Source organism: Nicotiana sylvestris, chromosome 1, assembly GCF_000393655.2.
Source record: "Nicotiana sylvestris chromosome 1, ASM39365v2, whole genome shotgun sequence".
Lineage (NCBI taxonomy): Eukaryota > Viridiplantae > Streptophyta > Magnoliopsida > Solanales > Solanaceae > Nicotiana > Nicotiana sylvestris.
In genome coordinates this window covers 173,563,798-173,707,976 of record NC_091057.1, presented here as the reverse complement: position 1 = coordinate 173,707,976, position 144,179 = coordinate 173,563,798, and the positions used below count along the sequence as shown (strand labels likewise).

Below are 144,179 nucleotides of genomic sequence, written 5' to 3'. Positions count from 1 at the left end.
GCTCAAGAGTCCGACTATTTCCAAAACATGATGTCGGCCATGGGAAAGCCTTTCGCAGAAGCGATTAAGATTGGAGAGATGGTGGAGAACGGTTTGAAAACGGGAAGAATTTTGAGTCAGGCAGCCATAAGGGCAACCTCCCAAGCCGTCCAAAACGGGTCTGGAGGAATGGCAAGAAGGAAGAAAAAAGAGGAAACATCCATGGCGGTATCAGAGGCGGGAGAATATCATAATCCCGGGCTTTGTTCTTCGGAAAGAACCTCGCAACATTATTTCCCCCACCGAAATGCGACCTACGCTCCTCAGCCCTACATGGTCATGAGCACCCAGCCTTATATCCAGCGGACACAACCAGTCAATCGGGGGCAGGCCCCACATCCTAGGAATCAGCCACCTCACCGAAACCACTACAATCCTCGACCTCCTCAAAATAATTTCCGTCCTCGGGAACCACCCAGGAGACCCAACTACACACCAATCGGTGAACCCTATTCCGCCCTATTCCCTAAGCTTGTCCAAATGAATTTGTTGCAGCCCATACCACCAAACGGGCAGAACCTGGGATCACCCTCATATTAGCGGGGTGTCAGATGTGCATACCATTCAGGGGTAGAAGGGCACGACACCAACGACTGTTGGACATTGAAACAAGCTGTAGAGAATCTGTTAGACCAAGGGAAGATTGTGTTGAGAGACGAGGATATCCCAAATGTGACCAATAATCCGCTGCCCGCCCACAACAACGGGCCGATAGTTGGGATAATTTGTGAAGACGAGGAAGTTGATCTGGCACTGAAAGTCATAATTGTTATTGCTGATACAGAAAAGGGACCCAAGGAAACTCCGGAGCAAGAAAAAGGAATAAGTGATGTATTCAAGCAGGCCTCCATGGTATGGGGGACGATCAAACCACCTCGGCCGAACGAGCCAGTGTTTGTCGGACGCATACCACAGAAGCCAAAGTACAACAAAGAGGAAGATGATAAGGTATCCCCGTTCGAAGAGAGGGAGGAAATATGTGAGGCTGCGAGGGAAAAGCCATGCGAAATACACATGGTCCAGCCAGGTGAGGGCACTAGCACCGTTGAAGTATCATACATGGGGCCAAGCACCAAGCTTCAAAACTAGAAGGCTACGCCATTCTTGATCAAACGGAAGTCCTAATGAACATGTCTTGCCACCTTCTCTGCATCACGAATTACCCCAGAAGGTGACTCAGATGTTTTTCTTCATTTTCATGTTTTTAATTTCCTGAATGTCAACCCTTTTCCTTATCTTCCCCAAAATGCCAAGAAATGAAATCATGTTTCATTACTCACTTTCTTCTTCTATGTTTTCTTTTGTGTTCTCTTCAAATCTGATAAATGCAGCTTTAAATAACATGACATGTTTGCGGACTTCATGCCCGGATCACGAGAACTCCGATCAGATTTCAAATAATGAGTCAAAAATTTGAGATATAAAGAATTTGAAAAGTAGGAACAACTAAAGAAAATTGGTTCATGGTTTGGAAAATGTCCGTCACTAAAACAGAGTTTGAGAGTAGTAAATGGGTTTAGACCCGTACAGAATGATAACCTTAATAACTGCGGTTTGTCACGAGCAATTGTACCAAGAAAGAAGGGTCCATACGTCATCGAAAAACGTTACCAAATGGAGCATTTGTATCTGGGCGACGTCGAAAGAAACGACGTCAGCCTTGCTTGGAAAGCAGGTGCAGTGATATGTCTAAATCATTCTGGCGATATCTTTGCAAAGTTTGAGATGACGAAGGCTTTCATTCTCGCTACCCAAACACTATTAACCCTTTGCAAACCCATTTGAGCAGGTTACTCTTCTTTGATTACCCTCTTTGGAACCTGAAAATATTATTGAAAAAATGAATGAAAAAAAGAAGAAGAAAGAATTGGAAGAATGAGGAAATATATATACAAAAAAAAAGAAACAGCCTGAACTACGTTTGACTTGATTCCGAAAGGATACGTAGGCAACCTCTCCTTGGGGTTCAGTCACACCAACAATAAAATCCAGGAATTCCCCCGAAAGTTAAAACTGGGGCAGAAGTTATAATAATTCGGCAATGATCCCCGCCCAAAAGGTTCCAAAGTTGTAGTTCAATCCACATTCTTTTCACCCCAAGCCGTTGTCCAAGTCCTTCTGATCAATCAGCAAAGCGTTTCAAAATGGGAAGATGGAATTATTAGGGTCTGATACAACAAAATGAGGAGAATAAAATGAGAGAGTCTTGTCGGTGAAAACCTTTGGGCACCGTGAGGCGACGCGAGAAGGGAAATCGAAAATGAGAGAGCTTGTTTAGTAAAAAACTCGCAAAGAGTGCTAGCAGGCGACAGTAAGAAAAGAAATAAGAGAGGTCGACTAGAGAAAACCCGCAAGGGCGTTGTCGGCCAAAAAGATGATTCCACCTCAGAAAGTCCTGGCAAGGTTCCCGGGTTTTGAAAAAAAAACACATAGATCTGTTTTGATTCATGAGGAAATGCAGTTTCTTGAAGGTCGGGCATCCAGTCCAAAAGGCATGTCATGTCAGTTGAAGCCAGCATACACTCCAGATAAGTCTTTCTTCTCTCCCCGAAAGGGACGCTTCTCTTTGAACCCATATGATTTCCTTTACATAGTTTTCTTTGAGTCTTTTTGATCTAACTCTTAATTCCGTAACAATTACAAAGAAAGGTGGCAGGACCGGTTTTTTTTACAGGGCTCCGTTTGGCAAGAGTCAAATAAAATGTACGACCTCAGTGGCGCGTCAGTCCCATCCTGACTGGCCATGGTAGTTGATTTGCTTCCAAAACCGACAAATCCCCACAGGGTATTCCCTTGTTACAAATCCCCCATGGAGTCTCCCCTTGTACAATTCCCTAAAGAGGTCCACCCCAGCACATCCCCAGCAAGTTTGCTACAAAAAAAAAAAATCCTCACAGAGTTCGCATTGGACAAATACCCACGGAGATTCCCTTGTACAAATCCCCACAGAGTCTCCCTAATAAAATCCCCACCGAAAATCCCCAAGCGGAACGGGACGGAAAAACCAAAGCCTTATAGGGCAAATCATCACAAAATCTAGAAACGCAAGTCTGAGTAGTCCAAAGGGTTTCGCATGTAAATCTAATCAATGGCAGAGTTCCTCAACCTAAGACAAAGCAATTGGAACGGTCAAGGCCCCCAAAACCAACCGCCATTTTCAAACTGACAATGTTTTCTTTGTGAAGAAAAGAAATAAGAGAGGTCGACTAGAGAAAACCCGCAAGGGCGTTGTCGGCCAAAAAGATGATTCCACCTCAGAAAGTCCTGGCAAGGTTCCCGGGTTTTGAGAAAAAAAAACACATAGATCTGTTTTGATTCATGAGGAAATGCAGTTTCTTGAAGGTCGGGCATCCAGTCCAAAAGGCATGTCATGTCAGTTGAAGCCAGCATACACTCCAGATAAGTCTTTCTTCTCTCCCCGAAAGGGACGCTTCTCTTTGAACCCATATGATTTCCTTTACATAGTTTTCTTTGAGTCCTTTTGATCTAACTCTTAATTCCGTAACAATTACAAAGAAAGGTGGTAGGACCGGGTTTTTTACAGGGCTCCGTTTGGCAAGAGTCAAATAAAATGTACGACCTCAGTGGCGCGTCAGTCCCATCCCGACTGGCCATGGTAGTTGATTTGCTTCCAAAACCGACAAATCCCCACAGGGTATCCCTTGTTACAAATCCCCCATGGAGATTCCCTTGTACAAATCCCCAGCAGAGTCGCCAGAGCTGTCACACCTCCTTTTTGCGCGCCCGCCCCCGAAGGGTTGAATGCGCGAGGGGAGTTTTTCCAATTTAAGTGACAATATTCGAAATGGGATTATTTATTTAATTCAGAGTCGCCACTTGGGAAAGGTTTGGCTTTTGGTGTCCCAAGTCACCGGTTTATCTTGAATCCCAAATCGAGGAAATTTTCGACTTTTCCAAATGAAGTCTGCGAACCAGAAATTCTAAGTAAGGAATTCTGTTGACCCGAGGGAAGGTGTTAGGCACCCTCGAATCCCGTGGTTCTAGCACGGTCGCTTAAATTGTTATAATGGCTAAATATCTGATTTAAATACATGTTATGACTTACGTGCTTTTATTAAGTTTAAACCGCTTTTATTATTATCATTTAGTTTTATAGAATTGCAACGTCGCGAAAATGCATCTCGAACCATGTCACAATCAATGCACCCGTGATCGTCGACACATTTTGACTCCGTTGAGATTGGGATTAGGGTCACATCAATGTGCACCCGTGTTTAAGAAGGTTAAATTAATTGAGCCGCGCCTAAAAAGTCTAAACGCGTTATTATTTTTGAGGAAGGCCATGAAATTCACTAAACGGCCAGTCCTGAATTCTAAATATTTATTATGGTTAATTATTGAGGGCCCCGCAATTTACATTTTTATTTGGCGAGGCTCGTCTCATTATTTTAGAAGGAACATTCTAAAGCGACTACATTTCTAAATGTGTTTGTCTCTAAAAATAGAAGAAAAGATGCATGCTAATTCAATTATATGCTTTGGCCAAATCCAGATTTTTGTTAATCGTCTGATTAATTATTTACAGGGTGAAGAATTATATACAAGATTGATGAAATGCTACGACTATTACAGGAGCTCCTTAACTTTAACTCATTTAGCCAGGATTAATTAAAACCACTTATTAGAAGATGCGACTAATGATATTTGAAACTCATCCTATAAACTGCCTAATGAAGCTGAAAATCGAGAATCTAAAACTGTATTGTATTTTCTGCGAAATTGAAATGGACCATTCACCCTACATATTCAAAACATGTTGAAGAACGAGTTTGAATTAACAATCACACTAATGGTTGCATATGCCATGAATTATAGTTACATCTGGTATACCATTAAACGAATTACATATCGTGGTTTAGATCGGCATGAGCTTCGATTAAATACACACTTGCTAATATATTCTCTATTGAACTACAAACTAAAATTTACATAACTTAACAACATTTATAAAGGGTTGTAAATAGAACAAACAGATGATTATAATTCCTTCAGACTTTTCGATTCATGCTTTTCATTGTTACAATCGGTTACACAAATATGGAGGCTTGAAATGTGTACTTGGAAATGCTTACAACGAAGAAGCAGGGAAGTCAGTTAGACATATAGTAGCATACACCAAACAGCAGCAGTAACAGCAGATAGTAACAGAACAAATCCCAGTGCAAGATGCAACTATAGCCAATGGGAAGAGGCAGCAAAATGACAGCAATAAGCAGGGGAGTGGAATCAGAATTCAGACAATCCAATTCCAAGAGAAAGCAGCCAATACGAACCAAACAACAAAACCTAGCTGATACTTGAGAGGAAATCAGAACTTATTTGAACAGGTTGAACCTGCTAAGGATCGAACAAACAGCAGGAAGAAAAACAATTTCTGATTTTTGTGATATCCTTCTCCCTATCTCCTTTCTTTTCAAAATTCAATGTCAATTTTCAGTCTTGAAATCTATTTGAGCTATCAAAAAGAATTCTTTCTCAGTGTTCTCTCTTTTCCAAAACTCAGCTCTCAATGTTCAATCTGAGTCCCCTCTCTCTATCTCCCTGTTCTCTTAAGTCTGTCCCTTTCTCTTATCAAAATCCCCCCTTTTATCAGCCTCCCATCACCCCTTTAACAGCCTGTTTTACACAAATCAGAACATCCTCCCATGTGCTCTCTTATTTTCAGATTCCACTTACTATTTAAATAAGAACACCAGCCCATGATATTCCCTGGCAGACTTACTTTTAGGTAAGGTTTAATATTTTTGAACTAAAGCAAGGTAATGGGCAGCAGAATATTTCGGACAGCATGTGCTGTCAACTATTTTATTCAAAAGCCCTTATGCAGGGCACAGGCTGTGCACAAATGCACCTGTGGTGCACAAATACACATGTTGTGCACAAGTGCACATGCCCTCCAATTCAGAACTTAAACAAACATTCCTTTTACATTTCTGATTCAAATTAACAACTATAAGTAAACAAACTCAGTTCCTAATTGATTCAAACAAATGTGCCCAGAAGTAAATCGATTTGTTATTGTTCAGGCAGTTGAAACTAATTGACGACACATGTCGACTCGACTATATTAATCATAACATGTACAATTCTAGCCAAAGATCAGAAATCCAAACAGTATCAACAAGGGGTTCAGATTGCAATGTCAATACAGAAATGACTTTGGGAGCTAATTGAATGACCAATTACGAATTCAATTGAACACACAGTTTACACACACACATTATGAAGAAAGACTCGACCGAATACAGAGGTCCGGCCAAGGTGGACAATAGAAATTCAAAAACACAAAACAAAAAGTTTGGCCATACGGACGGACCTTTAACAACACACAAACATACGAACTGAAATAAAGAAAAGAAAATTAACTCACCTTAAAGCTTTGAAAGAACAAATCAGAAAAATCCACTGGTGTTTGAACAGACCTTCTTTAAGGTTGAATGGAGGGTTTTTATTATTATTTTATTTTCTTCTTTATTTTTTAAAAAAACAAAACCTAAGTAAATCAAATTAAAATTAAATAAACACCTAATAGAATGAAGATAACAAGGATGCTGGTGGAAGACAGGATACATTGGAAGAAGAAACGGCTCTATGAGGTAAGCAATAATTTGAGAATACTCCTCCTTAATACAAAATGGTGATATGTAGATAATGTAAATACGCATAATGCTTTGTGTAGCCTTGTGAAGCCATATGTTGGGCTTAATTACTTGCAAGTTTTGCTAGTGACCATTTTATAGGGGAAAATTGATCGGAAATTTCCATTGGAATCCACGATGATTTAAACTCCCCATAAACCCTTACATTCGAGGACGAATGTTCCTAAGGGGGGGAGGGTGTTACAACCCATATCCACATGTGTTAGTTCATGCCATATATTAGTTAACATAAATCCAAGAAGGAATTATCTTTGAGATGATAAGAAGTCAATCCTATTGGTCTTAAGTGATACAAGAGTGTATAAGGGTGATTAACAAGTATTAGAAGTTAAATGAATCAAGGATGTTGTAACTCGTATTTTCAAGTAATCTAGCGGTGCTTAATACACTCAAGAGGTCATTTATTAAGTTATTTTAATCATATAATATCCGTATCATAAGTCTTGAAGTCAAACGAGTTATGAAACAAAAGTCGACAAAAGTTGTCGCAACTTAGGTTCATAATTTTACTTAAACATTAGGTCAAATGTTTCTAATCTTTTCTCATAATTTACAAGGAATTACGGGGTGATCTACCAACCAAATTAAATATCTATGAGTCTAGTTTCCAACGCATTAAACCGTTCATCGATACGATCTCGGAGTAGAGAGATATTCGCATTTTCGCGAGACTGCGCCAAGCACCTCTCTATGGGGCCCACTAAGGCGGTTTAAGATATTTGGACCTATATAGGATGCCTCCAACCCGTTTTAAGTCATTTCTTCTCACTATTTTCAGACCTTAGAACCCTAGGAACATCCTCTCAAGGTTCTCTCAAGATTCAAGACCCAAAAAAGGGGCAAACAACACAAATCAAGTGTCGGGAATTCCGTGGCGCTAGTAAGTCTCTTGTTCTTCTTGTTGTTGCTCATTTTTGTGTCGTTCCAGCTCGTGTGGGAGGTTGTTTTAAAGGGTTTATGTTCTGTAAATACTCCCTCATGTTCTTAATATCAATCCTAGGTGATTTCAAGCCTTCTAAAGTGATTCTAGTGCCGAAAAACACTAATTGATCGCTAGTTTCGCTTTTTTGTTGTTGTGGCAGCATTGGAGGGATATTTCATGGAAATTTAAGGTCAAATTGGAGTTGTTATTTCTGTATAAAGGTAAGGAACCTCTTACTCTATATGTATTTAAGATTATCCAAGTTGCGGCTAAGCCATTGAAGCTAGAACTTGTGAAATATATATCGAAAGGCTTGGTAGTAATGTTATTGTTTTGTGGACTGTTTTGCGTTGCTGTTGGGCTGCGTATTTTACTACTGTCTTGTGGAGTTTTGGAGGAGGAAGGGTGTGGAGAAACACCATATATATGTAGGGTTATGGGCTGATAGTTATTCGTAACATTTCCAGGTTGTTTGACACGACTACGGTGGTCGTCGTATGTATGGAGTGATTAGGCTGTGTGTGGACTATTTTGGGAGGCTCAATATGTTTATTATTGATGTTGTTTGGGCTGTTTGGTGACTGTTTTGAATGGTGTGAGGTCATATATATAGGGGAGGTGTTGTCCGTTTCATCGTAAAATAGGTTGTGGTCGATACATAATAGTTATGACGCTTAAATGATAACGATAGTATCGTTTCTCTTATTGTAGACTAAGGAGTTTTGACAATTGCATAGCTTGAGATTGGGGCAGTATATACAAGGTATGTGAGGCTATCCCTTTCCTTCTTTTGCACGACTCCGATTGTACATAATGTAATGAACGAGCTTCCAAGATACTCTACTCTTAGAAGCTAGCAGTACTTACATTGTTTTCCCTCTTATGGAACGATTGATGTTAATGTTGCTTCTCTTATTCTTATGTTATCAATGTTGTTGGTACTTCCTGATTCTTATAAGGTTCATAGTGAAGAGTTAGTCCTAATAATGTGTACAGAGGATACCGACCTTACGTCACTCCGAAAGGTTTAGAATGTGATTCCATGAGTCGAGCATGCATTATATATATGTATCTATTTTACTCTACCGAGCCACGCTATAGTTGGCCGGGTACGGCACCTATTGTGCAACCACTGATCAGTTGGGTTTTACCGAGCTCCACGTGGCCGGGTACGATTCTACCGAGCCTTATGATGGCCGGGTACATTTTTTTACCGAGCCTATTATGGCCGGGTACGATATGATGATGATGATGCCCACAGAGGCGAATGTTTTAAGGGTTTATGTATTTATACATATGTATCATGCATTTCATGTAAGTAGCCCTCAGAGGTACTAAGATGTGACAGGTTGTATATTCTCTATCCTTGCTTACATTACTGATCGTATTTATGGTTCCCTGCCTTACATACTCAGTACTTTATTCGTACTGACGTCCTTTTATTTATGGACGCTGCATGTCGTGCTGCAGGTCCTGATAGACAGGCAGGTGCAGCTCCCCCACCACAGTAGGATGTCTAGTTCAGCGGTGATTGGCGAGATCCCTTCTCCGGACTTGCCTTGGTCTTGGTATGCATTTTTGTTATATACATTATGGGTATGTCGGGGCCCTGTTCCGGCTATGTTGCAGCACTTATGTTCCTTTAGAGGCTCATAGACAGGTGTCGACTCATGTATAGTTTGGTATGCCTTGTCGGCTAGTTTTTGTTGTATAGTCTTTCATAGTAGCGTGGTAGCTCATACCTTATATGTAGTTTCTTGATTGTCTGGTCATCCCCTGCTATGTATGTTCATGCCGTCATATTTTATTGTTGGTTGTCCATGATCCAGGTCTACCATTTATATTGATCTCGTCAGCCCTAAAAGATAATAATGAAGGTTAGATGAAATGTACGTTGGTGCTCGGCAAGTGTGGTCGGGTGCTAGTCATGGCCCTCCAGTTTGGGTCGTGACAAACTTGGTATCAGAGCAAGTCTGTCCTAGGGGTTGTCTATGAGCCGTGTCTAGTAGATTCTTGATTATGGATGTGTAGCGCGCCACATTTATAATCAGGAGGCTACATGACATCTAGGGTTGTTACCTTCTTCCTGAATCTAGATCGTGCGTAGAGTTGAGTCGTAAGTGTTCGTCTCTAATATTCACCTTGTTTTTTTCAGTGATGCCTTCGACTAGGAAGCAAACGATTAGTAGACGGCTTGATACAGCAGCGGGAGAGGGTACTAGTCAGGTGCCCCAAGTCAGAGCAGGACAAAGTGAGGCTCAGAGTGAGATGCCCTCTCATACCTCATCTACTCCATCTCCTCCAGAGGATATTAGAAGGTACTCAGCGCCTCCAGTTCCTCCGTCTGGCACTCCAGACCAGGATATGCGGAGTGCTTTGCAGTTATTGACTAGCTTGGTAGCTGCTCAGGCTCAGAGGCAGAATACAGGTGCTGCTGAGAAACCAGTTAGTACAAGAGTTCGTGATTTTATTAATTTAGACCCTCCAGTGTTTACCGGATCAGACCCCAAGGAGGACCCACAGACTTTTATTGACCAGGTTCATCGTACACTTCGGGTTATGCATGTTAGTGATACAGAGGCAGTAGAGTTGGCTTCTTATCGGCTACGGGATTTAGCGGTTCTCTGGTATGATAGTTGGGAGAGATCCAGGGGTCCGAACCCTCCTCCAGCTGTGTGGAAGGAATTTTCTGAGGCCTTTCTTCGTCACTACTTGCCAGTTGAGATACGACGAGCTAGAGCTGATAAGTTCTTGAACCTTAGACAAGGTAATATGAGTGTGCGAGAGTACAGTATGCAGTTTGATTCTTTGGCAAGGTATGCTCCCCATATGGTGGCCGAGATGAGTGATAGGGTGCATATGTTCGTGAATGGGTTGGGACCACATCTGATAAATGAGTGTACGACAGCCTCCTTGGTGGAGGGCATGGATATTTCCCGTATTCAAGCTTATGCCCAGACCCTAGAGGATCGTAAGCGCCAGCAGAGGGCAGTTAGGGAGCAGGATAGGGGCCAGCATAAGAGGGCGAGATTTGCAGGGTATTCTGATGACTTCAGAGGCCGCATCAGGCCACAGTTTTCGAGGAGTTCGGCGCCACCTGTAGCTAGTGCTCCTCCACAGTTTCAGAGGCCTCGATATGATCGATCCTATTCTGGTCCAGGTCAGAGTTCGCGGGCATCTGGCTCGCAACATCATAGGGATACTAGTCAGATGAGACCCCCAACACCACATTGTGATCAGTGCGGCAAGGCCCACATTGGACTGTGTCGTCGAGGTTCTGATGCATGCTATTCGTGCGGGCAGCCTGGCCATATGATGCGGGATTGTCCTAATAGAGGAGGTGATGGTATGGCTCAGCCGACTGGATCTGTGTCTGGTTCTTCCTCATCAGTTCGACCTCCAGCACGGGGTTTTCAGCAGTCGACAGGTCGTGGTAGGGGTAGAGGTGCAGTGCCGAGTTCGAGTGGTGCTCAAAATCGAACCTATGCTCTAGTAGGTCGACAGGATCTCGAGTCGTCTCCAGATGTTGTTACAGGTATTATATCTGTGTTTTCTTATGATGTATATGCGCTGATTGATCCGGGATCTACATTATCATATGTTACACCCTTTGTGGCTAATAAGTTTGGCATTGAACCTGAATTGATAAGTAAACCCCTCGCGGTATCTACTCCGATAGGAGATTCTGTGATTGCTAGAAGGGTATATAGAGGTTGCACTGTGATGATTTGTAGTCGTCAAACCTCGGCAAATTTATTTGAGTTAGAAATGGTTGATTTTGATGTGATAATGGGAATGGACTGGTTGGCCTCATGCTATGCAAATGTTGACTGTCGTACGAAGATGGTTAGGTTCCAATTTCCGGGTGAACCCATCATTGAATGGAAAGGGAACATTGCTACACCGAAAGGTAGGTTTATTTCCTATCTTAAGGCAAGGAAAATGATCTCAAAAGGTTACATTTATCATCTCGTTCGCGTTAGGGATGCGGAGGCGAAACCGCCTACTTTACAATCAATCCCTGTGGTCAACGAATTCCCAGATGTTTTCCCAGATGAACTCCCAGGCCTTCCTCCTGAAAGGGAGATTGAGTTTAGCATTGATGTGTTGCCTGACACTCAACCGATCTCTATTCCTCCATACAGAATGGCCCCGGCAGAGTTGCGAGAGTTGAAGGTGCAGTTGAAGGACTTGCTGGATAAGGGCTTTATTAGGCCTAGCACTTCACCTTGGGGTGCACCAGTCCTATTCGTGCGGAAGAAAGACGGGTCGTTACGGATGTGTATCGACTATCGACAGTTGAATAAGTCTACTATAAAGAACAAGTATCCACTTCCAAGAATTGATGACCTGTTTGACCAACTCCAGGGTGCCAAGTATTTCTCCAAGATTGATTTACGTTCAGGGTATCATCAGGTGAGGGTTAGGGAGAAGGATATTCCAAAGACGGCCTTCCGGACAAGATATGGGCACTTTGAGTTCTTGGTGATGTCGTTCGGGCTAACAAATGCCCCAGCAGCTTTTATGGATCTCATGAATACTATATTCAGGCCCTATCTTGATGTGTTCGTGATTGTATTCATTGATGACATTCTAGTGTATTCTCGTTCGGAGGCGGAACATGCGGGCCACTTGCGGATAGTATTACAGACGCTTCAGGATCGTAAGTTATATGCTAAGCTCTCCAAATGTGAATTCTGGCTGAACTCAGTAGCATTCCTTGGCCATGTGATATCTGATGAGGGTATTAGTGTCGACACTCAGAAGATCGATGCAGTAAAGAATTGGCCGAGACCTACAACACCATCAGAAGTCCGCAGCTTCCTAGGGCTAGCAGGATATTATAGGCGGTTTGTAGAAGGATTTTCCTCTATATCATCACCATTGACTAAGTTAACACAAAAAGCTACCAAATTCCAGTGGTCTGACACTTGTGAACGTAGTTTTCAGGAGCTGAAGAATCGATTGACATCTGCACCAGTGCTCACTCTTCCTGAAGGAACAGAAGGTTATGTGGTATATTGTGATGCCTCAGGTATAGGTTTGGGGTGCGTATTGATGCAGTGTGGGAATGTGATTGCTTATGCATCAAGACAATTGAAGAAGCATGAAAAGAATTATCCAACCCATGATTTGGAATTGGCTGCAGTAATATATGCTTTGAAGATATGGCGGCACTACTTATACGGCGTCCATGTTGACATCTACACAGATCACAAGAGTTTACAATACATCTTCAAGCAGAAAGAGTTGAATTTGAGGCAGCGTAGGTGGCTTGAATTATTGAAAGACTACGACGTCGAGATATTGTATCATCCCGGTAAAGCCAATGTTGTGGCAGACGCTCTCAGCCGTAAATCAATGGGAAGCTTAGTACATATTGAGGCAGGTAGATGGGGGTTGATTAAAGAGCTTCATCAGCTAGCCAATATGAGAATCAGATTGTTAGACTCTAATGACGGAGGTGTTACTGTACAGAATACATCAGAATCATCTTTGGTAGCCGAGGTAAAAGCACGACAATATGAAGATCCTATCTTAGTACGATTAAGAGAAAGCATTCAACAGTGTAAAAGTATGGCTTTTAGGATCGGAAAAGACGGGGCACTGAGATACCAGAGCCGATTGTGTGTGCCTAATGTGGCAGGGTTGCGAGAGAAGATTATGAATGAGATTCATCAATCCCGATATTCCATCCATCCCGGCTCGACAAAGATGTATCATGATGTCAAGGAGCAGTATTGGTGGGATAATATGAAGAAGTCTATTGCAGAATTTGTAGCCCAGTGTCCCAATTGTCAACAAGTAAAGATAGAACATCAGAAACCCGGTGGATTGCTTCAAAATATAGAGATTCCGACCTGGAAGTGGGAGGTGATTAATATGGACTTCATTATTGGATTACCTCGCTCTTATCATAAGTTTGACTCCATCTGGGTGATAATTGATCGACTTACAAAATGTGCCCATTTTCTGCCAGTGAAGACAACTTACACGGCTGAAGATTATGCGAAGTTGTATATCAAGGAGATTGTTAGGCTTCATGGTGTGCCCGTATCTATTATATCAGACCGAGGAGCTCAATTTACGGCTAACTTTTGGAGGTCTTTCCAGAAGGGTTTAGGCACACAAGTAAATCTCAGCACTGCATTTCATCCGCAGACTGACGGACAGGCTGAACGTACCATTCAGACACTGGAAGATATGCTACGAGCATGTGTTCTAGATTTTAAGGGGAATTGGGATGATCATCTTCCACTCATAGAATTCGCCTATAACAATAGCTACCATTCCAGTATTAAAATGGCCCCATACGAGGCACTATACGGGAGGAGATGTAGATCACCAGTTGGATGGTTCGAAGTCGGTGAAACAGAATTATATGGGCCAGATTTGATTCACCAAGCTATTGAGAAGGTGAAAGTGATACAGGAGCGATTGAGGATGGCACAAAGCAGGCAAAAATCTTATTCTGATGTCCGACGTCGTGATCTAGAGTTTGAGGTTGGTGATTGGGTTTTCCTGAGGATCTCACCAATGAAGGGTATTATGCGTTTTGGGAAGAAAGGTAAGCTGAGTCCAAGGTATATCGGGCCGTATAAAATTCTTCGACGAATTGGACAGGTTGCTTATGAGTTAGAATTGCCATCCGAATTGGAATTTGTCCACCCGGTATTCCATGTATCTATGTTGAGAAAATGTATTGGAGACCCTTCTCGAGTCGTCCCTATCAAAGATGTACAAGTTACAGAGGACCTATCATATGAAGAAGTGCCAGTGGCGATATTAGATCGGCAAGTCCGCAAGCTGAGAACAAAAGATGTAGCTTCCGTCAAAGTATTGTGGAGGAACAAAAATATGGAAGAAATGACATGGGAAGCAGAAGAGGAGATGAAGTCTAAATACCCTTACTTATTCCAGAATGAAGATAACAAGGATGCTGGTGGAAGACAGGATACATTGGAAGGTGAAACGGCTCTATGAGGTAAGCAATAATTTGAGAATACTCCTCCTTAATACAAAATGGTGATATGTAGATAATGTAAATACGCATAATGCTTTGTGTAGCCTTGTGAAGCCATATGTTGGGCTTAATTACTTGCAAGTTTTGCTAGTGACCATTTTATAGGGGAAAATTGATCGGAAATTTCCATTGGAATCCACGATGATTTAAACTCCCCATAAACCCTTACATTCGAGGACGAATGTTCCTAAGGGGGGAGGGTGTTACAACCCATATCCACATGTGTTAGTTCATGCCATATATTAGTTAACATAAATCCAAGAAGGAATTATCTTTGAGATGATAAGAAGTCAATCCTATTGGTCTTAAGTGATACAAGAGTGTATAAGGGTGATTAACAAGTATTAGAAGTTAAATGAATCAAGGATGTTGTAACTCGTATTTTCAAGTAATCTAGCGGTGCTTAATACACTCAAGAGTTCATTTATTAAGGTATTTTAATCATATAATATCCGTATCATAAGTCTTGAAGTCAAACGAGTTATGAAACAAAAGTCGACAAAAGTTGTCGCAACTTAGGTTCATAATTTTACTTAAATATTAGGTCAAATGTTTCTAATATTTTATCCTAATTTACAAGGAATTACGGGGTGATCTACCAACCAAATTAAAGATCTACGAGTCTAGTTTCCAACGTATTAAACTGTTCATCGATACGATCTTGGAGTAGAGAGATATTCGCATTTTTGCGAGACTGCGCCAAGCACCTCTCTATGGGGCCCACTAAGGCGGTTTAAGATATTTGGACCTATATAGGATGCCTCCAACCCGTTTTAAGTCATTTCTTCTCACTATTTTCAGACCTTAGAACCCTAGGAACATCCTCTCAAGGTTCTCTCAAGATTCAAGACCCAAAAAAAGGGCAAACAACACAAATCAAGTGTCGGGAATTCCGTGGCGCTAGTAAGTCTCTTGTTCTTCTTGTTGTTGCTCATTTTTGTGTCGTTCCAGCTCGTGTGGGAGGTTGTTTTAAAGGGTTTATGTTCTGTAAATACTCCCTCATGTTCTTAATATCAATCCTAGGTGATTTCAAGCCTTCTAAAGTGATTCTAGTGCCGAAAAACACTAATTGATCGCTAGTTTCGCTTTTTTGTTGTTGTGGCAGCATTGGAGGGATATTTCATGGAAATTTAAGGTCAAATTGGAGTTGTTATTTCTGTATAAAGGTAAGGAACCTCTTACTCTATATGTATTTAAGATTATCCAAGTTGCGGCTAAGCCATTGAAGCTAGAACTTGTGAAATATATATCGAAAGGCTTGGTAGTAATGTTATTGTTTTGTGGACTGTTTTGCGTTGCTGTTGGGCTGCGTATTTTACTACTGTTTTGTGGAGTTTTGGAGGAGGAAGGGTGTGGAGAAACACCATATATATGTAGGGTTATGGGCTGATAGTTATTCGTAACATTTCCAGGTTGTTTGACACGACTACGGTGGTCGTCGTATGTATGGAGTGATTAGGCTGTGTGTGGACTATTTTGGGAGGCTCAATATGTTTATTATTGATGTTGTTTGGGCTGTTTGGTGACTGTTTTGAATGGTGTGAGGTCATATATATAGGGGAGGTGCTGTCCGTTTCATCGTAAAATAGGTTGTGGTCGATACATAATAGTTATGACGCTTAAATGATAACGATAGTATCGTTTCTCTTATTGTAGACTAAGGAGTTTTGACAATTGCATAGCTTGAGATTGGGGCAGTATATACAAGGTATGTGAGGCTATCCCTTTCCTTCTTTTGCACGACTCCGATTGTACATAATGTAATGAATGAGCTTCCAAGATACTCTACTCTTAGAAGCTAGTAGTACTTACATTGTTTTCCCTCTTATGGAACGATTGATGTTAATGTTGCTTCTCTTATTCTTATGTTATCAATGTTGTTGGTACTTCCTGATTCTTATAAGGTTCATAGTGAAGAGTTAGTCCTAATAACGTGTACAGAGGATACCGACCTTACGTCACTCCGAAAGGTTTAGAATGTGATTCCATGAGTCGAGCATGCATTATATATATGTATCTATTTTACTCTACCGAGCCACACTATAGTTGGCCGGGTACGGCACCTATTGTGCAACCACTGATCAGTTGGGTTTTACCGAGCTCCACGTGGCCGGGTACGATTCTACCGAGCCTTATGATGGCCGGGTACATTTTTTTACCGAGCCTATTATGGCCGGGTACGATATGATGATGATGATGCCCACAGAGGCGAATGTTTTAAGGGTTTATGTATTTATACATATGTATCATGCATTTCATGTAAGTAGCCCTCAGAGGTACTAAGATGTTACAGGTTGTATATTCTCTATCCTTGCTTACATTACTGATCGTATTTATGGTTCCCTGCCTTACATACTCAGTACTTTATTCGTACTGACGTCCTTTTATTTGTGGACGCTGCATGTCGTGCTGCAGGTCCTGATAGACAGGCAGGTGCAGCTCCCCCACCACAGTAGGCTGTCCAGTTCAGCGGTGATTGGCGAGATCCCTTCTCCGGACTTGCCTTGGTCTTGGTATGCATTTTTGTTATAGACATTATGGGTATGTCGGGGCCCTGTTCCGGCTATGTTGCAGCACTTATGTTCCTTTAGAGGCTCATAGACAGGTGTCGACTCATGTATAGTTTGGTATGCCTTGTCGGCTAGTTTTTGTTGTATAGTCTTTCATAGTAGCATGGTAGCTCATACCTTATATGTAGTTTCTTGATTGTCTGGTCATCCCCTGCTATGTATGTTCATGCCGTCATATTTTATTGCTGGTTTCCATGATCCAGGTCTACCATTTATATTGATCTCGTCAGCCCTAAAAGATAATAATGAAGGTTAGATGAAATGTACGTTGGTGCTCGGCAAGTGTGGTCGGGTGCTAGTCATGGCCCTCCAGTTTGGGTCGTGACAAATGGGGTCTTAACCTCTAAGCAAACAGGCTAGAGGGTGTGCCAGCATCTCCCATTGTTGGGTGTGCCCATCAGCCTGCTTTTCTTTTGCTCTTGCAAATTCCCCCATTCCCCTACACCCTTATGTGTACTGATTTTAAGTTATTCCCCTTTTCCCTTTCCCCTCTTAGAATTCTACTTTCGCACTTGCACTCCCTCTTAGTTCCTAAGTTCTGCCCCCCTCTTGTGAGCCTTGCCTTGGGACCTTGAGTTCCCTCTGAACTTGGACACCTGAGGGCTGGCCTTTACACACTGCACTATGGCTTAATCTAGTGATACATTTAGGTGTAAGCACTGCCCGGAGTTCTTATGAAACTCTTAGGGAACTCTGACACATCCAAATGGAAGAAAGGCTTTGAAATATGACCTCTAGTTGGTTTACTTCATACTTCAGACAGGAAGTCTGAATTAGGCTCTCCTTGGTTGTACTTTTTAATTTCCGATGTATTTCTACTTTACGTTTCTGGGTTGTAATAACTTTGTAGTAAAACTCTCGGGGATGGCTAGTGAATTCCTGCATTCTCATATAAACACCATATCTACAGGAATCTCGCATCCTCATATAGATAGCATATCTCTAAGAATTTCTGCATTCTCATGTGTAGATATCATGTCTATAGGAATCCTGCATTCCCATATATAGATATCCTGTTCATAAGAGTTTTCTGAATTTCTACACTCTCATATAGATATCATGTCTATAATCACTCGAAATCTGAATTGTGCATATGCATATATAAAATATGCCTATAGGTCTTTCTGAATCTTGCATATCCACTTTTCATTAGGCAAACATGTTTATAGGTCTTAAATAACCAACTGCAATTAGATATCATGTTCATATAAAATACGACACCTAGATATCATGTTTGTAAGATTTCTGCATTTCTCTATGTCTATAAAAGCGTTCTAAAGTCGACAAACGCTTAGAAAGCATGCCTATAGGAGCTTTAATCAAATCTGAATCGCCTCACTCGCTTATAAGTCTAAAACCAAAATAATAATGCAATACCAGTTGCAGAACTTATGATCTTTTGCTAAAACTCGCCCTCCTTTAATAATTGACAACTTTTCTTAAATCGGTATCTAATCAGCTCATATCCTTGTTTCTGAAGTCTGTAGATATCATGCCTATAGGATTTTCTTCCAACACTTAGGCATCCATAGGGTAAACTTATAAACTGAATCAGACTTTTTATCAGCTACAACCAGCAGGCAGGCCTGATTTGGGCTTCTTATCTGAACTATGTAATAAATCAGTCTACCTCAACCTTTTATGTTTTAATCAGACCCTAAACAGTACATGCAAGTCATGCTACATTATGTGCTTTCTTTGGTTTAAAGGAGGTCTATTTGAGCCCTTTTTATTTGTTTACATGCTTCCCCAAACTTGCTATATGTGTTTTGTTTGTCGCCTTAGTATTTTACCTTTTGAAACCACAAATAAGCCCAATACCTCCTCCTTTTAGGATTAGTAGTCCCAAGTACCTCCGGGGCTGATAGGATTGGGACGGATAATAGCATGCAATAAGTAAACGAGACCATTCCGTGCTTTAATACCTTAACAGGGTGGGAAAGGGTAGATATGGATATGATGACCACACGATAACATCATGTGTATCCCCTCACTGAGGAGTGATTACCGGATTTTGTGTGGGGTGATCCATATTATTAATAAACCTAGGACCCCCCCCCCTTCCCTTCGTTATCTTTGTTTCTTTTAAATCTTTTTTTAAACCATTTCTTTTAAGAAAATCAACTCTTTCAGTTCCTTTTTTCTTACTTTTTTTTATTTGTAACCATTACGTGAAAATACCCTCTTATTTGAAGCCTTTATTTGCTTATGTGTTATTTGCACTTAAGTCACAATAGTAGTTTGGCCGGGAACCACACTAGTGGATCCTGAGGGGTGCCTATCACCTTCCCCTTGGGATAATTTTAAGCCCTTACCCAATCTCTGTTTTTTCAAATCAAACTTTTCTTAGTGTCCTAATGCATTTTAATCATTAGGTGGTGACTCTTCTATTCAAACCCAATTCCCCAAAAGGGAACGAGTTGTCCTCCCAAATGTCATAAACCCGATTTCGCGAGAAAAAGGGGGCGCAACAGGAACGAGTTTGAATAAGGTTATGTGATATGTTTGTGCTTTTGGTTGAGGTCCCGAGGACCTCGGGATGATTTTGGGTGGTTGACATAAAGAATGGAAATAGGAATTGGCAGCTGAAGTGTTGGAGCTGTTGTCATAACCGCATATGCGGTTTGGAGGCCACAGGTGCGACCCCCACAGATGCAAAAAGGAGTCGCAGAAGCGAAAAGAACCAAGGAGAGCTGGAACTGTAGAAGCGGTCCAGGAGCCGCACCTGCGATGGCGCAAGTGCAGACTATGCATCGCAGATATGGAGTTTGGCGTTTGAGTGGTTTGCATAAAAGCGCACCTGGGACCGCAGGTGTGGGTTCGCAGGTGCGAGCTTGTGGCCGCAGAAGCGGTTTAGCTGGGGCAAAACATATAAATTGTTTCTTTCACGATTTTTGAGCTATTCCACCATTTCTAAGTCGGTTTTTGGAGCTTTTTGGGTGATTTGAAGAAGGATTTCACGGGGGTTTCATTGTGGTAATGATTTTGGACCTAAAACTCTTTTCTATGGGATTATTTCATGGATTAGAGCTGTAATTAATGGAATTTAAGGGTTAAAATTGGGGAAAACTAGGGCTTGGTATTTGAGGCATAGACTTGAGGATTTGAGGGGCCATTTATGGTCGGATTTTGGGACTTTTGATATGTATGAACTCGTGAAGAGATAAGAAACCTATTGATGTAAAATTTATCAAATTCCAAGACATGGGCGCAGGGGTCGGGTTTTGGTAATTTCGGGATTTATATTGAAATTTGATTATTTTCGCATGGGTTTCGTTCCCTTAGCATACTTTGACGTTGTGATTCTGATTTTGGATAGATTCAACGCGAGTGAAGGCCGATTCGAGAGGCAAAGGAATCGCAGGCTAGAGTTCGGACCGAATTGAGGTGAGTAATGATTTTAAATGTTGTCCTGAGGGTATGAAACCCCGGAGTGCACATCGTGGTGCTATGTTGAGGTGACGCACATACTAGATGACTAGCGTGGGGTCATGCACTATTAGGAATTGTGACTTAGTCCATCCCGAATAATTGTTTTACCGCGTATTTGACTGAAAACTATTTGGTGTCATCATGTTTTGGGTTGAATGCCATATTTGAGCCTTGTGCCAACTATTTGAACCTTTAGGGGATTTTTAATGATATCTCCTCACTGTTTTGACCTTATACTTGTACTCAGTCCTTCTACATTCTACTATTTTCATAACTCAACCATGTTTACTTTGCTTTAACACTTAAAATGATATTTTAAATAATATTTTGGGCTAAGCATCATGTTTTACTGTTGCCTAGTGGCTTGTGAGATTCTGACTGAGTAAGGTCGAGGGCCTATGTTGTGAGGAAACACTGATTATGATTATGAGGTCGAGGGCCTGAGATTTGTACGCCATGAGGTGGCTTTTTGATATGAGGCCGAGAGCCTATATGATTATGTCACGAGATGGCTTGATATTGCGCTTAGGCCGTAAGGGGTCCCTCCAGGAGTTTGCATACCGTCAGTGAGCGCGGGTACCTATTGTGATATGAGATATAGCCCGAGAGGCTGGTTATTGTTCCATGTGTTGTCCGAGGGGCTGATCCTATTGGTATTGTGCCCGAGGGGCATTTCTTTATGTGTTTACCTTTTCTAGTTGCATGTCTTTTACTTGCCTAACTGTTTAAAAAGGCATTTTAAGAAACTTAAACTGAACTAAAGTGACTTTGCATTATTTCATTGTTTAATTACTTTTACTGGCTTTTAATGCTTCCTTATAGCCTGTGACGTGCCTTACATGATTTCTTATTTCTCAGTCTTCATTTATTATTATTACTCACTGAGTTGGAGTACTCATTTTACTCCCTGCATCCCATGTGCAGATTCAGGCGCTCCAGGTCCTGCTGGCGAGGGTTAAGAGCTTCCAGCAAATTCCGGAGTTCACGAGGTAGCTGCTCGGCGTTCGCAGCCCTGTGCTTCTCCCCCTATCTCATTTATTTTCTCTTTTTAATGATTCTGTAGTAGCTGTGTAGACTCTTCAGACTTGTAGTATATTGATAGATACTCATGACTAGTGACACCCCGATGTCAGGCTGTGTTGGTTTTATTTTCGCAAATTGTACTATTTCACTGTTTATTTTGGGATTTTATCATGATTAAGACTTAATAATACTTATTACTTAAATTGCTTAAAAATGAATTGGAAATGTATCGGTTGGCCTCGTCTTCACGAGAGGCGCCATCACGACCGGGTTCGGGTTTAGGGTTGTGACACTAGTGAACTCCGAACAACCTGCTGGAAGCAATCAGCCTTAGGTAGGGGGACCCGAGGCTCCTAAATCTGCACACAGGGTGCATGGAGTAATGTGAGTACACCAACTCAGTGAGTAATAAAAGTAAAGGGAGCTGAGTGATATGAAAACACGTAAAATATAGCAAAACGCTACAACGAGGCAGTATAAAACCAATACAATGCAATAAAACAGTGAAAGCGCGTAACAACACCTTAGTTCAGTGAAAACCTCTTTAAAACATCTTTTAGCAGTTTAAACGAGTGATTGAAAAGCAATGAGAACAGATAGAAACATAAATCGGCCCCTCAAGCAAAATACCAAAAGAACTAGCCCCTTGGGCTATCTCACCATCACTCATATCAGCCCCTCGGGCTATATCACATATCACACTAGGTACCCGCACTCACTGGGGGTGTACAGACTTCGGGAGGGGCCCTTTACAGCACAAGCGTAATATCAAGCCATATCGTGGCATAATCAAATAGGCTCTTAGACTCATATCAAGCCACCTTGTGGCATTACAAATTGGGCCTCGGCCTCATAATCATGAATCAGCATAATACTGTTGCGGCGCGCTGCCCGATCCCATAGTAACCTCACAACACAGGCCCTCGGCCACTCGGGCATATTAAAATATGATGCTCAACCCAAAATATCATTTAAGATGTCAAAATAGAGTAAATATGGCTGAGTTATGAAAATAGTAAAATACAGCATGACTATGTACAAATATGAAGTCAAAATAGTGAGGAATAGTAGTAAAAATCCCCTAAGGGTCCAAAACAGTTAGCACGAGGCCCAAATATGGCATTCAGCCCAAAGCATGATGATAGCAAACAGTTTTCAATTAAATACGCGGTAAAATAGCCATACGGGACGGACTAAGTCACAATCCCCAATGGTACGACCCCACGCTCGTCATCTAGCATGTGCGTCACCTCAAAGTCGCACAACGATGTGAAATCCAGGGTTTCATACCCTCAGGACAACATTTACAATCATTACTCACCTCTATCCGATCCAAACTCTAGCCCGCGATGCATTTGCCTCTCGAATCGACCTCTGGATGCTCCAAATCTATTCAAAATCAGTACATAACCATTAAAATATGCTAAGGGAACAAATCCCACTCGAAAGTAAACAAATTCCGAAATTAACCAAAACCCGACCCCCGGGCTCACGTCTCGGAATCCGATAAAAATTACATCAATAAACTCCTTATCCTCCCACGAGTTCATCCATATCAAAAGTATCAAAATCTGACCATAAACTTTCCCCCAAACCCTCACTCAAAGGTCTCCAATCTCAAGCCCTAGTCCCCAATTTTTAACCCTTAATTTCAAGCCAAATTAGTGAAAGAACACCATAGAAATGAGTTTAGGGTCCAAAAACCTTACCTCTATGAAATCCCCTTAAAATCCCTCTTCAAATAGCTCCCTCAAGCTCAAACTCGCATGCAAATTGTCACGACCCCAGTTCTACCTCCGTGAACTATCGTGACGGTACCTAGTCTCTACGATTAGGTAAGCCTAACAAATGCGGAAAAGAAACAAATTTGCAGAAAGAAAATAATATAAAACCGAGATAACAAAATGAAATAGTTTTTAAGATGCCGCCCGGCATATAACATTACAAGAATCTCAACCTAACACTCCCAAAATTCAGAACCCTATGAATCACAAGTTAAGAGGTACATAAGAAGCTCTAACTCCAGAAATGTCTAACAACAGGAAAAATACAGAAGGGCTATACTATTACAGAAAGATAGAAAGGGACTCCTCGGTCTGCGGACGCGGCAGATATACCTCGAAGTCTCTACAAAAGTGCCTCGCCTCAAGGATGATAAGGCTGAGTGGAAGTACCTGGATTTGCACATGAAAAATATGTGCAGAAAGGGCATGAGTACACCACAGCGGTACTCAGTAAGTTCCAAGTCTAACCTCGATCGAGTAGTGACGAGGAAGGTCAGGGCCCTACTGAGGTTAAATGAAATAAAAGGTTTAATAGTGTAGAACAAAACAGTATAAATAAGTGCAACAGTAAAGGTAACACAGGATAGAAAGAACAACAACAACTACTATAGAGGCAAAGTAAACAGAGAAAGAAATACAGCTCAACACAGAGATAACAATCGGGGATCTCCCAGGATACCATCATGTAGTCCCCAAATATAAATATCCAGTGGATCTCCCGGGATACTGTCCCATAGTCCAACTCATAATGTGAGGGGATCTTCCAGAATACCGATTCGTAGTCCCAAATGTAAGTACTCAGTACAGGGGGACTCTATCGGGTGAAGTTCCGTAGTTCCAATGTAAATGTGCAGGGGGATCTCCCGAAATACCATTATGTAGTCCCAAAGTAAACATACAGGGGGATCTCCCGGAATACTGTCTCGTAGTCCCAAAGTAAACACACAACAAGAAGAAGAAGAATACACAGTTCAATTCAAATTCCATACCAAGGTAAAACAGGTATTTCTAGCCTAGCATGATGCACATAATCCAAATAAGGTAGTTTGAGCAAGTAAAGCAATTAAGTCAATTAGACATACTTCCCTAAGCTAACAACAGGCTTAATTTGCAAGTAGTATAAACAGGAAAAAAGAAACATAATTGTAATTACTTAATGAAAACCGAATTTTCAACAATTAGCATAAGTACGCACTCGTCACCTCACATACAAGGTATTTCAAATATCAATAATGTCAAATCCTAAGGGTAATTCCCCCACACAAAGTTAGGCAAGCCACTTACCTCGAATCGGCTCAAAATAAACTAGAAATAACGCTTTTGCCACGAGTACTCAACTCCAAATGGCCCAGATCTATTTAATTCAATTGTATAATGTAAATAGCACTTCAAGTAACTGATTCTACAAATAAATTCTGAGCTAATATGCGAAATTAGGTAAAATGACCAAAACGCTCCTCGGTCCCACGTCTTGGAATCGGGTAAAATTTACATTTTCAGAATCCTCACACTCTCACGAGTTCAGTCATACCAAAAGTACCAAAATCAGACCTCAAATGGTCCCTCAAACCATCACTCAAATCTCTCTAATTAATCAATCCCTAACTCTCAATTTACCACTGATTTTCCCTCAAATTTCATGCTTACAATGATAAAAATCACCATAATAACGAGTTTAGGCTCCAAGAATCTTACCTCCTCGAAGCTCCCTTGAATTCCCTCTCAAAAACCTCCCAAAAAGCTCAAATCCCGAATGAAAATGTTGAGGAATAGGCAAAATCGTGACTGAAACCTTATATAGGTTCTGGCCCAGGGTTTCCGCACCTGCAGCCTTTTCCTCGCACCTGCGGACCTGCACTTGCGGTCCCAGGTGCACATCTGCAAAATTTCACTTAAAGGGTTAGGCCTCACCTATGATTCTTCTACTGTATTTGCGGTCACGCAGGTGCGTGAGCACTTCCGCAACTACGGCTTCTAGCTTTTCCTCAACTTGCCGCATCTGCGGCTCCGCACCTGCGATCCCCAATCCGCAGGTGCAGTTATGATAGAAATCCAGCATCTTCAGCTGCACACTCTAACTTCAACTTCCCGTCAACCATCCGAAATTATCCCGAGGCCCCCGGGACCTTAACCAAAAGCACAACCAAGTCATATACCACTATCCAAACTTATACCAATCCTCAAAACACCTAAAACAACATCGAAGCATTGAATTAACCATAGATTAGAGCCTAAGAACTCCAAAAACTCTCAAATTATGCTTTCGATCAAAAAGTCTATCAAACTTCGTCCGAATGACCTAAAATTTTGCACACATGTCACATTCAACACTACGGAGCTATCCAAGTTCCGGAATCCCATTCCGACCCTTAGATCAAAATCTCGCTATCGAACCAGAAACTTCCAAAAATTCAACTTCTGGTATTTCAAGCCTAATTAGCTACGGACCTCCAAAACACAATCCGGACACACCCCTAAGCCCGAAATCAACCAACGAAGCTAACGGAACCGTCGAAATTCCATTCCGAGGTCATCTTCTACAGCTCTAACTACGGCCCAAATTCTACAACTTAAACTCTCATTTATGGACTAAGTGTCTCAAAACACTCCGAAACTCAAAACCAAACATCTCGGCAAATCAAAATAGTATAAACAAACACGGGGAAAGCATCGTTACACAAATGGTGAAGAATAACTCAAAAATCACGAAGGAAATCTTTTATACTTTCTGAACCAGGATTTTTGCAACTGCGGTCCGTACACCGCATCTTTGGTACCGCTTCTGCGGTCTAGCCCACCGCACCTACGAATTTCACTTAAAGGCCCAATTCCGCATCTGCGATCGAATACTCGCACCTGTGCCATCACAGGTGCACTCAGCGCTCTACATCTGCGGCTCCTGCCCTTCACGTCCATGACCGCATCTACGGCGTTACACCTACGGTCCCCAAATCCGCAGGTGCAGAAACAACAGGAGCAGAAAATTTTGCAACTTCTCCAAAACTCCAAACTATCTGTCAACCATCCGAATCCATCCCGAGGATATCGGGACCTCAACCAAACATGACAACATATCCCATAACCTCATTCAAACTTGTTTCAACCTTCGGAACGCTCAAAAACAACATCGAAACACCAAAATTACATCGGATTCAAGCCTAAAAACTTCCAAATTCCGTTTTCGATCAAAAAGTCTATCAAATCTCGTCCGAATGACCTGAAATTTTGCACACACATCCCAAATTATAGACGGACCTACTGCAACTCCCGGAATTCCATTCCGACCCCTATCAAAATCTCACTTATCAACCGGAGAACACCAAAATTCCAACTTCGCCAATTCAAACCTAAATCTACTCTGGACCTCCAAAACACATTCCGATCATGCTCCTAAATCCCAAATCACCTTTCAAAGCTATCTGAACCATTAGAATTCACATCTGAGCCCTTTCTCACATAAGTCAACATCCGCTTGACTTTTCCAACTTAAACTCACTCAAAAGAGACTAAGTGTCTCAAACCTTACCAAAACCTTTCCGAACCCGAGCCAACCAACCCGACAACACATAGTACCGATAAACAAAGCAATAAAAAGCAGAAATGGGGAAAACGGAGTGGTAACTCATGAAATGACCGGCCGGGTCGTTACAATTACACATCATTCAATTTTTTAATTTAAGTGGTCGGGTGAGCACCTATTTAGATTGATTAGATAAAGCCAAAAGAAAATATGAAATAATTTCAACCAAAGACTAAAAATATAATTAAAGTTCATATTTAGAAATTTTTTATTAAAACTTATCCTTTTATAGTGAAATAAATTAATTTTTTGTAACAAAAGAAATAATGACATGAAAAATAAGATAAAAGAAAATAAATATTGAAAAAAAATGTTAGACAAATCTAAAAACAAGAAGTAAAAGATGACAACAAATTTCTTCTTATGTTTCATCTTTGTTGAGTATAAAAAATTTGAAAGTTAATCTCATCGATTTCAAATATATTTTTTTCAACTCAAATACATAGATTATAAGATAAGAATATCTTAGAATATTTTTTTTAATTTACATTATGTGTCATTTTTAAAAAATCACTATTACTAACAAACTGATATGATATTTGAATTTGAATTGGAATGCAATTTGAGCAGTTTGCATTGAGGTTAAGCCAAGTGTGGTGTCAAAAAATAAACTACTTGACAATTTTAAGACAATATATGCAATGGTTTATAATAATAATCAACTAATTTAATATTTAATGATTCAAAGAACAAATTTTTTTGTATATATAGGGTATTAAAAATTCAAATTCTAGGGCTAGAGATATCGATAAATTTAAAGTGGAGTCATACTGAAATAAATCCGGTCAAAATATCATTAAATTTTTAGATAGCCGATTAAACTGAATTTTAAATTAAGGATAATATCTTCACTTGCATCATTATAAAGATAATCATTATTATAATTGTAACGACCCCAGGGGTCGTTTTGAGCTTTTGCACTTTGCTCGTCAGTTCTCGGGCATGACTTGCCCTGTGTGATGGTTTATGACTTCTGTAAATCGTTGGTTTTGGTTTTCAGGGTAATCGGAACGAATTTGGAAGAACAGTTCTCAGTTTGAAGCTTGAAATTTGAAAAAGTTTGACCAAGATTTGACTTGTTGGTATATGATCTCGGATCGAATTTTTTATGATTTGGTTAGCTCCGTTAGGTGATTTGGGACTTAGGAGCGTGATCGAAATGCATTTTGGAAGGCCGTGGAAGGTTTAGGCTTGAATTGGCAAAATTGAGATTTTGGCGTTTTACCGTTGATAGGTGAGATTTTGATATAAGGGTCGGAATGGAATTCCGGAAGTTGCAGTAGTTCCGTTGTGTCATTTTTGATGTGTGTGCAATATTTCAAGTCATTCGGACGTGGTTTGGTTGAGTTTTTGATCAAAAGCGTAATTTGGAAGTTCTTGGAATTCTTAGGTTTGAATTCGATGTGATTTTGGCGTTTTGATGTAGCTTTGAGCGTTCTGAAGGTTGGAACAAGTTTGAATGATGCTATGGGATATGTTGACATGTTTGGTTGAGGTCCCAAAGGCCTCGGGTGAGTTTCGGGTGGTCAATCGGATCATTCCATGTTGTTTGGAGTTGCAGGTTTTGAGTTTCAGCTGTTGCAGAGATTTCTCTTTCACGATCGCGTAGAGAGTTTTGCGATCGCGTAGGGATGTGATGAGGGCAGGTCAGGTTGTTTTTCCCGATCGCGTAGCGTGAGTCGCGATCGTGTGAGTTGGGCAAGTAGTGCAACACGTTCGCGTGGATGTATCAATGTTTGCGTAGGTTTAAAGTTCTGAGCATCGCGTTCGCGTAGCGTAAATTTGAGGGCCTGGTAGATTGTGCTTCGCGATCGCGTAGGGATTACCCCGATCACGATGAAGGATTTAGACCTGGGGCAAAATGTTTAAAAAGTGAGTTCGCGATTTTTGGTCTATTTTCTCCATTGTTGAGCAATTTTTGGAGCTTTTGAGAAAGATTGAAGAAGGAATCGAAGGGAAACACTTGGAGGTAAGATTTTTGAACTCAATACTCGATCCTATGTTGATTCTTACTTGTTTAATCATGAAAAGGGTGGAAATTAAAGCCTAAAATTGGGAATTTGAAGGGGCAATTGAGGTCCGATTTGATGTTCTTGGTATGTATAGACTCGTGAGAGGATGAGGATTCTATTGATGTGACTTTTATCAGATTATGAGATGTGGGCACGGGGAAGGGTTTGAGCAATTTTGAGATTTTCGATGTAAATTGGATATTCGAGTGGGCTTTGTTCCCTTAACATATTCTAATGGTTATGTACTGATTGTGGCTAGATTTGGAGCATCCGGAGGTCGATTCGCGAGGGCAAAGGCATTGCGGGCTAGAGTTTGGACTGGATTGAGGTAAGTAATGATTGTAAATGTTGTCCTAAGGGTTTGAAACCCCGTTGTTGTGCTACTTTGAGGTGACACACACGCTAGATGACGAGCGTAGAGTCGTGCACCGTTGGGGATTGTGACTTAGTTAGTCTCGTACGACTGTTAAGTCGCGTATTTGATTTGAAATCTTATGATATTCCATATTTTAGAGATTGATATTATATTTTGGGTTGTATGCCATGTTTGGGGTCTTGTGCCGACCTATTGAGACACTTAGGGGCATTTTTACTATTTTTTTCTCACTCTATTTGTTTTGAAAGCATATCCTCAGTCATGATTTACCTGTTTATTATTTAAACCTGGTTTTATCACTTAATTCTTAAAATCTGAAAACTGTTTGGGTTGAGTTTCCTTTTTTTTCTGATGGTCCGAGTGATTGTGAGGTTGATGATTGAGATAGACCGAGGGTCTGATTGTGAGGGTATTGACTGAGATAGACCGAGGGTCCGGTGGTGAGGTTAATGATTGAGAGAGGCCGAGGGTCTGGCTGTGAGGATTATATATTTATGAATCGGGTTGCACGCCGCAGCAATATATATATATATATATATATATATATATATATATATATATATATGTATGTATGTATATGGATCGGGCTGCACGCCGCAGCGATATGTATATGGATCGGGTTGCACGTCACAATGATATATACATATTGGATTGAACTTCACGTCGTAGCGTTATAGAGCTTTGGCTGTAGGAGCCCCTCTGGAGTCTGCACACCCCCAGTGAACACAGTCGACTATATATATGGATCGGGTTGCACGCCACAGCGATATATGGATCGGGTTGCACGCCGCAACGGTTACTATATGGTACCTATTGAGTGTGAGTGCTGAGTGTGAGCGCTGATTGGTAAGAGTTGAGTCACGAGTGACTGAGAGGTTTGCCCGAGGGGCTATATATATACATGTACATGAGTGATGCTTTGCCTGAGGGGCTAGTTTATGAACTTACTATTTTCACTCCTCTTTAAAGTGAGTTTCTATTGAACATGTTGATTTATTTACTGCTTTCACTCATCTTTAGACTGAGCCTCTATTGAAAATGTTGAACAAATGTTTTAAATAATCTTTCATTTAAATTGAAGTTTTTAAGTTATGAAAAGGATTATGAATTTCTATTACTTACTGGGTTGGAGTACTCACATTACTCTCTGCACCTCGTGTGTGGATTCACGTATTTCGGAACTCGGTAGCGGGTGTTGATTGCTCGGACGTGGAGTCATTAGAGTTAGCAAGGTGGTTGTACGATGTTCGCAGCATCGCTTCCTTCCACTCATTTTTATTACTGTATATAGTATATTTTTAGACTCTTGTTGTACTCAGACCTTGGGAGATGCTCATGACTAGTGACACCCCGATGTCAGGCTTATGTAATTATTCCGCACTTTTCTTTTAAATTTTCATTATGAGATTATTGGTTTATAAATGGTATAAAAACAACGTTTATTAGAAAATAGTTGATTCGGGAGTTGTGTCGGCTAGCCTAGTTTCACGATAGGTGCCATCACGACCGGGTCTTTTTTTAGGTCGTGACAAGTTGGTATCATAGCCTGGGTTACATAGGTCTCACGAGTCATGAGCGGGTTTAGTAGAGTCTCGCGGATCGGTATGGAGATGTCTATACTTATCCTCGGGAGGCTGCGGAACCTTTAGGATAAACTTCACATTCTTGAATTCTTATCGTGCATCCTTGATTCATCTTGAAAAGTAACTCTTTGAATTCCTTCCATGCATTTGTATGCGCGCATGAGTGCTCAGTATCCGATGTGCATCGATGGCTTGTGATTCCCTGATCAAGGGGAGAGATGTGTTCTCTATGTGTTGATGTCGGGCCAGTCGAGAAGACTTGAGGTCGAATTTTTGCCTATAGCTCGAGCCCTGAGCTGATGATTGCGTGAGCGCGTGCTTCTGGACCTACATGTTCTGTTGTGTCCCTATTAAGGGGAGTAATGACTGGATAGCTACGTGATGAGTATGTTATGACTGCGAGATGTGTTCATATGAACCGAATGAGGCAAGAAAGGTATACTTTGGGGCAGCAAGGACCATTTGGTGTTTGATTTCCATCTTGATTCGAAGTATAGCCCTGAGTTATGGGCGTGTGAAGAATCTTTTCATGTTTCCTAGTTGGGAGTGAAGTAAATTCCATGTTGCGATAAGAGTTCAGACTCAGGAAGATTAAGTGCCTGCGTAACGTTTATGACGGTGGAAGGTATACAGAAATGCTAGTTTGAGGCAAAGTAGGTGGGTTACCTCCTGCTAAGTGTTCTGAGGTTGTGTGATCCTTATGTTGTCTGTTAGAAGATCTCATTTATAAGTAAAGTATATGTGTTGCAATTTAAATTTGGGTCGCTTAAGAGAGTGGGCTTAACTGTTACGAGAGTGAATGCGAGATTTGCATAAGAGTTAAAGTACCAGATGGTCTGTGTTTCACGAGCTTATGAAAAATGGAGTTTAAATCTCACTATGGTATTACGGCAGCAATAGAGTATATGTGTTACGAGTTATTGTGTGTGTTTTGGTCTATGACTTCGAGCCAAGTGGGGGAGTCCGCTATTGATTAGTTGATTGCGTGGTTATGTGCTATATTGGTTCCAGTTTGAGGCATACTGGTGAATCAGTTATGGCCTACGGAGATTGAGATTGCGGATGGCTCGAGTAAAGAAATTTTTTTGACAAAGGTTGTAGTATGCTTCATAAGTGTGTGAGAATCACGGAATGTCTTGAGTTGTTCTTGGTAATGGATGCTCGGTGCATAGAGCAGGAAGTTGCTTGGTTGTTCTAAGATGAGGTTACACTTTGCGGTGTCGGAGTGCTATTGAGGCACGGGTGGTTCTGTTCGTTTGATCAGGCTAATTGCAGTTTGAATACAGTGAATGACTCTCGAGAATGGTTCTAATGTGTTCAAGATTTTACATGTAACAATTGGGTATTTTCAAGTTGTATATGTGGCTAGAAACTGAGTTTTCATTAGAAGATGTCAAGATTTGTGGCATTTCTATATCAATTATGGGATTCTATGTGTCAGTATCAGGAAGGTAAAGGTAACGGATTTAGATTTGCAAGAAGTCTCTTCAGAGTAAAGTATTTTGAATGTGGTGCTTTTGGGAATATTTAAGAGAGTATTCAGCGGCTTATGAGTCTTAGACGGTGTGGTTTTGTGCTCCGGTCTCGTGTGGTGAATCTGGGGTGAGTAATTGTGATGTTATAGCAAGAAGAAGTATCAAGTTGAAGGTAAATCAGAAGGGAACTCGGATAGATGGGATAGCTTGGTAGTAGGCCGAGTCGGTATAGTAAGGATGTGAGCACGCGATATTTGCCTCACGAAAAATACTCTAAAATAAATCAAAAATAAAACAAAATTCTCTTAGTATGCAATTTTTAGAATTTATGTGACGTTTATTAATTGTTTGTGTTTTGTCCGTAAATGTTTGCTTTGTTATAATTAAACGAAAATAAAATAAAAATACATGTTGCATGCATATTTAGGATTTAGTTATGCATTTAAGAATTGATTAAATTCAAAGAGAAATCACAAAAATATGCATTTATCTTATTTTTCATTTAATTATGTCATTGTGTGATTAATGTTTTGTTTATGTGTTAATAGTTGTTAAAAAAGTAATTAATATTTTGTAAGGGTAATTTTGTTTTTATAATTTTAATTAGGAATTTAATAATTAAGGAATAAAATTGGAAATTGAAAAGAATTGATTAAATGGGCAAAACGGATCTGGGCCAAAATTTTAAACAAAATCAGGCCCAAACAAGAAATAACCCCACAGCCCAATCCAAACACCCCATGTCCGGTCCAATTCAACTACACCAAACGACGACGTTTGGTTATCATTCATCAAGGGCCGTTGGATTAAATCAATCCAACGGCTGATATTCCACACCCCTTACCCGTAACCCCTACCCGATCCATTGCCCGGGCCGACCCATTCCCCAACTAAACCAAAACGACGCCGTTCCTGTAAGCGGATAGATCCTGGCCATCTATTCTGCTTAATCCAATGGCTTATATCGATTCACCCCTCCCCTATATAAACCTCAAATCCTTACCCCCAGCCCCCTAACTAAACACCCCCCCTCCTCTCATGTTCATCATCATCTCCGAAAACACACCCCTAACCCTAGTCGCCCTAACTCTCCATCGCCTGAAACCCGGCGGCAACAACGCCGCCGGTCACCACCTTAACACCCTCGTCTCCTCGCAACCCCTTCTTTACGGATCTGGTATTAGTTTCCTTCGAATCAGATCACATAGTCTCGAATCTTCGATTGAAGGCTGGTCTGAAAAACCAACTTTCTCCGATGGCCTCCAAATTAACACCACAGTCTCCCCTGTCCATCCTCATCACGGATCTGTTAGTGGCATGGTTCGAATCCTCCTGGAAATGCTCGAATCTTCATTTGAAGATTCGAGTGAAACCTGACCCTATCCCAACCTGCCTCAAACTCACACCAGTTATCCACCTGACCCCCTCGTGCCTAGAACACCATTGGTTTGATTCGAATATACCTAGAAATGTTCGGATTTGAGATCGAAGAATCTGAAACCCTAAAAATTTCAAAACATGGAATTTGCCCGAATTAAATGAGGGATTGAGGTCTAAGAGACTTTAATCGAGGTATTCTCAATTGAGAATACTTCGAATAAAGTCTGTTTAGCCTCAAAATGGTCCGAATTCAAAGTTAAGCTTGTGTCCGTATAGAATTGAAGACTCAAGATATTTTCCTATTTTTTCTTTTTGTATTCTATGTGTATATTGTTGTTTGTTTCATTAGTCTGTGTAATTTTCCCATTTTTTATTTTTTCTGCCTCATACCCGAATAGTTGATCAGAATTATATCATTGTCTCTGTTTGTTGTTTACAATGTGTATAATCGACTCGATTAAGTTCGTCGATTAGTTGTTTTGTAAAATCTGGTTTCCGTTAATGCTGATGGTAATAGCCTGTTTATCTGTTTTGGATTGATTATTATCATTTTGTTGAAGTCAGTTAATTAATTCTTGCCAATTAGTTGTTTCTTGTTTAATAAGTCAGAAAGTTTGTCAATTATTTGTGTGTTGATTGCTGGGCAGTAAGTTTCAGGGCATTGTCAATATACTGACAATGCCCCTGCATTCATGCTGATCTCAATTTCAATTCAAATTTTGTTCTGTTAAGTTTTGTATATTGTTAATATGTTTGTATGCAAGTTCAGTTGTTCAATCTGAATTTAGCTTTTGTCCATTAGCTATTAGACATTGGGTTTGTTGGATCAATTAACTATCAGTGAAAGGACAGAATGTTTGTTTGATTTAGGAGTTGGTTGTTAGTTGCTAAACAAGTTTAATTCAAATAACTTGTTAAGGTCTGGGACAGTAATAACAGTAATATTAAGGGATTATAGGGGTATTTCTGGGAATAAAACAGTGAGGGTAATATGATAATAGTAGTGTGCTGATAGTGGAGTGTTAATGGCTATTATTTAATGAAATAATGGGAAACAAAGGATAATGGGAATGCTGAAAGTAAGGAAAAAAGCACCTTTAGTGGCTGATTTGTTAGAAAATCAGGATTAGTACTATGGGAGTGGAGAATTGCTGATTTTAAAAGGAAAGGGGGTCCGGGCAGCATTAGGAAGGCAGACCTGTATAAGATAGGGGAATTGGGACTGATTTTAGGAGAAATTAAGAGCAAAGAGACAGAAATCTGAAAGAGAGAAATTGACAGACAGAAATTAAGAGAGAGGGAAGAAGAGAAGGAGGGAGAATCAGATAGAGAACAGAAAGAAAGAAAGAAAATCAGAAACAGTAAAAAGAATTCTACATCAGACACTAGTATTGAGGCTGATTTTCTGAAATTAAGAGCTTTTCAGTTTCCCTTTTCTAAAGTCTTAAAATCAGAAATACTGTTTTTCCTGGAATCTGTCCGGATTTATTTGATCCTATTGTTCAGTTTAAAAATCTGAAATTTCTTAAAGAGTACTGCTATTGTGCGTCTGGGTTTCACGGGTCCTGTTTATCGCTTAAAATCTGTTGAAACATTGGCATTTTCTGTTGTTTTGTTGCTGCTGCTACTGCTGAAATATTGCCTCTTTTGCCCTCATTTCCAGGTATATATTTTAGACTCATGTTGTGGAAAGCTTCAACTTTACCAGCTAAATGAAGTGTGGAATTATAAATTATGTCTTTTACTCTTTTAAATCTATTAATTTAAATTTCAGTTTCATTTCAGTTAGTTAACATGATAGTATGCTTAACATGATCGCTACTAGTTAGTCATTCTTTTTCAACGTTCGTATAAACGTTGTAATAATGTCATCTATTTCAGAATTTCATTAAGTATAAGTTATGTTTGAATTGTCAAGATAGGGAGTATGGCATAAAGTTGGCCATTAATTAAGTCTTGTGACATTATTAGTTAAGTAAAGAGTAGTATGGAAATGGCAAAAACTATATCACTAGCCTATTTTGTCAACTATCCGATTTAGTTGTGGATCGAATGATGTTAGTTTTATTTTGTTCATTTATGGCATAATAATGGTTATGTTTATAATCAATAGTTGAAATATGCATTAGTACAATCCGTTATGTTCACAATGTTGAAATATGGCGAATAATGTTGTATGCAATATCCTCTTATTAAGTCAACAGGTAGATTAGTTCTCTTTCTTAATAACAAATGGCCTAGGAATTTATACAATGCGTAAAGTTAGTGTTTAGCAATAGTTCGCATAGATTGAGAATAAAAATTGGTTTGATTATGTATATCCCAAACTCAATCATAAGCAAAATTAATCAAAAATAATTATGCCTATCAAATTAGGAACAAGCAATGTAGAAGGAGATTAAATTTATAATGTGTAACAATTTTAAGAATGTAAAAATAGCATTCGCTACAAATAGAATAATGAATATTCTTCGAAAATATCACTTCCTTTCATGAATCGATTTTTTTTTAGTTTCATACGCCATTCACATTTTGAGTATACATATATTGTATTTACGAGAAAAATGGTAGTATTAATCACACGTTGTTTATTTTACTCTTTAAGTTTGAATGGCTTGGAGGAATATAATTTATACGCGAAAAAATATAATTTGTGATCAACGTCCAATAAATTGTGAATTCTTTTCGAGGAATTTAGAGACTAGAAAAATATTGATTTCTCATGACTTTCACATAAAAATGCATGGACATAATAAACAATTTATGGGAAATTTATGCTACCATCAAGAATATTCCGTGTGATTAGGGATACGTTCGCGTAACCTGATTATATTTCTAAAAGCAATTCGGATTATGCGTTCGCGCAACTTCGAGCGAACATTTAATAAAAAGGGGGTTCTTCGGAGAATATCAATATTAATTTCATATAACCCGAGATGTGCAGTTCACTATTTAATCATACAAGAGCGACGAACGTTCTTAATTTTAAGCACAATTTCGAACATAAGTCTATTTTTATAATAAAAATAAACAAGAAATAATATTATCAACTTTTCTGTGTACACGTATGCGTGGCACAATTGTCTACAAAGGGTATATAATACGAATATACGTACGCGTGATTCGTTTATATAATTGTAAACAATCTAAACAAAAGCGGTAATAAAATTGGGCAACAAATAAAGATGTATTTAACAAATCAAAGCCAAATATAAAAATGGTTAAGAGACCGTGCTAGAACCACGGAATTCGGAAATGCCTAACACCTTCTTCCGGATTAATAGAATTTCTTACTCAGGATTTCTGGTTCGCAGAATAACAAACAGAGTCATATTCTCCTCGATTCAGGGATTAAAACTGATGACTTGGGACGCCTTAAAATTCCCAGGTGGCGACTCTGAAACAAACAAATAAATCCCGTTTCGACTGTCCTTTAATTGGAGAAAACTCCTTCGCACCCTCTCGGGGGCGGAAAAAGGAGGTGTGACAGCTCTGGCGACTCTGCTGGGGATAAAAGTTAACCCAACACCACTGGTTCAGGGTTTAAGAATTCGAGCTTAAAATAACTGTTATAGTTGGCTTTATTTATTATCTGATTTTTACATGATATATGCCCAATATGCTAAATGATATTTTTACTGCTTTAATATTATTTGAATTGTGTATATACAATTGCTACGAAACCCCCTTCTTTCTGAGTCTTCTAAATTTATGGTGCACACGTGCGCGTGGCCCACCTTTCTATTAAAGTCATACCAAATAAGACGAAGTTGGGACAAGTAACTAGGCCGGGTAGACTTTCGTGCTCCCGGTACGTTGCCCCCACTTCGGCTCAAACTGTCCGTTTGGGTAAGCTAGGTTTAGAACAATCAGCCTCAGATATTTCACTTAGAATAACTCAGCCATGTACCGGATCCCTAGTAGAAACGTATATTTGCATCATATGCATTTGGCCTTGGAGACTCAACACAGGGGTTGGGTCTGTCTAGGACAGGTGAACCCGAAATGAAAAGACCATCCTGATGCATCCTACTTGCTACTTGTGCATTCATTTGCCTCGTATTTGCTTGTTGACCAGCTTAACTGGAAAAAAAAAATCATTGAGAGCCAAGGAATAAAATGGGTTGTTTAGAAAATTCCCAAAAAATAGTTTTAAAGTTTTGAAAATATATATATATATATATATATATATATATATAAATGAATTTTTTATGAGTGTCTGTTTTCAAAATGAGTCTTGATTTTTGTTAAAATTAATCGCAGACACAAAATGAGCACTACCCAAAACCCACCGTCCGCAAATGCAGATGAGGTTCTATTTCGGCTTCAAATGTGGTGGCATGAGTTAGGAGAAGATGGTCAAAAATGGGTCATTAAACATTTGGGAACTCTCACAGATATTATGAAAGTTAAACCACGTGATGATTTGATTGCGGCATTAGTAACTTTCTGGGACCCTGTTCACAATGTTTTTCGCTTCTCTGATTTTGAGCTTACTCCTACATTGGAAGAGATAGCTGGATATGCCGGTTTTGATGGAGATTTAAGAAAACAAAGTCTTATATTCCCAAAAGCTCCCTCAATGCATCGGTTCTTTGGGCTCCTGAACATCAGTAATCAAATCAGGAAAAGCAACGTTATCAACGGGTGTTGTTCTTTCAACTTCCTACATTCAAGGTTCGGAAAGCCAGATGGATTTGAAATTCATGAGAAAGGCCTTACTAACAAGCAAAACAACGACACCTGGCAGATTCACCGTCGCTTCTCTTTCATGGTGGCTTTTCTAGGAATCATGGTCTTCCCAAACAAAGAACGAACAATCGATATTCGCACGGCGAAAGTCGTACAAGTCCTCACTACCAAGGAAAATCACACCTTTGCCCCGATCATTCTCTCCGACATTTATCGAGCGTTGACTTTATGTAAATCAGGGGCAAAGATCTTCGAAGGGTGCAAAATTTTGTTGCAAATGTGGATGATTGAACATCTCCAACATCACCCTAAGTTCATACAGTATAGCCCAAGCCATGATAATTTCATCGAGAGTTATGAAGAAAGAACAAAAGATTATAAGTCTCCAGAAGGGGTCGAAGCCTGGGTATCTCGTCTGAGATCTTTAACGGCAAGTCAAATTGAATGGACTTTGGGATGGCTTCCGATAAGGGAAGTGATACACATGTCAACCTCGAATAGTTATTTGTTACTATTGGGATTAAGAAACATCCAGCCATATGCGCCACAGAGAGTTCTAAGACAACTAGGGAGATACCAAGTAGTTCCCGATGATGAAGATTTGAGTATGCAAGTAATCGAGTTACACCCTGAAGCCACTCTTCCCGAGGCTTTAATTCAGTAGATGTGGAATGGGTGTCGATACTTGAAAGATGATACTCAAGTTCCAGACATTACAAAGGGCGAGATAAATCCAGGATATGCAAGGTGGTTTGAGAAACGGTCCCGCGTGGATGATGCACCAGAACCCGATCTAAGAAGGCCAACAACAAGACCCCATGTTCAAGCCTTTAACGATAAAATCCAAGAGCGGTTGAGTTGGGGAGAAAAGGAAAAGGGGTATAAAGCAACTATCCATGCCTTAAAAGAAAATTTGAGGAGCCTCAGTTTGGATAAATATTTGCAAGCACAATAAGCAGAAGGCGAGAAAAAGAGTCTGGTTTGTGAGAATAAAAATCTTCACACTCATTTTCAAAAAATGAAGAAAGCTTCTGAAACACCAATGAGGAGTTGGAAGGATCAAAAAATCATCGCCAATCTTTTTGAAAAAATGCAAGATTATGATTCCATTTTTGCAAAAACCGAAAAGGCGTTGAGCAAAGCTAAAGAAAGAATCCAACAATTAAACGAAGAGGCCAGATCTAATAAGGAACGCCAAGCAATGCAATCCGAAGAAGACAGGGCACAATTTAAGAAGGAGAAAGACCGTTGGATACATTCATAAGCCCAACTTCATGCACAACTGGAAGAAGCGAGAAGATATAACAGAGAACGTCAACATGCAGACATCGACAGAGAAAGAGCACATGCAAGACTCGATCAGGCCAGACTCCGGGCTCAATTAGAGTCAGCTTTAGATCGTGAAGACCGTATCAGAGATATAGCCACCACTCGCCAACAGCAACTGCAAAATCAAGACCAGCGTCTCCAAGACTTCAGGCCACAAATCCATGATTTAGCGGTTTACACATCTCAAAGTTATGTAAACTGCCAGGGGATGGATTGTGAAAGGTTTATAGAGCATGCACCTATTTTTGCCCGTCATCTGGCAATGGAGCTAGAAAGAACGTATCGTACGCTGGGAGGTCATCCGGGTCAAGCCCCGCCATGAGCAGATAGTCCGATGATTGACAACAAAAGTGGGAAGTGGAACGTGTTCAGAAACGTTAAGAGTTGTGTCTTTTATTTGATTTGGGTGTGTGTCGAGTTTTTAAATCATTTTCGTATAATGTGTTCCAAATGTAATGTTTGTTCCTTTTTTATAAAATAAATAAAAGTGTTGACAATTGCTTTACGTCCGAACTACGCAAGGTCTGATTCATGCGGGGGCATGATACGTAGGCAATCTCTATAAGATTCGACCACAATCATAAAAAATAATAAATAAATTGAGAGTGAGTAACAATAAAAAATTCAAGAAAGCTGGGATGACACAAGCAGCCGAGCAAATGCATAATAGAAAAGGGTTATTTGTCTAGGAACATTCCATCTCAACGTGTAATTATATATGTGTTAAACTCTCAAAACTAACAAGTTTGCTCATTTCCAGAATTCAAGCAGTTAGTTTTTCTAAGAGATACTAGCATATTATCATTATCACACCAGATCAAAAGGACCGATACCCGAAAGTATGTCTATTCCAGATGTCGACACAGGTATTGAGATAGAGGAGATGGACGTTGGCAAAATAAAAGAAGAAATGCTTAAACTCAAGCAGCAAATGGCTGAGATGTACCGAGCCTGGTCTATAAGGCAATCACCCCCATCTTACCCAGCTAACCCTGCTCCATCACTAGCCCAAGCTCAGGATAATCTTACCACTGAACTATCCCCAAATTTCCCCATCTACCAACACTACCGAGGCACCACCTCTCAGACACCGCAGTCTCCACCTCTGAAACCAGTCTCATACCATCCTCCACCAGTGACTCCTGTCTTCGTAGCACCTCCCCCGGCTACATTCCACAAATCTCCTAGTGAGCCTATACTCCAGGCCCAGGAAAATCAATACCACCCTCCGGAGCCCACCTTCAAAGCCTCCGAAATCCATTCAACTACTCCTCGTTTTGACCTCCCAACCGAAATTGACAAGCCAGCCAAAAATGTTGAACAAGAAGAGATGTTCAGAAAGGTCAAAAGCCTAGAACAATTGTTCCGAGACATGCGAGGGTTAGGAGGATAGGTCAGTGTGGCCTACAAGGATTTATGCTTATTCCCAAATGTGCAATTGCCAGTTGGTTTCAAGATGCCCAAATTTGACCTATATAACGGGCACGGCGATCCAGTAGCCCACTTGAGAGGATTATGCAGCAAGATGCGAGGAGCTGGGGGAAGAGACGAATTATTGATGGCTTACTTCAGTCAAAGTTTGAGCGGTCAGCTTTAGAGTGGTACACACGCTAGGACCATGGGAGATGGTACACCTGGGATGACCTAGCACAGGCATTTGCTTACCACTTCCAATACAATCTGGAAATCATCCCAGATCGACTATCTTTGACAAAATTTGAGAAAAAGCACAATGAGAGTTTTAGAGAGTATGGTTTCCGGTGGAGGGAACAGGCAGCAAGGGTGGATCCTCCTATGAAGGAAAGTGAAATGGTAGACTACTTCCTACAAGCCCTGGAGCCAACTTACTATGCCCATTTGGTTTCGGCGGTAGGAAAATCATTTAATGAAGTAGTGAAGATGGGAGGTATGGTAGAAGAAGGCCTCAAGACAAATAAAATCATGAGTTATTCGGCTATTAAGGCGGCTACTCAAGCTATTCAAGGCGGGGTAGGAGGAATCGGAAGAAAGAAAAGGGAGGAAGCAACGGTGGTTGATTCAGGAACTTGGTCAGGATCCGGAGGTTCACCTCATTACTACAATCAACATCGGTCCCACCAATCAACTTACCACCACAATTCACCCCAACATTACTATCACCCGTCGGAACCTCATTTTTCCATCAATCAGGCACAAGCATACAATCAACCACCTGCTCACGCTCATTGGCGTGCCCCTGTCATATCAAGCACTTACCCACGAGCCTACCCCGGACCAGGTTTCAGGCCTACGCAAGCATTCAGGGGGGAAAGAGACCAGAAAAAGAAAACCTTCACTCCATTGGGTGAATCCTACACTAGTCTGTTCCACAGGTTGAGACAGCTAGACATGTTAAGGCCGATACAAACCAAGCTGGCCAATCCTTCTCCAAAGAATCTGGACTACACCATAAGCTGTGAATATTGTTCCGGTACACCCAGCCATGATACAGAAAAATGCTGGCATTTGAAGAATGCAATACAAGAGTTGATTGATACTAACAAAATTGAAGTTCAAACCCCTGAAGCTCCCAATATCAACAAAAATCCAATGCCAGCCCATCAGGAGGCCAATATGATAGAAATAGTACGGGGTGATGGGGAAACAAAGAAGCCATCGCAAACCGTCATGATGATTAGGTCTCATGAAATCAAGCCAGTTAAGCAGTTAATAGAGGAGAAGTCGGTGCCTGAGCAAAACAAAAATGGTGATGAACCATCTGTGGTATTTGAGAAGGGATCTTCAAGAAAAGTTGCTACAAAGCAGGAAGGATTAAAAGTGATCGTACCAGGGGTCGCCAACAAACCCATTGTAGTCGTGGAAGGAGCCCGTATAGATCGGGTCATTATCAAGCCGGTAACCCAGTTACTAGTGATCAGCAACAAATCCATTCCATGGAACTACGAACGGGTAACGGTAATGTATAAAGGAAAAGAAGTCAAGGAAGAAGTCTGTGAGGTGCAAGGTTTGACTCGGTCGGGAAGATGTTTCACTCCCGAGGAGTTAAGAAAAACTAAAAATCCAACACTAATAAAGAAAGCTGCGACGAAAGAAGAAGCGGAAGAATTTTTGAGAAAAATGAAGCTCCATGATTATTCTGTTGTGGATCAATTGAAAAAGACGCCCGCTCAAATTTCATGATTGTCATTACTAATCCATTCAGAGGAGCACCGTCAAGCTTTGATGAAAATCCTGAATGAAGCACACGTCCCTGATAAGATCTCCGTAAATCATTTGGGAAAAATAGCCAACAGAATCTTTGAGGCAAACAGAATCACATTTTCTGATGATGAACTACCTATGGAAGGTACTGAGCACAACAGAGCTCTTTACCTCACATTGAAATGTGAAAACTCCGTAGTAACCAGGGTATTGGTTGACAACGGGTCAAGCACAAATATCTGCCCTCTCTCCACTCTGGGCAAGTTGAAAATCAAAGAGGAGAGGATCCAGAAGAATAGTATTTGCGTATGGGGGTTTGACGGTGGAAGCAGAGATTCATTTGGCGACATAGTGCTAGAGCTGACAGTAGGACCAGTTGAATTCACAATGGAGTTTCAAGTGCTGGACATAACTGTTTCTTATAATTTGCCGTTGGGTCGACCATGGATCCATGCTGCTAAAGCAGTCCCGTCAACACTACACCAGGTAGTCAAGTTTGAATGGGATAAACAGGAAATAGTTGTGCATGGGGAAGACAGTTTAAATGCTCACAGCGGTGCCATTGTACCAGTCGAGGGAATAGAAAATGACCAGGGACCATGGGTTTACCAAGTGTCCGACACAGTATCGGTAGAGAAAATTCCAGAGGGGAAATACATTCCGAATCCAAAGATAACCTCTACATCAGTCATGGTAGCTTATGAAATGTTAAAAAATGGTTTTATACCCGGCAAAAGTTTGGGCTCATCTTTGCAAGGAATTATACAACCAGTATCTCTCCCCGAGAACTGGGGAACATTTAGTTTGGGATTCATACCCACTGTCACAGACGTGAGAAAGGCCAGGAAGCTGAAACAAAAGGCATGGGTTCTTCCAAAACCAGTCCCACATCTATCAAAGTCTTTTATCAAGATCGGTGCTGAAAATCACCCGATAACAACAATTCTTAAATCCTTGGTCAATCCTGAAGAGGAACTAATTGAAAGATTCGAGAAATTGTTTGACGATGTGAATATGGTGGAAAACAGTGAAGGTTCTAGCGTCACAGAAGTACAATTCATCGGGCCAGAGACAAAGCTTAGTAATTGGAAAGCCACTCCTCTCCCTATTCGAAAGGAGTCTTGGTAGTTTATTTTGATTTTCTTTCAGTTTATTTGGGTTACCTTAGGGTTGTAATCCCAATGTTTATCTTACAGTTTGTTTGAAGTGTGCAAACCTTGTTATCTTTCATCATCCAATAAAATACAGTTTCCCTTTCATTATCATTCCTGATATTTTTCTTTTTTTTTTCTGTACAGTTCTTTTTACACTGGCTCTAGTAATATGGAATGCATGAGGAATCCTCAGCCCAGTCTTAAAAATCAATCTGATTCCGAAATAATAATTCAAGAAGTATATTGTGATTATGAATCAGAATATGATGAGGATGAGGCTTTCGAAGAGATTAGTAAAGAGTTAATTCATTTTGAGGAAAAAACCAAACCTAACTTGAGTGATACCGAAGACATCAACATAGGGGACACGAATAATATCTGAGAAACTAAAATAAGTGTCCATCTCAAACCAAAGATCCGAGAAGAGTTGATTAAAGCACTCATAGAATTCAAAGATGTTTTTGCATGGTCATATGACGACATGCCAGGTTTGAGCACTGATTTAGTAGTTCACAAATTGCCCACTGATCCAATGGTGCCTCCTGTCAAGCAAAAATTGAGAAAGTTCAAGCCTGATATGAGTGTGAGAATTAAAGAAGAAATCACCAAAAAGTTGAAGGCAAAGGTCATTCGAGTCACTCGATATCCTGTTTGGTTGGCTAATGTCGTTCCTGTGCCAAAGAAAGACGGCAAGATCAGAGTATGCGTCGATTATCGCAATCTCAATAAAGCAAGTCCGAAGGATAATTTCCCATTAACCAATATCCATATTTTGATCGATAATTGTGCCAAGCATGAGATAGGATCTTTTGTGGATTGTTATGCCGGGTATCATCAAATTCTGATGGATGAAGAAGATGCAGAAAAGACAGCATTCATCACACCATGGGGAACTTATTGCTACCGGGTAATGCCATTCGGTTTGAAGAACGCCGGGGCAACTTACATGAGAGCAATGACCATGGTGTTTCATGATATGATACATAAAGAGATTGAGGTATACGTGGAAGATGTGATCATAAAATCAAAGCATCAAGCCGACCACGTTGGGGATTTGAGGAAATTCTTCTTGAGACTTCGCAGGTACAACCTCAAGCTTAACCCTGCCAAGTGCGCATTTGGTGTTCCATCTGGAAAGCTGTTGGGATTCATAGTCAGTCGGCGAGGCATCGAGCTAGACCCATCAAAGATCAAAGCCATCCAAGAATTGCCACCTCCAAGGCACAAAACTGAAGTAATGAGTTTGTTAGGGAGGTTGAATTACATCAGCAGGTTTATTGCTCAGCTCACGGCAACCTGTGAGCCTATTTTTAAATTGCTGAAAAAAGATATTGCGGTCGAGTGGACTGATGAGTGTCAAGAAGCATTTGATAAGATAAAAAGATACTTGTCAAACCCACCTGTGCTGGTTCCGCCAGAGCCAGGAAGACCTTTGATTCTTTACTTGACAGTCTTAGAAAATTCCTTTGGTTGTGTATTGGGGCAACATGACCTCACCGGCAGAAAAGAACAGGCCATCTACTACCTTAGCAAGAAATTCACAGCTTATAAGGTTAAGTATACTCATCTGGAGAAGACATGTTGCGCCCTAACTTGGGTAGCTCAGAAATTGAAACACTATTTGTCGTCCTACACTACTTACCTCATTTCGCATCTGGATCCGTTAAAATATATTTTTCAAAAGCCTATGCCAACGGGGAGACTTGCAAAGTGGCAGATATTGCTCACAGAATTTGACATCATCTATGTAACTCGGACTGCAATGAAAGCCCAAGCATTGGCCGATCATTTAGCTGAAAACCCGGTCGACGAGGAGTACGAGCCATTAAAAACCTATTTTCCCGATGAAGAAATAATGCATATCGGTGAGACGGAGCAGATTGAAAAACCTGGCTGGAAATTCTTCTTTGATGGAGCCGCTAACATGAAAGGAGTCGGGATAGGAGCTGTAATTATTTCTGAGACCGGGCATCACTATCCTGTTACGGCTCAACTTCGATTTTATTGCACCAATAATATGGCTGAATATGAAGCTTGTATTTTGGGGTTAAGGCTAGCCGCAGACATGGGTATCCAGGAAATCTTAGTCATGGGAGATTCGGATCTTCTGGTACATCAAATTCAAGGAGAATGGGAAACTCGAGACTTGAAGCTCATACCATACCGCCAATGTCTACATGATCTTTGTCAGCGTTTTCAATCAGTGGAGTTCCGGCATATTCCAAGGATCCATAATGAGGTTGCCGATGCATTGGCTACCCTGGCATCAATGTTGCACCATCCGGATAAAGCTTATGTAGATCCAATACATATTCAAGTCCACGATCAGCACGCTTATTGCAATATGGTTGAAGAAGAATTTGATGGTGAACCATGGTTCCACGACATCAAGGAGTATATCAGGATGGGGATATATCCCGCACAAGCCACAGGAGATCAAAAGAGGACCATTAGGCGATTGGCAAATGGATTCTTCTTAAGCGGAGGAGTTTTGTATAAAAGAACACCAGATCTTGGATTATTAAGATGCATAGATGCCAGACAAGCTACAGCTGTCATGTCTGAAGTACATTCGGGAGTTTGCGGACCCCACATGAGTGGATATGTGTTGGCAAAGAAAATCCTCCGAGCTGGTTACTATTGGCTTACCATGGAGCGAGATTGTATCAGTTTTGTGCGCAAGTGTCATCAATGCCAGATACACGGAGATTTGATTCATTCTCCACCATCCGAGTTGCACACAATGTCGGCACCATGGCCCTTCGTTGCCTGGGGCATGGATGTGATTGGACCAATTGAGCCGGCAGCATCCAATGGGCACAGGTTCATTCTGGTAGCCATTGATTATTTTACCAAATGGGTTGAGGCCAAAACATTCAAATCAGTGACCAAGAAAGCTGTGGTCGATTTTGTTCACTCAAATATCATATGTCGATTCGGAATCCCAAAGGTGATCATCACAGATAACGGTGCTAATCTTAACAGTAACTTAATGAGGGAAGTATGCCAACAGTTTAAGATTATACATCGCAACTCTACCCCATATCGGCCCAAGGCGAATGGAGCAGTCGAGGCAGCCAACAAAAACATAAAGAAGATACTTAGGAAAATGGTAGAAGGTTCCAGACAATGGCACGAAAAGTTACCATTTGCGTTGTTGGGATATCGCACTACTGTTCGCACTTTAGTAGGAGCAACTCCTTATTTGTTGGTATATGGCACTGAAGCAGTAATTCCTGCAGAAGTTGAAATTCCTTCCCTTCGGATCATCGCCGAAGCTAAGATTGATGATGATGAATGGGTCAAAACCCGTCTGGAACAGTTAAACTTGATTGATGAAAAACGATTGGCAGCAGTATGTCATGGCCAATTATATCAAAGAAGAATAGCAAGGGCATACAACAAAAAGGTGCGTCCCCGAAAATTTGAAGTGGGTCAACATGTGCTGAAACGTATTCTTCCACATCAGGTCGAAGCAAAGGGCAAATTTGCCCCGAATTGGCAAGGACCATTCATTGTGACCAGAGTATTGTCCAATGGTGCATTATGTTTAACAGATATTGAAGGAAAATGCATAGACATGGCTATCAATTCTGATGCGGTAAAGAGATATTATGCATAATTTCTCTTTGATATAAGTTATTGAATGTTTGTATTCGGCATTATTTCGAAGATTGGAATGACAAAGGCAATTTATTCTGCTATCCAAATATTGTACCCTTTGTTTCCCCTTTGAGCCATACTCGTTTCTTTCTTACCCTCTCTTGGAATCAATGAAATCAAATAAAACAAAAAATATATATAAAAATAAAAAAAATTAGAAAATCACTATTAAAGAGTGAACTACGTTTGACCTGATTCCTCAAAGAGGATACGTAGGCGCCTCACGGCTCGGTCATAGGGTGCATAATATGCATAATGTGCACAAAAGGAAACATTCAAGAGACCCCAAGTCAAGAAAACTGGGGCAGGGATTATATGTGCAATGAGGAAAGGATTCCAAGAGTTGTAATTTTAAACCCATATCAAAATTATTTAACTTTGTTTTTTAGATACCCTTTCATCCCAACCACATACCAAAAGACCTTTTGACCAATCTTAGAAAAATATTGAATCAAGCAAATGGAGATGGTTCACAACACTCTGGTACAAACAAGAAGAGGTAATGAAAATGAGAGAGTCTCATAGGTGAAAACCCTCACGGGCACCATGAGGCGACGAAAGCTGAGAGAAAGAAAAACGAGAGAGTCTTATTGGTAAAAACCTTCGCAGGCACCATAAGGCGAAAAGGAAGTAAGAAATGAACAAATGAGGAAGGTTTGTCGGTGAAAAACTCTTTAAGATATTGCAAGTCGAACAAGGTCTGTAAATTGGCAAAAGTAAAAGTGGGTTGTGAAAATTTTGAGAAAAGCAAAATGAAAACAATTGGAAAGAAGAGATTGACTAAAAAGACTGGGTTGATTAATCCGAAATGCATACCCTGATCATTGGTGTCAGTAACTCCAATCAGATAAGTTCTTTATTCCTTCTCCAACATTCATCCAAATTTGGATTTTTCTTTTCGTTCTATAATTGTCGAAATCATTGTGTTTCGTCACTAATAATCTTACTCTTCTAAAGCTTTTGAGGTAAGTTTGGTTCCAAACAAATAAAAAGGAATGTCAAGGTATACTACCAAGATTCAAGATTGCATGATGTAAAATACGGCCATAAAAGGCGGGAGGTAACAGAATGAAAATAAGATGTGGGTATAAGAGAAGTTGAATCAGAAAAGTGGTTCAGTAATGTCAGGAAAGACATATGATTACAATTGAAAGGGTGCGAAGTGAAAACAACAGTTGGGGATCCTATAGTTAAGGATCAATTGCAAGGACAAAACAGTCTTTTCAACCACTCCAAGGAAGTAAAACAGGACAGCAAGAATGCTACAATTAACCCACATGCCTCAAACTAACAAAATTTTCTTTGATTTGAAACAGGGGCAAAAACAACATTTGTGCCAGAAAACACCCAGTGAAGGAAATAGAAGAAATCAGACGTCCACCTGGAGAACAAGGACAAAGAAAGGAAGAAGCAATCAGGCGTCCACCTGGAGAACAAGGACAAAGAAAAGAAGAAATCAGGCGTCCACCTGGAGAACAAGGACCAAGAAAAGAAACAATCAGGCGTCCACCTGGAGAACAAGGACCAAGAAAAGAAACAATCAGGCGTCCACCTGGAGAACAAGGACAAAGAAAAGAAGAAATCAGGCATCCACCTAGAGAACAAGGACAAAGAAAGGAAGCAATCAGGCGTCCACCTAGAGAACAAGGACAAAGAAAGGAAGCAATCAGGCGTCCACCTGGAGAACAAGGACAAAGAAAAGAAGTAATCAGGCGTCCACCTGGAGAACAAGGAAAAAGAAAAAAAGTAATCAGGCGTCCACCTGGAGAACAAGGACAAAGAAAGGAAGCAATCATGCGTCCACCTGGAGAACAAGGACAAAGAAAAGAAGAAATCAGGTGTCCACCTGGAGAACAAGGACAAAGAATGGAAGCAATCAGGCGTCCACCTTGAGAACAAGGACAAAGAAAGGAAGCAATCTGGCGTCCACCTGGAGAACAAGGATGAAGAATTTAAGAAGAAATCAGGCGTCCACCTGGAGAACAAGGATGAAGAAAGGAAATGGCAATCAGGCGTCCACCTGGAGAACAAGGATGAAGAGTTGAAATGTCAGCAGTCAGGCACCCACCTGGAGAACAAGGGAATACATTTGAAGCACCAGCAGTCAGGCGCCCACCTGGAGAATAAGGGAATACATTTGAAGCATCAGCAGTCAGGCGCCCACCTGAAGAATGAGGGAATACAATTGAAGGATCAGCAGTCAGGCGCCCACCTGAAGAACAGAATGGCAATGTATTTTGACATTACGGGTTGAAGTCAAAAGCCTGCCCATATGAGAAAGAAGCACACGTGAAGTCAATAAAGCAGAGGAGCCCGACCAAATCCCCAGAAAGAAACAACAAGATTCCCAAACAAATAAAGGAAACACGAGACACAATGAAAGGAAATGCGGAACAAGTCAAAAGCAAAAGATGCTCGAGAGTCACCGAGACATCAAGACAACAAGAAACGCAAGGGCATGATCTAGATAAGATCTTGTAATTCATATACCATAGTCTAGTTTAGCTTTTGTTTTACCTTTAAAGCAGGGGGTAATAAGGAGGTCAGCAAGCAGTAAAAGCAGCACGAAACAGCAGTAACATCACAGTCCCATGGTAGTCCCAGCTACCCAAAACTTCCCGAACTACATTGACCTGATTCCTTTATAGCCAAGGATATGTAGGAAACCTTTGAAGCAGAGGTTCGGTCAAATCTTTCAAAAATGCTTCCCACAGAGTATTCGAACAGGCAAAAAATCGCTCGTATCCGCTCACTTCAACTTTGCACGAAAACTCTTCGAGTTTCCGCACAAAGAGGGGCAGCTGTGAGCACGTGATTTTTGCCTCACGAAAAATACTCTAAAATAAAACAAAAATAAAACAAAATTCTCTTAGTATGCAATTTTTAGAATTTATGTGACGTTTATTAATTGTTTGTGTTTTGTCCGTAAATGTTTGCTTTGTTATAATTAAACAAAAATAAAATAAATATACATATTGCATGCATATTTAGGATTTAGTTATGCATTTAAGAATTGATTAAATTCAAAGAGAAAATCACAAAAATATGCATTTATCTTATTTTTCATTTAATTATGTCATTGTGTGATTAATGTTTTGTTTATGTGTTAATAGTTGTTAAAAAAGTAATTAATATTTTGTAAGGGTAATTTTGTTTTTATAATTTTAATTAGGAATTTAATAATTAAGGAATAAAATTGGAAATTGAAAAGAATTGATTAAATGGGCAAAACGGATCTGGGCCAAAATTTTAAACAAAATCAGGCCCAAACAAGAAATAACCCCACAGCCCAATCCAAACACCCCATGTCCGGTCCAATTCAACTACACCAAACGACGACGTTTGGTTATCATTCATCAAGGGCCGTTGGATTAAATCAATCCAACGACTGATATTCCACACCCCTTACCCGTAACCCCTACCCGATCCATTGCCCGGGCCGACCCATTCCCCAACTAAACCAAAACGACGCCGTTCCTGTAAGCGGATAGATCCTGGCCATCTATTCTGCTTAATCCAACGGCTTATATCGATTCACCCCTCCCCTATATAAACCTCAAATCCTTACCCCCAGCCCCTAACTAAACACCCCCCCCTCCTCTCATGTTCATCATTATCTCCGAAAACACACCCCTAACCCTAGCCGCCCTAACGCTCCATCGCCTGAAACCCGGCGGCAACAACGCCGCCGGTCACCACCTTAACACCCTCGACTCCTCACAACCCCCTCTTTACGGATCTGGTATTAGTTTCCTTCGAATCAGATCACATAGTCTCGAATATTCGATTGAAGGTTGGTCTGAAAAACCAACTTTCTCCTATGGCCTCCAAATTAACACCACAATCTCCCCTGTCCATCCTCATCACGGATCTGTTAGTGGCATGGTTCGAATCCTCCTGGAAATGCTCGAATCTTCATTTGAAGATTCAAGTGAAACCTGACCCTATCCCAACCTACCTCAAACTCACACCAGTTATCCACCTGACCCCCCTCGTGCCTAGAACACCATTGGTTTGATTCGAATATACCTAGAAATGTTCGGATTTGAGATCGAAGAATCTGAAACCCTAAAAATTTCAAAACATGGAATTTGCCCAAATTAAATGAGGGATTGAGGTCTAAGAGACTTTAATCGAGGTATTCTCAATTGAGAATACTTCGAATAAAGTCTGTTTAGCCTCAAAAAGGTCCGAATTCAAAGTTAAGCTTGTGTCCGTATAGATTTGAAGACTCAAGGTATTTTCCTATTTTTTCTTTTTTGTATTCTATGTGTATATTGTTGTTCGTTTCATTAGTCTGTGTAATTTTCCCATTTTTTATTTTTTCTGCCTCATACCCGAATAGTTGATCAGAATTATATCATTGTCTCTGTTTGTTGTTTACAATGTGCATAATCGACTCGATTAAGTTCGTCGATTAGTTGTTTTGTAAAATCTGGTTTCCGTTAATGCTGATGGTAATAGACTGTTTATCTGTTTTGGATTGATTATTATCAATTTGTTGAAGTCAGTTAATTAATTCTTGCCAACTAGTTGTTTCTTGTTTAATAAGTCAGAAAGTTTGTCAATTATTTGTGTGTTGATTGTTGGGCAGTAAATTTCAGGGCATTGTCAATATACTGACAATGCCCCTGCATTCATGCTGATCTCAATTTCAATTCAAATTTTGTTCTGTTAAGTTCTGTATATTGTTAATATGTTTGTATGCAAGTTCAGTTGTTCAATCTGAATTTAGCTTTTGTCCATTAGCTATTAGACATTGGGTTTGTTGGATCAATTAACTATCAGTGAAAGGACAGAATGTTTGTTTGATTTAGGAGTTGGTTGTTACCTGCTAAACAAGTTTAATTCAGATAATTTGTTAAGGTCTGGGACAGTAATAACAGTAATATTAAGGGATTATAGGGGTATTTCTGGGAATAAAACAGTGAGGGTAATATGATAATAGTAGTGTGCTGATAGTGGAGTGTTAATGGCTATTATTTAATGAAATAATGGGAAACAAAGGATAATGGAAATGCTGAAAGTAAGGAAAAAAGCACCTTTAGTGGCTGATTTATTAGAAAATCAGCATTAGTACTATGGGAGTGGAGAATTGCTGATTTTAAAAGGAAAGGGGGTCCGGGCAGCAGTAGGAAGGCAGACTTGTATAAGATAGGGAAATTGGGACTGATTTTAGGAGAAATTAAGAGCAAAGAGACAGAAATCTGAAAGAGAGAAATTGACACACAGAAATTAAGAGAGAGGGAAGAAGAGAAGGAGGGAGAATCAGATAGAGAACAGAAAGAAAGAAAGAAAATCAGAAACAGTAAAAAGAATTCTACATAAGACACTAGTATTGAGGCTGATTTTCTGAAATTAAGAGCTTTTCAGTTTCCCTTTTCTAAAGTCTTAAAATCAGAAATACTGTTTTTCCTAGAATCTGTCCGGATTTATTTGATCCTATTGTTCAGTTTAAAAATCTGAAATTTCTTAAAGAGTACTGCTATTGTGCGTCTGGGTTTCACGGGTCCTGTTTGTCGCTTAAAATCTGTTGAAACATTGGCATTTTCTGTTGTTTTGTTGTTGCTGCTACTGCTGAAATATTGCCTCTTTTGCCCTCATTTCCAGGTATATATTTTAGACTCATGTTGTGGAAAGCTTCAACTTTACCAGCTAAATGAAGTGTGGAATTATAATTATGTCTTTTACTCGTTTAAATCTATTAATTAAAATTTCAGTTTCGTTTCAGTTAGTTAACATGATAGTATGCTTAACATGATCGCTACTAGTTAGTCATTCTTTTTTGAAGTTCGTATAAACGTTGTAATAATGTCATCTATTTCAGAATTTCATTAAGTATAAGTTATGTTTGAATTGTCAAGATAGGGAGCATGGCATAAAGTTGGCCATTAATTTAGTCTTGTGACATTATTAGTTAAGTAAAGAGTAGTATGGAAATGGCAAAAACTATATCACTAGCCTATTTTGTCAACTATCCGATTTAGTTGTGGATCGAATGATGTTAGTTTTATTTTGTTCATTTATGGCATAATAATGGTTATGTTTATAATCAATAGTTGAAAGATGCATTAGTACAATCCGTTATGTTCACAATGTTGAAATATGGCGAATAATGTTGTATGCAATATCCTCTTATTAAGTCAACAGGTAGATTAGTTCTCTTTCTTAATAACAAATGGCCTAGGAATTTATACAATGCGTAAAGTTAGTGTTTAGCAATAGTTCGCATAGATTGAGAATAAAAATTGGTTTGATTATGTATATCCCAAACTCAATCATAAGCAGAATTAATCAAAAATAATTATGCCTATCAAATTAGGAACAAGCAATGTAGAAGGAGATTAGATTTATAATGTGTAACAATTTTAAGAATGTAAAAATAGCATTCGCTACAAATAGAATAATGAATATTCTTCGAAAATATCACTTCCTTTCATGAATCGATTTTTTTTTAGTTTCATACGCCATTTATATTTTGAGTATACATATATTGTATTTACGAGAAAAATGATAGTATTAATCACACGTTGTTTATTTTACTCTTTAAGTATAAATGGCTTGGAGGAATATAATTTATATGCGAAAAAATATAATTTGCGATCAACGTCCAATAAATTGTGAATTCTTTTCGAGGAATTTAGAGACTAGAAAAATATTGATTTCTCATGACTTTCACATAAAAATGCATGGACGTAATAAACAATTTATGGGAAATTTATGCTACCATCAAGAATATTCCGTGTGATTAGGGATACGTTCGCGTAACCTGATTATATTTCTAAAAGCTATTCGGATTATGCGTTCGCGCAACTTCGAGCGAACATTTAATAAAAAGGGGGTTCTTCGGAGAATAACAATATTAATTTCATATAACCCGAGATGTGCAGTTCACTATTTAATCATACAAGAGCGACGAACGTTCTTAATTTTAAGCACAATTTCGAACATAAGTCTATTTTTATAATAAAAATAAACAAGAAATAATATTATCAACTTTTCTGTGTACACGTATGCGTGGCACAATTCTCTACAAAGGGTATATAATACGAATATACGTACGCGTGATTCGTCCATATAATTGTAAACAATAAGTAAAAAGCGGTAGTAAAATCATGCAATAAAAACGTATTTAGTAAAATCAAGATAATTAAGCCAATAATAAAAACAGTTAAGCGACCGTGCTAGAACCACGGAATTCGGAAATGCCTAACACCTTCTTCCGGATTAACAGAATTCCTTACTCAGGATTTCTGGTTCGCAGAATAACAAACAGAGTCATATTCTCCTCGATTCAGGGATTAAAACTGGTGACTTGGGACGCCTTAAAATTCCCAGGTGGCGACTCTGAAACAAACAAATAAATCCCGTTTCGACTGTCCTTTAATTGGAGAAAACTCCTTCGCACCCTCTCAGGGGAGGAAAAAGGATGTGTGACAAAGGATATGATTAGTTCTTGGATGCTTACGAGGTAATGAGTTTCTACAGGTGTTTCACGACAATTCTCTTGGGTTTTAGTGACCTGTGTAGCTCGGTTGAGTTAGAAGGATTCAGTCCTGACGATTTAGTGGTGTGCAAATGGAATTCGGAGAGCTCTAAATTGTTTCCACCACAGTTAGAGAGGTATATTTTTCCTATTGGCGTGAGGGGCATGGGATTTATAGTAATTTTCTTCTAGATGGTTCAGTGGAAAGTTCTTGGCTAATTGAGTACGTAGCTTCTTGTGTCCCGGAAGGGATATGAAGTTCTCATGGTTATCCTGGGATGGTTCGATTTATGCGGTATGTTGTGTATAATTGAGATTTGCATGTGTAAGGACACGGTTCAGATTTGAAAAGAAGGTCAAAAAATCTTAAATAGCATGGGCAGCTCCAGGTGACTAGATAAACGGGATCACTGATTGGTGTGGCTTGATGAGGGTATAACATTTTAGAAAGGGCAATGTGTTCGACTTACAGATGTTTTATTGGTATTGCGGCATCATCTTGTCTGATCGACGGATGATATTCGAGTTTTTTTGGTGGCTTAGAAGAATTATAGGTGTACCTCTCATGAGATGATTGAGTACTAGAGGTGTGTTATTTATGCGAACGACAGAATTGGGATCAGATATAGTAATTTGTGTGCTTTATGGACTTGGAGACTAGAAGTTTTCGTATACAGGTTAGCTTGTGGTTGTGGATGGCAAAGATGTGGGTAAGTTAGTCAGATAATAGTGTGTGCTATGATTCAGTCATTGTGAACCTTTGGAAGATTATTTATCTATTGTGTGTGACTAGAGTTGATGTGTGGTTCATTAGTAGACCTATATGGATGTGTATTTTGCATCGAGACGGCTTTGTTGACTTTGAGTGTCATTGGTGAGGGATGTGTTGATTCGGTTGTTATTAAGCTATTATTAATCAGGGGAATCTATGAGTTACCTTTCCGTATTGCGAGCCGTTAGGATTTGTTGATTATAGGCACATGTGGTGCGGTGCTATTGGGGTTTCTCAGTGGAATTCGAGCGGGAAGAGTGCGGGGTATTGCTCGGTGGATGGCGTATTGGTTATTTCCTTTCGAGTTGTGTGGTGTTATGTAATTTCCTCGCGGTAGTTATGATGATTGCTTTGGTTTTAGACATCATATTGCGCACGGTTGTCGATTTTGAGCATAGTGACTTAAGGTGTCTCATGTGGACCAGTGTTTAGATGAGATCACAGGGATCATTAATGATTGCAAACGGATTTGATTTCAGCATGTTGGAAGGATAACATCGAGGTTCGGCACAGAAATTTGCTATGGTCTTGGCCAAAGAAGAAGTGGTTTCATGAATGGTTGATCTGAGAAAAACTGTTATGGCTTACTGCGTGTTTCATTTATCATTGACAGTATATGAAAGTGTTGGAATGAGACTTTAGTTGATAAGAGGTTTCCTATCGATATTCGGTTGTTGTATGCAGTTGTTGTGGTTAGAAGTTATCGCTGCAAGCATTTAAGTTATATGGTATATCATATAATTGCACCGAGGTTACGGGTATGGGTTATTACATCTTGTTCGGGCTTAGTCAGAGTATAGATGTGAGATTTTGATCTTGTGGATGATTTCAGAAGTGGAAATGTGGTTCTAAGGTTCATGGGCTAGGTTGTACTGTGAAATTTCAGTTACATTGTGTTATCGGACCTATACGAGATAGGGTGATATGGGATCAGCCCCGGGTATGTACATGGTAAGGTTATTCGGTGATTGGTTGGCTTTTGGAACAACTCTGGGCACGTTCGAGGACGAACGTATGTTTAAGTAGGGGAGGATGTAACGACCCGATCGGTCGTTTTGAGCTTTTGCACTTTGCTTGTCAGTTCTCAGGAATGACTTGCCCCGTGTGATGATTTATGACTTATGTAAATCATTAGTTATGGTTTTCAGGGTAATCAGAATGAATCTAGAAGAACAGTTCTTAGTTTGAAGCTTGAAATTTGAAAAAGTTTGACCAAAATTTGGCTTGTTGGTATATGATCTCGGATCGGAATTTTTATGATTTGGTTAGCTCTGTTAGGTGATTTGGGACTTAGGAGCATGATCGGAATGCATTTTGGAAGTTCGTGGAAGGTTTAGGCTTGAATTGGCGAAATTGAGATTTTGGCGTTTTCAGGTTGATAGGTGAGATTTTGATATAAGGGTCGGAATGGAATTCTGGAAGTTGCAGTAGCTCTGTTGTGTTATTTGTGACGTGTGTGCAAAATTTCAAGTCATTCGGACATGGTTTGGTTGGTTTTTTTTATCAAAAGCGTAATTTGGAAGTTATTGGAATACTTAGGCTTGAATCCGATGTAATTTTGGGGTTTTTATGTTGCTTTGAGCGTTCCGAAGGTTGGAACAAGTTTGAATGATGTTATAGGATATGTTGGCATGTTTGGTTGAGGTCCCGAGGGCCTCGGGTAAGTTTCGGGTGGTCAATCGGACCATTAGATGTTGTTTGGAGTTGTAGGTTTTGAGTTTCAACTGTTGCAGAGATTTCTCCTTCGCGATCGCGTAGGGAGTCTCGCGATCGCGTAGGGCTGTGATGAGGGCAGGTCAAGTTGTTCTTCGCGATCGCGCAGCGTGAGTCACAATCGCGTGAGTTGGGCAAGGGGTGCATCGCGTTCGCGTGGATCTATCCGCGTTCGCGTAGGTTTAAAGTTCTGAGCATCGCATTCGCGTGGACCTCACGGCATTCGCGTAGGGAGTCTCGCAATCACGATGAAGGATTTCAGGCCTAGGGCACAATGATTAAAAAGTGAGTTCGCGTTTTTTGGTCTATTTTCTCCATTGTTGAGCAATTTTTGGAGCTTTTGAGAAAGATTGAAGAGGGAATTGAAGGGAAACACTTGGAGGTAAGATTATTGAACTCAATACTCAATCCTATGTTGATTCTTACTTGTTTAATCATGAAAAAGGTGGGAATTAAAGCCTAAAAATTGGGGAATTAGGGCTTGGATTTGGAGAGTGTAAATTGGGAATTTGAAAAGGCAGTTGAGGTCCGATTTTGATGTTCTTGGTATGTATATACTCGTGAGAGGATGAGGATTTCATGGATGTGACTTTTATCGGATTCCAAGACGTGGGATCGGGGGCCGAGCTTGAGCAATTTCGGGATTTTTGATGTAAATTGAATATTTTCGAGTGGGCTTTGTTCCCTTAGCATATTCTAATGGTTATGTACTGATTGTGGTTAGATTTGGAGCATCCGAAGGTCGATTCGTGAGGGAAAAGGCATCGCGGGCTAGAGTTTGGACCGGATCGAGGTAAGTAATGATTGTAAATGTTGTCCTGAGGGTTTGAAACCCCGTCGTTGTGCTACTTTGAGGTGACACACACGCTAGATGACGAGCATGGAGTCATGCACCGTTAGGGATTGTGACTTGGTCCGTTCCGTACGACTGTTAAGTCACATATTTGATTTGAAATCTTATGATATTCCATATTTAAAAATTGATATTGTATTTTGGGTTGTATGCCATGTTTGGGGCCTTGTGCCGGCCTATTGAGACCCTTAGGGGAATTTTTACTATTTTTCCTCACTCTATTGGTTTTGAAATCATATCCTCAGTCCTGATTTACCTGTTTATTGTTTAAACCTGGTTTTATCACTTAATTCTTAAATGTGAAAACTGTTTGGGCTGAGTTCCCTATTTTTACTGATGGTCCAAGTGATTGTGAGTTTGATTGTTGAGATAGACCAAGGGTCTGATTGTGAGGGTATTGACTGAGATAGACCAAGGGTCTAATTGTGAGGTTAATGATTGAGATAGACCGAGGGTCCGGTGGTGAGGTTAATGACTTGTGTTGCAATGAAATTATACATTCTGAGGCCTTAAAAACCTCCTTTAGCACCGCCTCGATTGGCGTGTGCAATCCGGGCGCATAGCTGGAAAGCTTAAATGTGAAAATCTGTGAAAATGATAAATTTTGACTGTAAAATGAATAAATTTGACTTCGGTCAACGTTTTGGATAAACGGATCCGGACCCGTGATTTGACGGTCCTGGAGGGTCCGTAGGAAAATATGGGACTTGGGCGTATGCCCAGAATCGGATTTCGAGGTCCTAATCCTGAGAAACGAATTTTTTAAAGAAAATTATTTTCTGAAATTGTTTAACAAAATTTGAAATGAAATTTGCTTAGAACATGGTGGTATCAGGCCCGTATTTTGGTTCCGGCACCCGGTATAGGTCTTATATATGATTTAAGACATTTCTGTAGAATTTGATGAAAAATGGATGTCATATGACGTGATTCGGACTTAAATCGCAAAATTGATGTTTAAAGATGTTTTGAGAAAATTTTATTGATCTCGAGATTTAATTTGATGTTCATGATGTTATTTTGATGATTTGATTGCATGAATAAGTCCGTAGGATATTTTTGAGGTTTTGTGTGCGCTTGGTTTGGAGTTACGAGGGCTCGGGTGAGTTTCGGGTAGGTTCCGGGGTGTCTTAGGCTTAAAAACCAAGTTGTTGCTGGCTCAGAGAGGTGGAGGACCTCTTAACAGGCCAGTGCAGTCCGCACGATATGAACTGTTGCCGTGGAGAGGCCTGTGCCGCCGCACTAATTTTGGTGCGGTCCGCGGTGAAGAACAATTCACTGGTCCAACTTCGGAAGCCTATATCTTTTGATCTATAAGGCATTTTGAAATGATTCAAAAACGAAAGTTGTAGACCTTTATGTCTAGTTTCTAGAAAGGTAAAGCTATCACAATTTGGACATCTGTAGAGAAAGTTATGGCCAAAATATTAAGACCTATCACTGCAAAACACTGGAAGCCTGTGCGGCCGCAGTTGATTTTGTACGGTCCGCACATGGCATCGGAGGGCAGTATATTTAGACGGGATTTTCAGTTATTTTTCATTTTTTTAGGACCCCAAAAACATAAGAGGCGATTTTTCAAACAACCTTTCTTCTCCAAATCAATTGTAAGTCGTTTTTAACTAGTTTTCTTCAATCATTAACATCTTTTAACATGATTTCAACTTCAAATCAATGATTTTCATGGGGAAAATTGGATGTTTTGGGTAGAACTTAGGTTTTTCAAAAATTGGGGATTTGGACCTCGATTTGAGGTCTGATTTCAAAACAAATTATATATTTGAGCTCGTGGGGGAATGGGTAATCGGGTTTTGGTTCGAACCTCGGGTATTAACCACGTGGGCCCGGGGGTGATTTTGACTTTTGGGTAAAACTTTGGAAAACTCATTTTCATGCATTCAAATTGATTCATTTAGTGTTTATTGATGTAATTAAGTAACTTGTGGCTAGATACGGGCGAATTGGCGGAGGAATCAAGGGGTAAAGCTATAATTGAAACTTGAGTTGTGTTTGAGGCATCGAGGTAAGTGTTCGGTCTAACCTTAGCTTGAGGGATTAGGAGTTGAGTCCTATTTGTTAATTGCTTCTTGTTGAGTACGACGTACAGGCATGGTAACAGGTATCTATACGTTGGAGTCGAGCATGACCGTAAGTCTTAAATTGATAGTTGTTGTATTCTTAAATGTTACTGCGGATGCTTTAATTGATATTCTCGATATACTTTTATTGAGATTCTGCCTTATCTGTTATTCCCCGAAGCATGTTTCCCCTCCCCAGTTTTAATTGTTTTTTTCCTTCTATATTTCCATTGTATATATATACATAACTGCATAGGTTTATCTGAAGTCTGGTCCTAGCCTCGTCACTACCTCACCGGGGTTAGGTCAGACGCTTACCAGCACATGGGGCCGGTTGTGCTAATGCTACACTCTGCACTTATGTGAAGATACAGGAGCAGTGCTTGGTCAGCAGCGGTAGGGGAGCCAGCCTTCAGTCCAACGAGACACCGAGGTAGCCCTGCAGGTGTCCGCAGGCCCGGCATCTCTTCTATCCATTTAGATGTTCTATTTTCTTTTGTATCCGAGACAAACTATATTTTCTTTTTCAGACACTTATATGTAGCATTCCTAGACAGTCCATGCATGTTGTGACATCAGTTTCTGGGTAGAGATATATGTTGGATTTTTATTCGTATCGGTTTTGGTATAATATTCATCTAAGTCTTCCTCTTAAATTTCATCTTTCGTCATTATTTAAATGCTAATTACCTGCTAATTTAATTGGTTAAAAAGGCTAAAATGAAAGAGGTTGAATTTTTCACATTTCGTGGCTTGCCTAGCTTCTATGAGTAGGCTCCATCACGACTCCCGAGGGTGAAAATTTCGGGTCGTGACAGTTAATGACTAAGAGAGGCCGAGGCCTAGCTGTGAGGATTATATATTTATGGATCGGGTTGCACGCTGCAGCTATATATATATATATGGATCGGGCTGCACGCTGCAGCGGTTACTATATGGTACCTATTGAGTGTGAGTGCTGAGTGTGAGCGCTGACTGGTAAGAGTTGAGTCACGAGTGACTGAGAGGCTTGACCTAGGGGCTATATATATATACATGTACATGAGTGATGCTTTGCCTGAGGGGCTAGTTTATGAACTTACTGTTTTCACTCCTCTTTAAAGTGAGTTTCTATTGAACATGTTGATTTAATTACTGCTTTCACTCATCTTTAGACCGAGCCTCTATTGAAAATGTTGAACAAATATTTAAATAATCTTTTCTTTAAACTAAAGTTTTTAAGTTATGAAAAGGATTGTGAATTTTTATTATGCCGAGGGGTTGTATACGAACTATGTTTTGCCCGAGGGCCGATTATGGTTTTCATCTCTTTTATTATAAATGGTATTGAACCCCTATTGAAACTGTTGGAAAGCATTTTTCAAATGATTTTCACCAAAAGCTGAATTTTAAATGAGACGATTGACTCGTATTCTGATTTGAAAGCCTGATGTGCTTATTGAGTTTATCATAAATGTGGATTCATCGTTTCTACTGCTCAGTCTTTATTTACTCTTATTACTTACTGGGTTGGAGTACTCACATTACTCCCTGCACCTCGTGTGCAGATTCAGGTATTTCGAAACCCGATAGCGGGTGTTGATTGCTCGGATACGGAGTCATCAGAGTTAGCAAGGTAGTTGTACGACGTTCGCAGCACCGCTTCCTTCCTCTTATTTTTATTACTGTATTTAGTACATTTTTAGACTCTTGTTGTATTCAGACCTTGGTAGATGCTCATGACTAGTGACACCTCGATGTCGGGCTTGTGTAATTATTCCGCACTTTTCTTTTAAATTTTCATTATGAGATTATTGGTTTATAAATGGTATAAAAATAACTTTTATTGGAAAATGGTTGATTCGGGAGTTGTGTCAGCTGGCCTAGTTTCACGATAAGCGTCATCACGACAGCGTCGGTTTTTGGGTCGTGACAATAAGATATATAAAGTTTTAGAAATTGAAATTTCAAAATAGAAATATTTTTTGAAAGTTAAAATCATACCAAATAAGAGTGCAAGTCGTAGTATAAGAGTCACGTTATAATCAAAGAATCATTTATATCGTGTCAACCTTTGTGCTTTGCCATAAATATGAGTTATTATTTCACTTTGTGACTATTTTTAGGTTCCAATGACACCTATGAGAATAGTGCAAAAATAAAATTATCACTACGAGAATTGAGAAAATGTTAATCTTTTTTTATGTACGATTATCTATAATTATTTAGAAGGTATAATATTAAGGTTATTTAATTATAATTCAAATAACTCAGATATTTAACATGGTTAATGTCAAATATCAAGATGGAGTAAAAAAAAATCACTAGCTAAAGAATTTTTTATATTTTAGATAGCCAACTAAAATGAGTTTTGAATTAAGAATAATATTTTCAATTACATTATTATAAGATAATTATTATTGGAAAATAATGTTTTAGAAATTGAAATTTTAAGAAAGAAATATTTTTTAAGAGATATCAACACACCAAAGAAGAGTTCAAGTAGAAGTAAAAGAGTTAAGTATTATCCAAAGAGTCATTCATTGTCTCAACATTTGATTGTTTTACCATAAATATGAATTATTATTTTGCTTCCTAACTATTTTTAGGATCCAATGATACCGGCAAGAATGGTATCAAAAAAGAAAAATAGAAGAAATGGTTAATCTTTTTCATGTAGTTAATATTCAATAATTATCTATACTTATTGAGAAAGTGTAAATTTTAAGATTATTTAAATAGAATTCAAATTACTTAAATATTTGACATGATTAGTGTTCGCGCATCCGCGCGGTTACTAATACTAATTCTAGACTTAAAAGAGAAATGTAAAAACAATGGTTTCTAGAATCTTATGCTCATGACTTCTTTTACTTCACTCTTTCTGAAATGTAAAAATAGTGGTTTCTAAAATCTTATGATCATGACTTTTTTACTTCACTCTTTCTGAACATCGTCTACGAGTATATTGGTTTTGGCATGCATCAACTTTATTTATTTTCTGTTATCTTATGTATTTTTGATATTTTCCTAGTGCCTGTTTGGATATGTCAAATGCATTACAAGTGTAAAGCATCATGACACATGGTTAATGGCTTTTGAAATAATGACATACGGAAATTAAACCTTTTGGCCTTAAGCAGCTAAAGATTAGTATAATTTACTAAGTATTTACTAAGTATTTACTAACTATTTTGCCTAACCAAATGTGATGACCCAAAAGGTCATCACTTGTATTAAAAATAAATTTTGTGTTCTAAGATCTCAAAAACCTCTTTCTGTCTCACCTTGATTTGTGTGCACAGTCCGGGCGCATAGCCGGAAGCCAATATGTGAAAATCTGTGAAAATGATGAATTTTGACTTTAAAATCAATTAAGTTGACTTCGGTCAATATTTTGGGTAAACGGATCCGGGCAGGTGATTTGACGATCCCGAAGGGTCCGTAGAAAAATATGGGACTTGGGCGTATGCCCGGAATCGAATTCCGAGGTCCCAAGCCCGAGAAATAAATTTTTAAAGAAAATTATTTTCTGGAATATGTATGAGTTTTTAAAAATGAAATGTGTTTAAAACTTGATGGTATCGGGCCCGTATTTTGGTTCCAATACCCGATACAGGTCTTATATGTGATTTAAGATAAGTGTGTGAAATTTGGTAATAAATTGACTTGAGATGACGTGAATCGGATCGTATTTGAGAAAAATTGGAAAATTTGAAGTTCTTAAGAAATTTTATGATTTTAATGCTAAATTTATAGTTGTTGATGTTATTATAGTGATTTGAATGCACGAGCGAGTCCGTATGATATTTTTAGGTTGGTGTGCATGATTGGTTTGGAGCCCCGAGGGTTCGGGCGAGTTTTGGATAAGCCCACGGAGTGGATTTTGGACTTGGAAAGTTGCAGACTTCAGTTGTTGCATTGCAGGCCTGCAGGCTTCGCATTTGCGAAGCCTGGTTCGCAAATGCGAGTTTGCAACTGCGAAGGCTATGTCGCAAATGCGAAAATAGCCCAAGCCAGCCTTCCTTGCAGTTGCGAGGAATTTATCGCAAATGCGATGTTTCCCCCTTTTGGTCAGTCGTCGCAAATGCGACACGTGGTTCGCAAAAGCGACTTCGCAAATGCGAAGGTCGCCTTACAAAAGCGAGCTTAGCAGAAGTCTGGGTTCGCAATTGCGACCAGGGTTCGCAATTGCGACATCTGCAACCTGCAATTTTATAACTTAGCCGAAAATCTTTCATTTTTCACACTCTTTCAAAACCAAAACACTCTTGGGCGATTTTTCAAAGACAACACTTCTTCCAAATCGATTGTAAGTCAATTTTAACTCGTTTTCTTCAATCATTAACATCTTTTCACATGATTTCAACTCGAAATCAATGATTTTCATGGGGGAAATCGGATGTTTTGGGTAGAAACTAGGTTTTTCAAAAATTGGGGATTTGGACCTCGATTTGAGGTCCGACTTCAAAATAAATTATATATTTGGGTTTGTGGGGGAATGGGTAATCGGGTTTTGGTTCGAACCTCGGGTTTTAACCATGTGGTCCCGGGGCGATTTTTGACTTTTTGGGTAAAACTTTAGAAAACTCATTTTTATGCATTAGAATTGATTCATTTAACATTTATTGATGTAATTAAGTAACTTATGGCTAGATACGAGCGAATTGGTGGTGGAATCAAGAGGTAAAGCGATAGTAGAGACTTGAATTGTGTTTGTGGCATCGTGGTAAGTGTTTGGTCTAACCTTAGTTTGAGGGATTAGGAGTCGAGTCATATTTGCTATGTGGTATTTGTTGAGTACAACGTATAAGCATGGTGACGAGTATCTATACATTGGTGTCAAGCATGCCCGTGAGTCTTATATTGTGATTATTATTACTTCGTTGTATTATTCATGCTTTGGGGATGATTTCTATTGTTGGGCAAAGTTTGTGGAAGTAATTGAGACATTTGAACATTGAGGAGCGTTGGCTTAAGTTCTATAATGAAATGTGAAAGTATAAGTGGTAATTGAACCTTTTAGAGCATTGGCTTAAGTTGTGAAGTGAGTTGTGAAGTAACAATGAGAAAAAGAAGAGAATTATTATGTGGCCTCCCTTGCTGGGATATTGTTGCTTTTAATGTTATCTCCCTTGCTGGGATGTTTATGTTTCTTTGATGTTGTTCCCTTGCCGGTACTTGATTGTTGAACTATTGTTCCCTTGTCGGGATTCTTATTGTAATTTCATTTATTCCCTTGCCCCATTATTTGTGATTGTTGTTTGGGTGAGGAAGAGTGTTAAAGCACAAAGGGTGATGTCGTGTATTGTTATGGTGAGAGAGTGTAAAGCACGAAGGGTGATGCCGTGTATGATTTGTGAGGAAAGAGTGTAAAGCACGAAGGGTGATGTCGTGCACTTATTGATTTCTAATTCTTTGTTGATGTATGAGATATGTTGTTTCTTTCAATTACCTGTTGTCTTTCTATTCTAAATTGATAGTTCCCCGCAGTATGCTACCCCTCCCATACTTGACTGTATATTTGTTCTTCTTTTCCATTGTATATAGTTAAATTGCACAGGTTCATTTGGTAGTCTGGTCCTAGCCTCGTCACTACTTCGCTGAGGTTAGGCTACGCACTTACCAGCACATGGGGTCGGTTGTGCTGATACTACACTCTGCACTGTGTGCAGATCCCGGAGCAGCAGCTTTTGGACCGTAGATTGGGTAGTTGCCTTCAGTCCACGCGGAGATCCAAGGTAGTCCTGCAGGCGTCCGCAGGCCTTGGCGTCTATCCCTTTACTCTTGTTTCATTTACTTAGTTCAGAAACAGCGTATCTTTTATCTTTCGAATTTTGTATGTAGTATTCTTAGATCGCCTGTGAAACTGTGACACCAGTTCTGGGTAGTCGATGCTCGAACAGTTGTATTAGATACATATTCAGATAATTTATTGCTTTTCTTCCGCTTATTGTAAATTCCGTTGTCTACATGTTACTGCTTTATAATTGTTAAAGAATATAAAAGGGGTAAAAAGGTAATTGGTTCAAACCGTCGGCTTGCCTAGCTCACATTAGTAGACGCCATCACGACTCCCGAGAGCGAGAAATCCGGGTCGTGACACCAAAAAATAAAACAAACAAAAAATTTAAGCATTCCATTCCATTTAACTCTGGAATATCTTCCTTTGATTTCTTAATAATTGATATACAAGTACTCACTTCTTGCAATTAGCACGACATTTCGTGCTACAAGCCATCCTTAAACTGGATATACAAAGACCTATATATATAGATTGTATTTTGATATATCTTAAGTGGTACAAATGCTTATGAGCAGCTGAATTTGTCTTTGCTGACATGGTACTGTATCATCTGTTATGAGGTTTTTCTTGTATCAATCCAAACTAAAGAGGTATTAGTTCTCACCCTTAAAGGTTCAGTCCTCTACGAATGATACAGTGTGAAACAGTCAAAACCATTCTTGTGGGTAGCATCCTTTACATGAAACATCAAACAGTTATGGTTTGCTGGCTGTCAATACTGCCACTTTGTACCCCTAGTATTTTGTGATTGTGTTACTATCTTCTCTGAAAGTTCTAGTCTCATAACTAATTTGGTTGATTGATTTGTATATGTGGGCTGACCATTATAAGGCCCATTAAAATGGGTGAGCTAGCGCAGCCCAGTCTGTCAATTGCTAAATCCCATATGGGCTGGGTTGGGCTAGCCCGACCCCTCCCATATTGACAGCTCTATTCGTGTCAAATGTAGCTTAGAACTTTGACTTGAATCTTTTACTAGTACTAGCTCAAGTCATATTATTAAAAAAACTATAACTACAATATATATTTATATAATTAAATTCTAGAGGCTTCGCCTATAAATATGCATGCATTCGTAGCTTAATCCGACACCTCGAGCAAACACAATACCAAGTGTCTTAAAGTAGTTTTATTATTTATCTCCATTCCACCATCTAGAGTTAGAGACGAGGTAATCAAATATGGCAGGATATATTGCACACATTTTTTTCCTTTATTTCGTTTATATTGGAAGCCACATCATGCATGTAATCATGGAAGTTAAGTATTTTGGGAGCGGGAATATTTTCTGAAAAAATGTAGTTGTGCAGCCAATACTTTTTGGGAGATGCATATCTTCTTTAATTTTTGTCTTAAGTTAATTTTTTTATTTTATTTTTGTAGATAGTCAAATTTTTAGTGTTATTGTGATTGAAACAGTGAAATCGTGGCCGTGGAAACTGCGAAGATGGAAAATTTCCTACCTTGGCTTGTGATTTATTTACTTTTTTATTATTCAGGTTTGTAGCCTACTTGATAAAACATTAGTTGAAATCATTGATTACGACTGACCAATTTATTAGATATACTTTGAAAGAAAGATAATTTTAAAAAGTAATTTCGGATAGTTGAGTGACAATTTATGTAATGGACTCTTATATAGTACTTTGGATGCAACTTCAATCTCAATTCGAAGAGCTCTTGAAAGTGAAAATTTCTTTTTGTGTATCACCTACACTAAATTTTGCATCACAAATTTCTTTATTTTCTTAATAATAAAACATGAGGATTATATAGTAATCGTAGATTTTTTATGATAGATTCTTTATATTCTCTTTCTTTTTGTATTCATCTTTTAAATTTTAATTTACGAGGTAGTAGTCTCTGCCAAACCCCGCCACTACAAGACGGCTTTATTCAGTAGTAGATTCGATCATATTGTTAGGATTATGATTTATTTATTTTTGTGATAATGAAGAAACTTTATTTATCTATTAAGTTGTAGGGTTATATGGCCTGGTCCTCCCACTAGGAGCAGACGCAGGCATGGTAGTAGTAATATTGTTACAATCAGAAGAAGACATTAAAGAGTTTCCGAGCATAGCCAAATTATTTAAAATAACAACATTAGTGGTACTGGTCCTAGTAGTATTAATATTGTTAGGATTATGATATACTTATATTGTTATGTTATTATCTACTTGTTTCGGTAGGTTTATGTATCTCTTCCATTCCATTAAGTACTAACAATTTTCTTTTCTGCAACGACTAAATATACAGGTACCGAATTACCCGTTCTTTTCGTTTGTTCCGATTCAGAAAAATATTTCCGTTCCGTTTTCTTATTATAAATTAATGATAATAAACCTTGTATAATGGTCTCGCAAAAACTGATTCATGTTTGGTGCAATCTTGGTAACTTTTTAAACTATATTATACGTGCTTTTAGAACCTCCAATTTCATGAAATAATTCTCATAATTAAAATCAGATAAGGATACAGCTTTTATGACATCCAAAATCATGAAATAATTCTTATAATCAAAATCAGACAAGAAGACGTGATTTTATAACCTCCAAAATCATGAAATAATTTTCAGAATCAAAATGAGATATGAAGACATGCTTTTACATATAACCTCCAAAATCATGAAATAACTCTCTTAGTCAAAATCAGATATGAAGAGGTGCTTTTAATTACTTATAACCTCTGTAATCATGAAATAATTAGCATAATCAAAATCAGATATTTTCTCACCACAATTTAAGGACACGGCTTAAATTCTTCTCAAAGTCCCTATAAACTCTTACACTATAAATACTTTTGATGTTGCCAATTTTATGTAATACATCCTGTACGTGAATTGCATTTCACTACTGTCCCAAGGTAAAAGTATACATTATTATGAGTTCTTATTTCTCTATATATAACCTTTTTTTGGGGGGGGAGGAGTGGGTCAGGGAAAAAATTTACTCATATCGCATGTTGACACCAAGCAAATAAATGTAAGAATGTATCATTCTTATAAACATTTATCACTTGCCAATTTAATTTGTGACACTTATATTTAATTCATTAACTTTGTGCGTGCAATGCTCTTAATGGATTTAAAAGTTATAACACTTAGATTGCAATTTTTTTTATTTTTTTCAATCTCAGTTTGAAACGTTAAATGTTGAAATTGAAGATTTCATATTTTCTTGTACTATACAAAATTTCGTATTAGAAATTTCTTACTTTCTTCATATGATAGCAGGATTATATAGTAATTGTGGATTTGTAAATGCAGATAAATTCTTTGCTATGGACATCATGAAAAGAGAAAATCTAGTTCTAGTGTTATCATATTTACTTATTACGGCAGGTTCGTATATCTTCTTTCCATTAAATTGCAATTTTCTTTAACAAAATGGCATATATTGATTTACGACTTTGTTCCGTTGTTATATATATTTTTGGCAGGTTTTGAAGTTTATGCACAAAACTATGACTACAGTTATACAGCCGAGGTATATAGCTCCTTTTTTTTTTTTTTGCCCTTATTCGTTTTACTTAATTTTTTTTTTCGCTAGTTGATTAGCTTATTAATTACTGATTTGTCATGGTTCTTTAAATTTGTGTTTGCAGTGTTTGAAAAATCCTCTTAAACCTCAATATAATGGAGGGATAGTGGTAAATCCGGAACTTAATGATGATTTAAATGGATGGTCGAGTTTTGGAGATGCTAAAATAGAGCACAAGGTTACAAATGATGGAAATAAATTCATCGTTGCCTCAGAGAGGAAAGGACCATATCATGGTTTTTCACAAAATTTTCAATTGGAGAAAGACAAGTTCTACGTAATTTCTGGTACTTACTCACGACTTGTATTTTCAATATAGACAAGTTTTTTTTGGCCAATACAGACAAGTATAACAACGTGAAATTAATTTGGCTTTTTTGTTTAAGTAATATTGAGTTCGTTATCATGATACAAGTATAGTTGACAGTATATATAGATTATACATTAATTTTACCCGATTATATACATATTACATGTACTATATGTATATTATACATTTATCGATTATTTGTAGTTTAAGCAAAATTAGGCGAGCGGTTATTTAAATTAATTCTTCTTTCGCTTTTTGTAGGTTGGGTACAAGTGAGTCATGGTGATGCCCATAGTGTAGCAGTCATATTCAAGACACAAAATGGTTTTGAACATGCTGCTTGGGCCATTGCTAAATCTGGTTGTTGGTCCATGTTTAAGGGTGGTTTAGTTGTCAATGCTTCTGGACCTGCCGAACTCTATTTTGAGGTACTTTGTATATTTTTTTTTGTTACCCATCTAGTGTTTCGTATTCGTATTAGAGTCCGACTATATCTGGATTCGCGTCGCATAGGGCTCCATTCAAGGGGGTGAGGGTGGAGCAGTACCTAACAAAAAAATTTCCATACTCAGGGCTCGAATCCGAGACCTTTAATTTGGTTAACGGAAGAGCAATCTGATTCACTACACCACATCCTTTGGTGGTACTTTGTATATTATTGCTATAGTTTAATATGTTATAGCAAGCAGATTAGTTACCATTTTTGTCAAGTTACCGTAATATAGATATTGATTTACTTATAACTAACCGTAAGTGATATGATTGTATAAATATATTTGCAGGGTCAATGCACAAAAATTAGACCGTAATTAAAGAAGAAATTGACATTGCTAATTACTACACATTTTTACTTATTTTCGATCTTTTCTTTTTTCCCTTTACGCAGACCAATAATACATCAATTGATATATGGGCGGATAGTATTTCAGTAAAACCATTCAGCCAAGAAGAGTGGAAGTCCCATCAAGATCAAACCATTGAAAAGGTAAAAATAATAATATCCAAGTTCGCAAAATTGTTACTCTTTCGTCTATCTCTGGATGTCCATATATTATGGTCCCGTTTGGCCATAAGAATTTTTTCACTTTTTCTCGAAAAATTTTCACTTTTTTTGCAAAATTAGTGTTTGTCCATGAAAATTTTAAATTTCACTTGAAGTTGAATTTCGAAATTTTTTGAGAAATTTGAAAAACTCTAAAGAGTTGTTTTTCAAAAAAATTCAGTTCAAATCAATGACAAAAATTTAAAAACAGCTCCAAATTGTATTCATGTCCAAACACAACTCTAATTTTCAAATACCATTTTCACTTAAAACATATTCATTTTTTTCGAAATTTTATAATTCTTATGTCCAAACGCCCACTGTATCTAATTTCGTCTTAAAATAATTCTTACCTTAATAAGATAGAAAAATCTTGATTTTAAAAATTGATATGCAGGTACGCAAAAGCAAAGTGGCAATTCAAGTTGTTGACTCAAAAGGCATGCCTTTACCAAACGCAACAATCTCCTTAATTCAAGGAAGAGCCAATTTCCCATTTGGTTGCGCAATTAACAAAAACGTCCTAAACAATACTGCTTACAACAACTGGTTCTTCTCAAGATTCAAATTCACAGTATTTGAAGATGAAATGAAATGGTACAGTGACGAACCATCTCAAGGCAAAGAAGACTACTCAGTTTCTGATTCATTGCTCAAATTATGCAAGAGTCGCGGCGTCAGTGTCCGTGGCCATAATATTCTTTGGGATGACCCAAAATTTCAGCCAAATTGGGTTCCTTCATTGTCACCACAACAACTGTCTGCTGCTGCAACAAAAAGGGTTGGCTCAGTTGTGAGAAAATACAGTGGACAAGTTATTCATTGGGATGTTGTAAATGAAAATCTTCACTTCAATTTTTTTGAGAGTAAACTTGGTCAGGGTGCATCTGCTAATTTTTATCGTTTAGCTTCACAATTTGATAAGGCGCCTTTGTTCTTGAATGATTTTAATACAATAGAAGAACAAAAAGATGGAGCATCTTCACCAGCCAATTATCTTGCTAAGATTAAACAATTAAGAGCAGGAGGGTATAATGGTCCTCTTGGGATTGGATTGGAAGGACATTTTAATACTCCAAACCAGCCTTATATTAGGTCCTCACTTGATACACTTGCTTCTGCAAAATTGCCCATTTGGATCACTGAATTGGATGTTTCAAGCGGTCCTAACCAGGTATTTTTCTCATACAAATTAAAAGCATATTAAATTTTTTTAAGTCGGTCAATGTAGACATGATATGAATAACAACAATAACACCCTAATAAATTAGGGTCAATTATATATATGAATCCTCACTTTTTCATTTATGTTTAACTGTGATAGGAAGGTCACGGATTCAAGCCGTGAAAACAACCTCTTGCAGAAAAGTAGGGTAAGGTTGCATACAATAGACTCTTGTGGTCCGGCCTTTTCCCTGGACCCCGCACATAATGGGAACTTAGTGCACCGGGCTACCTTTTTTTTTCATATCATTAATAGACCAAGTTGGGGTCGGTGCATACACAGCGGCAAAGCCACATGCACCCGAGAGGTGTCAACCGACACCCTTCGTCGTAAAATTCCACTGTTTAGTTTGGTAATTTTCTTAAAAATATGTATATATACTATATAATGACACCCTTTGACTTCTTGGTGAGTTTATTTTTTTATATTTTGTCTCCCTTTAATAAAATTCTGGTTCCGTCACTGTGCATACATATACATACATACACACATATATAGGTTTACTGAATTATCCTAACATTTTTTTGTTTTTTATGTCTATTTTGGGATCAAAGGCACAATTCTTGGATCAAATTATAAAGGAGGTAGTTGGGCACCCAGCTGTTCAAGGATTAATAATTTGGTCAGCATGGAAACCAAATGGATGTTTTCGAATGTGTTTGACTGATAATAATTTCAAAAACCTCCCAACAGGAGATGTTGTAGACAGAGTTCGTACGACATTATCTCACGAGGGTTTAATTGGGACAACAAATTCCGATGGTTATTTCGAGACTTCACTTTTCCATGGAGATTACCAAGCCATTGTTACTCATCCATTACTATTGGCAGATTCTTCCTTTCAACACAATTTGACAGTGATACCTACAGCTGATGAAAGTGATGAAATTAGATTGTTAAGTTACAAATTCACTACTGCGTGAGGAAAAAAGTGTACTTAATTAGTTCAGTGAATAAATAATAATATTGATTTTAAGTCTTCATTTTCTTGTCCAGCTTAAAATTAATGCCGCTTATTCAAATTTGATTAACTACTTTAATTTTTTATCGTGACATTATCTTCTTGTTTGTTTTGCTATCATTCTTCCACATGATTAAGCCGAAACTAGAAAAAATACAAAGAGGAAAAGGATCAATAAAAGCAAGATTTAAATAAAATATATCTATAATGATTAAAAGATAGCAGAGTATCTATATGTATATACATATATTAAAGCAAGAAAGTTTGCATTGTGGTTAAGCCAAGTGGCAAGCTACTATAAAGCCACTTGGCAATCTTAAAGAGTTTGTGGGAGATTGTCAAATAAGGAAATATTACTTAAGAACTATATATGGAATTCCATTATTGAAATTAAATTGAAATAAGAATTCTTTTTAAAAAAATAAAGTTCAATCGATGTACTAATATTTTCTATTTGAATTTTTTTATTTGGAAAGTAAAGAATTTTGATATCAATAGTATTTGGATTCTTTTTCTAATATCGAGTGAGAAGAATATATCCTCCCGTAATCTAATGTGCAATTTTAATTTATTTTAAAAATTCAATACTTTTTAGTGAGTTGAAGATAAATATATTTTAAGATTTTAACCTAAAGTTCAGAATGTAGCTATATTTAATAATCTATATCTATATATATATTAAAGCAAGAAAGTTTGCATTGTGGTTAAGCCAAGTGGCAAGCTACTATAAAGCCAGGGGCGAATCCAGCCTATTGAAGGTGGGTTCCCGTGAACCCAGTAGCTTTTGCATATACCCTGTATATGTATTAAAAAAACTCATTAAATATCCATAAATATCTGATTGTGAATCCAGTTACTTATTGTATATTTACTTAAGGTCGTTATAGGAACCCATAAGCTTTAAATCCTGGATTTACCTCGGTATAAAGCCACTTGGCAATCTTAAAGAGTTTGTGGGAGATTGTCAAATAAAGAAATATTACTTAAGAACTATATATGGAATTCCATTATTGAAATTAAATTGAAATAAGAATTCTTTTTAAAAAAATAAAGTTCAATCGTTGTACTAATATTTTCTATTTGAATTTTTTTATTTGGAAAGTAAAGAATTTTGGTACCAATAGTATTTGGATTCCTTTTCTAATATCGAGTGAGAAGAATATATCCTACCGTAGTTTAATGTGCAATTTTAATTTATTTTAAAAATTGAATACTTTTTAATGAGTTGGAGATAAATATATTTTAAGGTTTTAACCTAAAGTTCAGAATGTAGCTATATTTAATAATTTATTTATTTCATAATGGATAATCCAAAGTGTCTATTTTAGATTAAGTTTTCTGAATTTTAAACAAGTATACAATAAAAATAATTTTTTTAAAGGCTAAAGTTTCAACAAAAATAATAATTACTAGAAGTTTAGTAATAAAAATACCATAATATTTTGGTAAAGTACTATATAGTTTGATTATATGCACTTTTATTTTTGTCTATTATTGAATAAAACACTAAATGAAATAATTTAGAAAGAGGGGGATAAAGATAATGTGAGAGAATTTATACTTTAAATTAATTTAAATGATAAAATAAGCAAATAAATAATTAATACTCAATATTATTGATAAATTCAAATATTATATAGTGAAAGATTAAACATAAATAAAAAAATCAATTTAAGAGAAAGAAAAAACATGTTCATTATAGTATATTAGAAGTAGCATATAAAGATATAAAGTATGTGACAAGCTAATAAAAAGTTAAGTAATAATGTAAGTATGTAACCATATTAAGCAATGCCAAGGAACAGATTAACAATATAAAGATGTAATTAAAATTGTCATATAGTTAAGTTATAAAAAAATTAAAGTCAAAACTCTATACGGAAAGTAAAATAAAAATAATTAATTGCTTATTGCACATAATACTAAATAATAATTACTAAAAGTGTAGATTTATGGAAAATAATAAAAGAACTTCTTTGTTTAAACTTTGGCATATTTTCAAAAGAATTAGAAAAATAATATGGTAATTTATATATATATATATATACAACACGAAATCTGAAAAATAATTAAAATATTATATGATAAAAAATAATGTATATAGAGGAGAATAGAAGTAATGTGAAGGAGTCTACGCTTTAAATTTGTTTAATAAAATAATTACATAATAAAAATAATATTATTGATAAATTTAAACAAAACAATTGGAGCTACAGAACAAAAGAACAAAGTTAAATTAAATTTTAGGGGTAATACAAAACTATATTCATCGTATTATACTAAAAGTGGAGCAATGAGTAAGGATGTTAATTAGCGTTATAAGCTAATAAAAAGTCACATGACAATATAGCAAGTGAGCATTGTGGTTAAGCCAAGTGACAACCTAATATAAAGCCACTTGGCAATTAAACTGAAAGATAAAAACAACACCCCTATCTTAACTCATTATAAAGATAAATATGGAAGAATTATTGTGATAACCCAAAAGGTCATCACTTGTTTTAAAACGAAATTTTTGTGTTCTAAGGCCTTGAAAACCTCATTTAGAGTCACCTCGATTTGCGTATGCAATCCGTCCGCGTAGCCGAAAAGCTTAAATATGATAATCTGTGAAAAACGATAAGTTTTAATTATAAAATGAGCTAATTTGATTCCGGTCAACGTTTTGGGTAAACGGACCCGGACCCGAAAATATGGGACTCGGGCGTATGCTCGAAATCGAATTCCGAGGTCCCAAGCCCGAGAAATAAATTTTTAAAGAAAATTATTTTCTGGAATTGTTTAAAGAAATTCGAAATGAAATTCGATTAGAACACGTTGGTATCGGCCCCGTATTTTGGTTCCGGCGCCCGGTACAGGTCTTATATATGATTTTAAGATGTTTTTGTGGAAATTGGTGAGAAACGGATGTTATTTGATGTGATTCGGACAAAAAAAAATAGAAATAGATTCACATAAATTAAAACGGAGGGAGTAAAATATAATGTAGATTTGTGGAATGATAAGTTGCAATTTGAAGTTTTAAATTTTAAGGGAGAGATTTCAAAAGTGCAAGGGCCTTTTCTGTACTATATTAAAAAGCTCCACTCTTCTTCCATTTCAAGTCCGCAAAACCCTAGCTTTCACTTGTCCGCTACACCCGTTTACTATATTATTTGGTATACTTTCTCACCTTCGTTAAAGTTTTTACTTGTAGAGTTATTTTATGGTTTTCATTATGTAGGGTTACTATGTTAAATGTTTGAAGTATCAAAGTTACTACAAAAACAGAAATAAAAATTATCTACAATGATGTCTAAAAACAACTCTACAATTTAAATAAATTTACATACAGTTTACCTACAGTAAATGTATAATATACCTACAGTTTAAGTACCTAATCTAAAAATAACTACAATTTACCTACAGTTATTGGTCAAACACGTAACACAACATCTACATTCATGTCTACATTATATCTACATTTTAGACAACAATTAATCTTGTAATGTTCTACATAAACTAGAAAATAACTACAATTACACCACAAACAGTAAATACAGCAATAAAACTATTCTGTCCACAAAATACATATAGAATTTATACTATAAATAATCTTCAAATATGATACATAACATGAAACATAAATATTAATTAAACTACATACAAGAAAGACATCATTTACAATCATGTCTACATCATATCTACACTTTATACTACAAGTCATCTTCATATATTATCTACAAAACAGAAGACAAAATATCTACAAATCATATCTTGGGAATAGACTACTTGATACTTACCGAGTCATTGAGGACTTGTCCGGGGTGAGCCACCGAAAAGAACCATTCCTTCTTATCAACCTTTTTCCACTCCAAGGTCTAACCAAGGCTTAATTTGGTTATCCTTTATGGAAAACGGAGTCTTCCTCCTGTAACAACAAATAAATGACAAAAAAAAAATTGTAGATTGAATTATATATGTAAAAGATAAATGTTGAAATGAAAGCGTCAAATTATGCATTCATACCTCTTTGAACCTTTGTCGCTAGACTGGTATAACCACTTGTTGAAGTTTTCTAAAACATCCGGATCTACATTTTCACCAATAACAGTAGTAAAAGGGTGTTTGAGGTAGAAAATTTACATGAGTCATAATACATCATACGAGGCTGGTCACGCCCCAGAACTGGAGAGCGAAGTTAAAGTGATCAAAACGACCAATCGGGCCGTTACATTCAACTTTTGGAATCGAATTGCGACCCCGATATCAAAAAGTCCACTACCGGTCAAAATCTCCAATAATTCTACTTCCGCCATTTCAAGCCTAAATCAGCTACAGATCTCCAAAACATAATCCAAACACGTCCCTAAGTCCAAAATCACCCAACAGAGCTAACAGAACCGACATAATTCCACTTCAGAGTCATCTTCACACAGTTCTGACTTAAGCTTCCGTTTGGGGACTAACTGTCCCAAAACACTCCGAAACAAAAAAACTCCCGTTTTGCTAGAGCTTTCCTGCACTTGTTCCCCAATATTGAACTGAAAATACTGATTGTTCAAGTCTTTTTGTTGGTCATTATTTTTTGTTGAACTGCCAGTAAACTAAATATTTTATGTTAGTTTGTATATATTTTTTCATTGTCTAAATTATTTTGCTATAAAAATAAAAGTCAGATCTTACCTTTGCATCATCTTGCACATTTCTAATGTTTATCATTTGCAAAACAGACTGCACAAAATCATTTATAAACACTCGAAGGCTATCGAGTTCTACAAAGACAGCTTTTCTAAAATCTTCAAGCTTTCTATTAACCTACAAGTTATAATATAGTAAGTTGTTAACTTCATAATATGTCCTAACATACAATGCAAAAACATATGCAATTATATAAAGATATATATCAGAATTTACAAATTTGTAGATATTTGGTAGACAATTTATGAAATGTAGATATATTGTAGATAAAATGTAGATGTATTGTAGTTTATATGTATTACCTGCTCAATTCCTTTTTCTAATTTACTGATCTTCTCAGCAATAGACTCTTTGTCCTCTTCTCCATCTGTTTGTTTGGGTTCCAATATAGGAGGATCAGCATTGGGAACCTCAGATTTTTGTTCACTTTCTTGAACTTTATACTCAATTTGTCGGGCAAAATCAGCACTGCAATCTCTTCTCTAGATTCAACTATGTTGGTAAACTGAATGAGGAAAAATAAATTAGTTTGATCAAGGCAGAAAATGTAGAATACTTGTAGATATGTTGAAAGTAAATGTATAATCGTAATAAAAGAAATTATACTTTTATCCACTCAGGCTTTATCATCTTCTCTTCAAAGGCAACTAACCAAATTTGCCCCTTAGTAGCTGACCATCTTAGTATGTGAGGTATTGAGTTAGAACACATTTTAGCTAGATCAGTGTTGACAGTAGATCAACACTCATAAAGCATACTTGCAATACTAGTGAGCATCCCCGTATGAGATAAGAATGTACATACGAATTTAGTCTGTGTCTAACAGATTCCATCATCTGGTTGAAAGATTTAATACCCCATGGGTATGACTCATACTGCCCAGATTCTACCAAATAGAACCTAAAGTGATCTACAAAAGAAATATGATCTTTGTCCGAAGGACAAATGAAAAATTCTAAAAGATAAAGGATGCACAACTTCACCGCATCCTCATCGTTTACCCAAGATCTAGTGGTTACTATCTGTTTCAAATAAGACTTCTCCACTCTTAATTTGTTAGGAAAATAGCTGCTCATTATTTTGCTAACATAAGTGGGAGTATAACCAAAATCAGTAACCTGGGTAACATATCTTAGACCAATAATTAATGCAAACTCACGCAATCTAAAATTTAATGTTTCACCCTTTAACTGTACAGAAAAATATGATTCATTGGATTTGGTCAATACATACTTCATCAGAAGATGAATGGCTTAGTTTTGCATGCATATGGTGGGAAGAGACAGTAAGTATCCAAAACACGTCTTTTTGAAAAGATTCAAACTATTTGAGGATAAAATCTCTTTAATTTGGTTAGGAACGCTAGGATCGCACAAAGTGTGGAATCTAAGCACCCCATAATCAACATTACGTGGGGCAAAAAACTGTCCATTCTGCACAAATAATAAATTAATTCACATTAATAAAATGCATAAAAAGGATAAATTCATCTACATTTTATCTACAACATAACTACAAATGATTACATAATATCTATAATTTAAAGCATTTTCTACAAAAAGGCAGTAACAAAAGATAACTACAATTCTGCTTCAAATATTACAAGTTACCTAACAATATAACTACAAAAAAATTACAAAATATCTAAAACTATAAAAGCAGAACATCACAACTACAAATAATCTTCAAAATTAAGACAATTAATCTACACTTGTCTAAAACACGTAGAACACAGATTTAGCCATCCTAAACCAAAAAAAAAAAAAAAATAGAAACGAAACTAATAAATGTTTACCTTCGCCAATGATTGGTTCCGAACAATTTTAGGGTATTTTTTTGAATGTTTCTTCATTTTTAGATTTTTCGAACCAGGAGACACCTTTGCTTTCTTTCCTGTTCGAAGATTAGGGACCTCTTCTACAAAGTCGTCGTCTACAGAAATCTCTTTTCCTTTTCGTTTGACTGGTGTAGAAGTTTCTCCAGCATCTACATCGTGTTTTTGTTTGGTTCTCATCTCGGCTCTGATTTGTCGGGGAGAGGAACTATGAGTAGTCTCTGCAATTACATGTGGAGATTTTCCTTGCTTTTTGAGTGATTTTGGGGATAAAACACCCAAATCAAAGGAGGGTATATCAACTACTGCTGATTGTTTGGGACTCTTTTTCGAAGTTTTGTTGTTCTTCATTGATGAACTTCAACTGGAGTAAAATGGGGAACCAATTTGTTTGAAGGGTTTCTTCAATTTTCTGTGATTTTAGAGGGAGATTGGGCGATTTCAGAAGATAAAAATGGTAAAAAGAACGTGGATATGGATAAAAAGAACGTGGGTATGAGGCTGAGGAGTTAGGAGAGAGAAAGTAAAGGATGAGTGGAGATACTGGAATTAAACGGAAATTCTTTAATTAAGGAGTAAAAACACATCTCATTAATTATACTCTTAATTAATTATGGTATAGAGATGGTAATTTGGTATACTAAGTGTAATTAAGTCAAACCTTAAACATTAAAGATAAAAAGGTTTCTTATGTGGCATAGAAGTGTAAAAAATCCTTTTTAAAATTAGGCTTATCTTTTCTTTTTCCTCCTAAATCAATGTGGACCCCACTATTACACCACCCCATAACCACTGGACGGGGAGGCTACTGCCGACGATGGAGGGTGTCGGAGAGAGGGAGGATCTCGACGAGGCTTCAATTCCAACGAGCTCAATATTCAACCAAAACACACCAAACTTCACAATTAAGTTGACAGTGATGTTAAGAGCAAACCTCAATATTTATTTGACAAAAACATCGACAAATCGAGGGTTTCAACGGAGGTAGAGTTAGAGTCGAGGGTAAAGCCTTTGCCCTTTAAAGTAAAGGGTATGTCTCGAGAATCACCTTCACCGAAGGCTTCCCATGTACTTGACCCCGACCTCAGAAATCACTGGTCCACTGGTACTAACACCAAAGAATGGATCTTGCTCGAACCCGACGTACGTTATTTACCCTTTTCACTTCTTTCCAATTTCTTATTTTTTTTTTCCTTTTCCTGTTCCAGTTAAAAGTTAAAGCTTTAGCTTCTAATGTGCTTAATTCGAATTTGGGTCTGCTTCATTTGCTTGTCATTTGATGAATTTTGGGTTCACGTGAAAAAATATTGGGTTATAATAGCTTAAGTTAAAATTGGGTTTGCTTGATTTTCTCTAAGGTGTTGGATTTTGCCTTCACGTGTAAAATTTGGTTACTAATTAGCTTATGTTAAATTGGGTTTGCTTCGCTTTCTTGTCATTCAATTTTTTAGAAGGTGCTAGTAAATCAGTGTGAGGGGTTATTTGAAGGGGGAGGGGGGAGGGAGGGGGGTTGGTTAATAATAAAAAGTTTTTTTAATGTGTTTAGTTTATATTTATCAAAATTTTTATTATAAATTACACATATCATTCTTTAATTGGTTCATTTGACATGTCACTGGCGAGTGCAACTCACTCATATAGTCTGCCAGACTCGGGTGTTCACGTGATATATTTAATAGCCACTTGAAATGTTTAACTGGAAATAGTCTCAGTTGATGTGTTCAACTGACCGTTGTGGACAATTTGGAGAAACTGTTTATGTATTTCGCCTATAAAGAATATACACAATATTTAGAAATACCGACCCTTCACTTTACAAAATCAACTTGATTAACTCTAGTCTCACTTAATTCAATGGTTTCTTTAGTTTTCAAAAAGAATGTGAGAAAAACATAATGAACTAACCAAACACAAGAAAATAGCATTCATCAATCAACTTACACTAGAAATAAGTAATAAAAAAATTATTTATTTTTTATAAAAATAATTTCCGTCATACCAAACACACCATAGAAATTGAAAGTTCGCCATAGGGATGAATTTCCAAGAAAAGAGTTTTTCCTTCATGCGTTTATGTTAAATGATGTGAAAACCAAAAATTTAATGATGTGATAATCCATGGTCAACATGTTAACGCAAAATTATAAAATTATTTCAGTTGAACTGACGATACTATATGAATTTATTGAATTGTTAGTCCACGGGGTGCTTAAAAGAATGTGATTTTTGAACATAGATTTATAACTTGATTACCTTTTAAATTTAAGAAAAATTGTTGAATGGATAAGACAAGAACGAATTATTTTATAATGGAATATAGAACTGACAACTAAGCGTTTGTAGTCCAACGGTTAGGATAATTGCCTTCCAAGCAATAGACCCGGGTTCGACTCCCGGCAGACGCAATTCTTTTTTGTTTCCCATTCGGTATCTGTTTTGAGGTTCCAAGTAATTTTCATTATAAGAGGAAAGCAGTTATCAGGATTTTTCTGAAGGGGCCCAACTCAAAACCTCTAAATTTCTTATTTATCTACCACAATCCTTGGTGCATTTTTCTTTTGTTATGGCGTATATGAGTATATCAATGCACAGAGAGAGCTCTGAATAATCAAACACATAGTACTAAGTAATATATTTAATTAAAAGGTAGAGAAACAATGACAAACTGCAAAGTGTCGTACGTAGTACGTTAATTATACTTGAAGAAAAAGCAAAACGCGGAAATAAACTAATTAATTAGTCAACAATACTAAGAACAGCTGGAGGGAAGTTAAGCTAATTAGATAGCCGAGAGGATGGATCATGATCTTGGTTCTCTTACAGCAATAAAACAAGAGACGGCAGCCATGATAACAGTCGTAGCAATGAAGCTCAAGTCATCAAATATGGCCGAGAATCTCATCTCTTGCAATTCCCATAGCGTCGATATGCATTGCTTCACTCCATCAATAACCGCCATAAAATATGTCATCTTTAGGTTGATATATTTATATACGAACTTATTCGATTCTCAACTCGTCAAAAGATGGAGCTGATCTATGGACTATTAGAAAGCACTGGCTTACGTATATAGGCTTTGTTCCTACATCTTCTTTATGGAGTTGATAGAAAAAAAGGAGGAGGTTGTCCTATATATGCTTACGTACGCTGTCGTTTAATGATGATGGTGGTGCTTAATGCTTTAGTACAAAGCAAAGGAATATAGAACAAAGATGTGATGTTTCCAGGATGCTTCCTTCTCTATGTCAAACTCATGAAGGCAGTAGGGTCACAGTCGGATTTCTAAATTTAAATGTTATGAGTTTAATTTTTAGATTCTTACTGTTGAATCTATTACACTTTTTAAATTAGCGTTCAAATTTAATAAGTTTTGTAGTTAATCAATATATATAATATATCTAAATACCTTGTTGAAAATATTGGATTCACCTGAATTCATTACTTATGTATACGCCCTACCTCCATCACGGTATGGTAGCGAACTATATCTACTTTGGTCACATTTAGTCATTGTATTTTTCCATTTTCTGTCTCCTCTATTTGGACTTTGGAGAATGTTTAATCTCTTAATTATCTCTACTCATTGAACTCTGTAAATACGTGGATGTATATAAAAAAGGAATCTTCTTTGGTTAGATCCATGCAATTTTGTTTTTCTATTGTGCATGCCACCTTCCTTTGTCTTCTTAATCGGACGTTCCAAATAGTTGTTTCGTCATCCTTTTCTATGTTTGCAGAAACCTCGCCTTCCTGTTCTTTCGACGTACGTCTGTTGCTTCTTTCGCATGATGGAGTAGTGAGTGTACCATACAAAGTGGAGGAAATTTAGAAAAACATAGATATATACGTTACTTCCTCGAAGCATCCTTCTCCCTGCCAAATCAAGGCGGTGGGGTAACACCCAAACGGAATATTATAAATTTATAGTGTTTTGGATAACTTCTCCAATTTTAGAAGTAACTTTTTTTTGGGGGTCAAATTTATACTATCGAGAATAAGCTGATTTTTCTATAAGTTTGGCTGATCGAAAATCTCAGTCCGTTGAATTCACTGATACGATATTAATTATTCTTCTAATTTTTTGAGAGGTGAAGTTGTTAAGCAAGTCGAATCTTTACGTTATTTACATATTCCTTTTATATGAAAGACTCTACTTTTCTACTGAAAGTTACTAAAATACGGAGTATGTTTTATATACCTATATAATATAAATTATTTCTAAAAAAATGGGGGCCCTCCAAAATTGAGGGCCTAATGCACAAGCCTTACTAGTGAATACATGGGAGTCGGCCTTGTAATTAGATCACAAAGGAGATCTAGAATTCAAACTTGATGCATTCAATTTTAAAATTCATAGTACTTAACTATTAATATACTTTTAAAATTAGCGGGTAAAAGTTTAATGCATATATGTATGTATGTATGTATATCTAATAACAATATAATATAGGCGAAATACATAGATTACCCCCGAACTATGGACCAAATCTCTGATACACACTTTTTTGCAAACGAAAATAATTTTACACACTCAACCTTTACAGACTGTTCCTAATACACACCACTTTTTTCTTGATTAGTTTTTCAAAACATGTGTAATGTCATGCTCCAATGAGATAGTGACACGTGTCATTAACATATTAAAAAAAGAAAAAACTTTAAATTATAATTAAACCCATCTTCTTCATCAAATATACCACCATGGCTGCCATCTCTTCGACTCCCATTAAGATTTCTCTACATTTGTTAGTTCTATTTTCACCTCATTTTCTCCATTATCTTTCTTACCTTCTTCTTCTTCGTTATTTTCTTTTCGAGCAGGTGATTCCCAAAATTGATTATCAAGATCCGCCATTTTCATAGGATTAGATCAACATCTCATTATAAGTAAACCATTTTTAGGCGGAATGAAAATGCTTACTCTGGCTTTCTTCTCTTCCGCTACTTTTAATTCCTTCATTTCAACAGTATTCTTAATATCCCAAAAACAATCTCAAAATAATTTAGACAAACCCAAAAAATCCCTCTCCACCTTTAAAATTCCAAAGACCATCAAGCTTCATTATTCATTAATAAACTCTTCTTAATTTTTAGGGAGGAGTTTCGGGAAAACAAACAGGGATCTAGGGACGATGGAAAAAAACAGGGGAGGTCTTTTGATTGTTGAGAAAGAACAAAACAAAGTAAAAGAAACGAAATAAAAGAAAGAAAAGAAAAAAGAAAAATCATTTTAAACCGTTGGATAAATTTTATTTGATCTGAATCGTTCAAATAAAAAGTCATATAAGTTTTTTTGTTTCTTCACGCGCCTCATTTTTGTTGGTAAACCACGCACTAGCCATGTAGGCATAGTAGTGTGTATTAGGTACAGTCTGTAAATGTTGAGTGTGTAAAGTTATTTTTGTTTGCAAAAAGTGTGTAATGGGGATTTGGTCCATACTTCGGGGGATAACCTATGTATTTCGCCTATAATATATGCTAATCTCCTGACTGATTGCAGGCATCTGCTGGGGAAACTACATGATCCAATAGTTAGCCATGCATACAGAGAACAAAATAGATTAGCAGATCAGCTAGCAAAGTCAGGAAGCTTTTCGGAAGGGAATTCTGCTATGCAAATTTTTGAACAACCACCACTTTTTGTTAGACAAATATAGGATGAAGATAAGCAAGTTGTATCGACTACACGCTTAGTGTATGGACCTTGCCAGATCAACGACCTACAGTGCATGCAAAAAGCAACTCTAACATAAGCCCAAACCTTTTTGGATGTTCTAATGATAAATCAATTAATGTTACTACGAACAATATAGCTAGTACTAGTAATGATTTAGTTTGTAATATGGTGCTACCAGTGTCCGATACCCGCATTAATTCCAATATATTACACTTCGCAGGCCGGATCAATAAATGACTTATTTTTGCTTTTTGTACAGAAGTATTTTTCGAAGTAGCCAATTGTATCATTTGGTATTGATTTTTATACTCTTTTCCAATTATTTTGCAATGTAATTACCTTGAGTTGGCGGATCGGATGAGTCATTAAAAAATAAATCCATTTGTAACCATATTATGGGAGAGGTCGATGTCGAATTTGTGGTAACCTTTAATTTATATACTAGAGGTTCGAATTCCATTGAGGTAAAATGGTACTCCTTCTTGCTTACATTTAAATGACACAATTTTCTTATTAGTTTGTTAAAAAAGAATGACATATATTTATATTTGAAAATAATTTAACTTTAAACCTTTTATTTTAATCACTTATTATTTAATGAGAAGTTTTATAGTCACACATATATTTGTCTTTAAGCTTTTAGGACCATATGTTTTAATTTTTTTCCTTTAACTTTATGTCATGTCAAACTACCCATCTAAATTGGAATCCGAAACCTTTTTAATCATTTTTTTGACAAAAAATATTTTTGTACTACTTTAAAAAAAAAGTTACATAAATGAGTAAAACGCAGTATTATACTGCGAATTACGTTAACGAAAATTTTGTCGTTAAAGTAAGTCGCAGTATAGTACTGCGTTTTACTTAAAAAATTTTTTTTTGTAAATCGCAGTACTATACTGCGTTTTATTAAGATGCTGGGTACAACTATATTTTATTAAAGTTGTTCGCAGTACTATACTGCGTTTTACTAAGATATATTTGTAAAACGCAGTATAATAATGCGTTTTACATTAAATAATTGCGTACCAATAATGAACTGACATAACAATAATTCAATACATAAAACGTACTATGTACTGCGTTTTATATAGAAAAATTCTACACCCCAATGTCGTACTTGCCTTATTTAAAGGCGTTTCAATTTTATAAAAATTCATTCAATACTTTATTTCAAACTTATGTTCATACTTCTCTCTTCTTCTTATCAATTATTTTTTTACAATGTCTGAAGTGGCAAAAATAAGGGTTTCACTATATTGGGGGGTGAGGTTGTGTTGGAGAATAACTCTGTGAGGTATAGCTCACCTCCACAATGTCATGTTAAATTGCCGCTTACTATGGAGTACGATAAATTGATATCGTTGTTACGTAAAAAAAATGAATGAGAGGAGGCGTTCGATTAACCTTAAAATAACCGGTAGATTTCCGTATTCAGTTACTCCGCAAGGGTTTGCTTATTATTCTGAGTTTAACATCGAGGATGATGAAACTCTTAGAGATTTTTTGCTGATTCCGGATGAATATAGTGAATTTATTGTAATAAAATTATTGGAAATGTACGTCAAGGTGGAAGACGTTCCCAATAATGAGGCCGTGCATAGTAGGGATAACCCTCAGTCATCGGGTGGTTATTCTGGAACAGTTTTTGCCGGACAGATTGGTGATGAAAGAGTTTGCCTTGATTTAAACTTGTCACCACCGGCGAATGAGCAGCCACAAAATAATTTTTTGACTTTAGATAATCAACAAGACAACTGGTAAACTTCAATTTTACTACGCTTTAGCGATGTTTAATTTATGTTTTAATTGGATTTGTATTAACACTCATATTTTTCATAGGGGGTACCGTCCGGATATGAATTTTACAAGTTATGACCCTGCCCCTAGTTGGAATATGCGTAGTTCTGGAGTATTGGACCATGGTGGTCCATCTGGGAGTCATCACCAACAAGAAAATATCCATCATGAAACGTCAAGACAGTACGACTTGTAAGTAAAGTGATATAGCTATATCTAAAGTATTTATCTAGTTGGGTAACTTATCATTTTGTTCTTTATGTGCAGTGAAAACGAGCTTCTTGAAGCTCCTGACCTCACACAATTGCCCATAGACGACGTATTTACTCGTGATTTGGCAGATGCGCAGAGTCAGGAAGATGATAGTGATTATGACAACAATGCGGATGAGTCTGGGGATGACACACCCTTCCATGATGAGGGTGATGAGGAGGAGGAAGTGAATGTTGAACCTGAGTTGACGAGGGAGCATGTTCCTCCACCTCCAGCTAAACCAAGAGTGTACGAGTCCCACGTGCCATTTCATGAGTGGAATATTCCCTACCTTGATAATTTGCCAAGCATGCCGAACGTGGATTCCCTCACAAGGGATGATGATGAATTTCGGTCAGCGATGTGGGATGAGTCTAGACCAGCTGTTCTGACAAAGGGCATGTAGTTCCCCGATAAAGTTCGCCTAATTAGGGCTGTAAAAATCTACAGTATAAGAGAGTGCCGTGAGATGACGGTAAGTGAATCAACTAGGGAGAAATACAAGGTTGTATGCCGTAGAGACTTTATGGGTTGTCACTGGATGTTGCGTGCCACCAAGAAGAAATCAGGTTTGTGGAAAGTGGGTAAATTTATTAGCGAGCACAGATGTGAAATGGACACATACAATGAGAATCACTTCAACTTGGATGTGGACTTGATTTCTCTTGTCTTGATTCCATATTTGGAAGTGTCCATTAGGTTCAAGATTAAAGAGTGTATTACAGTCGTCCACCAGGAGTATGGTTGTACTATAACCAAAAGAAAGACATATCTCGGTCGCAAACGTGCATTTGAACTTATTTATGGCGACTGGGATAAGTCTTTTTCAAATCTGCCAAGGTACATGGCCGCACTGCAACACTTTAACCCCGGAACTATTGTTGAATGGAGGCGTGAGCGGAGTCCGGACAGTGGCATTCATTTCTTCAGTACGATCATGAACGGGGTGTTTTTGAAGTTAAGACCGCTATCCGCGGACACCGTGGGAATAATCTACAGACGGTGAATGAAAATAGAAGGTTATGTTCATGTGGGAAATGGACCATCTACCACATGCCGTACGCACATGCGTTGAAGTGCTTTCAACAAGTTGGATATGGGCCAACAAACTATATTGATAGGCAATACAGTGTTGCTGCATACTTAGACACGTATAGTGGGAAGTTGCAGCCATTAGGTGCTGAGCATTATTGGCCGCCGGAACCTTTTAAGATGGTATGTAACAAGGACTATTTGCGCAAGCTGCAAGTGCAAAAGAGAACGCGTATACGGAACCAAATGGATGTTGGTGACACCGTTTATGCGCGTAAATGTGGCATATGCTCGCAAACAGGACACGACCGTCGTAAATGTCCTTCAGGTGGTGTGCGTGGCGGTGGTAATCCGGCTCCTGGTGCAAGTTCGTCGAATGTACCCAACTATCAAGGATACCCCTAGTCTTTTATTTTGGTATTGTTTTTTGTAATACATGTTTTTACTTGTGTATGTTGCAATATATATCAAATAAAATTATGTTCCATTATTTGAAATGAGTGAAGAAAAAGTTGTTTAATTGTAGGAAATGTAATATGTAGAGCGTGGTTTGATAGTTTCATATAACAACACAAGCACTTAAACTTAACTTGCACTTCAATTAAAATAAAGCATTACTACAGCACAAATACAAACATAACATGCCAACATAATAAAAATACATGAAATATGAAAAATACACTAAACACATACAAGCAAATGTTTAGTCCCGGTTGCCATTTATTCTCCGCTCCAACCACTTAAATCGTTCTTCCATTCGTTCTTTTTCTTCTTCTACCTCTTTCAGTTTCGCCTTCACCTCCGCATCTACGCGCAGCCCGTACAAAACCTGAACATCCTCCAGCGTGATGGTGGCCTCTCCAGTGGGCAAGTGAAAAGTGTGCGTCTCCGGTCGCCACCGCTCTACCAAGGCCGTGATGAGAGACCAATCAAGCTGCATCCGTCCAAGCTCAAAAATCGTATAGAAGCCCGTAACCTGTAGGCGCGCGACTACGCGGGCATGGAAAGGATGCTCCCCGATGAACTCCCATAAATCGTCAAGTCTCTTGGGGCAGAGAGGCTGCATCGATAGCTGTCCCTCCCATACAAATGAGGACCTATGGTCGCCCTGCAACACTAGTAGCTGATCCTCGGCAGGTCCGGGATGCGCAAGCGGAGGAAAGTCCATGTCGTCTACTATAATTTAAACAATATTATTTGTGTGTGTTAGCTTAATAAATTAAATAATTAATTATATTTAAAATTGGACTGAATAATTATGTATGGGTTCCACACTCGATATTTGAGGCCCGATAGCACCGAATTATCCTTAATTATTATGCGTGTTAATTTCAACATTTTTAGAATTGTGTCTGTTAGCTTAATAAATTAAATAATTAATTATGTTTACAATTGACTAAATAATTATGTATGGGTTCCAGGCTCATTTTTTGAGGCCCGGTAGCACCGAGTTATCCTTAATTATTATTCGTGTCAATTTTAATATTTTTACAATTGTGTGTGTTAGCTTAATAAATTAAATAATTAATTATATTTACAATTGACTGAATAATTATGTATGGGTTCCAGGCTCGATTTTTGAGGCTCGGTAGCACCGAGTTATCCTTAATTATTATGCGTGTCAATTTTAACATTTTTAGAATTGTGTGTGATAGCTTAATAAATTAAATAATTAATTATATTTAAAATTGGACAGAATAATTATGTATGGGTTCCAGGCTCGATATTTGAGTTAATTTTACAACATATAGGAATTTGTTACTTTTGTAAGTTTATTGTTATAATTAAATAATTAATTTTGTAAAGTGTAATTGGATAGAGTTTGCAGTTACTGCATACTTAAACTACATAGACTCTACGCTAAAAGGCTCTATATTTTACAACACTAACATGCTCTATATTTTACTACGCTAAAAGGCTATTTATTTTACTACGCTAAAAGGTCACTATTACATATAAAAACAACTAACATAAAATACAAATATGAACAACAAACAAAATAAATAATATTAATTTTTTAACAATACAAATAATTTATCAAATTTTAACAATTTTTTGTACCAAAGCTAATAAATCAATCCGGGTATAAATAAGATACAAATTTAAACACAAACATAACACAAATTAACATGGAAACACATTAAACAATACAAATATGCATGTACTATACGAGTTTCGACATAAACAAAATTGAAATACCTCGATTTAAGTTTTTTAAATTTGATTGAAATCGAATTTTTGCACCCGAAAGAAGGAATCCAAAGCTTGTCTTGTATGTGGGACCTACACTCCTTGCTCTTTAGGTGACGGGTGGGGCCCACAATTTTTTTTTTGAATTTTGACGGGGGGGGGGGGGGGGGGGGGGGGGGACCAGCAGAATCGAAGGTTTTTGAGGTCCTTCGGTTCAGTGGTCCAAGGAAGAAGAAGGGCTATATTTTATTGAAGCCGTTCGCAGTATTATACTGCGTTTTAAGTAAAACGCAGTATAATACTGCGAACAACTTTAATAAAATATAGTAGTGCCCAACATCTTAGTAAAACGCAGTATAGTACTGCGATTTACATTTTTTTTAAGTAAAACGCAGTACTATACTGCGAATTACTTTAACGACAAAATTTTCGTTAACGTAATTCGCAGTATAATACTTCGTTTTACTCATTTATGTAACTTTTTTTTTTAAAGTAGTACAAAAGTGTTTTTTGTCAAAAAAATAATTAAAAAGGTTTCGGACTCTCTAAATTGAAATGGGAGAGTAATTAGTAAATAATGAATTATATCGATTCTACTGGATGGGTGGAGGTTAAAAAAAATGAAAAGCACTAAAAAGAATGGAAACCACGTGAGCGAGAAAAAATTACTTCCCCCAAAGAGGGGAAAAAAAAGAAAAGAAAAACAAAATAATTGCGCGCGCAAAACGGCACGCGGGTTTCAATTCCGAGGAAAATTATAATTTAAAATCTCTAAATAACTCCAATTAACTGTTCAAATATTCTCTGCTCGGAACATTCTCCGACTCCGAAATCCAATACGGCTGTTAAATTCTCAGCGATTTTTTACTTTTCAGGTTTGTGCATCTTCTTTAATTTCCCCAAGTCGTCTGTCAAATCCAAGCTACTCCAGTATATCCATATTATTTGTTAATTTTACATTTTATATATATAAGTTCGAAATTGCAGCTACTTTGTCGTGCTTGAGTTGCTTAGCCGTAGCTATATTTTGCCTGCAACTTTTTTTCCCGGGTAAATTAGTATTCCAGTACTTCCTTTGTCCCATTTTTTAGTGATGGAGTGGACTAGATATGTAGTTTAAGCTATTATTTTGATTTTTCTGTTATAATAATATAGGTAGAAGAAAAAGTCGAGGGACTCGTGATTTAGGTCACAGGTTCGAGCCATGTGCCATGTGAACTATCTGTTTGGATTGACTTAAAAGCTGGTCGATTTTTAGATGTTGGGAGTGTTTGGCAAAAAAGAAAACTGGCTTAGAAAAAGCCAAAAGCCACGAGTTGGTTGATCCCAACTTTTTTTTTTTAGCTTAAAAGCCAACTATTTTTGACCAAGTATTTTACCCTCTTATCCCTAATAATATTTATTATTCCAAAAATGTCCTTCACAAACTTTTGAAATAATTATAATATCCAACTCAAATTTTTAAAATTTGTCAGAACGGTGAACTTATTTTGACTTTAATATCTCTTACATAGATTGTACTTAAGTTTGATTTTTTTTCTAAAAATTTAAACTCGTGTGCTACCAACAGTTCTAGTTGCATTGTAATTTCTAATTAACTATACATACAATTTTCAAATAATTTTAAAAAGTACAAGTTTATTTTATTTTGATTTCCTAAACATTAGGAATTTTTACATAGTTCAAATAAGAAATAAAATAATAAATTGTGATAGTCATTTCATATGTTTTTCCAGTAAGCTTAGAATTTCAAGAAACAAATAAAAAATTTACATGGTTGAAAGAAGTGAAAAATAAGAGTTCAACAATTATATTTATAAAATTTATCTTAGATGGTCAGTTCAGATATTAATTATTTCGTATTTATATTAATAAGTTTGAAATAAAATATTATAGTAATAAGCTTCTTTATAGTGTTAACAACTTTAAGGATATTTCAATCATTTTAATAGAAAAAGTGCTTACCAGCCCTTGTTTACCAAACATTTCAACAACTCTTTTTCAGCTCCAACACTTTTATACATAACTGCTTATTTATAAAATCAGCTCCAGCACTTAAAAAGTGGTGCTTAAAAGCTACTTTTTTTAAGCCAATCCAAATGGTATGTCTGCTATTTAAGTGGAGAAAGTTAGAGGAGCAGGCTTATCACCGAGCTTTTAAGGCTGCAGCTGGTGCTAAGGGTTGGCTCCACATGGATTTCTTGGTAAAATAGGTTGAAGAAAAGTACTAAAGCAATAGTTAAAAAACTAGCTTGGTAGAGAAAATCAGTTTAAAGTTCAAATTTTAATAGATTAATGAGTTTAACTTTTGAAAGATGAAAGTTATATAGAATGATTATTAGTGGTGGAATTGTATCAAATATTCTGGGACGTCCGAAACAGAAAAAGAGTGTTTATAAATTGGGTCGGAGAGAGCAGCATATATTGAGGTATAACTTCCAAATATTTCTATTCATTCTCTTTGCCTTGTAGCTCTTTGTATATTTGTGAAATTAAAATGGCCTTTTCACCATCAGATGTCTGAGTTCCTCAAGGTAAGTCACTTTCTCTGTCAACTTGAGTTGAAAAAGTAGCTTTATGCTCTTGCTTACATTACACATTTCTAGCTAGTTTTTGTATTATTTAGATCGACACCTAAATATCCCAGTCGAGGGATTTGTAGTATTGCAATTATTAAGAGTTCTACTAGCTATTATTGAATTCATTCACCGATGGGACTTCTAAGTTTTGGTTAGATCAAAATCCAATATTTTTCTGGTCAGCTGCTTGTTAGATAGAATTTGTTTGGTTTGTGCTAAAGTTATATGCCATGGGGGAAGAATAGTGTAGTTTTTTGCTAGAAACATATGCCATTCCTTATCGAAGGTATAAGGGCATCCAAAAAGCTTATTAAAATTTTAAGCTAGCTCACTTATTGCCTTTGTTTTTTCAATTGTATGCTTGGATCCTTTCAATTTGTGTTAGAGCAAGGTCATATGTTTGTATTCCAATAGAAGCAACATGGTTGGTGGTGGACAAGGTGGAGGATTGTTTTTGAGGAATCAAATGGACGAGTTAGGACCTGCCTCATGGCATTAGTATGCTGTCAAAATTGACCTGTGAGCACTTTTATATGTGCATAAGGAATTAAAGTTGCAACCTTTGGATCAATTTGTTGGCAAGTACTTGATTTTATCCCAAAGCGCGGATCATACCACTAGACCAAATGCCCTCTTTGATGTTGATTGCAATGCTTTTTTCTTCTGATAAGGTATTAAAGCTCATGGATATAATTTGAAGAATGTTTGTTGCATGGATATACTGGGTTGTTGTTGTTGTAATGTTTGTTGCATGAGTTTCAGGTAGATGATTTGCACTTACTTGTACTGTATCTACCAATCTTACTCACAATTTTAGCAAATCCTCTTGATTTATTCATTCATATGAAGTAAAAATGACAAAAATAAACACGAGGAAAATTGAACAATGATTATCATTAATAATAACCAACATAGTAATAATGGAAAATGAACCAGATGGAAAACTCTGAAAGATTGACCTTGAGCACTTCTGTTCTCGTACATGTGTTCTGGAGAATGTTGTGCATTGAGCTTGTACTTCCTTGCAGTCAACCAGTTTGCATTTGAAAGTTCTTTCCTGCTTCAGTATTTTCTTGTGCATATGTAAGTATTTGAAGTTTGGTGTTTCGTACATCTTTAAGTGGTACAAATGCTTATGAGCAGCTGAATTTGTCTTTACTGACATGGTACTGTACTAATCTGTTATGAGGATTTTCTTGTATCAATCCAAACTAAAAGGGTATGTTTTCACCCTAAAAGATTCTGTCCTCAACGAATGTTACAGTGTGGAAGAGTCAAAACCATACTTGTGGATAACATTCTTTACTTGAAACATCAAACATCAAACAGTTATAGTTTGCTGGCTTTATGAATACTGCCACTTTGTACCCCTAGTATTTTGTGATTGTGTTGCAATCTGCTCTGAAAGTTCTAGTCTCATAACTAATTTGGTTGATTGATTTGCATATGGGGACTTTGGATGACATCCATTGCCATTACTGGCTTACAGTCATCAGCATGGTTCTGGAATTAAAATGAGTTGATGTACACTTTTGTGTATCATGCTAACATTAGTACCAGAGTATCTTCAGTGACTAACCCCGTTTCTTTATAGTGTCTTAGATAAACTTTGGATCAGATTTTTGATACTATCTACTCAAGTAGTCTTACTTAACCTCTTCAGTACCGTAAACCATATATAAAAAGTGTACTCAAACATTTATGTGGCTTCTGTACCTTTAGAAGCAATAATGCATCATAGGAAGGCTACAACATGTTTAATAAGCCTTAGTCGATCTCCAGAGGACAACACTTTTCTTTTCCAATCTGATTCTCTTTTTCATTTTCTCTAGTAGAGGAATTTTCTCTCTTTATTCTCTTGAGGGATAAGAAATCCAGGTACTTGATAGGAAAATTACCATTTTTAATGAATAGGGTATTTAGTAGGAATTCTTTAAGATAAATGGTGTCTTACCTTGTATCTGCATGTGCTGAAATAAGGAAGAGTCAGATTCTAATATTAAATTATCTACTAAAGAAAACATTAAAAACTTGATCTAGTCTACATTTGAATTGAAAAAAGATGGGGCATTCCGAGAATTGAACTCGGGACCTCTCGCACCCAAAGCGAGAATCATACCACTAGACCAAATGCCCAGTTGTTGATTATTGTCATTTTTGGCTCATGATCAATGTCTTTTCCTTATTGTCTGGAAAAATCAATCATAAAAGCTTTGCATAGTTGCAAATTTAGAATCTTTAGACCTCTTAATTCAGACCCGTTGATATTTTTAGTACTTCTGCTGTATCCTAATATTACTGGAAAAAGACAAGTGCTTTAATGCTTCTGCTTTGGCAACCTCTTTTCTGATCTTCACTTTTCCTGACTTCTACAGATGCTACAACCTTCTTTTGTACTGGTCCAATTCTCTTTGAAATCCTCTTTTACTAGATTTAACCCAGTGGTTGTATATTATCCAAGAACATGGAATTTGACTTAAAGTGAAGCTAGATCTCTGGCGTAAATCGGTTTGCTTCATGTTCTAGCACCACTGTTTTGAGGTGAATTCACAGCATAAATTGAGGCACCAAATTTAGGAATAACATATACTGAAGAAACATGGCTTTCCTGCTAATTTTGTTGCTCCCAGATTCTTTTTGTTACTTAAATAATATAGGATGATATTCTTGTTTATATATAACTACATGTATTCGAGCTTGTTCATATTGCGGGTCTCATAGAACATGCATTTTGGCTGACTGTCTTGGTTGTCTTATGATCAGAATGTGCACAGAACAGGAGAACAAAAAGAGTGGTGAAAGTCAAACATTAAGTATGGTTTACAAAAATACACTAGAAAGAAGAATCAGTTCTAGAATTCTGCCTTGACTGTTTGGATCAGCAATAAGTAGTTAGCGCCTTCTTGTATCAATTTCCTTTTGTTAGTATTTAATACAGTAAATAAATTTTATTGTCCATGCATGACGTAAAGGGAATTCCGTTCATCATTGGAATCCCAACATCTTAAATACTTGATGAGCTTACTGCAGTTTTCAGAACAGGAATCTCAATGTTAATTGTTCAGCAAAGTGTTAAATGAAAATCCTATATTTTTCCTTCTGATCCTTTATAACCCGCAGGAGTACAGGCTTGAAAAAGGGTAGTCAAAATTTGGGGGCATTCCGAGAATCGAACTCGGGACCTCTCGCACCCAAAGCGAGAATCATACCACTAGACCAAATGCCCGTTTGTTGACAATTTCCATCTTCGAGTTTTAGTCAAATGTAATTTTCCCTTGTGAGTTATTTGGTTGTGAATGTCTTTGCTTATCTGCAATTTAGGCTTCAGATACTCCATAATCCACACCAGTTGATCTTCATTTGCTTATCAAGTATTCTTTGGTACTTTTGCTGACTCCCATTTAGAAATGGGAGATACTCAGAGGGAGTGCTTACATATGATGTATTTGCAGCTTCCTCTGATTTGCGCTGCTCTCGATCCCTAAAGATGCTATCAGCTTTAGTTGTTACTGGTGCTTGTCTATGTATCATCCTTTTCTATCATACTCAACCTTTTTGAGCATCTGGAATAAAAAAGCCACGAAATTTGTCTAGTGATTGAGAACTGTCATTGGACATGAGACCAGGTCCTGGCATTAGCTGTGTTAATATTGCATGTTTGAGCATCATAGTAAGGAAAGCCTACTCAAGTATCACATTTATAGTTAAACACGGACTTTCTGTTGGGTTCTGTTCTTACCAGTTCTCTTTTGGGCACCTTCTCTTTTAAGCTTGTGAGAATGCACGGGAGAAAAATCTATTATTAACAATGATACAATGAGCCCTATATATAATACATATTCTATTCCTACTACATATGGGACTATGGCATATTCTACTCCTACTACATATAGGACTAGGATATATTCTACCCCTACTAAATATGGAATTAGGACTATTTACACATAATTATCTAACACTCCCCGTGAGCAACAAAACCAGGTGGTTGCTGATAAATAGAAGTTGGCCGAAAAGTCGCCAGAAAAATTTGATAATAGTGAGACTAACAGAATTCCATACTACAGAATAGGTTCTAAAACACCGCCAGAAAACAAAAACTTTCCGAGAAATCACTATTCACGCGGAAGATCACTGTTCACCCCGGAAAAAGTGCACTGCTCACGCCGAAAAAAATAAAAGTTGTCAGAATTTGATGTAATTTATATGGGTAGGCTCGGAATCACTGGACGAGTAAGCTGTCCTGGAGAAGTTTTGTCAAAAAGTGGCAGGAATGGCTCACTCGCGCCGAAAATTCACTGTCAGCGGCGCGTGAGGGCGCGTGACAGGTATTCTGACGGAGATTTTTTTCGGGGTTGGTCACCGGAGGGTGATCTACCTCGTGGTGGTGTTGGTTTTTGCACAACACCGACAAAAAGGAACTTTTAAATTGGACAGACCTGCAGGCACCGGAAAATTTTCTGGTTAACTGATTTCTTCTTCTCGGAGTCGCTGGTATTTTTGCACAGGGATGAATCTCTCACGTTAGCTCTCATACCCTCTGAGAAAGCACGGGAGAAAAATGTATTATTGATATTAATTGTAATACAATTAACCCTATTTATAAGTACACATAGTATATAACCTACTTCTATTACATATGCGACTAGGACTATTTGCACATAACTATCTAACAAAGCTATATCGTTTTCACTTGTCTTCATGAAATTGTGCAGCTCACTCTATGTAAATTGGTACAGAACAACACGGTACAATGATGTTCATGCATTGTTGGTTTTCTAATGGAAATGAAAATTGCTCATGAACTATGGGTATACATTCAGCCCTCATTTTGATGTGAAATTCTGCGAGCTTTTGCCTGAATTTCTGAAAGAACTTTCAGCCATTGATGATCAATGATTTCAGTTGTTACTGTTGATTTCCTTGACCCATATATGGCTTTGTTTTTCTTTCTTTGAGAAGTAAATGACCTTGTTATAGACTAAACATTATGAATCTCTGATGTAGACAAACCCATGTACTAACTTAACTTTTAAGTTTTGCCTTCTCAGTCAGATTGAAAACAGATGGTAAAACTGGAACGCATGTGTGAAATGATGGCTCAAGATAGTTGAGATACTTGAGCTTACCCTTCAGTATTTATATTCAGGATCTGTTCGGAGATTGACATGAACTTTGGAGGTTTAGATCTGCTTATCAGAAACTGAACAGGTAGCCCCAACACTGCACTATTGCTGTATTAATTTTTAGCTCATAGTCTCTAGTTACATGTTATTCAGTTCATCTAACTCATGCCATTTGGTGGCTCATTAATGAGAGTACAAAGAATCTTTTCCTGCAAATTATGTTGTATAAAGACAGGCTTGAAAAAAGGGCACTAATTTTTTTTGGGGCATTCCGAGAATCGAACTCGGGACCTCTCGCACCCAAAGCGAGAATCATACCACTAGACCAAATGCCCAGCTTTTGTTGGTCCCTCTGCCTAAATAATAGCTGGAAGTTTCATGTACAGTTATCTGGAGCCTATACCATTTCTATGAAATTATTTTCTAGGAGTACCAGCATTCTCCAGTGTCTCGGGGATCTTCCATTGTTAAAATAATGTAAAAGTGTTTTAGTTGTAGACTGGAAGTTGGTGTATCTGGTTGTAATATCTGAACATAGTCAACTGTAGAATCATTTAGAGATGAAGGAGCACTTGGAGATTTAAATCAACTTAGAGTAACTTAAAATTCTACAAAATCAAGGGGCATTCCGAGAATCGAACTCGGGACCTCTCGCACCCAAAGCGAGAATCATACCACTAGACCAAATGCCCAGCTTTTGTTGGTCCCTCTGCCTAAATAATAGCTGGAAGTTTCATGTACAGTTATCTGGAGCCTATACCATTTCTATGAAATGATTTTCTAGGAGTACCAGCATTCTCCAGTGTCTCAGGGATCTTCCATTGTTAAAATAATGTAAAAGTGTTTTAGTTGTAGACTGGAAGTTGGTGTATCTGGTTGTAATATCTGAACATAGTCAACTGTAGAATCATTTAGAGATGAAGGAGCGCTTGGAGATTTAAATCAACTTAGAGTAAATTAAAATTCTACAAAATCAAGGGGCATTCCGAGAATTGAACTCGGGACCTCTCGCACCCAAAGCGAGAATCATACCACTAGACCAAATGCCCATTCGTTGACTTTGTCATCTTTGAGTTTTAGTCAAACGTATTTTTCACCTTCTGAGTTATTTGATCGCAATGTCTTGCTTATCTGCAATATAGATTTATACTCCTTATTCATACCAGCTGATATTCATTTGCTTAAAAAAATGTTCTTCAGTCCTTATTGTGACTCCCACATGGATTAGTGAGATGTAAAGAGGGGTTGATTAAAATATTATGTTTTTGCTCTCTGATTTGTGCTGATCTCAATGCATAAAGATGCTATCAGCTCTGGTAATTTCTGTCACTTGTCTATTCCCTATCCTTCTCTGTCATATTCAACCTTTTGGGCATTCGGAATCCAAAAGCCATGAAGTCTGTCTAGTGATTAAGAACTCTCATTGGACATGAGGCCAGGTCTCTGGCATTTGCGGGATTAAGATGACTTGTTTGACATCATAGTTCGAGTTAAATCATGCCTGAAGTAAAGAAAGCTCCACTAAGTTGGGGAGCATCACATTAATAGTTAAACCTTGGCTTCTGTTGTGTTCTCTTATTTCCAGTTCTCTTTCTGATACGTTCTTTATCAAGCTATATCCTTATCACTTTTTTTCATGGAATGGTGCAGCTCATTATATGTAAATTGGGCGCAACTCAACATGGTACAATGATATTCATGATTCTTTGTTTCACTATATTGAAATGGATATGATTCAGTAACAACGGGTATCTGCGTTACTCCTTATTTCGACGTGAAAGCTTTTGCCTCAATTTTTGCAACACCTCCATGTCATTGATTAATGATTTCAGTTGTTCTGGACAAAATTTTATGAATCTTTGATGTAAGTTGTAACGACAAATGCATGTGCTAACTTAACTTTTAAGTTTTGCCTGCTTTATCAAATTGAAAAGAGATGGCAAAAACGCATGTCTGAAATGATGGCTTACTATGGTTGAGATACTCGAGCTTATCTGTTCGACATTTTATATTTAGGGATCTCTTGGGAGTTGGACACTGAACTTTGGAGTTTCAGATCTGCTTTTCGGTAAACTGAACAGGCAAGGTCAACTCTGCGCTATTGCAAATATTCATGTTGTATTAATTTTTTGTATATAGATCTAGATCTTCCTTATTTAGCTTCATGTGACCCATCCAATTGGGTGGTCCATTAACGTGAATGGAAAGAATCTTTACCTGCAATTTTTTTGTGTGAAGACATTTGGCTGAGTGTCTTAGTTGACTTGGGATAAGCTTACCAAAAGGGAAACAATAAAGAGCTCTTACAGTCAAAGCATTAGGTAAGATTTGGGACAGGCATATATTGACAAAGCAAAGTTAGGTCTGGATTGTAGAAATGCCTATTTGTTGATAATTAATAAACCAAAAAAATACTATTGATTCCCCTATCGCATTAAATACTCAGCATGTGACCAAGTGTGAATTCTATTGTTTGAATCTTAGTAACATGAATGGCTGATGAACTTGCTGCAATTTTCATAACATCAATCTCAATGCTGACTGTTTAAGAAAATACTGAAATACTTTAGATGGCGGAGGTTCTGGCCAACTCTTCTCAAAGTTGGTAGGGACATTCCGTAACCTGGGAACTTTGCACCCATGAACTATACAACTAGACTAATTGGCCAGTAGTTTATGTTCCTTGAAGATAATCTTGCAATACAGTTCACACTACGTCTTCTAAGATGAAAAAGTTAGGTTATGTGCTAGTTTTTCTGCTTCTATTGTTAACAAGGTGGTGGGTAAATTATAGCGTTTGCATGATAATTTGAGACTATAGAGAGAAACTAAGTGTATTTCTTAGAAGATCTCTAGCCAATTGGACTGGGTCAGCCACTTATGACCTGCTTAATTTGAATATATCAATTAGAAGATAGAGCGAAGGAGCAGAGCAGCAGCTAAAATGAAGTAAAATGGTTACATTAGCAAGGGGCATTCCGAGAATCGAACTCGGGACCTCTCGCACCCAAAGCGAGAATCATACCACTAGACCAAATGCCCAGCTTTTGCTGGTTCATTGGTCTAAATAATAGCTGGAAGTTTCATGTCAGTTGCCTGGAGCTTATACCATTAAATGATATTAAGAGGGATGAGCATTTTCCAGTGTCTGGGGGCTCCTCCATTGTTAAAATAATGTATATAGAGAGGCATATTAATTTACTATGCTATTAAAGGTGTTTTAATTGTACAGTGTGGAAGTTGTCCGTATCTGGTTGTAATATCTGAACATACTCGACTATAGGGTCACTTGGAGAGTTAAATCAACTAAAGTAAATAAAAACTTCAGTAAAATCAAGGGGCATTCCGAGAATCGAACTCGGGACCTCTCGCACCCAAAGCGAGAATCATACCACTAGACCAAATGCCCATTTGTAAACATTGTCATCTTTGAATTTTAGTCACAATGTTTTTCCCATTCTGACTTATTTGATCATAAATGTCATTGCTCATCTGCAATATAGAATTCAGGTACTCCTTATTTCACACCAGTTGATCTTCATTTCCTTGATTAAATGTTCTCTGGTACTTTTGCCGTCTCCCATTTGGATATGAGATATAAAGAGGGGTAACCTTCTTTATTAAGCTATATCATTATTACTTTTTTGTGAAATGGCGCGCTCATGTAAATTTGCTGTAGACCAAACAATATGAATCCTTGATGTAACTAAAACCCGTATACTAACTTCTCTTTTATGTTTTGCCTGCATTGTCAAATTGAAAACAGCTTGCAGAAAAAGCATATCTGAAATGATGGCATACAGATACTTGACGTTATGTGTTCGACTATTTATATTTAGAGATCTGTTGGGAGTTTGAATTGAACTTTGGAGTTTCAGATCTGCTTTTAGGTAAAATGAACAGGTAAGCCCATGCCATTTGGTTATCCATTAACATGAATTGAGAGAATCGTTACCTGCTAATTTTGTTGTATGAAGACATTTGGCTGAGTTTCTTAGTTGACCTGAGGTCAGAATGCTTATCAAAAGGGAAATAGTAAAGAGCTCTTAAAGTCAAATGTTAGGTAAGGTTAGTACAGGCAATGACAAAGCAAAGTTTGGTCTGGACTGTAGAAATGTTCCTATTTACTGATAATTAATAAACTAATAAAATATTGATTCCCCTGTCGCATTAAATTGTGAGCATGTGACCAAGTGTGAATCTATTGTTTGAATCTTAAGTGACATAAATAGCTGATGAACTTGCTGCAATTTTCAGAACATCAATTTCAGCGCTGATTGTTTTATAGTAAAAAATACTGAAAATCCTGTCTTTTGACATCCCTGCAATGGGGGAGGTTCGGGTAAAACGCCACACAAATAATTATTGGGGCACTCCAAAATATCAGAACTTGTGACAAGACAACTCAGCTGTTGACGTTCTCTCGATTTTGCAATTTATCCAGTTGGATAGTTAGGTTTCTGTTTCGCTTATTGACTAGGAGAAGAGTGAATTATAACTAATAGAATTATTTTTAGCAGTAGGCTTTCTGGCCAATGCGCTCTATGTTTAATAAAATATAGCACGCTAAAACCTGAAAATATTGCTTTACACTACAACAAGAAATTGGATACTTAAACCAAAAAGAAAAGAAAAACAAGAAATTGGATACAAAGACGTCGTTGAATAGAAAAAGTATAGAAAATTGCACAAAAAAGAAGGGGCATTCCGAGAATCGAACTCGGGACCTCTCGCACCCGAAGCGAGAATCATACCACTAGACCAAATGCCCACGCCTGGTGTGAGATCTCACGTTTTATATTAATCTAGAATTGTTTTGGTGCACCTGTAAGTGTGGGCTTAAAACTAGTGCCAAAGCCTTTGCCTTTCCTGAATGTGAAATCCTTCTTGGAAAATACCAGTTTTTTTTTAAAAAAAAATTCTTATTTTTATTTACAATTGGCTAAAAAATAAATAAAAACATACCAGTTTTAGCTTGTGGTATGTGGGTGATTGATCTGCTGGATTTTCGACTTCTTGCCCATCTTAACAAAACAAAAGTACAAAAGCTAGAAGCTGAAACGAAAAGAATGTATAGTATGGGGCATTCCGAGAATCGAACTCGGGACCTCTCGCACCCAAAGCGAGAATCATACCACTAGACCAAATGCCCTCTTCCGTATTTGTAATTAAGTAGTTGAAATGTATCACGATTACAGGTACATAATTGAATGCCTGACAAGAAAAATAAAATAAAGGGAATGATAGATAGACGCTACATACCAACAACATGTAAAACCAAACTATTCTGACTGTTTTGTAGAATTTATTCTCATTTCTTAACACATTGTAGGGTTTAACTGAAATAATAAAAGAAAAAAAAGACTAGCAAAAGAAATAAAGTTCCATATATTTTTAGGTATGCGTCTTAATAGTGTATTAATTCAATGTCGAAAAAGTTTAAGGGAATAATAGAACTCCAAATATAAATGTGTAACTCCAAATCGGGGACAAGTTTAAAGGTAACCGTTCCCAAGAAAATAACGAAAAGGAAGAAGTTGATGAAAACAAAGGAATTAAAGTTGGAAGAGAACTATGGTGGAAATGTTGCGCATCTAATGTGGATAACTCTACTTTTGGCTTGCTCAGTAGGTCCTGGGTTTGAGTCACGCTGGAAGGGAAGTATGGAAACACTATAGATCCTCCTAATTAGGGAGGGGATAAAAAAAAACTAATGACCCGAAGGTTGTTTATAGTGTAATGTGCAACAGTTAGTGGATGCTATGGGTTCATACTCTAAGCTAAAAAAAAAAAAACTTCGGGTTATTAATTTTTTTTAATCCCTCCTTAATTAGGAGGATTTATAGTGTTTTCACACTTCTCCTCCAGTGTGACTCGAACCCAGGACCTACTGAGCAAGCCAAATGTAGAGTTTTCCACATTAGATGCGCAACATTTCCACCATAGCTCTCTTCCAACTTTAATTCCTTTGTTTTATCAAATTCTTTCTTTTCGTTTTCTTCTTGGGAACGATTACCTTTAAACTTGTCCCCGATTTGAAGTTACACATTTATATTTGGAGGTGCTTTACCAACTGAGCAAGCCTCACTTGTCGGGTTATTAGTTCCAACTTGCATCCAAAATATTGTCTTCCTTTAAGAACCACTGTCCAAGGCCTGACTCAATAAAATTAACGGTCAAAACCTAAAATTTAAATAACCCTTTCTTTTTTCTTCATACTTTTTGTTTATGGCGTAATATTATTACAAGATTTTTAAGCTCACAATAAACATTTGATAGTAATTTTCATAAAACACTATCTTTTATTAGTAATTTGCCATCTATAAATACTATTTGCTATACTACGGATTATAGATACATTTTCTGTGGTTATAAAATGTATTTGATGTATTTAAGCTATTGTATTCATGAATACAGTATCAAAAATAGGCGTGAATCAGGGAAGTCCAGCTAATTAGTTGTTGTATTTGAGTGTATTCGACTGTATTCATGGAGTGAAATATGGGATTACAGTTGTACAAATTATTGTATTTGACTGTATTCACGGCATGAAATAAGGGATTACACTGTTTTTAAAACGGAAAGTGAATCAATTAACATAATATACTCCTAATATAACTCAACAAACTCAATTATAACACACAAATTTTGTATTTTCAGTCATAAAAAATATTCTCAACCGAAAAATACCCCAAAAACATAGCAATCTTCAAAGAAATTATATAATACATCTGAATACATAAATTATATTAATTAAAAAAACATATGAATACACATATAGCGAGACAATGAATACAATGAAATACATAGAATACAACGGGATACATTGAAATACAGTGAAAAAAAACCAGTGAATACAATGAAATACATTGAATACAACGAGATATATTGAATTACAATGAAAAAAAGACAATAAATACAATGAAATACATGAAAATACATCGTGATACGTTGAAAATACATTGAAATATATTAACAGAAAATCAAGTTGCTCACCCCCAAAATACGTCGTCTTTGTTCAAGAACAAACCCTAATTTTCGGCGAATCCGCCATCAAGGAATATCTCTGAATCTCACTGTTCCAACGCATCCTGTACATTGCTTCTGACACATCTGGTAATACCATCGTAGCTTTTGTAAGCACTTAGCTTTGATTCGATTCGCAATTGCCTTTGGGGTTAAAGAAATCATTTTTCCCCATTTTTGAATTTGGGAATTCTAGGAGTAGTAATCCTACAAAAGAGAAACTTTTGTCCAGAATCTGCCGGCGACAAAGGCTTATAATCCTTTTGTAGGATTAGTTACCTATAATCCGGCGACACCAGGAATGGCCTTCACCACCGGCGACAAAGGAGAAAAGAGGAGGTAACTGTTGTTGTACAATTGTTGAAATTGTACAAGAAAGAAGAAAAGAGGATATGAGATCGGGAAGTAGAGAGAGAGATAATAGATATGGGGCAGGGGATAGGAGAAATTTGAGGGGATATGAGAGAGAAAAATAATAAAAGCTTATTTTATGGCTTAAGGGTAGGAGGTGACCATAAATAGATATTTGGCTATAAAAAATCAAAAGGTAACTATGAAATATAATTTTTTAAAAGGGTATTTATTTAAAATAAATAAGATATTAACATTTGCTATTGGAGGTGATTAATCCTAAATTAATTCTTACAAGGCAAGGATTAAGTCAATTTAATAAAATGTTAGCTATTCGTAATATATTACTTTGGACATTGTTATAAAACTTTGTTTATTAGTATGAAGATTTGAGTAGTTTAATTCAAAGCTCTAAAATATTTCTACTATTAAAAAGTAGGTAATTTTTCTTTTTTCATAAAGATTTTGTAATTTTTTCTACTAACTTCAACATTGTCTAGGCCAATTAAAATATGAAAATATCAACAATTAAAAAATCTAGTAATTCAAAAATCTTTGGGCCAAAAGCACAAGTTTTACTAACATCCACTAGAGCAAGCCGTTGTCATTGTCCAGTGATAAGTAAGTAGTTTTGGCTCATTCTTCTTACTACTTAAAACTCAGAATGCTCTTTAATCAAGAAAGATGCTTACTTTTGTATAAACGAAACGTTTACAGTACGTTATACAAAAAAATAAATAGTAGTACCATTTTCCACTGATTTCTTATCCAAGCCGAACGGGAGAAAGATGCGTAAAATTTTATCATCACAAAACAAAATACGATGTATTTTTTTCCTTTTTCAAATCTACATTCTAGACGAAGTATAACAAATAAATTTGCATTCCCGGAGCAAAATAATATCTTAAATACTAATTTACAATCTTTGACTACCCAAAAGAAAAAAACAGTAAAAGAAAAATGAGAAAAAAGACAAACGGAAGAACTAAAAAAGCCAAGCCCCAACCAATGAATATCCTTCTGTGCAACGAGTAAGACTTGACAACAAACTGAGTTACAGTTAAAAGATTAACCAACGAAAACACATAGTATCTTGTAATTTTTCGTACGCAAATTCTTCTGGTCGCTTCTTCGATGTTACAGGAGCTTGGAGAACCAACGGAACTTGCTGGCAAAGTTTAAACTCATGGAATCCATTTCTGACCCGTTGGTTATCTTTTTTTATAATGGGTTATATGGATATGATCCATATTTGATCTGCTAAATGAGTCAATTATCCAACCCCTTTTTAATTGGGCGGGTTGGACGGATATGAGCCAGGCCAATACATCCTTGGCGTCAACTACATTTGTCCTCTTTCAATAGCTGTGCAATGAACACCAAAAGCTCAACCATCTCAAATCCAGCAGCAGAAACAAAGTCCATGTTTTCACCGGTAGAGTGTCCATTAACATCTATCTCAATACGTTCGCTGAATGATCCTGAATCTGCCTCTGCTGACCAACTAAGAGGGAGGGAGCTTCCTAGTGCAGTTTTTAACTGATTTGCCTCATTAATGATGGTGTCCAACGACTCCGAGGAGCAGTACTCCGTTCCTTCGGATGCAGCTGACTCCTTAACCTATATCAAGCAGCTTGCAAAGGTTAAAACGGGAGGAACTTCTTTACAGGACTGAGATTGAGCAAGACATAGTTTGTTCCTCTTCATCACCTCAAGTTGAATAAAAAAACCATTAAGCTATGTAATGTTAACGATTACGCCAGAACTTGCAATATCTTTTTAATTGCTACTTCAAGCATTGTTTTTGTTATGTATTCATCTCTCTTATAGGCAAAGTATATTTATGGTGAATTATTGGCTTCTATCTGAGTCCTCTGTGAAAACTAGGAGAAAAAAGTACTACCTTTAAAAGTGAAAGACGAAGCCTCCTAACTGCACGAATTAGATGATCCATACTTTCTAAGCTCTCTTTTAGAGTTGCATTCTCTATCTTCATCCTGGAAAAGGGTAACTCAGAAATGACGAGAAAATATGAGATACCAAGTATTTCCTTTTAGGAGCACCAGTAGTCGAGCAGTTTTAAAATACAACAGAAGCATCAGCAAAATTTCAACAATACCTAGCATAATCCATGCTATTGGTAGGCCTCCTATCAGCATAAATCACCTCAGAATCTCGATGGGTGTCAGCATCATTTCCATCTGAATCTTGTATGCCAGTCCAGCGTCTCAAATAAGAAGTTTTCAGCAGATTTTTCAATCTTCCATCTTTTTCCTGAACAGGCCTTTTTACTGCAATCTCACCAACAGATTTTCCTTGTCTAGAGGCCTGATTAACTTTCCTACAACATTTAGCCATCTAGCAGTTACCATTTTGAACAAGCAACTTTAAATAAGTTGAGAAGTAGAGCAAGGAAGAAAGGGCATAGCAGTCCAGATTTACATGCTGGTGGTGTTCTTTTAACCATGAATTGAAGAACAGAAAAATGTAGGCCAACAACAAACCCAGTATATTCCCACAGGTGGGGTCTGGGTAGTGTAGTGTGTACACAAACCTTACCCCTACCTAGTGAAGGTAGAGAGGCTGTTTCCAATAGACCCTCGGCTCAAAATAGAAAAATGTAGGCCAATAATATAATGTCTGTAGGTTAAAACTCTCATCACAGTTTAAAAACCAGATCTTATTGCTATCAATAGTGTCATCTCCATATACTCTCCCATGTTTTTCCTGTTCAAACCCATCACTATTGCTATAATGGATGTCATTCTATACCCTTCTCCCTTCTTGTGTTTTTCCCTTTCAAACCCATGCTTATTGCTATAGTAGATGTCATTTTACACCTGCCCGGCTTCAGGTCAATCTTATGATTTCCATTCAGAAACTTAAAGATTGATAAAGCGCACAAAGAATCTTTGAAGGAAAATTCCACAATAATACCTTTGTGAGAAGGCAGATTTTTAATATCCTCCTCTGACAGTAAGTGTACCATGAAAAGCAACGGAGACGAAAATGAAGTTCTTCCTAGCATACACAATGTTAACTGGAGATAGAAACATACTCTTGCAGTAATTGATGGTCCCGCTTCAACTGTGCCAACTCCATGAGAGCTTTGACCTTCTCATTTGTAACCTTAAAAATTACGTACATATATCAGCCCAATTTACAGTTTGTCACTCCAAGCCCCACATTATGATCACACTATCGTATATTAGCAGTGTTAGTGTTGTTACTAAACAAAAGTGATAGGTTAAAAGTGATAGATGGGGATTAAAGTAATAGATTAAAGGAAGCAAACACCCAGCAGAATACTTGTAGTAAGTTCCTCTGGAGCTCCTCAATTTTTTTCTGCATAGCTGCATTGACATTCCTCTCCAATAAATGTCTTTCTTCTTGTTGTGAGAGAAGTAATAATGTTTCAACCTGAATTGGAAAGAAAAAGTGATTCAGTTATAACATATTTACAATTTGAAAGTTGCTCAGTTTTACTGCACCAGTTATGAAACCTTCTCATTTAGTGCCAGAGCAAGGGCTTTAGAAGCATCACTATTTCCAACAGTAGTGGTAGTTGTCGAGCAAGGCTCGTTCCTCTGCAACAGGTAGAGATAAGAAACTTCAGAAACATGTTGACAGCATATTTTATTCATAAGCCTCTCACTTATATGGTTCATTCTCGCTAGATTAGACTGCAAAAGCAGATAAAGCTAATCCAAACAGTAATAAAAAAAGTAGCCCATCCTGCTCCAACGTGACTGCTGATATCAACAGAAGCATGTCAAGATTGTAAGCATCGACTTTACAGAATCAAAAGGGAGAATCCACTAAGGGAACAAGCTCTTAGTTTACACCATTTTAGGAAATAGAGAACCTACTCCAAGAAACACTTATAAAATCTCAGGAGACGAACTCAAAAATAATATTTGTCCAATCTCTTTGACAGCAGAAAATGCAAAAAATCACACGCTAAACTTTTTCTTCAAACCACAAAAAAACGAGTGGAAGCTTGTACAAGCCATCTCAATTATTTTTTTTTGATTTGCACCGGGTGTCCGAGTCTCTAAGAGCCCCGACTAATCCCGGGGGTGCACAGACCCTCGGCAAGGAGTTTCCCGCAAGTGCACCATGGTTAATTCAGGTTTTACCCAGTCCGATGGCCCTCAGAAATTGTTTGTACCCAGTGGGTTTCGAACTTGAGACCTTGAAAGGGAGCAAACCCCAAGGCTCAAGTCAATTGCCACCAAGCCAACCCCTGAGGGTTAAGCCATCTCAATTATTAGTGGCGATACTAACTACTAACGCAAATAGAGGTCTGAGAACACAAAATCTGTACAATCAACCGATAGCATCTCAATGTCTAGTCCTTTTATTTCTTTAATAGATATGCTATACATTTGTTATTATCACCATAACATTCTAAGAAAGACAATAGCTTTGGCCCCTTGAATCTTCATCATTATTAGTGCATAACTGAGAAACTTGAGTGCAACAGAAACCTTCTTATGGAAGAAAACTCCTAGAAGAGAACACTACCAAAATAAAATGGAAGGGTGAAGATGTAGAAATGTCTAGAGCAAAAGCAAGAACTAACTACCTTAAAGATCAAATCTGAACCATCATCATTGTTTATCCGAACATCTTGAAATTCAAGTTCATTGAACTTTAAATCATCTACTTGAGAAGAATTTAAGTCTCTCTCGCTCATGCTGCAGCCCTTGAGCTTTTCTTCCACCATGTTCCTAGCTGATTTAATATGGGAAAATCCCTCATCAAGTAAGCTTGTAATATCAAGTCTATGCTGAGAATGACAATGGTGAAATGTCGATATTTGAGCCCTGAGCTTCTCTTCTGAACGAATCTGCAGTCAGTCCTTTCAGTAATCTTAAAAAATTGGTTCTTATATTCCATTTTAGAGTAACAATGTTCATACTTTCTGCTTTTCCAAGGCACGCACTTTCTTCTTCAAGTGATTTTCTATTTCAAGACCCTGAAAACACAAAAACAAGTAAAAGTAAAATAAACAGAGAAGAATACAATCAAATGACTAAGAAATGAGTAGAACAAGAAGTTTCGGCAAAATTGAACAAATCGAGGATGAGAAACTACATACCATTTGTAGCTTGTTCTGAAAATTATCCAAAGATTTTCGTAGTGTCTCCACTTGTTCTTCCAGCGCACTCTGTCTGAGGAACGTTAGTCAAGATCATATAATAAGTTTGAACATTTCTTTTTGACAAGTTTGAACAATTCTAAAGAAATAATCAGTCCAGTAGTCCACAATAACAATTGTTAGTGACTTGGATTCCAAATTCCATGCATTTTATGACACTTCCCACACTCAAATACGGGGTATTCCATAACCAGCCTTTGAAGTAATGCAAGTATTTGGCAAATATCTTTTTCAATACTCACACTTCTCCATCTCATGATTAAATGAAAGAGCATCTAACCCACCACAAGGGGTGTTACCATTCTTGGACAAGAGCTCACACTAATAATAAACATTTAATGGTAAGCTCTCAAGTAAAAATACAGAAACAAAAGGAAAACTGACAAGGTAGACAACTAGACATCAAACATAGAAGAATGCTCAGCTAACAGGTAACATCAAGTTAAATTAGTTCAGGATCAAAACAACCCCATTTTACGTAATCTCCTTTAGCAGAAAGTAATTGAGAGAGAAAGTTGAATGGAATATTAAAATTGGAGATAGTTAGAAATATGATTAACATAACAACTGGATTTTGTGAACCGAGGAAGTCTGATGGAAATATGCCCTAAAAATAATAAGGAGCATCAGTTTGTACTTTGATTTTTGGCAGTGAAACTTTGTAATTACGGGGATGAATGAAGTAATTCGGGATAGACTAAAATGAAAGCTGCTCAAGTGATTTGAGATAAAGCAAGAATCAGTTATAACCAGTAACATCCAATGCTAACTTTCTGGAACTCACAATGTACTTCGAGGTGGATGTTTCCCCAGGATTTCTGAAAGTCCACATTTCAGACGAATCATGCAGGAGGCACCCACATTTGTCTTCCCAGGACACATCTTCGATATCCCCCAATGATTGCTGTCTGATCTCATAGAACTTATGAACAACCTGTTGTACAAAATATTACATCTTCAAACTTGGAAAGGGTGGACAATTAGCAGTAATGAAAGGGATCTAATCCATAGTTTTCTTTCTTATTGTTGAGAAGTTCCTTGGTCCAATAATCACATAAATAGAATGTTTCCAAAGAGTAAGTTTGACTCATCCCGTGTCGTACGAAGTGCAGGGAAATATCAGCAAAGTCTATTTTTTCATATTTGGGAGAAGATTGAGATTGTTGTATTGTGTGATCATCTCATCCGAAAGCTTAAGCTTAAGCTTAAGGAGCTCTACCTACTTTGATACCATGTTGATTCGTGAGAACCACCTCATCAAAAACTTACACAGAGAAAAATGAGCACTTCTCTATATATGTTTTAGTTTTGTAATTATGCATATGGATTCACACGGAGGGCATTAGAACTAAGTACCTCCTTGAAAGTCTCATCCAACCTCTCTTCCCTGTCCAAATCACTCTGTAAAGTAGCCGTCAATATTTTCTCTTCAAGTAATTCACAGTTTAGCTCTTCAATCCTGCGTCAAAGATGGAACATAAGGACAATATTATGCTACACTGCATATATTCCCAGATAAACTTTTTAGATAGTTTTGTATATTTGGCATTTTTGTGGAGACTACAAATAGACCATATTCATCTTCATGAAGAAAACATAAAATTTACAAAAATAGGCTATGACCTCTTTTTTAGTAGTCAGGTTCTGCAGACAACAACAACAACAAAAAAAAATCCAGTATAAGCCCACAAGTGCATATACTTCACCAAACTGCAAACCCAGTAGTCAGGTTCAGCAAAAAGTTCAAAAATTCTAAACTTCACCAAACTGCAACTTTTATGAATAACGAGGCCAGCACATTATCGAAGTGTCCAACGGAAAAGAAGTTGCTTCTTAGAAACATCAACTGTTCAGATCCTTTTAGAAGTTACTTCTTTGCACTCAATTGCCAATGGGAGGAGTGGCAAAATGCAAGAATAGAGAAGAATAAAAGAAGAGCAGAGTTCCGAAGTCTTGAAATTAGGGAATACACCAGCTTCACACCCAAAGCCTACTCACGACCAAATTAAATCACTAAACTACAAGAAAATTGCTAAGTTCATAACTCCATTGCTTCTCTACTACAGTAGGAGGTCAAAAACACCAGTATCCACATCTTTTCTATTCTACATTGTCCAATATAGTCTGCAGCCAATAATGAACTTTCATGGTAACACCAAAGAATGTTACTTTGTGTGCCATCACAGCTATTCAACGAGCCTTCTTGCACTTTGCTTTGGCTGTTCCAAAGGTGAGGTGATAAAGCTGACATATCCATTATTAGAAAAGGGGTTTTTGAAGATAAGACCCTTGATGGTATTGGCAGGTCCTTGGAGTGAAATGGGAAATAGAACATTTGACAGCATGATAAATGTTAATTCGAAGCAAATCCTTAGAACCGCATATCTTGTGGGGATACTAGGCCTTAGAATAGATATTTTGAAACCCCCGGGGTAGCTACAAGCATAAACCGGTCTAATAAATTACGTAGAGTGAATCCTATTTATATTATTTCAAGACCCCAATGGATCTATGATAGGATCGTTTATTTACAACATTGTTCCTGGTGTGACTTTGGTGCTTATTTGTAATATAATATTTACTTAGTTTATCTTCTGGAGAAATAGATCATTTCGAACTAATGAACAAGACAAATCAAAATATCAAATGACTATTAACATGTAAAAATTCAAAAAAACCTTTGCTGAAGTTCATGAAATCCTCTTGACACCAGCTCCTCCTTTTCCTTAGCCTTTTCAGCCTGAAACAGTTACAGAGCATGTTCAAAAGCCTTCCAGGAATTAGACATGTGAGGGATGAGATGTAGATGTAATCTCACACTCACAAGTTCTTTAGTAGTGAATAAATTTATTTTAAACAGTTTGTGAGCAAACGCAACTCTCTGCATCAATTGCATAAATCTGGTTCTCCCAAAACATTTAAATCCAGATTCTTCAACAGTGCCAAACAGTAATAGACATGTAAAGGGTATTAATCACACCTTCCATCTCTCTCCCTTTCCTTTTCCCCCCCACCCCCCTTTTTTTTTTTTTTTGAGTGCAGCCGGGTGGAGAGGGGGGTGGGGGTGGGGGGTGGGGGTGTTCCAGGGGAAATGAGTATTCAGAAGCAAAAGAAATCTTGACAACCTCCATTACGGCATGGTCCCGCTCAGCAAATGCAGCAGCAACACAACCTTGGAAAAATTTAAGCTGCTTTTCTGCTTCTATGTTCTGAAGTAAAATAGAAAAAGGACCAAGTTAAAATATCTTATGGACTATGATGCACTTCCTGATACTTAGTTGACTCCAAATCCACCAACAATGAACATCTAAAACATCTGATTTGCAAGCTCTTAGCTTTCCAAGAACCAGAAATTATAGTGAGATGAGTCATCCCCCGAACAGAAGCTGTTTTAACAGTCAAAATGAGAGAAAGGATAACTTCAGAGCAATATGACACAGAATTATATTAACAAGCACATGATGCACCTCCAGACCCAAATACTTATGCTTTCTGTTTCCTTTCCTGGGGATAGGGAAGAGAGAAGAGCAAAGACAAGACCTTGGAAACTTCTGCACTGTGTAGATCAGCCAGTTGACTCTAGCAAAGAGAAGATGGAAAAAAGTGCATCTGTCAGAATGCTAGTAGAGCGCACCTGCGATGACATAAAGAAATAGTTGTAAATCTTACTTTGATGCGATAAGCTTCTGACAGCTCTTCTTCAAGATTCTGATTTTCTCGTGTGCAAGCAGCTAGTTTCTTTTTCAAGTTTTCAGTCTCCTGCTCCAACCCAGCTATCCTAATTGGTTAAGAAAAGACCATTTTAAAATCTCATTAAAAAAAAATTCCACACTTCCACCCACCCGAAAAGAGAAGGAAAGAAAACATAAAAAGGAAAACAACCTAAATATACAAATGACTAGCTCCCACCCCCCACCACCCAAAAGAGAAAATAGTTATACCTATGAAGAGGACGAGTAGGCACCCCAATATAGCTAGGTCCAGCTTGTTGCATGCATAGCTGTTCAATATCTTTATGCAATTCATCACGCTCTAAACAATAAACTTTAATACATCAGATTACATACAATTTTCCCACTTATAATCACTTACAGCCTACAGCACTGCAAAGAAGCTAGAAAGGTTCTGAACACAAATACGACATACTTGGACAAGAACGCGCACGAATGAAGAAGCATGAATAGATAACACTGTTCTTTGTTCATTCTTAACAACAGAACCATTCTGGAGTCATCAAAACCAGCTCAACAATGAACAATACTATGCTGGTATCATCTAGTCAAACTGTCAAAGTAGCAAGAGCATAATGTCTGTTGAGAAATTGCCAACTTTTTTTTTTGATCAAGTAAGAAATTGAAAACTTCAAATTATTCTAAACATCTTTTTCATTATTAAGTATTCTATACATTTATACATTTTAGCAGGAGGGCAAGTCCCTTCTATTTTCTTAGGAGTGACTAAAGTGGGGTTCAGCTCTTCTTTTAGGCACTCAATTACTCAGCAGAGTTCGTCACCTATTCAATATTGAGCAATTCAGGCTTAGCACCGTATGTGACAGCTGCAAGGCGTTATCTGAAGTGTCTGGCTCGTACTAATAACATAGTACATCCACAATAGCTAGTTGCTTCATCCCTATGTAAACTTATAATATCTCACTCTTGAAAACAATTATATACAAGATTTGACGGATCTCTCAACTTCCTCCCCCATCGCCACCTCCTCTTTCCCAAACTCTCAGTCCGCCTTTGTCATTATATATCCTAAAACTTATACTACTGCTGCATGACTATGTTCCACCAGTTTTATCATTTATTAGTACACTTACATTGCGATCCCAATAATATGCTGTAATCCAATGTTTATACCCCTCAAACTCTACCAGAAAAACTATGTGATGTCTTCCAGAAACTGAAGCAAATATGTCCTTACTAACGACAAAAAGTACTTGTGTCCACATATATGATTCACCTTTATAACCTATCATCTACAAGCAATGAGAAAACATTGAATAGTTCTAACAAGTGAAACAAGCAAGTACTTGGTGCACATCATTATAACAAGAACTCTTTTATTTCATTTGTATCTTTCGCTGCAAGGAGAAACTACTGTGCTGTAAAGATAGCAACTTGTACTCTTTTTCGCTTAGTGAGTTGGTGTTTAGTAATGAAATTTCATATTTTAATAAAAAATGAACACTTGAGACTATGTTAGTCCAATCTGGCCGTAACAAAGACACACATGCATACACACAGAAAAATAAAAGAATTACAGAAACTATAACTAACAAGTAACAGAGACGTCAAAAAGCAGAATATGTAAAATCATACCGCGCTCCAATTCTTTGATCTGAGCACGTAAAGTTGCATTATCGTTTAAATTACCATCCATGCCTGAAAACAAAGGTCAATTTTGACATCCACAACAACGTATTTTCATGAATTAGAGGAAAGATAAAATTATGCGGTTAAGAAAGTAACCTATCTTCAACGGCTCCAGTTCGAATGAACTAATTGAGAACCCTAGAAAAGCCAAGAACTGATGCTTCGCCTTGTTGGTTTCCCTCTTTCCTTGCGGTTATGCCGCAGACAGGACATATAACTTATGATGATTGCTTCATTACAATAATAATTCTATTTTTAATATATTTCGTGGCTTTTCTATAATTTATTTAAATCTAGGGGTATTTGTGTTTTCTTTCGGTCGTTTTTCTATAATTTATTGAAATCTAGGGTATTATTGGAACGATCAAATTACTATGATGCTTAGCATTATTTAGAAACTTTACTTTGGTGCAAGGAGGAAAGTATCAAAGTATGCTAATACAAAATTTAGTATAACTGGCGAAACATAATCGGAATTAGTATATCAAAATATTTACCTATAGATGTCTGTTTTTTTTTTTTTTTTTACGTCCATGAATTTTGGATCCACTTGTTTATCCCCCAGGTTATTCCATTACGAATTACGAAGGTAATCAAGAAAATGTTAATTCCATTATGAATTATTACATAGTTTTCATAGATAATTTAGAGCTTGCAAAGATTTCATCACAACTTTCTAGTCGAAGGATCATGTCTCCTTTATCCTAATTTTACGAAAAAACAAAACTTACTTTTATTCGATTTGGATTTTGATTCCCTTCTAACCTATAAATCTAATGGATCTACTATGTAATAGTTAACCCCCTCACCTCCTCATCAAAAGAATTATGTGGTATATGTACTGATTGAAGATAACATATACCATATAAATAGTCGATATATGCATAAACTAACTGTTAAAATAAATAAATAAAAAGAATCATCGTATATTACAACAACAACAACAACAACAACAACAACAATAACAACAACAAACCCAGTTTAATTCCAATCCATTACATGTATCCATATTTAGTCTATACTTCCTCTCTCCCGAAAACATCTACTCTGGGCGAACCTCCAAAACAATAATTAGTTATTATTAGTGTGTAGGAATTTGAATTTGCACGCACACTACCAGATACTACTTCTGATTGTGACACTGATTTCAGAATTCAGGCTTCTTTACTTAGTAGAACATGAAATTCATACTATATATTGCCAATTCTTGGTTTCATTAGTTCATGTTAGATATGTACATAATGTAGTCTTGTCCCACATTGGAATAGGAGTAGTATGTCATTGTATAGTATAGCTATAAATAAGGACCTCTTGTATTGTATTGAATACACAACATCAATATATCATATTTTTCCCGTGCCTTCTCACATGGTATCAGAGCTATCGTGAGAGATTTATCGTTGTGCATAAATTTCAGCGATTCCGGGAAGTGAAATCAGTCACCGGAACCCTTTTTTCCGGCGACTTTTCAAAGTTGTTTTGCGTCTGCTTTGTCTCGGTTAGTATTGTGCAAAATCCAACCCTACCACAAGAGTAGTCACTGTCCGGCGACCAAACCCCAGTGAAAATTTCCGGCGGTAGTGTAGCGGTAGGAAGAAATTTTTTTGGCGAAGTTCTGACGTCGCGTGGGCCACCTTGCAGCCATTTTTTGGCGACGATTCTTCAGGACAGATTGTTCCCCTTGCAATTCTGAGCCTACCCATCCAGGTTACACCGAATTCCGACCACTTTTATATTTTCCGGCTTGAACAGTGATTTCAGAAGTGGATTTCTGGCCATTTTTTTGAAAAAGTTTCTTCAGAACAGTTGGGTTGTCTGGTAATTCCGATCCTACCCCTACTGTTTTTATTTCATTCCGACCACTCTGATTTTTTTCCTGCTGCTACAGTAATATTCTGAGAGCTATAGTATTTCTGGCATGAACAGTGTTTTCCGCCGCAGAACAATGTTCTGTTTTCTTACTGTAAATAGTGTTTTCTCAGCGATTTCTTCAGTTTTCCCAAAGGAGTTACTAATTTTTACTATTTCAAGTTAACCCTACTACTATTAATTGTAGCGACATGGGAACCGATACTTCGAATAGTCGGATGGTTTCTTTAGTTGATTATTTTGAGTTTCTTCAGTACAAAGCAGGTAAGCAGACATCTTCTGAGATAACTTCCGTTGTTCAAACAGGTAATAGCGTGACTTGTGTCTCTCAATCTTCATCCTCTGAGTCTTGGGTCATTGATTCAAGTGCATCAGATCATATTTCTGGTAACAAATCTCTTTCACTACTATTTCGTATTCTCAATCTCTTCCAAAAGTCACAATGGCCAATGGGTCTCAAACCATGGCAACTGCAATAGGTCAAGCAATCTCAATTCCTTCTTTACCTTTAGATTCAGATCTTTATGTCCCTAATAGTCCTTTTAATCTCATAGTTGTTAGTCGCCTAGCCAAATCACTTAAATGTGCCGTTTTATTTCTTGATGACCATGTTTTTGTACAGGAACACAGTACATGGCGGATCGTTGGTACCGGGCGTGAATCAAATGGACTTTATTACCTTATCTTTGCTAAATCACACGGACTCACATCTTGTCTTCCTTCAACAACTTGTCATGTTACCGATTCACCAGATTTATTACATAAACGGTTGGGACATCCTAGTTGTCGAAACTTCAGAAAATGGTACCTGGTTTATCTCACTTGTCAGCTCTAGAGTGTGAGTCTTGTCAGCTCGGTAAGCATACTCGTTCTCATTCCGCTACTTTGTTAGTTTCATTGATGACTATTCTAGGTGCACCTGGATATTTTTGATAAAACATCGATCTAAGTTGTTTTCTATTTTCCAAACCTTTCCCGCTGAAATTCAAATCAAATTGGGGTTTCTATTCGCACATTTCGTAGTGATAATGCCCGATAGTATTTGTCTTTCCCATTTCAACAGTTTATGAAATCTCACGGGATTATTCATCAAACATCTTGTCCGTACACATCTCAACAAAATGGGGTAGCTGAAAGAAAGAATAGACATCTTATTGAAACTACTCGTACCCTACTCATACAATCTCATGCTCCGTTGCATTTTTGGGGGGATGCAGTTCTTACATCTTGCTATCTTATTAATCGTATGCCATCTTCAGCTATCCAGAACCAAGTTCCATTCTCTGTTATATTTTCCCACTTACCTTTGTTCTCTCTTTCAACCCGTGTCTTTGGAAGTACTTGTTTTGTTCATAATCTTACTCCAGGAACAGATAAGTTAGCTCCCCGTGCTCTTAAGTGCGTATTTCTTGGTTTCTCGAGAAAGCAAAAGGGGTATTGATGCTATTCTCCTGACCTCTAGCGGTACCTTATGTCGGCTGATGTTACCTTCTTTGAAACTCAATCATACTTCACAGGTCCAGGTAATCACTTAGATATTTCTGAGGTACTACTAGTTTCTTCTTTTGGAGATTCAGTCAGAGATCTTCCTCTACATCTCCAACTCCACCACATATATTGTTATTATTGGCAGCGATCAAGATGGTATTACTAATCTGAAGCAATATCTCTTTCAGCATTTCCAAACTAAGGATCTGGGCAGACTGAAGTATTTTCTAGGTATTGAGGTCGCTCAGTCTAGCTCAGGTATTGTTATTTCACAACAGAAGTATGCCTTAGACATTCTTGAGGAGACTGGAATGATAGGTTGCAGACCTATTGACTCTCCTATGGATCTGAATGCTAAGCTTCTGCCTGGACATGGGGAGCCTCTTAGAGACCCTACGAGATATAGGAGGCTGGTTGGAAAATTGAATTACCTCACAGTGACTAGACCTGACATTTCTTTTCCGGTGAGTGTTGTAAGTCAGTTTATGGATTCTCCCTGTAATAGTCACTAGGATGCAGTTGTTCGTATTCTTCGGTATATAAAGTCAGCTTTAGGCAAAAGATTACTATTCGAGGATCGAGGCCACGAGCAGATTGTTGGGTACGCAGATGCTGATTGGGTAGGATCACCTTTTGATAGACGATCTACATCTGGATATTGTGTTCTAGTAGGAGGTAATTTGGTCTCGTGGAAGAGCAAGAAACAAAATGTAATTGCTCGAACTAGCACCGAAGCGGAATATCGGGTCATGGCTATTGCAACGTGTCAGTTAGTTTGGGTCAAGCAGTTGCTCAAGAAGTTAAAGTTCAGAGAAATCAGCAGGATGGAACTAGTGTGTAATAACCAAGCTGCTCTTCATATTGCGTCAAATCCGGTGTTCCATGAGAGGACTAAACACATTGAGATCGACTGTCACTTTGTCTGAGAAAAAATACTTTCAGGAGATATTGTTACAAAGTTTGTAAAGTTAAATGATCGACTAGCAGATATTTTCACTAAGTCTCTTACTGGTTCTCGTATTAGTTACATGTGTAACAAACTCGGTACATATGCTGTGTATGCATCGACTTGAGGGGGAGTGTTAGATATGTACATAATAGTCTTGCCCCACATTGGAATAAGAGTAGTATGTCCTTGTATGGTATAGCTATAAATAAGGACCTCTTGTATTGTATTGAACACACAATATTAATATCATATTTTCTTCCGTGCCTTCTCACAGGTCAGATCTTGCGGAAGGACCTAAGACTAGAAATACAACAACTAGGTGAATTCAACCCTGTTTCCGTCTACTGAGTACAATTCACAAGTCTGAAACTCTCTAATCTCCCTAAAGGTTCCCATGTTCTGCTGGTGAAGAGGGGGAATGAATATGTAATATGCTACATTTTCGAAAGGCTTTACAATCACTAACACTGGATTATACATTTCCACAACTTTTTACCATATTTACAAGCCAACAAGCGAGTTGGCTACGATTTGAAAAATAAGAAACTGGAAGAGAATCCAGCAAAGCTCTATGTGACATATCGAACCTCAGCTCTGGAAGATCCATCAAACACGTATCATCTGCACATTTACAGAGACAGAAACAGTAAGAGCAGGATAGGGGATGCTCAGTGATAATGCCCTAACGTATTAGCAAGAATATAACATTTTTGCATAGAGACAACTACCTTGCGAAAATTATGGATTTTAAAAAGAGAACAAGATAAGAAATCCAGTATCAATCTCATATGGCAAAAGAAGGAATGCGCTCTCTCTCTTCCTCAAAAGATTAAAAACAAACTCCACAAAGTGCAGACACATTCATTAGTTCCAAGCATCTCTCATGAAAAATAAGGACATAACAATTCACTGTTTATATGTGCCTGTAGCTTCCTAATTCTTCATTAATATACAGGTTTGACTAGGTGCAGAAGCTCTCAACTACAGACTAGTTAAGATTTAATAGATGTTACATAATCAAAATGCATTGACTAAGAAACTGGGGTCATGGTCCTGGGGAATATAACACCAGTTCTTGCAGTAAGATAGTCTTAGATTCCTAGTTGTTCTGCAGAGATCAACTAAATGTTTTGTCTAAAATAGAGAGAATTTGGCAGCAACTTCTATTAATTAGATTAGAGAAATATCATAGTCGTAAAGCTGAAGGTCAACCAAAGGATACAAAAAGTTAATACAAGTTCATTGAGCGGTCTCAAGCAGTGATCCTAGAGACTGACTAAAATAACACCAAAGGATAAAGGATAAATTCTCTCACCTACGAGGAAAAGAAAGAAAAGAAAGGGGGACTGGGGGGAATGGTAGATGCAATCAAGAAAAAACAAGTAACTGAACTGATACTACAAATATCGTACCATCCTTCGAATGCTTCTCCCTTGTAGTGTTTTCATTGCAGCTTTTGCAAAGGCTTGTGCAGCTTCGGCTTCAGCCTCAGCAGCCTCAGCCACTCTAGCAGCCTCCTCAGCTTCTTCTATGGCTGCTTCTGCTTCTGCAACAGCTTGTGCAGCAGCAGCTGCTGCCTCTTGAAGTGTCATACTCCTCATCATAGCTAACTCTAAATCTACTTGAGCCTTAGTAGTGCGCATGTTCATATCATCCCAATCAACCCTATTCGAGATCCTCTGCCCGCTTTCCAAGAGAGGAATGGAAGGCATTCTTCTTCTATCAGATAATGCTGACATCGGTGCTATTCTATACTTTCGCTTCACCTGCAAAAAAAAAAAAACATCCTTGCTATCACAATCAGAATGAATCGAACTACTGATCATCATTCATGAATTTGAATCCACGAGTTCGCACTAGCTTCACACTCTAATCTAAGGGCAAGATAAACAACAATTTAAGTGTGATGCAAAACTGAATATCACCTTGATAAGTCTCCCAGTTGCAGTTAAATACTTCAGTTTAGCTGAAAGTAGCCTTTTAAAGTTTGGAGGTGCCCAGTATTGATCCTACAAGATATCAAAAGTACTGAGTATAATAGACTGATAGATGTCGCGATAAGTTATAACTTTTGCTAGGAATTGAGATTTCACGAAAGTTGATAGTTATGCATTATCTAAAGTTTATCACATAGCGCCTTACTTTGGAGCCCATCTCTTAACGTAGAGAAGTAAGATCAAACACAGTGGAAAAAATTGTTAATATAGAACCATCAGATTAATGTTACAATCATAGAAGGTAACATTCAGTTCATACTAAACAGGATGCTAAATCTATACTTTAAAATTATTTGACAAAATTAGACTCGTACAATTCTATGCAGTTGATCTACTGTTGTGAGTGCCAATAGTCAAATGCTTAAAAAACTTGTGCCACACCACACATAAAGAATAAACGATTGCACATGGTTGCTTAACAAGCAAGATTTCAAAATCCCAAAACATGTTAGACGCCCTAAGTAAGAGTATTGTGCATTATAACTAAGCAATACTGCTCTAAATTCCGAAACATACAAATGTGGTTAATCCCGCCATAGCCCGAGTGCCCTTTATCGCTTAGCTAATAGCCCGTCGTGCGAGTGTCTTACTTTTCGCACATTAAGCTCAATAAGAAGATGAGTACCTCTATGTATGTAGCTATAGTAGTCTTGTTGGAACCACCTGGCTCCTTCAAGTTGCTTATAGCCTCCATTATAAGATTATCCAACCTATAATAGTAGCAAAGCAGCACCACTTAAAGATGTCGTCCTTCCAACAAGAAAAATAAGACCCAAAAAACTTATGAAAAGGCTAGGACAACTTTTAGCCATCTACCATCGTCGGAATGCTAAAAACTAAACAAGAATTGTTACTTGTAACATGTGTAGAATGTTAAAATAATTAAAACTACCAAAATTTGAGATCATGCAGAAGCCAAGATTTAACTAAATCCGTTAGCACAAGCAGATGTAGAAGGCTACAATCCGAGTCATGCTGTAACAGGTAATGAGCAAGGTTTGACCTTATGATAGATCTTTTTGACCCACCAATCTGTGGAGAACCACTAGAAGTAATAGCTAGCCTTGCTTCAACAATTTCCTCATCACTTTGAGCCTCAATGGTAACAGCTAAAGACTTCTCATCCTGTTTACGAGTTTGATTCATTCTTTTGAGAGCCAGCCTTGCTTTCTCTCTAGAACCCCAGCCATTTGCCATCACACTCATGTTCCTCCACTTGTCCTGAACAGCGTCAACAAAGACAAATCAACATTTCATGCATAAATAAATAGATAAGAGAAAAAATTAAGTTACATAACCTTCATCGACTCAAATAACACTAGGGCATCCTCTCACCAAAAGAGAATTTTGTCCTAAAAGAAAAGGATGGAAATTCTACCTTTAGATCTACATTTGAACGCAAGCACAACACTCCGCTAAATTCTGGGTCCTTTAGGATCGTCCGCCATTTGCCCGGTCCATGCTTACGGACCCCAGCTTTAAGAGCAGCTTCTTCTTCTGGAGTCCACTTCTGTTTAGGAGCACCCATCCAAGTATTTAAAAAATTAGCCTTCAGAACAACCTAATCAGAAAACCATAAAAATGTGTCAAAAACACAGAAGAAGATGATGGACAATAAATAAGATGCAGAATGGAATTATATATCTGGACAAGCAACATAAACTCACAAAAGCAAAAATAAGCTATTAACGACAGTCTAGTACAAAACATGGAAACTGCCTCAAAAGAAATATGTAATTGGTGCCGGAGAATATACACCATACTCACTCATGCCTCTTATAACATATTTGCATTTGGATCACCTAATTCCATGCACAAAGCTATTGTTCCAGAGTCATGACCACTCCCAACAGGCATGAGCGGTAATCATTCAGCAAAGGGGTTCATATTATAAAATTCCAGAAATTGAGAAATGGAATTCAAGGAGCAAATAGCTTGTTTTCTAAAAGTTCTCCAAGTGTTTAACGTGAATCTTTCATTTTCTGTTGTGCATTGCTCTGAATACCTCAAGCTAATTCCTTTTGCGCACGCGTAACAAATCCTAAAATAGCTTTAGATACAGGCAAATCAATCATAAAAACAAACATGGCCTATACAATATTAGAATCATTCCAATAGAAAATTTCGAGTGAAACCAAGCATCTTGTTAATTGCATTGCAGTCCCTTGTGAATCCTAAATTTCAACAGATTTTTTTTTTGGCTGAAGAACAGACTTAACATATACAAGCTTTAATCCCTAAGGTCTTGATCACAAAAATAAATTCAAATAAATTTCAACAGAAATCTAGTTCATGAATATAAATTATGATCACAAGATGAACCACGTGTTCTAGCGAAATCAAATGATTGCAGAAACATAAAAGAACATAAATATTCATAAAAGCATCATTTTTAGGCCAAATTATGGAAAATCACAAGCATAAAGAGGAAATTTTCATAAAGATATCATCTTTTTACTGAATTTCGGAGAATCACAAACAGAAACCCTAGTTTTAGCCAATATATTCAGGAGGTTAAAATTTCACAAATATATTACCTTCAAGCTGAATTATGGAAAATCACAACTCGAAACCCTTTTAGGAATTGTCAAAAGAAAATTACAACTCAATTAGAAAAAAAAAAATGATCGAAAGAGAGGAAATTGAAGAACAGAATGAGATCGAGAATTACCAAAGATGATCTGCAGAAAAGAATGATTAAAGCCTAAGAATTTGAATTTCCTTTTTTATATATTTTCTATAATAACTTTTCTCGTAGACGTAATGTTCTCTCTCTCTTTTTTGGTTTTCTTTTTCTGTAATGTTACACTCCTTTTTTCTTTTTCTTTCTCTCTTTTTTTAAAAGTCTCATACATTACATTTTCCAAATTACATCATATTTGCCCCAGCGTATTTGATTTTAGGCATGTGCATAAGTTATTTGTATTTTCCTCTCTCGTCTCGTTTGATATATTCGTCCTGCTATTTTTTTGACTTATTTTATTAGTGTTCTTTTTTTTAGTTATAAGGATTTATATATGAAAATTAAATATATATTATTTAGTCTAATCTTCAAGAAATATGTTGTCCCATTATGGTCAATGATCATATATAAAAGATAAAAACATAACAATAACAACAATAAAAAATCAAACGAATTCTCACAAGTGAGGCCTTAAAATAGATGATAACACAAAAAAATATAATTCATGATACAAATTTAGTCTCTCAAAAAGGTCCATGAATTCATACTTAGCTAAAGCGAATGTGACATTGTTAGCTTCCTTATGTATATACTACATAATGTATGATTCACTTTCATTCTTACTTTTATTTCATTAATCAATCTAGAGTTATTCCCTTACATAACATGTTGAGAATTTTTATTAAAGATCGTTTTAACCCCCAAAGTGAGACTTTTTGGTGCGAATCCGAATTTAGTCGGGGCCCAATATAAATATTGGACACTGAATGAAAAAAAAAAGTTGAGAATTTTCTTGAGTCAATTTCTGGCCATTTCATTATTTAAAGGTTTTGCAACCTTAATTCCTACTACTATATATGTACCAGCCTAACATTTCAGCCTACATATCAGTATTTAGTAGCTTTGGAGCCCATTTGGATTGACTTAAAAAAAATAGTTTTTCAGCAGAAATAGCTTTTAAGCAAAAAAACAGTAAGTTGGGATTGCCCAACTTATTGCTTTTGGCTTGTTTTAAGCAATTTTTAACTTATTTTAAACACTTTTTGACTTTGTCAAACACTGAAAAAAGCTAAAAAGAGCTTAAAAGCTGATTTGACTACCTTAAAAGTCAATCCAAACACCCTCTTACTTGTGACAATTTTTTTTGGGTTACGGCAAGTTTTATTATACTATATATATATAATGACATTATTGTTATGTGTAGCAATATCCAATATGCGTCATCTAGTGCAAAAGGGGAAAAAAACAACAATGTATTTTGATATAAGGGTGTTACACCATAACGAATTATCGATCTCCATGTGAGAGAAACTAAAAAAAAAGAATGATTTTTCCAATCCGATTACTTGTATTAGTTCACGAGCACTCTAATTCTTATGTCTGATGATAGGGGTATTCCAGTCTATTAGAAAACATTTAATTTTCTCTTGTTATTTATCTCAGTACTAGCTGTTAGAAAAATAATTTTAATATCTTAAAAAGAATATTTAAATGGATATCTAGATTCATTTTTTTAATGGGTCTTTATTAGATCAATCAATTGAATATATTTTAATATCTATAACTAAAAATTATAACATATTTTTTATACTTTACTAGCCATGATTAATAATCATTATTATAAAATTATAACAAACCTTTGATTTGCATTTATATCCTTTAAATTCTTTTGAAACCACTGCCGTTATCAATAGCCTTGAATGGCTTTGAAAAGTTACAAAATGTTAAAGAATTTTCTTTGTAACAGTTATTAGCCTCTCATTATTTATTAATCCTTTAATGTTATATACGTTGGAGATTTATTGCTTTAAGCTAGCCATTTGACGCGATGGTGTTTTCTTATCTATAAATTCTAAGTCCTTTTTTGCTTTGAGGGGTGAAAAATTAAGAGTAAAAACTTCTGCTATATATTATATTTTTCAGTGTTGGGTTTTGTTTTGTTAATTTTTGTTGTTACTGCTCCTAGTTTATACTAGAAGAGCTTGTTGAATCTTGAAGGATACGCCTAATTTTATTTATCACAGTGTAAGTGAAATATCCTTAAGGACATTGTCCTTGACATGCCTCAAACTAAACTTTTATTCTCCATAATCATCCAATATTTTTACGACAATCTTAAGGACATTTTCAATTTTTTTTATTATGGAGAATCAAATTTGATGTTGTCCCGGTTATTGTTCTAATTCTAAAAATGAAACCTACATGCACTTCAAGTTTGCATAATGGTTTCATGGAGAATACCACTCTTTATTGAAATTATTTTTGTGAGCAACGAAATGTTAATCAAGTTGCTATTTCAATTTTGTGCATTATCGCATTATGGAAGGTAAATTGCACCACAAAATTAAGGTACGTTTTTTATAGTATTTAAATGCGCCTAAGCCTACACAAATATAGACTTTTATTGTTATCTATTTTTGAAAATCTTGAAAACTCTAACATAGTGGGTTTAAATTTATTCTTCAATTTCAATAAATTTGAGTTTTAACTTTGGTGTGTTTAAAGCATGATTGAATTCATCCAAGTTGTACAAGTTCTTTGCTACTTCTATGAGAATTATGAAAGAGTGAATAATTTACTATACATGATAATCATTCATTTTAAATAGAATTTTACGGATTTTTTTGATGGAAGGGAAGATGATGATTAATGTGTTAATTTTATAAATCTCCTCCGTATTAGTTTGATAGAAATAATAGATAAGATAAGACCTTCGTGTTTCATGTTCTTGTGATTTGTTGGGTGAAGCTATATTATTAGCCTGTTATCTATAAATTGGTGGAACTCTTTATGAGTTGTGAAAATATTGTCTCCTTAACTTGAAATTTTCGAAAATATGAGGGACCATGGTGTCCTAAGTTATCTAGCTTGATCCTAAGAAGAGGGAAAAAATAAAAAAACTGTTTATTAAAATTATAACATTGAAGCCTTATAAAAATGAGATTTTTTGGAGAAAAAATTTGTATTGGAAGATCAAAAATTTATTGTATTTCTGACTTCGAAAAGTTATGCTGCTTTGGGTCTCTTAGTCATTTGGGTGAAGAAAATCGTTGAACTATGACCCATTTCCTATTGATTTGAGATATTTCTGTAATTAAAGTTACTTATGTATTTAGAAAATTTTCTTTGGTACTTGACTACGGATGATACAAAAAGAAACTAAATTTTTATGCGTTGAAAGATGTTTCAAAAGGCACTTGTATAGAAGTCAAGTTTTATTTGAGAAATACTATAAGTTAGTATTTTGTATGTGGATTTTCCACTGTATTAGAAAGATACAGTGATGATATTGAATCTCTGATTCAGATGAGAAAAAACTAGCTAGTTGTTGTGTGATCACCTTTGGTGGGTGTTAAGTTATTAAAATTGCCTGGCAGTAAAGCTGATTAAGCAACCTATTGGCGTGTATTCCACTAAAAATTAAACCGACAATATTTGTGTCGATGAATTGGGATTGCCAAGGTGCAATAGCCATTGTAAGAAAATAAATCTTTCAATGGGAAAAGTAGACACATTTTTTAAGATATAATGTCATAAAGCAATTGCTTAGAGATGAGAATTTTTTATACATATTATGTGTAGTCAAAAGAGAATTTGACCGATCATTTGACTTATAAGTAAAACATCGAGGGGTTGAGACTTTTGCCAATTTGAGATGTATCAACAATGATGGTAACCCAATCTATGTGATTGGAGATCCCATGAAGTAAGTTCATATGGGTAATAACAAGTCATTAGTTGATCAAATGTGCACTATTAAATTATGTCTATTCCTGTGGTGTATGTGTATATAGTGCAAGACGGCAAGGAATGTGAGGCTAAGTTATTAAACTCTTAATCCACTAATCCATAGCTTTTTATAGGTGGTGTATTAATACACTTGATGGATGGACCTATATGAGTGTGGAGTGGGGCCGTTCCTATGAAATTTGTGGCGAAATTTCTAGAGCACTCATGAAAACCAGGCACGCGCATGGCCTATTAGCACAAAACCGCGATAAACAACAAAGTGTGTGGGGGTATAATGTGATAGTAAGATACTAAACTTACAAAAAAATTCTTGGTTCATAAAAGTTTTAAACTTCACCATTTTTCCAGTAAGTTTGATCTTATTTTATTTGGTTCATAGTACAAGAGACACCAGATTCGATGCAGTATGCTCATTTGTGAAAACCCAGCTAAATTTTTTTATTTCACTCTATTACTTAATATTCTTTTAGAGTTATGTGGGGGATTGTTAGAAAAATAATTTTAATATCTTAAAAAGAATATTTAAAGTGATGTCTACATTCATTCTTTTAATGGGTCTTTATTAGACCAATCAATTGAATATATTTTAATATCTATAATTGAAAATTATAACATATTCTTTATACTTTACTAGCCATGATTAATAATCATTATTATAACATTATAAGAAACCATTGATTAACATTCATATCCTTTAAATTCTTTTGAAACCACTGCCGTTATCAATAGCTTTGAATGGCTTTGAAAAGTTACAAAATGTTAAAGAATTTTCTTTGTAACAGTTATTAGCCTTTCATTATTTGTTAATCCTTTAATGTTATTGTTTAACCAAAAAGTGAAATTTCAGTTAATTTAGAAAAATACGGGTTACTGTTAATCAAAATTGAATAAAAGAAAGTGATTTTGCTAACAATAAGATAGACAGAAGAAAACAAAGTAAACCAGTATATTCAGATGATCTTTCGTGTCCTTACAAATGATCCATTCTCTCCTTTTTATAGCTATCTCAAAGATATACATTTTGCCTTTGTCATAATAAGGCCATTATAGACAATAAAATGGATTAAATGCTACGTTACATAATCATTGTAATTTAATACAGATTCTCTAACGTTTTTAGTATTTAATGCTTATTAAATACTGTATGTGTACTCTCTTGTGCTGTCAGATTCATTCTCCTTGATTTTTGGGTATAAATAGGTACAAGCACTGAGTCTTTGAATAACTGCTCGTTCCTCTACTTGTACCTCTGCTCGTATCTATTACAACTCGTGCCTCTTTTCTAATCATCACTCTTTGACCAGCCTCCGTGTCATGACACGTCATCTTCCAATCACTTCAATATGTAAACTCAATTTTCCCAATACAGATAGTCAACCCACTTGCCATTTATTCATCAATTGAATATTTGGGAAGTTGATTTTATTAAAGCGGGAATATTTGCCGCCATTAATGCTACGATAGAATTGACGCTTCAATTGTCACGTCCATTTAATGCTTATCACACGTGGCACTCTTTTATTGGCTCTGCAACTTTGCAGCGCTTTTTAAGGCTCTTTTACAGTTTCACCAATTATGAAGCGACAGTTCTCATTATGACCTTTCCATCATTGCACCTTTTCCTTCGACGGTTGCTTCTTAGTATAAATATAGTTTTTGCCTTTGTTTTTATCACATAAAGTTCTCTGAATATTCAATTCTTGAATTTTTGTTTGCTTCTTCCTCGTACTATCATGTCTTCATCAAACCCTAACCTTAGAAGAGTCCCCATAGTCGATAATTTTCCTCTTGCCCCTAGCAGGAGTAGAAGAGGAGGTAGACTTCGTAATTTAGGGTCTTCTTCCATACGTGGTTCTTCTCTTCCTTCATCTAGTTCCAGTCCTTCTTTTAGAACCAGAGGTTCTTTTTCTCAAAGGTCTTCTTCCAGCGGTAAAGAACCCGCTGAACCTGTTCGTGAACCTACAGTAGAAGAAATAGTTCCCGCGGAACTATCTTTCTACAATGATAGGGAGTCCCTTAGAAATCAAGTGTCCTCTTTAGATCGTGCTGATATCTATCCAACTCAGATCATAGAGGGTCTGATTTCTTTAGTTCATAAAGACTGTTATTGGAGTCATGACTTTCCAATCATAATTCTCAACGCGAATCAAAGAATCACCTCCTATTTAGTTGGATTTTTCTTTGTTTATACGTACCCTTTCACATTAGGATTCAAACCTGCTATTTATCCTATTATTCTCGAATTCTGTCGTTTTTTCGATATTTGGTTAAGTCAAATTGGCCCCATAGTGTGGAGGGTTGTTGCCTGTTTGAGGCACTTGACTAACATTGCTGGTGTGCCTTTCACTTTTGCCCATTTAATTCACCTTTACTCTCCCAAACTTTTCCGCCAAAGTGTTTTTACTTTAGTAGCAAGGAGCAAAAGAGTTCTAGTCAGTCCAGAAGATGACAGAGACCGTGGCTGGTATGCAAGGTTTGTTGCTGCCCCCACTATTGGTTTAGTGGGTGAGGAGAATGTTCCCTTCCCCGAGAAGTGGAATTTTGCACGTGAGTTTTCTTTTTAATAACTTTCTCGTATCTTTTTCTTCAATTTTGATGATCATTATTCTAATTTCCCTTTTCTTTTCCAGCAACCATGTGAATTGTTGACGAAATTCCCAATTTCCGTGGTTGGGTGGGAAAGTTATTGAATACAACCCCAATGGAGGGTAGATCTTGGAAGAATATTTCCCAACGATTTGGTTGGAAAGTGAAAACTCATGGTAATAGTTTTTTTTAATTAACTCTTTATTGTTTTTCCCAGAACTTATTTTAATCCTTCTTTTTATCAGGATTTGCTGTTCGAGGGATTAGTGCCGAGACGGTCGTGGCTTCCTGTATTTCCTTGGAAAGAGCCCAAGAGATAATCTTAGGTTCTTCATCGAAAAGGAAAGCTGCTAGTGACCAAGACTCTGAAGAAGAGGAAGATGGGGGTTCCTTGGTAAAAAGGCCACGAGCTCGTAGGCGAATCATTTATGATGATGAAGCATCCCCCCTTGTTCTGTTCCTCTTACCGAGTTTATTAAAGCTCCGGTAATGATCCCTGATGATGAAGTTCCCATTGCTGCTCATGATTCAGTTGAGCAACTTTTTAGCCGCGGGTTTGGTGGTGAAAATTTAGGTCTGATTTCTGATGAAGCACCTTTTGCTTCTTTTTCTACTCCCGTTCCTGTGATTCCTTCTTTGCCGGTCGTGGCTGTTACCATTCCTCCCCAGGATATTATGACTGTTTCCACAGTTCCTCCCTTTACTCCTCCTCCTTCAATTGCTCCTTACACAGAAGTTGGTTCTTCAAGTAGGAGTGGTGTTATGAGACGAGTTACCATTGAAGTCCTCGCTGAAGGTAACCTTTTAAGGAAATCAGGTCAAGCTGACATGTGGCTAAAGCCTTTGATTGATCCAGTTGAGAGGGCTAAGCTTGATAGCCATAGTTCTGTGACCTTGATGAATGATATAGTGCATGTTTCTTTAAAGGTATTCCTTTTTCAAGCTTTACTTTGTCATTTTTCTATCTTTAGGAATCTCATTTCCCCCCTCTTTTTTTAGGTCAATCTAATTGGCACGGAGATGATGAAAAGGGTTACCCTCTCAGAGCAATTCGTGCGTGACTACCAAGTGGAGGCAGATAATTGGAAGTAACAGTGTGAAAGTCTTCAGATCGATGTGGAAACTTTAGAAGAAAGTAAAGTACCTTAGAGCAGCAGGTACGAGCTTTGACTTCAGAGTTGGCAGTTGAAAAAGCTTCTTCAAATCAAGCAGGTAAGGAAAAGTCTCGTCTGAAAACCTCTTTTTCCGAGCAATTGTCCAATGCAAGTAAAGAAATTATAGAGTTGAGGGCTCTCTTGAGTGAAAAAGAAGCATATGTTGGTGAATTCGTGTAGAATTTGACTCAAACTCAAGAAGACCTCCGAGTATCTTCTGATAAGGTTTGCTCTTTAGAGAATTCCCACGCTTTTCTTCAAAATTCTTATGAATCTGCCTTGGCTGAAAATGAAAAGTTAAGAAATGAAATTACTGATTGGGAAAGAGATTACGAGATACTTGAAGATAAAACTGCCATTGAAGTGAGTTGGGCGTTTTTAAATTCTCACCATGATACCCTCATTGAAGTTAGCCAGGAGAATTTTAACTTGGAATCTGAGTTAGCAAAGATCAAAAAGACTATTGAGAAGACTCAACAGAACCAAGATTTTTCTTCTCCAGTGGCTGAAGCTTCTGAAAATGTTGTACATGATATGGTTATCTCCACTCCTTCAAGTCAAGTTGAGCCCGCTGCTGCTGATGACTCTGCTTCAGTTCCTTCTACTTCTCAGTGAAAAGTTTATGATGTTTGACTTTCCTTTTTTTCCCTCTTTTTTGGTAGTATGTGGTTGTAACCCTTGGTCCTTTTTAAGGGTTTGTTGAAAATGTTAAGTCCCCACACCTTTCATGAGGTGCTTTGTATAAACAACTTTTGATTTATGACTAAGTTCATACTTAGTCTAAACTTTTTAATATTAAGAAGTTTCCGTTGCTGTTTGAACTTCTGTTTTGTTTATTCTTGCCTTTATTTTTAAGGATTTACTGAATAACTTGCATTTTTATTCTTCAAAAATGCTTATGTTAACTTCATGAATACTTGAATTAATCATGAATTTTATAAAAGAGGGCCCTTTTATATTCGACACTTAATGAAGAAGAAGTCTCAACTTCATAATGGTGTTAATGTACGATAAAAGAAATAGGAATACACATGTTTTTTGGAATAACTTTGACAAGTTTTTATTTGAACTTTTGTCAAGTTTTGTATAACACTTTACATGTATTTGAATTACTTCTATAACTTTCTCGCAACTGTTTTCCTTATAACAGATTTCAAAAAAGAAAATGAATACAAGGTTTTTCCTTATAACCCGTTTCAGTACATTGCCTTTACCCTAACTATGATAAGGTTTTTCTTTGGCCTTAGCTCGTGACTTTGCTCTGTACTTGACTCATTAATGAGTGAACTTCTCAAGCTTGATCTTTGATTATTTCCCAATCTTCTTTGCCTTCTTTATACACATGTCTATGTATATTATATAGCCCCCAAGTGTTTGAGCTTTGAAGTATGAAATCTCGAGCACTTGATTGTTCCTCTCATTTGGTCCTTTCCTTGAAAAGGAAAAACACACGGGACTCGGAGGTACAATTATAGATGAAGACTGCTTAACCGGTCTGAATATCTATCAGAATAATTGTAACCCTAGACCGGGAATTTTAGTTTATTCCATGTGCCTTGCAGGTCGTGATTCATCATTTAGTACGGGCTAGATTTTTGCCTATCATCTAAAATTGTTAGTAAATTTTAACAATTCAAAAATAAATTTTAAAATATGGATACCTGCCCATGGGTATTCCTTAGAAATAGTATCTCTTCAGGTGAACGACATTCCAGTGTGAAGGTAGTATCTTGCCATCTATCGTTTCCAGCTCGTATGCTCTTTTTTCCTGCGATACCATGAATCCTGTAGGGTCCTTCCCAGGATGGACTCAATTTTCCCGCATTATCCGCCTTTATAGATTGAAAAACATTTTTGAGCACGAAGTCCCCAATCTTAAAGTATCTTAGACGCGCTTTTCGATTGTAGTATCGTTCCATGACCTGCTTTTGTGTTGCCATTCTTATTAATGCAGTTTCCCTTTTTCCTTCAAGTAGATCAAGGTTTATGTGCATTTCTTCGTCATTGTATTCTTCTGATGCTTGTGTAAACCTAGTGCTTGGATCTCCTATCTCAACTGGAATTAAGGCTTCAGATCCATAAACCAATGAGACTGGTGTTTCTCCCGTACTTGTTTTTGCTGTTGTGCGGTATGCCCATAAAACACCAGGTAGAAATTCTGGACAATTACCTTTGGATTCCTCCAAACGCTTCTTTAAATTGTTGATAATGACTTTGTTTGTTGGCTCAGCTTGTCCATTACCCACCAGATGATAAGGTGTGGATGTAATCCTTGATCTGCCAACTTTGAAAAAACTCTGTGATTTGTACGCCTATAAATTGAGGGCCATTATCACACACGATTTCCTTTGGCACACCAAATCGACATATGATATTTCGCCAAATGAAATCTCTAACGTTTTTTTCTCGCACCTGTTTGAATACTCCTACTTCCACCCATTTAGTAAAATAGTCAGTGAGTACAAGCAAGAATTTTACCTGTCCTTTTGCTTGTGGTAGTGGACCCACGATATCCATCCCCCATTTCATAAATGGCCACGGTGCAATGACCGGATGTAATAACTCTGCATGTCTATGCATGTTATTACCGTATCTTTGGCACTTATCACATTTAGCCACAAAATTTTCCGCTTTTTCTTCCATTTTAGGCCAGTAATAACCTGCCCTAATCATAGTTCTTACCAGTGATCTTCCTCCGGCGTGATTTCCCCAATGCCCCTCGTGTATTTCTCTCATTACATATTCCGTCTGTGAAGGCCCGATGCACCTTGCTAAGGGATCACTGAACATTTTTCGATAAAGATTGTCTTGCTTTAAACAATATCGAGCAGCCTTTTTTCAAAGTGCGTGAGCTTTTTCTTGTCTTCAGGGACGGTTCCATACTGCAAAAAAGCAACACTCTCAATCCTCAAATACCAGGTTAAGTTATTAAAATTTACCTCATATTTGTCTGGATCGAGTACTGAATGAAATAAATGGATCTCAGAAGCATTTCCATTGCTTGTCACGTCTGCCGCAGATGCGAGATTGGCTAGGGCGCCCGCCTCGACATTTTCATCTCTTAGTATTTGCATAACTTTCCAGGTTTGGAATTGCCTGATCAGATCCCGTACCTTCTTTAAGTATTGCTGCATCCGTGCTTCCCTGGCCGTATAAGTCCCCAACATTTGATTAACTGCGAGGTGCGAATCACTTTTGATTACAATCTGATTAATGCCGAGTTCTCGTGGTAGTTCTAAACCTGTAATCACAGCTTCATACTCTGCTTCATTGTTAGTTATAAAATAACATTTAATGGCTTGTCGAATGGTTTCACCCGTAGGTGGTACCAAAACAATTCCTAAGCCTGCACCCTTCACATTAGATGAACCATCAGTAAATAAAGTCCAAATTCCCGGATTAGATCCATTGAACACCTGTAATTCTTTTTCTTCTTCCAATTGCATTCCTTGGCTAAAATCAGTCACAAAATCTGCTAACACTTGAGATTTTATCGCGCTTCTAGGCTGGTATGTGATGTCATATTCACTTAATTCTATAGCCCATTTGGCTAACCTACCTGACAACTCATGCTTGTGTAATATATTGCGTAATGGATAAGCATTTACTACAACAATAGGGTGACATTGAAAATAAGGCCTTAATTTTCTAGATGCCATGATTAATACAAGTGTAAGCTTTTTTATAACGCCAAACTATGCCTTATACAAAGACACACACGGACGTAGCAAATATAATCTGAGTAATTCTGCCCAGAGTCAAACCACAGAGAATTAACCTATCAATTACTTTTGACTGATTTACTAAATTCACAGAATCAATTTTTCCCAAACTTTGTAATTCACAATTGATGATATTTCTAACACTAAAGTCTGAAAATAAGTAACAGCTGAAAATTAACTATGCTTGATGTGTAAACAGTTGAAATAAGGTCTAAGGTAATGGTTTCTCCCGTTGGTGATTTCCTTGGTTGTACGTTTCTTATAGCGATGTCTTAGTTGTCTCTATCAATCAAGAACTCTCTGGCTATCATAAATCTCTCTCAAGCAATTATGATAATTTACTAGACGCACTCTCTCAAGCTACGCTAGCTAGATTCACATTACCGTTCTTTTAGATTGCACCCGAGATATCGTTATTTCTAATCCAATCTCTAAACCCTCGGTTATGACTCTCGTCTATACTCCGGGAGTGATGTTGTTCAAATAACTACCTAAATATGCACTCTCTCTCAAGAAGATACATAATAAATAGGAACGGCTAATTGAGGGCCCGTTCAACTAACCACAATCAAAACGTAGATGAGCAAATAGAGATTAACAACCAATTCAACTATATTAATATAACAACCAAGTCATCCCCAACGGGTTTCACCAAAACCTTAGATTAAAGTATTTATCTACTCATGACAACGTAAGAATAAACTACAAACATATTCATAATGGAAAAATTGCAAGAAAATTAGAAGAGAATAAGAACTATGATGTTTTGGGTGATCTCTCACACTTGTTCTTCTTTGGCCCCTTAAATTCTGGGCTTGAACATGCCGCCATGGCCGTGGCGCTGACCGCGGAGAACACTGCCTCCAACCGCGGCGCAGACCGCGGTGGCAACCGCAGTGCGTGTGCTAGGCCTTTTTGTCTCCGCGTTCCTTCTCTTTTTGCTCTTTTGTGTTTGGGTACTTCTTGAGTGGGTGTTTTCTTCACGTTATTGCCTCTAAACACTTCATGTTGCTTCCTCACATCTTATATTCCATGTGAAACCAAATAGCATTAATTAAAGCATTTTATTGGCAACTTATATTATAAAACAACAATAAAGCATGGACAATTATGGTGTAAATAACAATTATATAGCATGTTATCAACACCTCACACTTAAATTATTGCTAGTCCTCGAGCAATTCACCACACTCCATAAAAATTCATTTCCTATGTTTTTCCCTCAACGACTCATGCCATGAACATTTCACAAGAGTTACACCTAGTAGTGAACAACTTTTACCTCAAGAATCAAGTTTTTCGTACCCTGTAACATTTGCACTTACTCAAACCACTCTACACAATAGTCAAGATACACCTTTCCTTTGTGAATCATATGCCCTCACATCACACAAGAGAGTAGTTCCATATATATAATAATAGTGATAACAATTAGGAACTCAAATAGACAGAATTCGCTCACTCTCCAAAAAGAACATTCACATGCCACAAAGATGCACCATAGGCTTTCCCCTAGTGTAGTACTCGACTAATCGAGCCTCACTCAGTCTAAGATCAATAGGACTTTATTTGGTTGTAATGTAGGCTAAGGGACGGGTAGGATACATTTGGATATAGTGACTAACCTACCTAAGCACTTTTAGTACAATTACGTTGAATTTAAAAAATGATCATTTTGTAAGCCAACACTCCCCCACATTTATTTAAACATCCCCATGCATTAGGTGCAATTTGTACAAGCTACCACTTATTAATCACTACAAAATATATATGAACTTTTTTTTCGTGGTGCTTTTCTTTTTACGCTTCACATTCTGCACCTTTTCTCTATTTCCATGGTTCCACTTCAAAAACCAAACCACCACCCCAACACTTTTGTTTTCACATAATCTCAATACCAATCTAGTGCTTAGTGAGAGGGAGGAAAATTGGTTCAAACAGCAGGCTATTCAAACAAATGGTTAAAGTTCACATTGTGGTTGACAAAGAAACAGGCTTATAGGCTCAACGAGGTTAACTAAGATGTAATGCATTCATGTGGGTTCACTTTATATGTCTGGCTCAACAAAGAAATGCCTATATCACTTCTAAAACCGACTGAAGCTACTATTTCGCTTTGCAAACACACAGGGCAAGTTCTAGGCATCAAAGGTACAACATGGAATACAATGATACTCACACCCACATGGCACATGACTCACTACAGATTAGTTTATCAAAACATTCTCTTTTGAGTGTTCAAGTTAGGTACAAACATACAATTTTTAAGGCTCTTAAACAAGATTTCAACCCTTGAAGCTAAGCGCTACACTCTAGCGTCTATCGTGTTCGGGTGTAAGAACGCTAAGGGTTTTTCTTCTTTAATTTTAAGCTCGTCACCCATTAATCCTAAAAATCTACCTATACCCGGTTCAAGCTAAATCCTTGGAAAAGAACCGTGGCCCAAAGAAAAACCAAGGGGGAGTTACTACACTACCTAAGAAATAAAAAATATTTTTGGTGTTTTCTATAGACTAGCTTCCCTCAAGAAAATTTGTCTAAAGAATCCGTCATTAGGAAGAGTCTTTATATTTCAAAATTTTTTTACTATTTTTTTTTCTCGACTTAGTCCCTCAAGAACCCCGCCGAAAGAGATCCATCGTCGGCACAAGTTGCTTCTAGTTTCACTTTCTAAAAAAAACTATTACTCTATTTCTAAAACAACTAACACAAAACAAAAACAAACAGATAATATTCACAAGTACAACATACAACGAAGTTTCCCCCACCCCACACTTAAAATTAAGACATGTCCCCATGGCTTGACAATAGAAAGAGCAGTGAGATAAAGGAACTTCCCTGAAGGGTCACTCTTGATCTGAAATTGTGTCTGGGTTAACGTTGCAGGCGCGACCTAGTGCTCTCAACCAACCCATGAATTTCTTTTCCGACTTCACCTGTCGGTCAACCACAGCATCCATGCGGGACCCCAAGTCAGTGACGGAGGTCCGCAGTCCAGTCATTTACCGCTCCAAAGCATCCATCCGAGTGCTCCGACGTGGCTGTGACGATCCTGCCTCGTCCCCTCTAGGAGGGGCTGTGATCTCAATAGCTTCAGCAGCATTAGAATCATCCTCAGACTCATCAGACGAGTCATCATTGCATTGTACTGGTTCTCGTCCCTCTTGCCCAATTTTTCTTGCCTGGAAAGGGGTTTTTATAGGTAATTTCCCATCAACTCGGGAGTTCTCAGGAACATTAGCAAGGCAACATATACGGGTGACAAGCGAAGGGAAGTAGTGGCCTTTACTTAGTTCGGGCGATCGGATGAACATTTCTTCAGAGAGGACTCGGGCGACATCAAACCCTTGGTGAGTCATGAAGCAGTAGATCATAGCGGTCTGTGGCCTATTTACATCAGTGGTATTGCTGGATGGTAGCAACCGAGTGGTGATGACAGTGAGCCAACATTTGGCCTCCCAAGTAAGAGACTTGGAATGCAGAGTTGTCGATTGTGCTACACATTTGGGTTGTCTGACCGGTATACAGATGACCTCCATAATTCTATCCCAATCAACCATCGGGCGACTAGTCATGATGTAATGATCATCACCTGTGAATGCGGGGAGGCGATACACTCTGCGGATGACCTCTATAGCAGCATTAACCGGGGTGTTGCGCACAGTCACAACCTTGTCCTCATGTTCTGGCAGGTTTGCATAGAATTCCATCATTAGCTGAATATTTGCTTCCTCGGGAGCCTCAAAGAAGATGTCCAGCTGACACCTCCGTAGATCATCAAACATATTGGGACATTCCCTCACCAAAGCCTTCCTGTCGATATAGACCTCATGGAGTAACTTCCTGGCAAGTTTCTGATTGTACCTTGCCTCTGCTTCTGCAGAGACAAACCGAGTGTTATCAAACCGTGGTGCACTGGTTTGGCCCCTAGCTCGTGAGGAGCCTTCTAGGCCACTAGCAGAGGACCCGGTGTTTCATCTCTTACGTGCTGAACTCATAATACCTTAGGGGGAAGAAGATGAGGGGTATTGTGAAGGAGGAAGAAGAAGAAGAGAGTATGGAGGGAAGGGTTTGGAGGGGAGGGTTAGAGAGAGAGAGAGAGAGGGAAGTGGGGATTTTAGGAGGGGGATTGTTTATTTTGATATAGGGAAGGGTTTTAGAATTAAAAAGAAGAGTGGGAAAAGAAAAAAAATAAAAAAAATTACAATTCAGCGGACGTCGCCGCGGTCGGAGACAGAGTCTCCCTCGGTGAAAAACTGAATCGTCCAGTGATTTCCACGGTCGACGCCACGGTCCACCCGCGGTCGCGGCTGGTAAATTTATTTTTTGTTTTTTTTTTTGTTTTTTTTACACGAAGTTATATATTACACTTACAACACATTCGTGGGTTGCCTCCCACGCAGCGCCTGATTTAACGTCGCGGCACGACGCAAGTGGCTGAGCCTTCACTCCTCATTCGCGTACTGGGGTTCTTTCAAATTGATCACCACTGTATTCCCTTTTTCTTCAGCTATTCCAAGGTAATGTTTCAACCTTTGCCCATTTACTGAAAACTTGTTTGTCCCATCTTTTGACTCAATCTCGACAGCTCCATTTGCGAACATTTGCACCACTCTAAATGGTCCTGACCATCGGGACTTTAACTTACCGGGAAACAATATCAGCCTTGAATTATACAATAATACCTTGTCACCGGGTTTGAAATTTCTGTCCACAATGTGCTTATCATGCATCTTCTTCATTCTTTCCTTGTAGAGCCTCATGCTCTCAAAGGCTTGATATCTAAATTCTTCCAGCTCATGCAACTCTGTCAGTCGATTTTGTCCAGCTACTTCGGGATCTATGTTCAATTGTTTCAGTGCCCACCAAGCTCGATGTTCTAGTTCCACAGGCAGGTGACAAGCCTTCCCAAATACCAACTTGTATGGTGACATACCTATTGGTGTTTTGAACGCAGTTCTATAGGGCCAGAGTGCGTCATCAAGCTTCTTTGCCCAATCAGTTCGTGTGGCATTCACCGCCTTGGTTAATACACTCTTTATCTCCCTGTTGGACACTTCAACCTGTCTACTGGTTTGTGGATGGTAAGGGGTAGCCACCTTGTGGCGTACATCATACTTTGCAAGCAATTTCTCGAAGGCTCTGTTACAGAAGTGAGTGCCTCCATTGTAGACATGTGATTTTTGACCCTCCCCAAGATTTTTCATATTTTAGCGCGTAAATATTTAATTTAGGCATAATATAGATATTTTAAGTAATTTTGACTCTTTTACTTTATTTTATTACAAGAAAACAAAAAATCACAAAAATAGGTTCATTAATGTTTTGTAGTCATTTTTAATCTTAAAAAATTCTAAAAAAATATATATATAAAAATAGTATCGTATTTTTTTTAAATATTTGAAAATACCAAAAATAAATTTGTTTTAATAGTTAGTTTTATTTTAATAATTATTTTAATAGTAGGACTAAGTAATAAATAGGCCCGTATTTTTAATCTCGTTCGCAGCGAAATAATAGAACTTGGGCTCGAGCAACCCATTTTTAGGCCTAATTTTGGACCTAGCCCACAATTGCCAAGCTCATAATTCCTAGGCCCATACCCTTAACCTAAAAACCCTACCCAAAAAAAAAACCTAGACTATATACTATATAAAAAACGAAGAGAAACGCTGAAAGGGAGATGGAACAAAAGCTGCGCATAAGAAAAGAACAAAGGGGGGGCTGAAAACAAAAAAAAAAGGAATGAAAAAGCTAAAAACAAATAGACAAAAGGCTGCGCATCCTTGACACCCACGAGACCCCCCTGCCTGCGTCGTCTTCTTCTTCACGACCCCACCCCCCGTTTATGTCTTCTCCGAACACACCCCCGACCCTATCGTTCTGTTTCTTCTTCAAAAGCCCCACCTCTTCACCATCGATAAAAAGACCAACGACAGCTCCATCGCCTGAATCCCACAGCTCCACCTCCGTCGAATACCAGACGCACGACGCCACCAGTGACCCCTCGTCGGAAAACGTCCAGCAACCCCTCGCCGGACCTTCCGCTAGCGACTACCATTGAAACTGGTGAGCACACACACACTGCTACCGTTCCACCATTGTTCCCATGAGTTTTACTTCCATGTCGGATGGGGGTAGATCTTTCAAGACATGGATTTTGTGACGTCATGTGTCGAGTTTGGCCGGAGTTAGTTCTCTGGCAGTTCTTCGTGTGTGTCGCGTCGACTGTTGCTCCAGTGTCTCCATTGCTGTGGTAGTGGCGTCATTTAGGTTCTAGGGTGCCGACGAGGTTTTCCGGCCAAGTTCCGGCTTTAGCTCTTATTCACACATTATTACTACAATCAGAGAGGACATCATGTTAATGTTCGTCTTTTACTTTGTTTCTTAAGTTTCTGATTGTGTTTTTACCTTTTATGATTGAGAATGCTGACGACTGTTCATCCCGTTTGGTTATAGTGGGGTTCATAATTCAAGTGTTCCTTTGTATGCATTTCGATCAACAATTTGGCAAATGTTGAACTGAGTTGGGATTTTGTTTATTTGTAAGATATTTAAGGATGTGCATGCGTGTGAATTGATTTGTTCATATACCTTTGCCTAATATCTCACATTCACATGAAACTTTTTATGGAATTTGAGACTATTGTTCATTTTACTCTAGCTTAATGTTAATTGTTTGCCCGGTGATATGATTCTATTGTTTGTGCAGTTGATCTCCGTGGTTTTGAATTTGTTCGCTCGGTTATCTGCTCGTGTTTACTCGATTTGGTTATAGCTGAACATGATTTTATTCCAATATAGAAATTGGGTTGCTATTCATCATCTGAACTACATCAAATTAGATAAAAGGGCTCGGGTGCGCATTTATGTGACCCGAATCCAAATCTCAACAACGTTAGATAAAATGCGTTACGTGCTGCGGGTGCATTTATGTGACGTGGTTCGAAACATGTTTTATGTGACGTTGAATTTTTCTTAAAATTAATTAAAGGCGGCAAAAAAGTTAAAATGCACATAGGTTTAAAAGTGTTCTAAAATCAGATAATTTAGCTAAATATAACAGTTGAGCGACCGTGCTAGAACCACGGAACTCGGGAATGCCTAACACCTTCTCCCGGGTTAACAGAATTCTTTACTCGGATTTCTAGTTCGCGGACTGTTAAACAGAGTCAATATTTTCCTCGATAAGGGATTCAACCGGTGACTTGGGACGCCATAAATCTC

At 37.4% G+C, this 144,179-nt stretch overlaps 3 protein-coding genes, 1 long non-coding RNA gene and 10 other non-coding genes across 20 annotated transcripts; 3 read left to right on the top strand and 11 right to left on the bottom strand.

Annotated features, from left to right (window-relative positions):
• Positions 1-69,428: 69,428 nt before the first annotated feature.
• On the top strand, positions 69,429-73,687 carry LOC104211061 (endo-1,4-beta-xylanase 5-like). Of its 2 annotated transcripts, XM_070161047.1 has the most exons (9): positions 69,429-69,450; positions 69,854-69,928; positions 70,027-70,073; positions 70,192-70,414; positions 70,699-70,865; positions 71,324-71,422; positions 71,877-72,653; positions 72,804-72,852; positions 73,259-73,344. In XM_070161047.1, exons 2-8 carry the CDS (start codon positions 69,868-69,870, stop codon positions 72,825-72,827), a joined length of 1,398 nt encoding a protein of 465 aa, XP_070017148.1. In that variant the 5' UTR covers positions 69,429-69,450; positions 69,854-69,867; the 3' UTR covers positions 72,828-72,852; positions 73,259-73,344. The 2 variants fall into 2 exon arrangements, with proteins under 2 accessions (XP_070017148.1, XP_009758358.1); XM_009760056.1 differs by lacking the exon at positions 72,804-72,852 and having other exon boundaries at positions 73,259-73,687.
• Positions 73,688-82,512: 8,825 nt separating this feature from the next.
• Positions 82,513-82,584, top strand: TRNAG-UCC (transfer RNA glycine (anticodon UCC)). Its single transcript has one exon. It is a non-coding gene; the product is annotated as a tRNA-Gly (tRNA).
• Positions 82,585-93,052: 10,468 nt separating this feature from the next.
• Positions 93,053-102,993, top strand: LOC104211062 (uncharacterized). Of its 2 annotated transcripts, XR_707051.2 has the most exons (3): positions 93,060-98,917; positions 100,483-100,913; positions 102,599-102,993. It is a non-coding gene; the product is annotated as an uncharacterized lncRNA (long non-coding RNA). The 2 variants fall into 2 exon arrangements; XR_707050.2 differs by having other exon boundaries at positions 93,053-98,917; positions 100,483-102,993.
• On the bottom strand, positions 95,774-95,845 carry TRNAP-UGG (transfer RNA proline (anticodon UGG)). Its single transcript has one exon. It is a non-coding gene; the product is annotated as a tRNA-Pro (tRNA).
• TRNAP-UGG (transfer RNA proline (anticodon UGG)) lies at positions 96,864-96,935 on the bottom strand. The gene has a single exon. It is a non-coding gene; the product is annotated as a tRNA-Pro (tRNA).
• On the bottom strand, positions 99,096-99,167 carry TRNAP-UGG (transfer RNA proline (anticodon UGG)). The gene has a single exon. It is a non-coding gene; the product is annotated as a tRNA-Pro (tRNA).
• On the bottom strand, positions 99,453-99,524 carry TRNAP-UGG (transfer RNA proline (anticodon UGG)). Its single transcript has one exon. It is a non-coding gene; the product is annotated as a tRNA-Pro (tRNA).
• On the bottom strand, positions 99,810-99,881 carry TRNAP-UGG (transfer RNA proline (anticodon UGG)). Its single transcript has one exon. It is a non-coding gene; the product is annotated as a tRNA-Pro (tRNA).
• Positions 101,803-101,874, bottom strand: TRNAP-UGG (transfer RNA proline (anticodon UGG)). Its single transcript has one exon. It is a non-coding gene; the product is annotated as a tRNA-Pro (tRNA).
• Positions 102,170-102,241, bottom strand: TRNAP-UGG (transfer RNA proline (anticodon UGG)). Its single transcript has one exon. It is a non-coding gene; the product is annotated as a tRNA-Pro (tRNA).
• A 538-nt stretch (positions 102,994-103,531) lies between the features above and the next one.
• Positions 103,532-103,603, bottom strand: TRNAP-CGG (transfer RNA proline (anticodon CGG)). Its single transcript has one exon. It is a non-coding gene; the product is annotated as a tRNA-Pro (tRNA).
• A 309-nt stretch (positions 103,604-103,912) lies between these two features.
• Positions 103,913-103,984, bottom strand: TRNAP-UGG (transfer RNA proline (anticodon UGG)). The gene has a single exon. It is a non-coding gene; the product is annotated as a tRNA-Pro (tRNA).
• A 3,086-nt stretch (positions 103,985-107,070) lies between these two features.
• LOC104211063 (uncharacterized) lies at positions 107,071-116,998 on the bottom strand. Of its 4 annotated transcripts, none has more exons than XM_070171290.1 (18): positions 116,851-116,998; positions 116,701-116,763; positions 115,315-115,405; positions 115,043-115,151; positions 114,914-114,952; positions 114,499-114,582; positions 114,052-114,113; positions 112,730-112,832; positions 112,158-112,307; positions 111,314-111,382; positions 111,134-111,190; positions 110,798-111,061; positions 109,713-109,796; positions 109,519-109,629; positions 109,268-109,338; positions 108,329-108,550; positions 108,113-108,206; positions 107,071-107,829 (listed from the first exon to the last, which is right to left on the bottom strand). In XM_070171290.1, the coding sequence occupies exons 2-18, from the start codon at positions 116,759-116,761 to the stop codon at positions 107,548-107,550; spliced, it is 1,953 nt and encodes a 650-aa protein (XP_070027391.1). In that variant the 5' UTR covers positions 116,762-116,763; positions 116,851-116,998; the 3' UTR covers positions 107,071-107,547. The 4 variants fall into 4 exon arrangements, with proteins under 4 accessions (XP_070027391.1, XP_070027393.1, XP_070027398.1 ...); XM_070171292.1 differs by having other exon boundaries at positions 115,043-115,146; XM_070171297.1 differs by lacking the exons at positions 115,043-115,151; positions 116,701-116,763; positions 116,851-116,998 and having other exon boundaries at positions 114,914-115,007; positions 115,315-115,402.
• Positions 116,999-121,256: 4,258 nt separating this feature from the next.
• On the bottom strand, positions 121,257-125,864 carry LOC104211442 (telomere repeat-binding factor 1). 2 transcript variants are annotated; one of them, XM_009760510.2, is made up of 8 exons: positions 125,729-125,763; positions 125,595-125,631; positions 124,436-124,618; positions 124,061-124,278; positions 123,683-123,767; positions 122,986-123,069; positions 122,473-122,826; positions 121,257-121,681 (listed from the first exon to the last, which is right to left on the bottom strand). In XM_009760510.2, exons 3-8 carry the CDS (start codon positions 124,583-124,585, stop codon positions 121,667-121,669), a joined length of 906 nt encoding a protein of 301 aa, XP_009758812.1. In that variant the 5' UTR covers positions 124,586-124,618; positions 125,595-125,631; positions 125,729-125,763; the 3' UTR covers positions 121,257-121,666. The 2 variants fall into 2 exon arrangements, with proteins under 2 accessions (XP_009758812.1, XP_009758805.1); XM_009760503.2 differs by lacking the exon at positions 125,595-125,631 and having other exon boundaries at positions 125,729-125,864.
• Between the last annotated feature and the right edge of the window lie 18,315 nt (positions 125,865-144,179).

Excerpts from the sequence above, each read along its gene's own strand:
- LOC104211063 (XM_070171290.1), bottom strand. The coding sequence starts at position 116,761 with ATGGATGGTAATTTAAACGATAATGCAACTTTACGTGCTCAGATCAAA. Across the intron at positions 108,207-108,328 it reads AATAGCATGGATTATGCTAG|GATGAAGATAGAGAATGCAA; the intron begins GTATTGTTGAAA and ends ACCCTTTTCCAG. Across the intron at positions 107,830-108,112 it reads TTCGTCTTTCACTTTTAAAG|GTTAAGGAGTCAGCTGCATC; the intron begins GTAGTACTTTTT and ends TGCTTGATATAG.
- LOC104211061 (XM_009760056.1), top strand. The coding sequence starts at position 69,868 with ATGGACATCATGAAAAGAGAAAATCTAGTTCTAGTGTTATCATATTTA. Across the intron at positions 69,929-70,026 it reads ATATTTACTTATTACGGCAG|GTTTTGAAGTTTATGCACAA; the intron begins GTTCGTATATCT and ends TATTTTTGGCAG. Across the intron at positions 71,423-71,876 it reads AAGATCAAACCATTGAAAAG|GTACGCAAAAGCAAAGTGGC; the intron begins GTAAAAATAATA and ends ATTGATATGCAG.
- LOC104211442 (XM_009760503.2), bottom strand. The coding sequence starts at position 124,585 with ATGGGTGCTCCTAAACAGAAGTGGACTCCAGAAGAAGAAGCTGCTCTT. Across the intron at positions 123,070-123,682 it reads CTATAGCTACATACATAGAG|GATCAATACTGGGCACCTCC; the intron begins GTACTCATCTTC and ends GATATCTTGTAG. Across the intron at positions 122,827-122,985 it reads CAACTGGGAGACTTATCAAG|GTGAAGCGAAAGTATAGAAT; the intron begins GTGATATTCAGT and ends TTTTTTTTGCAG.